The following is a 121,896-nucleotide window of genomic DNA, read 5'->3' on the forward strand; positions in this document are numbered from 1 at the left end:
CCACCACCATCAAGAGAAAGAGGACTTATAGCTGAAGTTGCATGAAGAGGTTAGCAAATAGTTTTTTCCCTAAGCAAATATAAAACTGGGCATAACAAAAAAACCCCAAACAACTCTGCACTGTTTTGGAAATTATTCAAAGGCAAACAACATATTGAGAAGCATTTATTCATGAAAAAAAATGCTAGAACTTTGAGCAAGAACAGTGGAATTTTGCAATATTTCTGCCTAAGGCTGCTTCCATTGCCCCCAGTTTGGTCATTCAGAATAACAGTGTTACAGGGTGTGGAGAGCCATGAAACCACAAGTATAGCCACGAGAGGGGATTATACTTGATGTAGGCAAAAACTTAAGCCAGCACATTGTCAGTAAAAGTAGGACACAAATGGGAAAAATCTTTATTTTATTTTGTCTTTTGTCTTTTGTCTTTTGAGAGCCGCGCCCAAAGTACATGGAGGTTCCCAGGCTAGGCGTCCAATCGGAGCTACAGCTGCCGGCCTATGACACAACAACGAGCTTACAGCAATGCCAGATCCGAGCTACATCTGCAACCTACACCACAGCTCATAGCAATGCCGGATCCTTAATCCACTGAGCAAGGCCGGGGATTGAACCCGCAACCTGATGGTCCACAGTTGGATTCGTTTCCGCTCCACCATGATGGGAACTCCTATTTTATTTTTTTGAGGGCCACACCTGCAGTATATGGAAGTTCCTCAGGTTAGGGATCGAATTGGAGCTGCAGCTGCTGGCCTACACCACAGTCATCGCAATGTAGGATCTAAGCTACAATTCATGGCAACCCCGGATTCTTAACCCACTGGGCAAGGTCAGGGATGGAACCCGCATCCTCATGGATATTAGTCAGGTTCATTATTGCTGAGCCACAATGGGAGCTCCAATGAATGAGAAAAATCTTAAACTTTGCTAGCCCAGTTGAGATGAGCAACACACCAGCAAGAAATTTAATGAGGAGGTCCTGGAAATAAGATAGCTGTAGAAGGGTTAGATAAGCTCTCCAAACATGCCTGGCTGACTGGGAAAGTCTGCACACTCCCGGAAGAGATCTGTAGGAGCCCTGGTAGAAAGTGAAAGCCAAGGAAGTCTTGAAAACTGGATGAACTTTGAATAAACTCCACAACCCACACATAGGTCAACTGGCAGAATGGAAAGTTTACAGATCCAAAGTGTTTGAGCACCCCATCATATGTGTGGAATCAGACAGTATTTGGCTTTTTGTGTGTAATTAATTAATTAATTTCGTTTAGAGTGTGTAAAACTGTTTAAAGCAATAATTATAACATTGTATTCTTGGGTTTATAACATATATATTATATATGAAACTAATAGCACCAAAGAGGGGAGAAGAGATAGAGCTGTATTAGAGGAAATTTGATATATTTTAGCAGAATTAAATCAATATAAAAGCAGATAGTGATAAATTAGGGTTTTAATCATTAAGCAAATATTAAGAAAATAATCTTTAAAATATGGTTAAAAATCAAGAGGAATGAAGACAGTACACTAAAAATATTTGTTCAACACAAATGAAGGCAATAAAGGAGGAACATAGAAACAAAAAGGACATGAGACATAAGAAAATAAAAAGCAAAATGGATTGACATAAATCAAATCATATCTATACTTGCATTAAATGTGGATGATCTAGGGAGTTCCTGTCATGGCTCAGTGGTTATGAATTCAACTAGTATCCATGAGGACGCAGGTTTGATCCCTGGCCTCGCTCAGTGGGTTAAGGATCCAGCATTGCCATGAGCTGTGGTGTACGCTGCAGACACACTTGGATCTGGCGTACCTATGGCTATGGTGTAGGTCAGCAGCTGTAGCTCTGAGTCAACCCCTGGCCTGTGAACTTCCATGTGCCGCCGTGCAGCCTAAAAAGAAAAAAAAAATGTGGATGGTCTAAACACTCCAGTAAAAAGATCTAGATTGTCAGAATGTCTAATAAAGCAAGATCCAACTATCTGCTGTATACAAAAGGCACATTTTTTTTGTCTTTTTTTCTTTTTTTGCCATTTCTTGGGCCGCTCCCGCAGCATATGGGAGGTTCCCAGGCTAGGGGTCTAATCGGAGCTGTAGCTACCGGCCTACGCCACAGCCACAGCAACGCAGGATCCTTAACCCACTGAGCAAGGGCAGGGATCGAACCTGCAACCTTATGGTTCCTAGTCAGATTCGTTAACCACTGAGCCACAATGGGAACTCCCCAAAAGGCACATTTTAAATTCAAAGATAAATACGTTCAAAGTTAAAAGGGATGGGAAAAGATACATCACATAAACAGTAATCATAAAAGAAAGAGTAGGAGTAATTATATTAATATCAGACAAAATTAGACTCTAAGATAGGAAACATTACTATAAACAAAGAGATACTCCATAATGATTAAAGAATCAATGCATCGAGAAGAAAAAACGGAGTTCCCTTGTGACTCAGCAGATTAAAAATCTGACTAGTATCCATGAGGTTAAAGGTTTGATCCCCAGCCTCACTCAGTGGGTTAAAGGATATGGCGTTGCTATGAGCTGTGGTGTAGGTCACAGACACGGCTTGGATCTGGCATTGCTGTGGCTGTGGTGTAAGCTGGCAGATGCAGCTCCAATTGGACCCCTAGCCTGGGAACTTCCATATGCTGTAGGTGCAGCCATTAAAAAAAGCAAAAAAAAAGATAATACAATTATAAATAAATAAACAAAAGTTAATAACGGAGCTCCAACATTTACGAAGCAAAAACTGACAGAACTGAAAGGAGATATAGATAGCTCAACAGCTATTGTAGGAGATTTCAATATACATCTTTTGGTAACTGATAGAACAAATAATCAGAAAGTCAGTAGGATATAGGAGACTTGAACAACACTCTCAACCAATCTGACCTAACTTCGATTGAAAATTCAAGCCAATATCAATAGAATATGTATTAATTTCCAAGCAAACCTGTAACATTCTCTAAGACACACAACGACACTCATAAATTTTGGTCCAGAAATCAAGACTCAAGAAATTTTAAAAGATTGAGATCGTACAAATTATGTTTTCCATATACAACATAATTAAATTAGAAATAAAAACAAGAAAAAAATTTAGAATCTCCAAATATTTGAAAATTGACCCAGCAATCAATTTGATCCATCAATCCCACTCCTGGGCATCTATTCAGAGAAAACCATGACTCGCAAAGCACATGTACTCTGATGTTCATTTCAGCACTATTTGCAATAGCCAAGACATGGAAACAACCGAAATATCCATCGACAGAGGAGTGGATCAAGAAGATGTGGTACATATACACAGTGGAATATTACTTAGCCATTAAAAGGAACAAGACACCAGCATTTTTAGCAACATGGATGGACCAAGGAATTATCATACTAAGTGAAGTCAGCCATACAATGAGACACCAACATCAAATGCTTTCACTGACATGAGGAATTTGAAAAAAAGGACAGACTGAACTTCTTTGCAGAACAGATGCTGACTCACAGACACTGAAAAACTTATGGTCTCCAGAGGAGACAGTTTGGGAGGTGGGGGGATGTGCTTGAGTTGTGGGATGGAAATCCTGTGAAATTGTATTGATATGATCATTATATAACTACAGATGTGATAAATTCATTTGAGTAATAAAAAAACAAAAAAAAGAAATTTAAAAAGATTGAGATCATACAAATTATGTTTTCCATACACAACATAATTAAATTAGAAATAAAAACAAGAAAAAAATTTAGAATCTCCAAATATTTGAAAATTAAACAAGGCATTTCTTAATAACTCATGTGTCAAAGAAGAAAAAAATGGAAATTAGAGAATAAATTAGAGAATAAAAGTTCAAACCCAGCATATCTATATTTATTGGATGTCATTAAATCAATGCTTAGAGAGAAATTTATAGTTTTAAATGTTTATATTAGAATGCGAAAAATCAAATATCAATAATCTAAGCTTTCACTTCACTTTGAAAAAGAAAAGTAAATCAAACCCAAAGTAACAAGAAGGGAGGGAATAATAAAGATAAAGGCATAAATCTATGAATTAGAAAAAAACCCAGAAAATCAGTGAAACCAAAAGGCGATTCTTTAAAAAATGAACAAAATTGATAAAGCTCACTGGCTAAAAGAAAAAAAGAGAATACACAAATTACCAAAAACAGCAATGAAAGGAGATATCACAACACACCACTCACAAAAAACCTGCAGCTAACTTGATATTTAATAGCACAAACAGAATGTTTTCCCCCTAAGATCAAGAATAAGGCAAGGATATTCTCTCTCCTCCACTTCTTTATTTCTTTATTTTAAAAAATTTTATTGGGAGTTCCCGTCATGGCGCAGTGGTTAACGAATCCGACTAGGAACCATGAGGTTGAGGGTTCGGTCCCTGCCCTTGCTCAGTGGGTTAACGATCCGGTGTAGCCGTGAGCTGTGGTGTAGGTTGTAGACGCGGCTCAGATCCCGCGTTGCTGTGGCTCTGGCGTAGGCCGGTGGCTACAGCTCCGATTCGACCCCTAGCCTGGGAATCTCCATGTGCCGCGGGAGCGGCCCAAAGAAATAGCAAAAAGACAAAAAAATAAAATAAAAATAAAAAATTAAAAAATTTTATTGAAATATGATTTATTTACAATGTTGTATTAATTTCTGTTTTATAGCAAAGTGATTCAGTTATACATACACATTTATCCACTCTTTTTCAGATTCTTTTCCCATATAGGTTACTACAGAATATTGAGCAGAGTTCCCTGTGCCATCTCTCTCTCCCCTACTTCTATTCCACATTGTTCTTTAGGTTCTAGCCAGTGCAATAAGGGAAGAAAAAGAAATTAAACGTGTGCAGATTGGAAAGTAATAAGTAAAACTTTTTAATCACAAAGGATATGATTCTGAATGTAGATAATTCTAAGGTGTGTACTTTATAAACTAGTAAAACTAATGAGCAAGTTAACATGGTCACAGTGTGCAAGATCAATATGCATAATAAAAAATTTCCATCAATAAAAGCTGAGGCACAGGTGACTTCACTGGTGAATTCAATGAGACGTCTGAGGAAGAATTAACACCAATTTCTCCACAAACTCTTCCAAAAGTTAAAAGAAGAGGGATCACTTCCCAACTCATTTTATGAGGTCAGTATTAATCTGATACTAAAATTAGACAAAGACATCACAAGGGAAAAAAAACAACTATACATCAATACCTCTTATGAATACAGATACAAAAATCTCGAACAAGTACTATCAAATTGAATCTAGAAACATCTGAAACAGATTATACATCATTACCAAGTAATTTTTCTCCCAAGCGTGCAAGTTTGATTCAACACATGAAAACCAGTCAAGGAGTGGCCAAGATAGTGGAGTAGGAAGACCCTGAGCTCACCTCCTCCCATAAGCACACCAAAATTAAAACTATTTACAGAGCAACTCTTGATGAAAGAAACTGGAAAACTCACAGAAAGATCTTCTACAATTAAAGATATAAAGAAAAACCACAACAAGATGGGTAAGAGGGCAGAGACATGGTATAGTCAAGACCCACAGCCATGAGTGGGAGGATAATTACAATTACAGAGGTTTTCTCCAAGGAGCAAGTAATCTGAGCCCCACATCAGACCCCATAGCCCAGGGTTCTTGTGCTGGGAAGATAAGCCCCTAGAACGTTTGGTTTGTAAGGCCAGCAGGGATTATTTTCAGGAGAGCCAGAGAGCTGGGGGAAACAGACTCTACTCTTAAAGGTGCACTCATAATGTCACATACTCCTGGACCTAGGCCAGAAACAGTATTTGAAAAGATCCTGGATCAGACCTACCTGCTTATCTTGGAGAGCCTCCCAGAGAGACAGGAGGCAACTGCCAAATTACACTGCATCTAGACACAGGAGGTAGCCATGGGGAGCTTGTTCTACCACATGGACATAGGTGCTGGTAAGTGCTATTTTGGAATCCTCCCTGAAGGTTATTAGAGCCAGACATGGCCCCACCCATTAGCCTTTCTGGCACTAGTACTGGGATGCCTCAGGATAAGCAACTAGCTGAGCAGGGATGCAGCCCTACCCACCAGCAGGCCTTCTGCTTTAAGACTTCCTGAATGCAGAGCCACCCGAGGTCCTAACTCTATCCACCAGAGGGCCCAGAACCCACAGTCACACAGTACACAGGCACTAGACCTAGGACCCCCCAGGGCCCTGCATCCAGAGATCCTACGACTCAGTTCTGCCTACCACTGAGCCAGCACTAGCCCTGGGACACTCTGGGCCTTAGCCCTGCCTACTAGCCAGCCAACACCAGCTTCAGGACCCCTAATCCCTGCAGCCAGTAGGCCCAGGCCTCGGCTCTGTCCATCAGTGGACTAGCACCAGCTCCAGGACCCAGCCTCACTCACCAGTAGGTGGTATTAGTTCCAGGATACACTGGGCACCAGCCCTGTCCACCAACAGGCCAACACCAGCTCTGGGACCCCCATGGCCCTGCAGCCAGAGATCCAGGAAACTGGCTCCACCCACTAATGAGATAGCACTAGCCCATGGACCCAGCCCCAGTCCCACCTGCCAGCAGGCTAATATCAGCTCAAAGACACCTTGGACCCCTCAGTCAGGATCTAGCCTCACTTACCAGCAGGCCATCACCAGCTTTGGGTCAACCAGACTCTGTAGCCAGCTGTGTCAGGAACTGGCCCACCCACCATAGTGACAACACTAGATCTGGGACCCTCATCCCCATAACCACCCAATCCAGAACCCAGCTCCACCCACCAGTGGGCCAGCACTGGTCTCAGGACCATTCGGGGCCCCATAACCAGCCCCACTAATCAGTGGCTGGCAGTTTTTGCACAAGGCAGAGCCTGGCAACCAACCAGCCATGCCTACCAGACCACCTGCTGTAGTCAGCCCACCACAAAAGAATGACTCATGCTGTCCAAATAGGTGGCATCCCTAGAGAAATACAGCACTGGTGAACAGAGGGGAGTGTGCTGCTGGGATGCACAGAACACATCATACAAAAGCTACTTCTCCCAGGTTGGGAAACATAATCAGCTTACCAGATACACAGAAGTAAAAACAGCAAATTAGGCAAAATGAGACAACAGAGGAGTGTCTTCCAAACAAAGGAAAGAGATGAAACTCCAGAAGAAGAACTAAGTGAAGTGGGGATAGGCAATCTATACTATAGAGTTCAAGGGGATAAGAGTAAAGATGTTCAAAGAATGCAGGAGGAGGAGTTGCCTTGTGGTTAAGTGGGTTAAGGTTCTGACACTATCACTGCTGCAGCTTGGGTGGCTGCTATGGATTAAGTTTGATCCCTGGCCTGGGAACTTCCACATGCCATGGGTGTAGCCAAAACAAAAACAGCAGGAAGAGATTGAGTGAACAGAAGGAGAAGTTAGAGGGTTTTAACAGAGAGAAAATGTAAAGAAGAACCAGAGATGAAGAACACAATAAACAAAATGAAAAATACACTAGAAGGAATCAATAGTAGACTAAACGAAACAGAGGAATGGATCAGTGAGTTAGAAGACAAAGTCATGGAAATCACTGAAGTTAAACAGGAAAAAGAATCAAAAGAAAGGAAGACAGTTTGAGAGATCTACAGTGTAACATCAAATGTACTAAGAGTCACCTTATAGGAGTGCTAGGAGGAGAAGAAAGAAAGGGGCAGAGAACATATTTAAAGACATAATAGCTGGAAAGGGAAACAGACATTCAGGTCCAGGAAGCACAGAAAATCCCAAATAGGATTAACCCAAAAGGTCTACACCAAGACACACTGTAATTAAAATGGCTAATATTCAAAATACAGAATATTAAAAGCAGTAAGGGAAAAGCAACAAGTTGCATGCAAGAGCTCCCATAAGGCTATCAACTGACTTTTCAGCAGAAACTCTACAGACCAGAAGGAAGTGGATTGATATAATCAAAGTGATTAAAGGTGAAAATAAAACCAAGAATACTCTACACAGAAAGGCTTTCATTCAGATTTGATGAAGAGATCAAAAGTTTTATAGACAAGCAAAAGATAAAAGAAATCATTACCACCAAACCAGCTCTATGGGAAATGTTAAAGGGACTTTTCTAAGTGAAAAAGACTATAACCAGAAACACGAAAATTTTTAAAGGAAAAATCTCATTAGTAAAGGCAAATATATAGTAAAGGTAGTAAATCAACCATAAAGCTAGAAGGAAGGCAAAAGTAGAAATATTGGAGTTCCCTGGTGGCACACCGAGTTAAGGATCTAGCATTGTCACTGCTATGGTTCTCAGGTCACAGGTGAGGTGTGGGTTTGATCCCTGCCCTAGGAATTTCCACATGCTGCAAATGTCTCCCCACCCCAAAAAAAGTAGTAAAATAATCTATATCCACAGTAAGTAAAAGGATCCATGAAACAAAAAGATGTAAAATATGTCTAAAATAGTAAAGGGGGTAGGAACTTCCATATGTCATAGGTACAGCCATTAAAAAAAAAAGAAAAGAAAAAAAAGCAAAAAAAGCTGCTTTTTTTTTTTTTTTTTTTTTTTTTTTTTCTTTTTAGGGCTACAGCTGCAGTATATGGAGGTTCCCAGGCTAGGGGTCAAATCGGAGCTATGGCCTACACCATAGCCACAGCAACACCAGATCCAAGGCGCATCTACAACCTATACCACAGCTCACGGCAACGCTGGATCCTTAACCCACTGAGCAAAGCCAGGGATCGAAACTGCATCCTCATGGATGCTAGTCAGATTCTTCAACCACTGAGCCACAACAGGAACTCCAAAAAAAAAAAGTTTCTTAAAAATTAAACATGTACGTACTATATATAATCAAGATATTCTACTCCTAGTTATCTACCAAGAGAAATGAAAACATATGTTTACAACCCAGACTTGTTCATGAACATTCACAGTACCACTGTTCATAATAGTCTAAAATTGGCAACAATCCAAATGTTTATTAACTGGTGAATGGATAAACAAAATGGGTTATATTCTTATAATGCAATACTATTAATCAATAAAAAAGGAACAAACTATTAGTAAATGCTATAATATCAAAGAATCTCAAAAACATCATGCTAAATGGAGAAAAACAAACACAAAATATTACTTGTATCATCTTATTTGTACAAAATGTAAATCATGTAACTCTATAAAGATGAATGTCCACACCAAGGTCCACACCAAGACACCCTGTAATTCAAAGCAGCAAGGGAAAAGCAACAAGATCACCAGTAGCAGATCACCAGTTGCTTTGGCCTTGAGGTGGGAGCAGAGATCAAAAACAAATGGATACAAAGGAATTTTTGAAGTGAAGAATATTTTCTAAAACTGTATTGTAGGGATGGTTGTACAACTTTAAACTTACAATGAGTGGATTCGATGGCATGTAAATTATACCTCAATACAGCAGTTTTTTTTTAAAGAATCCTCAATCATAAGACAAAAAACCCATAGTTTAAAAATCGGGGAAAAGATTTTAACAGAAACCTTACCAAAGAAGATATATAGGTGACAAGAAGCTTTTTTTATTTTACTTTTTGCTTTTTAGGGCTGAAATGCTGGATCTGAGCCACATCTTCAACCTATACCACAGCTCACGGCAACGCCGGATCCTTAACCCACTGAGCAAGGCCAGGGATCAAACTCATATCCTCATGGATACTAGTCAGATTCATTTCCCCTGCGCCACAACAGGAACTCCCAACAATAAGCATATTTTAAATGCTCAATATCATTAGTCATTAAGAAAATAAAAATTAAAACTACAATGTGATACCACTACAAACCTATGAGACAGCTAAAAGAAAAAACGGAGAGAATGGAGAGCATCAGGAATTTTTTTTTTTAATGGCCACACCTGCAGCATATGGAAGTTCCTAGGACAGGGACTGAATCCAGCTTCAGCTGCAACCTACACGGCAGCTGCAGCAACACTGGATCCTTAAACCCACTGCACCAGCTGGGGATCAAACTCACACATCCACAGCAACCCAAGCCACTGCAGTCAGATTCTTAACCATAGTGCCACAGCGGGAACTCCAGCATCAGGAATTCTTTTTTTTTTTTTTTTTTTTTTTGTCTTTTTGCCATTTCTTGGGCCGCTCCTGTGGCATATGGAGGTTCCCAGGCTAGGGGTCAAATCGGAGCTGTAGCCGCCGGCCTAGGCCACAGCCATAGCAACTTGGGATCCGAGCCTACACCAGAGCCACAGCAAGTTGGGATCCGAGCCGCGTCTGCGACCCACACTACAGCTCATGGCAACGCCGGATCCTTAACCCAATGAACAAACAAGGCCAGGGTTCGAACCCGAAACCTCGTGGTTCCTAGTCGGATTCGTTAACCACTGCACCATGACGGGAACTCCTCAGGAATTCTTATGTGTGACTGGGTGAGACTTAAAACAGTGCAATGATTTTACTGGGTGGAATTATACACCAAGTGGAATTAGCCACTTTGGAAGACAATTCAACAGTTTCTCATAAGGTAAAACATACACTTACCAAATGACTCAGCAACCTCACTCCTAGGTATTTATTCAGAAGCAAAAACATACATATATCCCCCAAATATGTATATTAATATTCATACCAGAGTTGAAGAGACAGAGTTGAGAACCTGGGAAGGAAAAGGTGGCTAGAATTTGCAGGCAAAGTACTGGAGATGAGAAAACTTTACAGAGAAAGAGAGTTCTACTAATCTGAAGTCTTCATCTGAGTACTGATCAGCACATGTATGTGAGGATACTACCAAAGCCAGGGAAAGAGCCACTAAAAAGACAGGCGGAACAATCCCCAGAGCTGACAAAACCAGGAATCGTTCATGTTCCCAAGAGCTGAGCACAGGGACCTCCTGACAAACAAGGCATCAGACAGTGATCTCAGAAAGGTATTGCCAAATGAGTGCTAAAATAAATACCATTCTGGAACCATTTTTAAAAAGCTCACAAGTAAGTTTCAAAAGGGTCACACTGTAATCAAATAATTACATATAAAATCAAATATCAAAATCAAAGAAATACAAAAACTCCAGAACACAACAGCTTAAAAGTGCAATGTCTGACATCCTCTATACATCCTCAGGTATAGAGGAGGACTCTGGGAGGGTATCAGAGTAGGAAGTACCAGGAATCTGTCTCCCCACCTAGAACTGCACTGGCAGGATCTGTCTGATGTAATTATTTTGAAAATCTGGAGCCTATTGAAGGCATGCAACTTCCAAGAAAAGATTTGGATGGTGAATGTGGCTAATTTCAGCCAATTTTAGCTCTTAGCACAGTAGCAACTACCCAGCTCCTACCCCCTCAGCCACATGGCAGGCAGCTGTGCACATATTCCTGCAAGAGCATACATGCAGCATGTAGGAATAGGGGTAGGCCAATAGAACCCTGTCCTTCAAATATCAGGGATCTCTCTCTCTCTCTCTCTCTCTCTCTCTTTTTTTTTTTTTTTTGCTTTTTTTAGGTCAGCACCCACGGCATATGGAAATTCCCAGGCTAGGAGCTGAATCAGAGCTACACCTGCCAGCCTACACCACAGTCACAGCAACGCCGGATCCTTGACCCACTGAGCGAGGCCAGGGATTGAACCTGCATCCTCATGGATACTAGCTGTGTTCATTTCTGCTGTGCCACAACAAGAACTCCAAGGGATCTCTTTTCTGATTGTTGCTGTTGCTTCTGATTACAGAGGTGCAGACAAAGAGGTAGGCGGCCTTTATTGCTGCACCTCTCCCATTGTTGTAAACTTCTCTTCTCTAGCTAAAGTGGCTTCCATAGGACTTAAAGCGAGGGAGCCTTTTTATCTGCACTTCATTTTTATCTCAGTTCTTAATCCCAATATAGTAAACATTGACGGATATAACCCATATAAACAAAAGTTCTTTGGGATCCTCAGTAAATTTTAAGAGTGCAAAGGATTTTTTTAGTGCAAAAATTTGAAAAGCACTGGAATAAGATATCACCAACTAGCTTTCTTTATTTCCTAGAGAGTATCTAGTAGAATGTTTTCCTCCAGGTCAAACTGCCCCAAACAGGGCTTTATTTTTTTAATTGAATATAGTTGATTTACAATGTTTCAGGTGTACAGCAAAGTGATTCAGATATATATCAAAATATAGATATAGGTATATAGATACTTTGTTCAGATTCTTTCCCATTATAGGTTATTATAAAATATGGAATATAGTTCCCTGCACTATACAGTAAATCCTTGTTGTTTATCTGTTTTATGCATAGTAGTGCATATCTACTAATCCCAAAGTCTTAATTTATCCCCTCCCCCTCTTTTCCTTTTGGTAACCATAAGTTTGTTTTCTGTGTCTGTGAGTCTATTTCTGTTTTGTAAACAAGTCAATTGCATCATTAAAAAAATTTTTTTATGGCTACAATCATGGCATATGGAAATTCCTAGGCCAGAGGTTAAATTTGAGCCACAGCTGCAACCTACACCACAGCTGCAGCAGGCAACACTGGATCTTTAACTTACTGCACCAGGCCAGGGATCAAACCCACACCTCTGCAGCAACCTGAGCTGATGCAGTCAGATTTTTAACCCACTGTGCCACATCAGGAACTCCCTCTATTATGTTTTTTAGATTCCACATATAAGTGATATCTTAAGATGTCTGTCTTTCTGTCTGACTTATTTCATTTAGTATGATGATTTCTAGGTCCATCCATGCTGCTGCAAATGGCATTATTTCATTCTTTTTTATGGCTGAGTAACATTTCACTGTATATACATCTTCTTTATTCCTTCATTTGTCAAAGGACATTTATATTGCTTCCATGTCTTGGCTATTGTACATAGTGCTGCAGTGAACACTGGGGTGCAAGTATCTTTTCAACTCAGAGTTTTCATCTTTTCAACTTGCAGTTTTGGGCATTGGAAATATGCCCAACTGCCCTTCATTTTTATCTTTTTCTTCTTTCAAGGAAAAGGCATTAAAGACAAGGACATTCAAAAACAAATGCATACATAGGGAAAATTAGAAAGTGACCATACATGCCCACAGAAAGTCTCAGAAAAGATATGAAAAGACATTAAATTTACACCTCAGGCTGATCTTCAGCACAAAGACAGCCTACAACAATTTTTAAAAAAATGAGTAAAACACAAAACAGTAAACTCTGGGGTAAGGAGAGAATCTAATTTCCATAATTACCATATTATTAGATTCAAATATCCAATGTTCAATAAAAAATGACAAGGCATACAAAGAAACAGGGTGACTCAAAGGAAAAAAAAATAAATCAATAGAAACTATCTTTGAAAATGACAAAATGGCACATATACTACAAAAAGACTTTTTTTTTAAACTTCCTTATATATGCTCAAAGAACTAAAGAAAGATGGGATAAAGTCAAGAAAACAATGGGCAAGCAAAATGGGAATATCAATAAAGATACAGAATATGTCAAAATAACCAAAGAAAATTCTGGAGCTGTAAATTACAATAACTGAAAAGAAAAAATTCACTAGAGGAATTAAAGGGCAGATTGAGTAGGCAGAAGAAAGAATTAGCCAATTTGAAGATAGCAATGAAAATTATTGAGTCTGAGGAAAAGAAAAAAGACTGAAGAAAAGTAAACAGATCCTAAGAGACCTGTAGGATACCATCAAAAGGACCAATATGCATTGTGGTGGTCTCAGGAAAGAGAAGAAAAAGGCAGAGAGACTGTTTGAATAAATAATGACTGAAACCATAAATTTGATGAAATAAATAAATAAAACATCCAAGAAACTCAACAAACTCTAAGTAAGATGAACTCAAAGAGAGTCACACTGAGACTCATAATCAAACTTTCAAAAGCCAAAGAGAAATTTTAAGAGCAGCAAGAAAGGAGAATAATCACACATAAGAGATCCTTAATAATATAATTGGTAGATTTTGCATCAAAAATTTTGGAGGCTAAAATACAATGGCTCATATATTTAAAATACTAAAAGAAAAAAAATGTCAACCAAGAATTCTATATCCACCAAAACTGTCCACCAAAAGTGAAGGAGAAATCAAGGTATTCCCAGAGAGATAAAAGCTGAGGGAGTGACCAATAGACTTACCCTGAAAGAAATGCTAAAGGGAGTCCTGAAACCTGAAAAATAAGACAGTGGGCAGTAATTCAAAGTCATATAGAGAAAAAAGGATATCAACAAAGATAAGCACATGGGCAATTACAAAAGCTAGTATTGTATAGCAATGGTTTGGTTTTTTTGCGATTTTTATTTTTCTATTATAGTTGATTTACAGTGTTCCGTCAGTTTATACTATACAGCAAAATTACCCAGTCATACATATACATATATATATTCTTTTTCTCACATTATCCTCCATCATGTTCCATCACAAGTGACTAGATATAGTTCCCTGTGCTATACAGCAGGATCTCATTGCTTATCCACTCCAAATGCAATAGTTGCATTTATTAACCCCAAATTCCCAGTCCATCCCACTCCCTCTCCCTCCCCCTTGGCAACCATAAGTCTGTTCTCAAGTCCATGAATTTATTTTCTGTGGAAAGTTTCATTCGTGCCATATATTAGATTTCAGATATAAGTGATATCATATGTATTTGTCTTTCACTTTCTGACTTAAGTTTACTTAGTATGAGAGTCTCTAATTCCAACCATGTTGTTGCAAATGGCATTATTTTGTTTTTATGGCTGAGTAGTATTCCATTGTGTATACATACCATATCTTATTTTTTTGTTTGTTTTTTAATGGCCACACCAGCAACATATGGAGGTTCCCAGGCTAGGGGTCCAATTGGAGCTGTAGCCTCTGGCTTGTGCCACAGCCACAGCAACTTGAGATCCAAGCTGCATCTGCAACTTACACCACAGCTCACGGCAATGCTGGATCCATAACCCACTGAATGAGGCCAGGCATTGAACCCATGTCCTCATGGATACTAGTTGGTTTTGTTAACCGCTGAGCCCTAACAGGAACTCCTATACCACATCTTCCTAATCCATTCCTCTGTCAATGGACATTTAGGTTGTTTCCATTTCTTGGCTATTGTGAATAGTGCTGCAATGAACATACAGGTGCATATATCTTTCTTGAGTTTTGTCTGGATACATGCCCAAGAGTGGGATTGCTGGGTCATGTGGTAGTTCTATATTTAGTTTTCTTGGGTACCTCTATACTGTTTTTCCATAGTGGTTGTACCAATTTACACTCCCACCAACAGTGAAGGAGGGTACCCTTTTCTCCACACCCTCTCCAGCATTTGTTATTTGTTGACTTGTTAATGGTGGCCATTCTGATCGATGTGAGGTGGTAGCTCATAGTAGTTTTGACTTGCATTTCTCTAATAATCAGTGATGTTGAGCATTTTTTCATGTGCTTGTTGGCCATCTGTGTATCTTCTTTGGAGAAATGTCCATTCAGGTCTTTTGCCCATTTTTCAATTGGGTTGTTGGTTTTTTTGCTGTTGAGTTGTATAAGTTGTTTGTATATTTTAGAGATTAAACCCTTGTCAGTTGCATCATTTGAAATTATTTTCTCCCATTCTTTAGGATGTCCTTTTTTTATGGTTTCCTTTGCTGTGCAAAAGCTTGTCAGTTTGATTAGGTCCCTTTGGTTTACATTTGCTTTTATTTCTGATGCCTTAGGAGACCAACCTAAGAAAACATTTGAATGGTTGACATCAGAGAATGTTTTAACTATGTTCTCTTCTAGGAGTTTGATGGTGTCTTGTCTTACATTTAAGTCTTTAAGCCATTTTGAGTTTATTTTTGTGCATGGTGTGAGGGTGTGTTCCAGTTTCAGTGATTTACATGCAGCTGTCCAGTTTTCCCAGCACCACTTGCTGAAAAGACTGTCTTTTTCCCATTTCATATTTTTGCTTCCTTTGTCAAAGATTAATTGACCACAGGTGAATGGTTTTATTTCTGGGTTCTCTATTCTATTCCATTGGTCTGTATGCCTGTTTTGGTAACAGTACCACACTGTCTTGATTACGCTAGCTTTGGAATATTGCCTGGGGTCTGGGAGAGCTATGCCTCCTGCTTGGTCTTTGTTCCTTGGGATTGCTTTGGCAATTCTGGGTCTTTTATGGTTCCATATAAATTTTTGGATTTTTTGTTCTAGTTCTCTGAAAAATGTCATGGGTAATTTGATAGGGATTGCACTGAATCTGTAGATTGCTTTGGGCAGTATGGCCATTTTTATAATATTAATTCTGCCAACCCATAAGCATGGACTATCTTTCCATCTCTTTGAATCCTCTTTAATTTCCTTGATTAATGTTTTATAATTCTCAACATATAAGTCTTTCACCTCCTTGGTCAGGTTTATTCCTAGATATTTAATTTTTGGGGGTGTGATTTTAAAAGGTATTGTATTTTTCTATTCCTTTTCTAATGTTAGTATACAGAAATGCAATCCATTTATTAATGTTAATCTTGTATCCTGCTGCTTTGCTGAATTCATTGATCCATTTGAGTAGTTTCTGTGTGGAGTCCATAGGGTTTTCTATATGTACTATAATGTCATCTGCATATAGTGACAATTTTACCTCTTCTCTTCCAATTTGAATATCTTTTATTTCTTTTGCTTGTCTGATTGGTCTGGCTAGGACTTCCAATACGATGTTCAATAAAAGTGGTGAGAGTGAGCATTCTTATCTTGCTTCAGATTTTCTCTATTGAGCATTATATTGGCTGTGGGTTGTCACCAATGGCTTTTATTATGTTAAGTTATTTTCCCTCTATACAAGAATTTTTTTTATCATGAATGGATGTTGGACTTAGTCAAATGATTTTTCTGCATCTATTGAGAGGCTCATGTGGTTTCTACTTTTCTTTTGTTAATGTAGTGTATGATGTTGACTGATCTGTGTATGTTGAACCATCCTTGTGAACCTGGGATGGATCCCACTTGGTCATGGTGTATGATCTTTTTTATATGTTCTTGGATTTGATCAGCTAAAATCTTGTTGAGAATTTTTGCATCTACATTAATCAAAGATATTGGTCTATAATTTTCTGTAGCAATTGTTTTGTAATGATACTTTTTGTTTTCTATGTGATTTGAGACTAAAACATTTAAAGAAAAAAAGCAGGAATTCCCATGTAGCTCAGTGGGTTAAGGATCTGGCATTGTCACTGCAGTGGCTCAGGTTGCTGCTGAGAGGCAGGTTCAATTCCTGCCTCAGGAACTTTTGCATGCTGCAGGTGCAGCCAAAAGAAAAAAGCAATTATTAGTGTAAATGGTAATATTACTGTAACTTTGGTTCGTAACTACAAATGTTTACTGGATAATTCAAGAGACTAATTCATTTAAAGAATTATTAGTTTGTTTTGGGATATACAATGTATAAAACTTCATTTTGTAATATTAACATCACTGAAAGGGGTGAGGACAAAGCTATAAAGGAACAGAGTTTTTGTATGTTATTGAAGTTAAGCTGGTACAAATTCAAATCAGAGTGTTATAACTTTAAAATGTTAAATGTAGTCCCCATGGTAACCACAAAAAATAGCTATAGAATATACACAAAAGGAAATGAGAAAGGAATTAAAACATTGTACTACAAAAAAAGAACTAAACACAAAAAAGATAAGAATGAAGAAAATAAGAGACAAGAAGGCTATAAGGTATATGGAAAAATGAATAGCACAATGGCAGAGGTAATTCCCTCTTATCAGTAATTTCTTTAATATAAATGAATTAAACAATCTAAAGACAGAGTTTGGCATAATGGATAAAAACACATGATCCTGCCTTATGCTCTCTACAAAGGACTCATCTGAGATCCAAAGACACAAACATGTTAAAGGATGGGAAAATTTTTTTCCATGCAAATTGTAACCATAAGAGAGCAAGACAGGAGTTCTCGTGGTGGCTCAGTGGTTAACTAATCCGACCAGGAACCATGAGGTTGCGGATTCAATCCCTGGCCTCGCTCAGTGTGTTAAGTATCCAGCATTGCCGTGAGCTGTGATGTAGGTCGAAGACGCAGCTCGAATCTGGCATTACTGTGGCTCTGGCGTTACTGTGGCTCTGGCATAGGCTGGTGGCTACAGCTCTGATTAGACCTCTAGCCTGGGAACCTCTATATGCTGTGGTAGCAGCCCTAGAAAAGGCAAAAAGACAAAAATAAATACATAAATAAAAATAAAAAGAGAGCAAGATAGGCAAGTATCTAGTAGTAGACAAAATTATTTCCTTTTATTTATTTATTTATTATTTATTTATTTGTCTTTTTAGGACCGCACCTGTGGTATATGGAGGTTCCCAGGCTAGGGGTCAAATCAGAGCTGTAGCTGCTGGCCTACACCACAGCTTGCAGCAACGCTGGATCCTTAACCCACTGAGTGAGGCCAGGGATTGAACCCGCATCCTCATGGATGCTAGTCAGGTTCATTAACCACTGAGCCACGACCTGAACTCCACAAAATGATTTTAAATCAAAAAAGATTATGAGACAATGAAGGATATTATATATTAATAAAAGATTCAATACAGCAAGAATATGCAATCATTATAAACATTTATGCATCTAATGACAGACTATCAAAATATATAAAGCAAAGACAGAATTGAAGGGAGAAATAGGCATCATTACAATAATAGTTGGAAGCTTCTTTCTTTCTTTCTTTCTTTCTTTCTTTATTTATTTATTTATTTAATTTATTTATTTGTTTATTTTGCTTTTTAGGGTCACACCCATGGCATATGGAGATTCCCAGGCTAGGGGTCCAATCAGAGCTGCGGCTGCCGGCCTATGCCACAGTCACAGCAATACTGGATGCTTAACCCACTGAGCGAGGCCAGGGATCAAACATGCAACCTCATGGTTCCTAGTTGGATTTGTTTCAGCCGCACCATGACGGGAACTCTGGAAGTTTCAGTATTTCATTCACAATAATGGATAGAACAACCAGACAGACATAAGTACAGAAATAAAGGACTTAAACAAAACAATAAACCAACTATATCTAACACACATATATAGAACACTTTACCCAACAACAGAATATACATTCTTCTCAAATGCATATGGGACATTTTCCAGGATAGACAATATGTTAGGCCACAAATTAAGTCTCAATAGATTCCAAAAAATAGATATCACACAAAGTATCTTGTCTGATCAAAACGGGATGAAGTTAGAAATCAATAAGAAGGAGGAGTTTCCATCATGGCTCAGTGGAAATGAATCTAGCATCCATGAAGACGCAGGTTCAATCCCTGTCCTCGCTCAGGTTTCAGCGCTGCTGTGGGCTGTGGTGTAGGTTTCGGATGCAGCTCAGATTTCATGTTGCTGTGGCTGTGGTGTAGGCCAGCAGCTACAACTCCAATTCAATCCCTAGCCTAGGAACCTCCATATGCTGCAGATGTGGTTCTAAAAAGGAAAAAAAAAAAATCAATAAGAAGGAAAGCTGGCAAGTTCACAAATTGTGGAAATTAAATAACACACTTTTATTTATTTTATTTTATTTTATTTTAGTCTTTTTGCCTTTCCTAGGGCCGCTCCCATGGCATACGGAGGTTCCCAGGCTAGGAGTCTAATCAGAGCTGTAGCTGCCAGCCTATGCCAGAGCCACAGCAACGCGGGATCCAAGCCACGTCTGCGACCTACACCACAGCTCAAGGCAATGCTGGATCCTTAACCCACTGAGTGAGGCCAGGGATCGAACCTCCAACATCATGGTTCCTGGTTGGATTGGTTAACCATTGAGCCACAACAGGAACTCCAAACAACACACTTTTAAACACCCAGTGGATCAAAGAAGAAATCACAAGGGAAATCCGAAAATACTTACAGATGAGTGAAAATGAAAATGTTTAACATCCAAAATCTATGAGATATAGCAAAAGCAGAGCTAAGGGGAATTTATAGCTATAAATGCTTACATTAAAAAAAAAAACCAGGAAATTTTAAAAAAAAACACAGGAAATATCTTAAATCAACAAGCTAACTTTATAACTTAAGAAACTAGAAAAAGAAGAACTAAACCCAAAGCAGAAGGAAGGAAATAAAGATTAGAGCAGAGTTAAGCAAAATAGAGAACAGAAAAATAACAGAGAAAAATCAATGAAACCAAAACTTGATTCTTAGAAATCAATAAAATTTTGGCTAAATGGTCTAAGAAAGAAAGAGAGGCTTTTGGCTAAATGGTCTAAGAAAGAAAGAGAGAAAATTCAAATTACTAAAATCAGTAATGAAAGTAAAGATATTACTACCAATTCTAAAGAAAAAAAAGGATTATAAGAGAGGACTAATTCAACTGTATACCAACAATTTGGACAACCTAGATGAGAAGGAAATTTTCCTAGAAACACAAAACCTACCAAGTACAAATCATGAAGAAAATAGAAAATATAAATAGATCTAGTAAGTAGGTTGAATCAGAAATCCAAAATCTACTAACTAAGAAAAGCCTTGGACCTGATGGGTTCACCAGTGAATTCTACCAAAGATTTAATCCTTCTCAAATCTTTCCCAAAAAAAGTGAACAAGAGAAGAGGGACACTTCCTAACTCATTCTATGATATCAGCATAACCCTGATAACCAAAGACAGGCAAAGACACTACAAGAAAAGAAAACTAGAGTTCAATATCCTTTATAAACACCGCTGAAAAAAATCCTCAGAAAAACACTAGCAAACAGAATTTAGCAGTATCAAAAAGATTACACACTATGACCAAGTGGGAGTTATTCCTGGAAGGCAAGGATGGTCCAACAGAGGAAAATCAATCAGTGTAATATTCCACAACAACAGAATAAAAGTGGGAAAAAAAACACTTGATCATCTCAACCAATGAATAACTGAATCAAAACTCAAGACGCTTTTATGATGAAAACACTTAACAGTGTTTGAAACCACTTCAATGTAATAAAAGCCATATACAAAAAACCCCACAGTGAACATCATGCTCAATTGCGAAAGACTGAAAACTTTTCTTCTAAGAGCAGGAATAAGACAAAAATGCCTGCTTTCATCACTTCTATTCAACAGCACTGGAAGTTCTAGCTGGAGCAATTGGAAAACAAAAAGAAATAAATGCATTCAAATTGAAATGGAAGAAGTAAAATTATCTCTGGTTGCTGATAATATGATCATATATGGTGAAAACCCTAAAGATTTCACAACATCAACAAAAAACTTGGAGTTCCTGTTGTGGCACAGTGGTTAACAAATCCGACTAGGAACCATGAGGTTGTGGGTTCGATCCCTGGCCTAGCTCAGTGGATTAAGGGTCCGGTGTTGCCTCGAGCTGTGGTGTAGGTCACAGATGTGGCTCAAATCCCGCAATGCTGTAGCTGTGGCGTAGGCCAGTGGCTACAGCTCTGATTAGACTCCTAGTCTGGGAACCTATGCCGAGGGAGCGGCCCTAGAAAAGGCAAAGAGACAAAAATCAAACAAACAAACAAAAACTTAATAGCTCTAACAAACTAATTCAATAAATAGTAGGATACCAAGCCAACACACAAAAATCAGTTGCATATCTATATATAAGCAGTGACTAATCTGAAAAGGAAGTTATAAGAATGACTCCATTTACAATAGATTTGAAAAGAATAAAATATTTGGGAATTTATGTAACCATGAAGGTAAAAGATTTCTGCCAGAGGCCAGCTCCGGCAGCCAGGGAGTGTACACTTTCCTGAAGAAGATGGACGGACGTCGGCTTTTGCATCAGAGACAGCCTCTTTGTCCCTTCTTTCAGGGCGCTGGACTGCTCAAACTTTATTGGCAACAGTGGTTGATTATATAGACAGTTTTTCACTACAGATTACATCATGGTGTTAAAAATACATTGGTTAACTGTTACATGGTATAGCAGCTATACATCATGTTTTAAGATCTCTATCTTAACTAAACTTAGTGAGTTCTTTGAAGAGGCCATAGACACAAGAATTTGGCATTCACAAACCTTGTTTGTAGACTGGTGCTTATCTTCAAAGCGTTATGGCAGGGAGACAGTGTAAGTAAATATAAACCAACTTAACTAAACTAGCTATCACTTAAAAGCTTTTAAAATCAAGGACAAAACTCACGGCTAGGTTTTTTGGATAATATATGTCTAACTTTTATGAACCTCATTAAGATCCTAACTCTAAAGATTACTATATAACTAGTTAATAGATAAACACTATGTCTTAACTAAGTTGGATTTAAATAGGGGAAAGTCCTTCAGGATAAAATTCTTATTATATTATTGTTGTAATTTTGTTAAATCACAAATCACCACAGGAAAATAAGAATGGGAAATAAGAATAATAAGTAAATAATCAGGAAAGACTGAGGAAAACTGAATAACAAATAAAACAACAGGAAAGACTAGGTCACCCGAGAAACAATCCATGTTCTCCAGTGCAAACACGGAAATTGTTTTCCCAGGAAAGCCCCAATTCTTCCCCATCAACATCAAAATGAGAGCTGTGTAACCTGAGGCCTGCCCTTGGCTTGTACCGTACAGGCTGGCTTTTATCCTGTCCAGAAGCCCACCTTCGGCTTGTACCGTTCAGGTGAGCTCCCTTTCTTGGTTAGGAACCTGCCTTCAAGTTTTTCTGCCGTCAGGCAAGGTCCTTTTTTCGAGTCTCTGCATCTCCTCGGCTCCCCACAGATTTCTACAATGAAAACTATAAAGACATTGCTGAAAGAAAATAAAGATATAAGTAAATGCAGGGTGGGGGAAAAAACTGTAACTGCAATGTATACATCTAAGGATGACCTGACCCCCTTGCTGTACAGTGGGAAAATAATAAAGAAAAAAAAAAAGGAAAAAAAAAAAAAGATATAAGTAAATGCAAACACACCTCATACTCATAGGTTGGAAGACTTTATATTGTTAAAATACTAATACCACCTAAAACAATCTACAGATTCAATGCAATCTCTACCAAAATCCCAATGACTTCTTTGTAAAAATAGAAAAAAATCCAAAAAATTCATACACAATCTCAAAGGACTTCGAATAGCCAAAACAATCTTGAAAAAGAAAAGCAAAACTGGAGGACTCACACTTCCTGATTTTAAAACTTACAACAAAGCTACTGTCATCAAAACATGTGGTATTGTTATAAAGACAGACATACAGACCAATGGAACAGTATAGAGCTCCCAGAAATAAGCCTTAATATATATGGTCAAATGATTCTTGACAAAGATGCCAAGACCATTCAATGAAGGAAAGGACAGTCTTTTCAACAGATGGTCCTGAGAAAACTAGACATCGATATGCAAAAGAATTAAGGTAGATGGTTAACACCATATATAAAAATTCACTCAAATGCATCAAGGATCTACATGTGAGACCTAAAAGAATAACTCTTGGAAGAACTGAGAAAAGGATAAAGATGATGTGGTACTTATACGCAATGGAATATTACTCGGCCATAAAAAATGAAATAATGCCAATTGCAGCAAATGGATGGACCTAGAGATCCTCATGCTAAGTGAAGTAAGTCAGACAGAAAAAGGTAAACATCATATGATATCACTTATATGTGGAATCTAAAAAAATGATACAAATGAACTTATTTGAAAAATAGAAACAGATTCACAGATTTCAACAACAAAATTATGGTTACTAAAGGGGAAAATTGGGGGTGAAGGATGAATTGGGAGTTTGGGATTGGCATATGTACCCTATTATATATGGAACGGATGGTCAATGGGGACCTGCTGTATTGTACAGGGAACTCTACTAAATGTTCTTTGATAAGCTGTGTGGGAAAAGAATCTGAGAAAGAATGGACATGTCTGTATATATAACTGAATCATTTTGCTGTACAGCAGAAATTCACACAAGATTGTAAATTGAATATATTTCAATAAAACTTTTTTTTTTTTGGCTTTTTAGGGCCACACATGCAGCATATGGAAGTTCCCAGGCTAGGGATTGAATTGGAGCTGTAGCCTCTGGTCTACGCCACAGCCACAAGCCATGGCTGCAACCTACACCACAGCTCACGGCAATGCCAGATCCTTAACCCACTGAGCGAGGCTGGGGATTGAACCCGCATCCTCATGGATCCTAGTTGGGTTCATTAACCACACGAAGAGAACTTCTAAAACTTTTAAAAATGAAAAAAAAAAAAAAAACTCTTTGAAGAAAGCATAGGACAAAAGAAGCTTTACAATGTTGAATTTGGCAATGATTTTTTGGATATGACACCAAAGGTAAGGTAACAAAGAAGAAAATAGACAAAATGGACTTCAAGAAAATTTTTAATTTTTGTGCATCAAAGACACTCTCCGCAGAGTAAAAAAGCAACCCACAGAACAGGAGAAAATATTTTCAAATCATACATCTGATAAGGGATTATTACCTAGAATATATAGAGATGTCTTAAAACTCAACAACAAAAAAACCATCTGATTCATAAATGAGGAAAGATTTAAGTAGACATTTTTCTAAAGAAGATATACAAAACAACCACATAAAAGATGCTCAAGGCGTTCCCATTGTGGTGCAGAGGAAACGAATCCATCTAGGAACCATGAGGTTGCAGGTTCGATCCCTGGCCTTGTCAGTGGGTTAAGGATCTGGCATTGCTGTGAGCTGTGGTAGGTCACAGTTGTAGCTCTGACTGGACCCCTAGCCTGGGAACCTCCATATACCATGGGTTCGGCCCTTAAAAGCAAAAAATGAAAATAAAAAATAAATAGCATTACCATATGACCTAGCAATTCTGCTTCGGGGTATATACCCAAAATAACTGAAAGTAGGGATCTCAAAAACATACTTGTATAATCATGTTCATTGAGGCTTTATTTACAAAAGCTGAAATGCAGAAGCAAACCAGGCATGTGGATGAATGAATGGATTAACAACACGTAGTATATACACACAATGGGAAATATCCCATTTCAGCCTTAAAAAGGAAGGATATTCTGTAATATGCTACAACACAGATAACCCTTGAGGACATTATACTAAGTGAAACAAGCCAATCACAAAAAGACAAATACTATATGACTTCACTTAGATGAGGTACTCAGTGTAGTCAAATTCATAGAGACCAAAAGTAAAATGGTGGCTGCCAGGGGCTGAAGTTGGGGGAGAATGGGGAGTTATTATTAAGTGGGTCTAGAATTTAAGTTTAACAAGATGAGAAGAGTTATGTGGATGGATGTTGGTGATGGTTACACAACAAAGTAAATGTATTTAATAACAGTAAACTGTACGGTTAAACATGGTTAAGATGATAAATGTTATGGGTATTTTACCACAATAAAAAATGAAGAAACTGGAGTTCCCGTCGTGGCGCAGTGGTTAACGAATCCGACTAGGAACCATGAGATTGCGGGTTCGGTCCCTGCGCTTGCTCAGTGGGTTAACGATCCGGCGTTGCCATGAGCTGTGGTGTAGGTTGCAGACGCGGCTCGGATCCTGTGTTGCTGTGGCTCTGGTGTAGGCTGGTGGCTACAGCTCCGATTGGACCCCTAGCCTGGGAACCTCCATATGCCGCAGGAGCGGCCCAAGAAATAGCAAAAAGACCAAAAAAAAAAAAAAAAAAATGAAGAAACTGGAGAACCTTGGGGGTTACACTGTATGATTACAAGCACACTGGAGTTCATAGAAGGCTCATATATGGGTCTGGAAGGATAACTCATAGCAGCGGTGAAACGCACAAAAAGAGCCTGGCTCCTGGGGAGACGAGGAGGAGGCCAGGCTAACAGGAACAGATGTTAGGCTGGAAAACATCAAAAAATTCCATGGCATAGTCAGAGTAAGGCCCTGCTGCAGAAATCACTAGTTGCCATATTTTTTAAAAGGTCATCAGAAATACAGCATGCAAGGTGGAGTGGATGGGGCAACCTGATAGAAGCTAAGCACAAAGAACCTGGAAAGGAGTAGGTAGAAAAAGAGAAGAAGGAAAGAAGATGGGGAGAAAGGAAGGGAAAGATGGAGTGGGAGAGAGAGAGGGATTGATTTAGTGAGAGAAGAAATGGCAGACCTTGGAGTTCCCGTCGTGGCGCAGTGGTTAACGAATCCGACTAGGAACCATGAGGTTGCGGGTTCGGTCCCTGCCCTTGCTCAGTGGGTTAACGATCCGGCGTTGCCGTGAGCCGTGGTGTAGGTCGCAGACGCGGCTCGGATCCCGCGTTGCTGTGGCTCTGGCGTAGGCCAGTGGCTACAGCTCCGATTCGACCCCTAGCCTGGGAACCTCCATATGCCGCGGGAGCGGCCCAAGAAATAGCAACAACAACAACAAAAAAGACAAAAGACAAAAAAAAAAAAAAAAAAAAAAAAAAGAAATGGCAGACCTGATGAAGAAAAAGAGAGAGGAATCAAAGTTTCTCAGATGGGATCATCACCAACAGAAAAAGGGTCCTTAGGAATAGTGATAAATCATCCCACATGTGCTCATCAAATCCTACCCTCCCAACAAGAGTTCAAAAGAGAAGCTGTTCATATAAAAAGTAAAAGCATTTCTCCCTCTTCCTTTGTCTACTCACTAAACGCCTAGAATAAGCAGATATTTTGCAACCAGGTCTGCCTGCTAGTGTCTGAGCTGGGCCTACAAGCAGGTGGAGGGGATCATGCAATGAAAGGCAAGGAGTCTGGACACAACTTAGAATAGATTTACAAGGAGATCCTGCTGAATAGCATTGAGAACTATGTCCAGATACTCATGTTGCAACAGAAGAAAGGGTGGGGGAAAAAATGTAATTGTAATGTATACATGTAAGGATAACCTGACCCCTTTGCTGTACAGTGGTAAAATAAAAAAAAAATGTTAAAAAAAAAAAAAAGACAAGGAGTCTGGCATCAAGGGACTGCACACTGCCTGAATGTGGTAAGGATGTGCTGGGAGAGATGCTGTATTGGGCTGGAGCCAGATCCAGAGGAGCCTTAAATGCCCTCACCCTGAAGGTAACAGTGGACTAGAGAGGGCTGCAGCAAGAGAGCCACATCGAGGTAAAACTGATACAACTGGGCAGCTGTGGTGAATCAAAGGCCTCTCCAATGCTCTCACACTGATGTATAGCTAGGAATTCCAGCTAAGAAACGAAGTTGCACAGGAAGATCTGCTTGTCCACAAGATTCGGGATAGGCAACCTCTGTACACTGCATCCTCTGAGGTTGAAAAAACACACTGGGGGAGGCCTATCTGTTTATAATTCCCTCCCGTGGCTGTGAGGCTGGCTGCTTATCTTCTGTCACACTGTTTCCTGCCTTCTGCTAATGGGCCAGTGAGACACACCTTGTGGGATGAGCCTTATGGTTACTTTTTTCTTTTTTCTTTTTTTTTTTTTTTTTTTTTTTTGGTCTTTTGACTTTTTAGGGCTGCACCCCCAGCATATGGAGGTTCCCTGGTTAGGGGTCTAATCGGAGCTACAGCTGCAGGCCTACACCACAGCCACAGCAACGCCAGATCCAAGCCATGCCTGCAAACTACACCACAGTTCATGGCAACACCAGATCCTTAATCCACCGAGTGAGGCCAGGAATCAAACCGGCAACCTCATGGTTCCTAGTAGGATTCATTTCCTCTGCACCACGACAGAAACTTCGAGGCTTGTGGTTTCAATTCACACACAAATGTCCTGATCAAGTGTTTCTGCTCCTGGTGACAGGCACTTCAGGCCACCTGCCACAGAACCCCTCTCTGTGACAATTGATAAAATGATAAAGATCTGATGTTGCTACCATCTTGCTCTTTCCTGCTTAGGCAACATTCCATTTAGGCAAATGGTCTGTGTCCATACTCTCTCCCGCCTCCTCCTCATTCTCTCTGAAACAGCATACCTTGTTTGGTCACCTTGCTAGTTCCTTGCCAGTAGCAAACTAGACACTGATGAAAAAAAGATGAGTGAATTTGAAGACATAGCAGTAGAAATTATCAAAATAAAATATATCGAGAAAAAAAGGCTGGGAAAAAAAAAAAAAAAAAAAGGAGCTGACCAAAAGGGAGCTGTAGGACAACACCAAGAAGCCTAATGTACATGTAATTGCAGTTCCAGAAGAGGAGGAGGGAGGGGGGAAAAACTTGAAGAATTCAAATTTGATGAAAATTACCAATAATTTAAAAAAGCTCAATGAACCCCAAGTAGAAGAAACAAGAAGGAAGCCACACCAAGGTACATCATAATCAAACTGCTTAAAATCAGTGATCTTCAAAAGACACTGTTTACAAAATGAAAAGGCAATCCACAGCCTGGGAGAAAATATCAATTCAATGTCCAAAAAATACATCTCATGAATTTATAAACATCAGTAATGAAGTTAAAAAGTGCAGTTAAATTTTTCTAAAAATAAAAAATACAAGGTCTTCAAAAACAAATCTAACAAAAGATATACAAAATATTTATGTGGGAAAACAAAGTACTGGAGTTCCCATTGTGGTGCAGCAGAAATGAATCTGACTAGTATTCATGAGGATGCAGGTTCAATCTCTGGCCTCAGTCAGTGCGTCAGGGGTCCCGAATTGCCAGGAGCTGTGATGTAGGTCATAGACACGGCTTGGATCCTGCATTGTTGTGGCTGAGGTGTAGGCCAGCAGGTGTAGCTCCTATTAGACCCCTAGCCTAGGAACTTCCATGTGCTGTGGGTGAGGCCTTATAAAGCAAAAAAAGAAAGAAAAATATAGCACCTTATTGAAAGGCAATAAGAAAGCCAAATAAAGAGCATCTTTCTATGTTCACGGATAGAAAGATTCAACACTGTAAAGTTGTTATTTCTTCCCAAACTGATTTACAGCTTTCTTCCTATTTCAACACAGTCCTAATAGAATTTTTCACACATAATGCCAAAAAAAGATTAGTACCCAAATCCTGTAAATCAATCAATTAGTAAGATAAATACTCCAATAGAAAAATTTTCAAAAACACACACAGGCATTTCACAAAAGAGAAAACACAAATGGCCCATTACATTTATGAAAATATACTCAACCTCGTTAGTAGAAAGGGAAATGCACATAAAACCACAAGTTACCATTTCATGCCCACTGGTTTGGAGAAAATTTTAAGGTTGATAAAATGTTGGCAAAAGGTAGCTATTAAACTGCTATGGGGCTAGAAAATTAGTACACTTACTTTTTTTGTATTTTTTTTTCATTTTATTTATTTTTAACACGTACTTTGAAGAACAATTTTACATTATTTGGTGAAGGTGAACATTCACATACCCTTTGACTCAGCAATTCCACTCCTGGAGACTGAACAGAATACTCCCAGAGCACACAATAGAATACTGAAGTGAAATAGAAAAATTATAGCTCTGTGCAACATGGATTATATTTTCTAAAGGTGACGATCCTAATATATCCCATCTTACATGCTTTTCTCTCCTGCTTAGATGCCAATGACATGAATATTAGATCTTCTTTAAATAATCCCCTGGATCTCTAAGGTTCTGTTCATTTCTTTTTTTTTTTTTTTTTCTTTTTTCTTTTCAGTCTAGTTTCTCTCCATTGTTCAGACTGGGTAATTTCTACTGTTTTATTTTCCAATTCTAGGTTCTTTCTTCTATCCCCTTCCATTCTGCTGTTGAGCACATCCACCAAGTTTATTGTGGTTAGTGAATTTTTCTGTTCCAAAATGTTCGTTTGGTTCTTCTTTATTACCGTCTATTTATTTGCTGAAGCTTTCTCTTTCTTCATTTGTTTCAAGTGTGTTCACAAATACCTGCTGAAGCACTGCATGATGGCTGCATTAAAATCCTCATCAGACAATTCTAACATCTCTGACATCTTGAGGTTGGCATCTATTTATTTCTTTTTTCCTTCAGTGTGAGATCATTTTGGCTATTGGCATGACAAGTGATTGACTACTGAAGCCTGGGCATTTTTGGCATTATGTTATGAGTCTCAGGCTCTTATTTAAACCTTCTATTTTAGCTGGCTTCCTCTAACACTGGTCCAGCAGAGGAGGGGAAGTCCTACCTCATTATGACAAGGCAGGGTTAGACATTGAGATTCTTCGCATCCTCTGTTATTAGTCAACTCAGGCTTCCATAACAAAACACCAGAGACTGGGTGGCATAAACAACAAAAATTTATTATCTCACATTCTAGAGGCTAAAAGTCCAAAATCAAGGTGTTGCTGTTTGATTTCTGGTGAGACATCTCTCTTTGGCTTGTGGTTGGCCACCTTCTCACTCTGTCCTCACATGGCCTTTTCTCTGTGCACTTGCAGCCTGACTATCTCTTCCTCTTCTCAAAAGGACACCAGTCCTATCGGACTAGGGCCTCACCTTTATGTTCTCATTAACTTTAATTATGCTCTTTAGGGCCCTATCTCCAAATATTGTTATATCAGGGGTTAGAGCTTCAGCACATAAATGTGGGGGAGGGGAAAAAATTCAGTTCATAACAGCTTTTTTTTTTCTTTTTGTCTTTTTAAGGCCACACCTGTGGCATATGGAGATTCTCAAGCTAGAGGTTGAATAGGAGCTGCAGCTGCCATCCTACACAACAGCCACAGCAACGTGGGATCTGAGCCCTGTCTGTGACCTACACCACCACTCATGGCAATGACAGGTCCTTAACCCACTGAGAGAGGCCAGGGATCGAACCCGCATCCTCATGGATACTAGTCGGATTCGTTAGTGCTGAGCCACGATGGGAACTCCTCCAATGACTCTTGAGTGGGGTTAATATTTGTTATTGCTGGGAGGGCATGGGAGTTCCAGCTCCCACTAGACCCCTGGTGCTACCTCCCTGGCTGTGAGGAGTAAGTGTGTTTCTTATTGCTCCCCACATGGCCTCTTACTTAACATCGTACTATTCTGGGTACCTTTGGAATAGTAAGAGGACATATGATTTGGGAGGAGACAAAGGAGCCTTCAAGAAATTGGAAATGTTTTATTTTCTAGTTGGGAAATACATATATTGGTGTTAATACACACACACACTATATAAGGCATTTTTTTGTATATATGATACATTCCAGAATTCAAAAAACAAAAAAATAGAAAAATATAACCACAACAAAATAGAAATATGGTCTCTGTACTTAGAATATTTATGACATAGCTGAGCTCCTCAGAAATAACCATCTACCATCTGTAATATAAGCATTATCTATGTTTCAGGCATTGTGCTAAGCACTTCATATATATCATCTAACTATTCTTCACAGCACTCCTAGAAGGTGGATATTAACTCATTTTACAGATGAGGAAGCTCAGGTTCAAACAGGTTCAGAATCACAGAAATGGAGTTCAAGCCCAGGCTTATCATAGAGGCTACAATCTTCAGCCCCATAACATCCTGAATGAGGTTAAAACTAATTAACATCATTTATCATAATCGTTGCATGCCATGTACTAGCCACAGATAATAAAGTCTGGGAGAGAATGTTAGACTCCAAACAGGACAGATAATGTCTCTTGGGAGAACACTATGGGCAAAGTGACAATAAGTGGTGGCTCTACCCAAACTAGCCCAGGTCATGACCTGGAATGGGTCTGGATCTGCCCAGGTGAGCAGGGGTAGGGACTGGCCAGGCCAACAAAGTCTGTGGCTGAGGCCTATCAAACTATATGGGCAGGGCCTTGAATGGTTGCAGAATGGGAAGCAAAGGGAGCCAGAGACTAAGAACCATGAAAGATGTCTTGTCTCCTCTTTAAATGAAGGGATCCCAGGAGTGGGGCAGGAGCAGTTGGAGCTGGAGGGATGGAATGGTATCTGAAGGAGGAAAGTACCAGAGATTAGAGCTAGTAATTGAGACAGAGGCCAGGCTTAGGACCACAGATAGACCCAGACATTGTGTGACCTACACTATCCCACGGCTTTCTCTGTGGCATAGAAGAGAAAGGTCACAGAAATTGAGAGATGATTGTTTAGGTATATGAATTGTGGCCTTGTTGGGGAGCTGCAGGTCCTTCCCTATGCAGCCTGCCCAATAAGTAAGTGGCAAAGACCTGCCTGCCCACTGGAATGAGGGAAGAGGCTCAGGAACCTACATAGTCACTGTCCATGGGAACAGCAGCTAAGGCCAACAAGATAGGCTTTTCTAGGGATTGTCAACCCCAATTATAAGGTCACAGGCCCTGGGATGGGCATCCTGGAAGGACTGCAGCTCAAAGTCAAGTTTGGAGTGTTGTGCACCCCAGATTCAGGCTGAGATCCTAGAAGTTGAGTGCCTGCCTAGGATGACAGAGGGGTGGGCAGTCACACCTAGGTACCTTTCTGGACATTAAACATGGGGAGGTCAGGAGCAAACCAGAAGTAGTGGCAAAGGGCCCATACCTTCCTCCTTAGAGCTGCTGAAAGCCCCATTTATCCTGGGGATAGAAAAGGGCAGCCTAACCTACTGCAAGGGTTCTGGGCACCACCCCACCTCTCCCCACGGAGAGCAGCTACTGCCAAGGGGCCAGCAACTAGGCACCACCTGCAGGTGCTACCCAATTTACAGTCAGTAGTGACTTATAACCTGGTCTTGCTGTATGAGTTGGGCCACAAAGATAGAGCTTAGGAATTTTATTATTATGAAATATTCTTTTTCTCTCATACTTCCCCCCCGCCCCGGGCCACACTTGTGGCATATGTATGTTCCCAGGCTAGGGGTCCAGTCGGAGCTGCAGCTGCCAGCCTACACCACAGCCACAGCAACACCAAATCCCAGCCACATCTGAAACCTACACCACAGCTCATGGCAATTCTGGATCCTTAATCCACTGAGCAGGGCCAGGGATCAAACCTACATCCTCATCGATACTAGTCAGGTTCGTTTCTGCTGAACCACAACAGGAACTCCTCATAATACTTCTTTTTTTTGTTTTGTTTTTGTTTTTTCGTTTTTTTGTTTGTTTGTTTTAGGACCACACCTGCAGCATATGGAGTTTCCCAGGCTAGGGGTCTAATCATAGCTAAGCTGCCAGCCTACACCACAGCCACAGCCACACCAGATCTGAGCCGTGTCTGTGACCTATACCACAGCTCATGGAAACACCGGATCTTTAACCCACTGAGTGAGGACAGGGATCAAACCTGCAACCTCATGCTTCCTAGTCGGATTCGTTTCTGCTGTCCCACGACAGGAACTCCCTCATAATACATCTTTTTTTTTTTTTTTTTTTTTTTGCCTTTTGTCCTTTTAGGGGCACACCCATGGCATATGGAGGTTCCCAGGCCAGGGGTCCAATCAGGACTATAGCCAAGATGCGTCTGTGACCCACACCACATCTCACGGCAACACTGGATCCTTAACCCACTGATCGAGGTCAGGAATTGAACCCACAACCTCATGGTTCTTAGTCAGATTTGTTTCTGCTGCGCCACGACAGGAACTTATAATACATCTTAACTTAAAATTTCCAGTGTTCATGTGTCCATATCAGCTTTTTAGGGGTTAATATTTATATGACATTGCTTTCTAACCTTTGACTTTCACCCTTCTGTATCCTTCTATTTAAAGTAAGCTTCCTAAAAAAAAATAATCATTAAAAAAAATAAAGTGAGATTTCTGTGAGGAGGGATCAAGATGGCAGAGTGTAGAAAAGACAGCCTGTTCAATAAGTGGTGCTCGGAAAACTGGACAGCCACATGGAAAAGAATGAAATTAGAACACTCCCTAACACCATACACAAAAATACACTCAAAATGGATTAAACACCTAGATATAAGACCAGACACTATAAAACTCTTAGAGGAAAACATAGGCCAAACACTCTCTGACTTAAACGACAGCAACATCTTCTCAGATCCACCTCTTAGAGTCATGACAATAAAAACAAAAATAAACAAATGGGACCTAATCAAACCTAAAAGTTTCTGCACAGCAAAAGAAACCCTAAACAAAACAAAAAGACAACCCACAGAATGGAAGAAAATCTTTGCAAATCAATCAACTGACAAGGGATTAATCTCCAAAATTTATAAACACCTTCTGCAGCTCCATACCAAAAAAACAAACAACCCCATCAAAAAATGGGCAGAAGATCTAAACAGACAGTTCTCCAAAGAAGACATACAGATGGCCAGAAAACACATGAAAAGATGTTTAACATCACTCATTATTAGAGAAATGCAAATCAAAACCACAATGAGGTACCACCTTACACCAGCCAGAATGGCCATCATCCAAAAGTCTACAAACAGTAAGTGCTGGAGAGGGTGTGGAGAAAAAGGAACCCTATCACACTGTTGGTGGGATTGTAAATTGGTGCAACCACTGTGGAAAACTGTATGGAGATGCCTCAGAAAACTAAAAATAGAACTACCATTTGATCCAGCAATCCCACTCCTGGGCATCTACCCAGAGAAAACCATGACTCACAAAGACACATGTACTCCAATGTTCATTGCAGCATTATGTTCAATAGCCAAGACATGGAAACAACCGAAATGTCCATCGACAGAGGAGTGGATCAAGAAGATATGGTACATATACACAATGGAATATTACTCAGCCATTAAAAGGAATGAAATACCAGCATTTTTAGCAACATGGATGGACCTAGAAATTATCATGCTAAGTGAAGTCAGCCATACAATGAGACACCAACATCAAATGCTTTCACTGACATGCGGAATTTGAAAAAAAGGACAGACTGAACTTCTTTGCAGAACAGATGCTGACTCACATACACTGAAAAATTTAGTCTCCAGAGGAGACATTTTGGGGGGTGGGGGGATGTTCTTGGGTTGTGGGATGGAAATCCTGTGAAATTGGATTGTTATGATCATTATACAACTACAGATGTGATCAAAAAATAAATAAATAAATAAAATTTTTAAAAAGATGGCAGAGGTGTAGGACGTTGGCATTTACCTTCTCCTACAAACAAATAATAAAAAAAAAAAAACACCTAAATGTAGAATGACTTGCACAGAACATCTACTGAATGCTGGGAGAAGACCTCTGACTTCCAAAAAGGACAAGAAAAGCTCCACATAACTGGGTAGAACAAAAGGAGAAAAAAAAGAGAGAGAGAGAGAGAAGAGAAAACAAGGAATCAGGTTGGAACCAGCACTCCTGAGAGGGAGCTGTGAAAGAGGAAAGGAGTCTGTCCCCTGGGAGGCCACCTAACTGACAGGGAGGTCAGCTGGGATGAGAAGGAGCCTCAAGGCCTCAGAGAAAAGCACAGCAATTGGTCTGAGGAGGGCAAAGCAGAGAGAGCACCAGTAACGCCGCCTGGGAAACCACAGCCGAGACACTCAGACGGGGGCTGAGTGCTGAGACTTGGGCTATGGAGGTCACTTCTGTGGGGAGCACTGGGGTTGGCTGTGTGGAAACAGCCTGAAAGGACTAGGGAATGGTGCACCACAGCTGAGGCAGTGCAGGAGGAGGCCTGGGCCTGCCAGAGCAGCAAGGCCTCATTGCTGGTGAGCACGAGGGGAGAGGGGAACAGGACCACCATAGGAACTTCTTTCTCTGCACACATGAGAGCTCTCATGTGGCAGGTGCCTCCTGCACATGTTACTAGGGTGGGTGCAAACTGCTGTGGCAATCTCAGACTCCAGAGGTGGGTGAGGCCTGCCACCACTGAGGGTCCCATGACCAGGCACGGGCCTGCAGCCCCAGTCACCTCAGGTGTTGCTGCCGTGGAGGGCCCCAGAGTGCCACCTGCTGCCCTCACCTCCCTGGGATTACATATGCCCCCTGTGGCCACTGCAAGGGTTCTGGGCACCACCCCGCCTCCCCATAGAGTGTGGCTACTGGCAAGGTCCCAGCAACTAGGCACCACCTGCAGGTGCCACCCATTGCCCCCACCTCCCTGGAAGCACAAGCAGTCCATATACCTTTACACCCCATCAAGGGATAACGGCCTGCACTCACTGAGGAAAGAGACAGCAAGCATCCAAACTAAAAGCAGCCAAAAGTATAGTTCGCCCTCACAAGCTATCAGGGACGTTTCTGCATATAAATAGCCCTCCAAGACTACAGTAGATAATTTTTGTTTAAACTCACAGACTAAGAAAAATATAAGCAGGAGTTCCCATTGTGGCTCAGTGGGTTAAGAATCTGACTAGTATCCATGAGGATGCGGTTTCAATCTCTGGCCTTGCTCAGTGGGTTAAGGATATGGCATTGCCGTGAACTGTGGTGTAGGTCTCAGACACAGCTTGGATCTGGCATTGCTGTGGCTGTAGGCAAGCAGCTACAGCTCTGATTTAACCCCTAGCCTGGGAACTTCCATGTGCCACAGGTGCTGCCTTAAAAAAAAAAAAAAAAAGAACAGAAATGTATGTGTGTGTGTGTGTGTGTGTGTGTGTGTGTGTGTGTGTATGACTGGGTCACTTTGCTGTACAGCAGAAATTGGCACAATATTGTAAAGCAACTATAATTTGAAAAATGTGAAAAACAAAAACAATAAAGTGAGTCTTCTATAAACATCAGGTTTGGATTTTGTTTTTCATCTAGTCTGATAACCCTTGTCTTTTAATTGACATATTTATATTATTTACATTAATTATAATTACTAGTATAGTTGGATTTACCTTGTTATTTGTTTTCTATTTAGCCTTTGTAATTTTATTCCTCCTTTTACACTTTCCTTTCAGCTAATTTAAAATTTTTTTTAATTTTTACTATTTCATTTTGCTCTATTATTAGCTTTTTCATTGCACCTTCTTTTATTATGATTTTAGTGGTCATCCTAGAGACTACAATATGCATCCTTGATTTTTTTTAATTTTTTATTCTTATTTATTTATTTTTGTCTTTTTGCCTTTTCTAGGGCCGCTCTCTCAGCATATGGAGGTTCCCAGGCTAGGGGTCGAATTGGAGCTGTAGCTGCTGGCCTACGCCAGAGCCACAGCAAGGTGGGATCTGAGCCGAGTCTGCAACCTACACCACAGCTCATGGCAATGCCGGATCCTTAATCCACTGAGCAAGGCCAGGGATTGAACCCACAACCTCATGGTTCCTAGTCGGATTCGTTAACTACTGAGCCACGACGGGAACTCCTGTATCCTTGATTTATTTAAGGTACTTAATTTACCTTAAACTAGTACTTTTACAGTTAGTAGTTATGCAAATTATCTTAGAACAGTTAACTCCCACTTTGGTGCTATTGTTGGAATATATTTACCTCTATGTTAAAAATCTTGTGAAATATTATTGTTGTTTAAACAGTCAATATTCACATATAATTATATACATTTTTACTTTTGCTCTGTCCTTCATTCCCTTCTGTAGTTCTATCAGGGAATCTTTTCCTTCAGCCTAAAGAACTGTCCTAGTAATTTCCTGTAGCACCAGTGTATACTAGCAACAAACCAAATTCTTTCAACTTCTGTCCATTTGAACACATTCATTTTGCCTTCATTTTTGAAGGATATTTTGCTGGGCATAGAATTGTAGATCAGCAGGGTTTGTTCTTTCAGCACTTTTTTTTTTTTTTTTTTTTTTTTTGTCTTTTTGCCATTTCTTGGTCTGCTTCCGTGTCATATGGAAGTTTCCAGGCGAGGGGTCTAATCGGAGCTGTAGCCACAGGCCTATGCCAGAGCCATAGCAATGTGGGATCCGAGCCACGTCTGCAACCTACACCACAGCTCACGGCAATGCTGGATCCTTAACCCACTGAGCAAGGCCAGGGACCGAACCTGCAACCTCATGGTTCCTAGTCGGATTCATTAACCACTGCGCCACGACAGGAACTCCCTTGCAGCACTTTAAAGATGTCATTTCATTGTCTTCTGGTTTCCATAGTCAGCCATCAATTGTACTGTTGATAACTAATTTCCTCTCCCCCCTTTAAAAATATGGTTGTTTTTAAGATTTTCTGTTTTGTCTTTGGTTTTCAGGGCCTAGTTGTAGTTTTCTTTATAGGTAACCTGCTTCAAGCTCATTGACATTCTTGAATCTGTGGCTTGATGCCTTTCATCATATTTGAAAAATTGTCAATATTTCTTCAAATATTACTTCTTTCCTAGTCTCTCTCTCTCTTCACTGCCCTATGTCCAGTGCCACATTTCAGCCCCAGTGTCCATGTAGCAGGAAGAGCAGCATGGCCAGGCAGAGGCAGGGGCCTGGAATGCTAAGCCTTAGGGCTCCGGTGGGCCACAGGGGCCTTCGTGGATGACTGGAAGAGGGAACAAGAAAGCAGGAACAGGAGTTCCCTTCGTGGCGCAGTGGTTAACGAATCCGACTAGGAACCATGAGGTTGCGGGTTCGGTCCCTGCCCTTGCTCAGTGGGTTAACGATCCGGCGTTGCCGTGAGCTGTGGTGTAGGTTGCAGACGCGGCTTGGATCCCGTGTTGCTGTGGCTCTGGCGTAGGCCGGTGGCTACAGCTCCAATTCGACCCCTAGCCTGGGAACTTCCATATGCCGCAGGAGTGGCCCAAGAAATGGCAAAAAGACAAAAAGACAAAAAAAAAAAAAAAAAAAAAAGAAAGAAAGAAAGCAGGAACAGTCTTTGGGCCTGAGTCTCCCAGACACAGGAACCATACGGGAGACCCTGGGAGGAGGACAGAGTGGCTCTTGTGGAACTACCCTCCACCCAAAGGAAGCCAGGATTCCATATCTACCAGGACCACCAGGACCCTCAGTACTGTCCTCATTTACTTGCACCTTTTTGCATGTCATTTGCCATTTATGTGGGGTCTCATTTTATGTCAAATTCAGTCTATGATTATTCTTCCTTATTTGGGTGCAGGGAGAAGTGGACCTTCAGCTAAATACCCCTTGGGGAATTTTATTTTAACTCTCAGTATACTACTAAGTTCCTTTAAACCCAATTCTAATTTTTAAACTTCTTTTTTGAGCAGTTTTAACTATTTGTAAGGATTGATATTTTATGACTTTTATTCTTTCACAGGTGTCTTTCAAAAGCCAAAGAAACATTTCATTTTTTTTTTCTTTTTAGGGCCACATCCACAGCATATGGAAGTTCCCAGGCTAGGAGGTGAATCAGAGCTGCAGCTTCTGGCTTACACCACAGCCACAGCAATGTGAGATCCAAGCCATATATGCAACCTACACCATAGCTTTCAGCAACACCAGATCCTTAACTCACTGAGTGGGGCCAGGGATCAAAAATGCGACCTCATGGATACTAGTCAGTTTCGTTACCACTGAGCCATGATGGGAACCCCAATTATTTTTCAATCGAATGAAGCTTATTCTATCTTAAAATTATCATATCAATCCATTGGATCCTTTACAAATCCAAAAATATATCATGACCTTTAATAATCTTCTTTTTCTTAGATCTTAGAATATTTGCTGTTTAATCCTCCTAGGAACTATTTTCCATAATTACATGTTAATTACTCTTAATCATGCTTTAGAAAGAGTCTAAAATAAGGAATCCTCCTACACTGTTGGTGGGAATGTAAATTGGTACAACCACTATGGAAAACAGTATGGAGGTACCTCAGAAAGCTAAATATAGAACTACCACATAATCCAGCAATCCCACTCCTGGGCATATATTCAGACAAAGCTTTAATTGAAAAAGATACATGCACCCTATGTTCACTGCAACACTATTCACAATAGCCAAGACATGGAAGTAACCTAAATGTCCAATGACAGACGAATGGATTAAGAAGATGTGGTACATATACACAATGGAATACTACTCAGCCATAAAGGAGAAAAAAATAATGCCATTTGCAGCAACATGGATGGAACTAGAGACTCTCACACTAAGTGAAGTAAGTAAGAAGGAGAAAAACAAAAACCACATGATATCACATATCTAGACTTTAATCCACCTACAGAAAAGAAGCAAACTCATGGACATGGAGAACAGACTTGTGGTTGCCAAGAGGGAAGGGGAGGGACTGGGAGTTTGGGGTTCCTAGATGCAAACTATTGCATTTGGAATGGATAAGCAATGAGATTCTGCTGTACAGCACAAGGAACTGTATCTGATCATTTGGTGATGGAACATGATGGAGGATAATGTGAAAAAAAGAATGTATATGGATGTATGACTGGGTCAGTTTGCTGTGCAACAGAAATTGACAGAACAGTGTAAATCAACTATAATAAAAAATAAAGATAAATGTTTAAAAGTGTTTAAAATAATAAGAAAACAGGAGTTTCCCATGCTTAGCAGAAACGAATCTGACGAGCATCCATGAGGATGCGAGTTCGATCTCTGGCCTCGTTGAGAGGGTTGAGGATCCAGCATTACAGTGAGCTGTGGTGTAGGTCACAGACGTGGCTCAGATCTGCCACTGCTGTGGCTGTGGTGTAGGCCGGTGGCTACAGCTCCAGTTTGACACCGAGTCTGGCAACCTCCACATGCTGTGAGTGTGACCCCAAAAAGCAATAAATAAATAAATAAATAAATTTTCAAAAAGTAATAAGAAAACAGAAGAATGATGAAATTGCCTGGAGAATGATTCAATAGTGACACAAATCATTACTATTCCACCATCCTTTAGTTTTTTAATTGTTTTTTCCAAAGCATTAGACATCTTTCAAGAAGGTGTAAAGAAGTATGGAGACATCATCTTTCCTTATTTTAGCTTTCATTGCATAAGATGAGAATTGAGAATATTTCATCTTCTTACAAAGAAGGAAAACACTGCCTGAGGAGGATTACTATGCAATTATTGAGGAATCAGTAGATGAATGCAATGTGACAGATAGCAGCCACTCTAGACTATAATGAAGATAGTAAAATTATCATATTAGCAAAGTTGCAGATTATGTGTCTTCAGATACTTTAGATGAATTTTCTCCAATTCAAGAATTGTCCCCATTTTCCCAGGGAGTGGGGAACTAGACACCAGAGAGGCTTGGTTCTTTTCCAGGATCAACCAGCTCTTGCTCTGTTCTGCTGCACAGAGATGTGTGACCAAGCCAGCCTTTCTAATGGCATATGGTAGGTGCTGCCCTGCAAGCTGGAACAGGACTAGCCCTTGAGGTAAGGAGGCTGTCCAAATCCCCGCTCCTGAGGCCTGGCTCTCATCCAGCTCATCTGCCACCCTTCCTTGCGCCTTGGGGCTTTTGAAGCTGTGGTTTTCCTCTGGGTGGTGACTCAGTGCCCACGGCCCATCCGGCATGTGAACATCCCCTCCCCTGGCCTCACTGACAGCCCTGAATAAGAGGCAGCTGTGGTTTCCCCTAAAGTATCAACCACAAACTGCCACGTCCACCCCACCTACCCTCCACTCCCCCCAATACCTTCAGTGCTCCCAATACCTTTCAGTGCAGGGTCAACTGAAAGAGAACTGAAGGGAGGCTTCATACATCCATGGGGTGTGGTGTTTACATATATATATATATATATTTTTGTCTTTTTGCCTTTTCTAGGGCCACTCCTGTGGCATATGGAGGTTCTCAGGCTAGGGGTCTAATCAGAGCTGCAGCTGCCAGCCTACACCAGAGCCACGGCAACGAGGGATCCAAGCTGAATCTGCAACCTACACCACAGCTCACGGCAACGCCAGATCCTTAACCCATTGAGCAAGGCCAGGGATCAAACCTGCAACCTCATGGTTCCTAGTCAGATTCGTTAACCATTGCGCCACGACAGGAACTCCGGGGTGTGGTGTTTATAAAGAGCTTTGCCTTTTATAACCTAAATGTAGAAGATATGCCCATTTAAGAGATAGGGAGAATGAGGCCAAAATATTTTAGGGGCTTCTTTCAAAGCAATCTATTAATTCCTTGAACTAGCATTCCTCAAAAGGGAACTGAAACCAGCAAGGTAGACAGAGAGGGGATGCCCACTCTGGAGTTCTGTGGGCAGGAGAACACCAGCAGGAGTTCTGTGGGCTGTCAGCCCCTCCAGGTGCTTCAGTGGCAGATACTTGCTTTACTTGAGGTCATGTCCTGCTCTGGGAGATCTATATGCAAAGATCAATCCATTTGGGGTATAAAGGCCCAGCTATTTCAACCCAGTGTGGGAATGTGATGGGCCATTCCACTCCAGACCTTCCATTGAGGCATCCAAGGCTAGGTTGGGGCCTGCATTATAGCTCAACTTCTCCCTTTGCCCAGTTCTGCCTCTTCCCCCTCCCTTCTACAGGCATCCATCTCAAGAGCTCTCCCTAAAGAACATCCAACATGATAAACCTCGAGTCACAGTCTGTTTCCCAAAGAACCCACCCTGCAATATCTGGCTTTCAAAGAGTTGCCAGCCTAGCGGCAGAGAGACATGTAAATGAACTAGGTGGGGAAATGATGGCCCCCAGGGTGACACAGCCCAGAGGCTGCCAAAGCAGTCTTTGATGTAGGCACCAGGTAGCAGCACTGAGGCAAGAGCCCAAGTGCCCCCTGCCACCCTAAACCTGCAGCCCAGACCCTTGGCTTGGAGGAGGGACAGGCTTCCCACCCCTGCCGTGATTTTCTCTGAGCCAGTCTGCTCCCATAAGCAACCCCCACCAGGGTGGCCCTCTCCCAAGTTTCCTCCTCAAATACATACTCTTACTATGGGTCCAGATGTCTCTTACATCTCCCATGGCCTGTGACCAGCCAGAGGCAGCTGCAGAATTGCTCAAGTGAGCTGTTTTGGGCCTTGAGGGTTCAGCAAGGAGAGCAGACTCTTAGGTCAAGCAAAGGAACCCCAGGATTGTGGGGAACACAACTGGTTCTAACCCCCACAAAGCAAAACATGGCCAAGAGAGCAAGCAAGCTCCCCCCCACTGTATGGCTGGGCACATCCCCATATTCTGACCCAGGCTGTGCTTGCTATGTATCTGATGATGAGGAACTGGAACCTTACTTCCCTCCAACCAGAGGTCCCAGGGCTGGAAAACTCCCAGGTCCTCCTTCCCTGGAGCCCCTCCTTCTATCTTCCTGGGCCTTCTCTAGGAGTCCTCTTCTGGCTTTAGGGCCATGGAACCTGCCCCCTCTGCCCAAGGCTGATCTTCAGCACAAAGAATCCACACTTTGACCCCCAATCTGATCAAGTTACTGTAGGATCTTGGGAATGTTCCTCTGCCTCTGCCAGGGACCTCGTTTCTCCATCTGTCTGACACAGTGGCAGGAGGGGAAGTCTTTCAGCATCCCGGCTGCTCTGACATTTTATGACTCAATGATATACCAAGATCATGACCCCTACCATCCCTTATCTTCTTCCCTCCAACTTCTCCAGACGTAGCATCTGCCAGTGCCCATTCCCTGACCTTCCACCTCTCCTGGCATGGATAAGAGACACGAGTGGTTAGAAGTCAGCCTTGCCTTCCAACTGATCCTACAGGAGGTGCCAGTACTAAAAGCAGGGCAAAAGCTGCAACAAGCCCGTTTTCTGGCAACTCCGAGAAATCATGTTGAAGAAAAGCTGACGTGGTGAGGGAGGGGAATGAAGAGCCCAAGGTGTGAAACAGCCAGGTCAAGGTTGTACTTGAACATTTGGGTTGGAGAGGTTATTCCCTTGCAGCAGAGAAGCCAGAAGTACTGTCCATGCCAGACTCCTTTGTTTTGAGCAAGGATGACTCATCAGACAATCTCTGCTCAACATGTACCATGGGCCCCACAATCCCCCACCCACACAAGGAAGAGCAGTGGGAGGGGACAGAAATGGACTGGGCACAGGCTGTGGCTTTGAGTCTAGTCCAGGATGGAGGGAAACCATGCCAGAGCATTTAGCCAGGCTGCAGCTACACCAACCCTGCTCCTGGAGAGGCACAGAACTCAGCCATCCATGTCTTCTAGGCCTGGCCCATCTTAGGTTTGGCTCTAAACACTATTAAGGGAGTTAGTGGCAAGGGGTGGGGGCTCAGTCTGCAACCAGAATCAGGAATCAGTCCAGGATTAGGGCTCACAGTGTGACCAGGATGAGAGCTCAGTCTTGATGACATCATATTAATCACCCCCAAGATGGGGCTCAGAGCCAGGGAAGGCATGGAAAGTGTCTGAAGGCACAGTGGGGTCAGCGGGGGGAGAAGGGAATATGAGGGCTAAGAGGTGCCTGGGCTGATGCCAGCTGAGTGAAAGCTGGACATGGAGTCAGAATTCCAGCTCTGCCAGCTGTGCAGTTTGAGGGACTACTCCCCTTTTGGGGGTGTCCATTTTCTTGTAACATGGGGATATTTACTTCTGTCTTGCCTCATAACAACCATCTAAACCACATATAACTTTGTAGTTTACAAAGCACCACCTCTTTTGACCCTCACGAAAACTCTTATCACTACCTGCCTCACAGGGTAAGAATGCCCTTTGAGAGATGGCTGAAAAGATGGATGGGGTTGTATGCTCAATTCTAAAGGGGGCATTTGGGAAGACAGAGCATCTCAAAAGGGAAGACCCCCTATTGTTGTCATGGTTTCTCCTCATCCGTCTTCCAATTAATTTTTATCTTCCCAAACTCTTATGTGAAAAGTGTTTACAGAGTCAAACTGTGCTAAAGGGTTACAACAAAGACAGCAGTCTCTTACCTTCAAAAGTGACCACATCATCTCATGCAATTATTTCTTCTGGTTTTTATCCCCTAAATGAAGCATTATTGATATTATTGCTATTTCCAGAGAGGTCCAATTTAGATACTGTCTCTTGGCCTTTCTCTCATAACAGATGAAATAAACTAACACCCCTTTTCCTCTCTTTTCAATATCATAACACCACACTTCTTGGTTACAGTCATGATCAGTAAATAGTGGTCACTGCTGAGCCGAGAAATATGCTATAACTATCTTTCCTTTCTTTGTAAATTTCTTTCCTTCTTCACAGTTAATTGTTGACTAATTTTTTCATTTTTTGTATGACCCTTCTGACATCCTGCAAAAGACATGTAAAATGATTCTCAATACATATTTTCACTGTAAGTCCCAATTCCTTCTTTTTTCCCCCTCTGAGACACCCTTCCCAGAGCCCCTGGTTCTCCTGCCTCCATCTGAACTAACAGCTCTATATCAGCTACACAGCTGTCATCCTGAGACTTCTCTTGGCCAACATCCTGAAATTTCTTTCCTTCTCTTTCCTTAATGATCCCTGGTTTTCCTGGATTCCATTTCTTCTTTCTTGGTTTATGTCCTTGCAGGGGGTGAAGCACAGCCTCCAGTAGTTTCCTGAGGAAGTTTTTGTGGGAGATAAATTTCCTGAAACCTTGAATGTCTGAAAATATCGACTTTCTGCTCTCACACTGTATTGATACTTCAGCTAGATATAGAATTCTCTGTTGAAAATAATTTTCCCTCAGCATGTTTAAGGCACTGCTTCATGGACTTCTAGCTTCAAATGTTGCTATTAAGAGGTCTGATGGGAGTTCCCACTGTGGTGCAGTGGAAACAAACCCGACTAGTATCCATGAGGATGCAGGTTCAATCCCTGACCTCGCTCAGTGGGTCAAGGATCTGATGTTGCTGTGAGCTGTGGTGTAGGTCAAAGACGAGGCTTGGATCTGGCATTGCTGTGGCTGTGGTGCAGGCCAGCATCTGTAGCTCTGATCCAACCACTAGCCTGGGAACTTCTATATGCCGCAGGTGCAGCCCTAAGAAGAAGAAAAAAAAAGTCTGATACTGATCTGATTCCTGATCTTTTGTATAAGTTCAGATCTGATGTCACTTTCTGGAGTCTTCTTGGCTCTCCTCTCCAGTCTTAAAAACAGCTTTATTGAGGAACAACTCACATAACATACAATTCACTTATTTAAACTGTACAATTCAGTGGGTTTTTTTTTTAATGTATTCACGGCATTGAACAAATATCACTACAATTGATTTTAGAATATTTTCATTACCCATTAAAGAAACTTTGTATCTATTACTAGTTACTCTCCACCTCCTCTCAAATCACTCAGCTCTAGGCAACTACTAATCTATTTCTCTCTATATAGATTTGCCTATTTTGGACATTCAAATAAGCAAAATCATATAATATGTGGTCTTTTATGACTGGCTACTTTCATTCAGCACATTGTTTTCAAGGTTCATTCATATTGCATCACGTATCAGAACTTCACTCCACTTTATGGCTGGATAACATTACATTGTATGGATATACCACATTTTGTTAATCATCCATCAGTTGACTGACATTTGAGTTTTTCAACTTTTTGGCTATTATAAATAATGCTGCTATGAGCATTTCTGTATAAGTCTTTGTATGAATGAATGTTTTTATTTATCTCAGGTATATATCTAGAAGAGAAATTGCTGGCTTACACGGTTAACGCTATGTTCAACACTGAAGGAACAGCCAGACTGATTTCCAAAGGAAGTGTACCATTTTACATTCCCACCAGCACAATATGAGGGTTCCACTTTCCTTACATCCTTGTCAACACTTGTTATTATCTTTTTTTATTATGGATAAAGTAGATGTAAAGTGGTATCTCATTATGTTTTTGATTTGCATTTTCCTAATGGTTACATGATGTTGAACATGTGTTCCAATTGGCCATATGTATATCTTCACTAGAGAAATATTTATTCATCTCCTGTGCCCATTCTTAAATTGGGCTACACTGTCTTTACTATTAGGTTTTAAGAGTTCTTTATATATTCTAGATACATGTCCTTTATGAGATACATAACATGTAAATACTTTCTTTCATTCTATGGGCTGTCTTTTCACTTCATTGATAGTGTCTTTTATGAGTTGACTTGTGTTCCCCAAAAAGATATGTTGAAATCCCAACCCTCCTGTTTCTCAGAATGTGACCTTATTTGCAAATAAAATCATTGCGGATGTAATTAATTAAGCTAGGGTCAAACTGGAATAGAGCAGGAGCTTAATGCAATGTGACTGGTATCCTTACAAGAGGATGTTGTGAAAATACACAGGGAAACCCTGTATCCATTACAAGTTACTGTGATGCCAGAGAACACCATGTCATGACAGAGGCAGAGACTGGAATTATGCAGCTGCAAGCCAAGGAGTGCCAAGGATTGATGACTATTACCAGAAGCTCAGAGGTGGCAAGCAAGGATTCTCTCCTACAGATTTCAGAAGGAATGCCTCATCAACACCCTATTTTGGACTTCCAGGCTCCAGAACTGTGACACAATAAATTTCTGTTGTTTTAACCCACTCAGTTTGTGGTACTTTGTTATGACAACCCTAGAAATTAATACAGTATCCTGGTAGTATAAACGCCTGATATTAAGCTTTTTTTTTTTTTTTTTTTTTTTAGGGCTAAACCCACAGTATATGGAAGTTTCCAGGCTAGGGGTCAAGTCCAAGTTATAGCTGCGGGCCTATGCCACAGCCATAGCAACACGGGATCTGAGTCTCATCTTATCTTACACCACAGCTCACGGCAACGCCGGATCGTTAACCCACTGAGCAAGGGCAGGGACTGAACCCGCAACCTTATGGTTCCTAGTCGGATTTGTTAACCACTGCGCCACGAAGGGAACTCTGAGCTTTTTTTTTATGTGAGTGCCTGACATTAAGCTTTTGATTTCTGAGGCTTCCTTTTCAAGACATCCATCTCCAGTAAACATATTGCCAGCTAGAATGACAAAGCTACTAGTCAAAAACCAGTAAGTAGCCAAGCCATGCTCCCCCAACTCCAATGAAAGTTCTCCTTTCAGAAACCCTCTCTTGGAGTTCCCGTCGTGGCGCAGTGGTTAACAAATCCGACTAGGAACCATGAGGTTGCGGGTTCGGTCCCTGCCCTTGCTCAGTGGGTTAACGATCCGGCGTTGCCGTGAGCTGTGGTGTAGGTTGCAGACGCGGCTCGGATCCCGCGTTGCTGTGGCTCTGGCGTAGGCCGGTGGCTACAGCTCCAATTCGACCCCTAGCCTGGGAACCTCCATATGCCGAGAGAGCGGCCTGAGAAATGGCAAAAAGACCAAAAAAAAAAAAAAAAAAAAAAAAAAAAGAAATCCTCTCTTATTAGAAGAATATAAATAACTGACCATTTGATTGACTCTGCTTTTCCCTTCCCATGTCCTAATTTCCACTCTTAAGCTTTAAATTTGCCAAGAAAGAGTGTAACCATGAAGTCCGAGGTACCCTGCCCTCAACCCCAAAGCCATAGCCCCAGGTCTGCTCTTTGTCTGTTTACCTACAACCTTGTGTGATCCTCAGGGATGCCAGGTACTTTCCAGGACCTGTGAGTAATAAGCTTTGATTTTTCTTTTCTTTTTTTTTTTTCTTTTTTTTTTTTTTGGCTTTTTAGTGCACCCATGGCATATGGAGGTTCCCAGGCTAGGGGTTAAATTGGAGCCGTAGCCGCTGGCCTACGCTACAGCCATGACAGTGCCAAATCCAAGCCGTGCCTACGACCTACACTACAGCTCATGGCAATGCTGGATCCTTAACCCACTGAGCAGGGCCAGGGATCAAAACCGCAACCTCATGCTTACCAGTCGGATTTATTTCAGCTGCGCCACAATGGGAACTCCATAAATTTTGATTTTTCAAAGTTCTCTGATAGTTGTTGCTGAGGTACATCTTGCAATCATAATAACTACAAGGGCCAGTCCAACCTCAACGTTGGCTCCAGCCTGGGAAAAGTCCATGGAGACTTGCCACAAGTAGTATGAGCTCAGGCGAGTGTCTCAGGCACTTTTGCCAATAGCATCATTATTGATGGGCTGAAACCTACATGAAACATTTCTTTAAAGCAAAAAGGGTTTTAATTTTGATTACCTATTTTTCCTTTTGTTGCTCATACTTTTAGTGTCATATTTAAGAATACTCTGCCAAATTCATGGCCTAGGAATTTATCTATTGCATCTAAGTTATCTAATTTGTTGGCATTCCATCTATCTAATTTTTTGGCATTTATCTCTAAAATCAATAGTGATTTTAGAATCATTAATTTCTGATTTTAGTATTTTGAGTCTCTTTCTTTTTTCTCTTGGCCAGTCTAGATAAAAGTTTGTTTAATTTTGTTTGTCTTTTCACAATTGACTTTTTGTTTCATTAATATTTGTTTTTCTACTCTTTATTTCATTAATTTCCACTCTAACCTTTATATTTGGTTTGCACTCCTTTTTCAGTGTCTTAAGGTAGAAAGTGGAGTTATAGATCTGTAATCATTTTTTTTTCTCTTTTTAACGACTGCACCTGAGGCATATGGAAGTTCCTGGGCTAGGGGTCAATTTGGAGCTGCAGTTATATGCCTACACCACAGCTACAGCTACAGATCCGGCCACATCTGTTGACCCACCACAGCTTGCAGCCACACCAGATCCTTAACCACTCATCAAGGCCAGGAATTGAACCCACATCTTCATGGACACTATGTCAGGTTCTTAACCCACTGAGCTACAATGGGAATCCCTCTTATTTTATAATATAGACATTTAAAGCTGCAAATTCCCCTCAAAGCACTGCCTTAGCTGTATCCCATTAATTTTTATATGTCATGTCTTCATTTTAACTTACTTCAAAGTATTTTCTAATTTCCCTTGTGACTTCTTCTTTGGCCCATTGGTTTTTTAGGAGTATGTTCCTATTTTCCACATACGTGGAATTCTCAAATTTCTTTTTTTTTTTCTTTCTTTCTTCCTTCCTTCCTTCCATCCTTCCTTCCTTCTTTTTTTTTTTTTTTTTAATCTTTTGAGGGCTGCACCTGTGGCATATGGAAGTTCCCAGGCTAGGGGTTGAATCAGAACTGCAGCAGCCAGCCTATGCCATAGCCACAGCAATGGCAGATCTGAGTCGTTTCTGCAAACTACACCACAGCTCATGGCAACACCAGATCCTTAACTCACTGATCCAGGCCATGGATGGAACCGGCAACCTCATGGTTCCTAGTTGGACTCGTTTCCACTGTGCCACGACGGGAACTCCAACCATATATTCTTAACTTATCAGAATCTAATTCAGATTTATTTTAACTCCATGAGATGTAAAACTATTAATCCTATACATTTGTTTATATATTCCCTTTTCCTTGTGCTATTATTATATATTGCTTGTAAATAGTATACAGTATGTTTATATATGTCCTCATAGGTTATAAATCCAACAATAAATTGTTATAATTATTTCTTTATATATTTATATGTCTTTTAAAGAAGCTAAGAGAAGAAAGGAGAGCAAATGTATTTTTACAGTTTTTTATTTATCAATTCTGGTTCTCTTCATTTGTCCCTGTGGATCCAAGTTACAATCTGTTGTCACTTCATTACTCCAATACAGCTTTGTTTTCATCCATCTCATGTTGTTATTGTCAAATATACTACATTTTATATGTTATAGACCCAACAATACAATTACAGACATACTGTTTTCTATAACTGCTTTTTATAACTGCTTTTTAAATAAGTTAAGAAAGAAGAAGAAATTTACACTTATAATGTCTTTTATAATTACATAATTGTTTTTAACAGAACTCTTTGTTTTTCATATGGTTTTGAATTACTGTCTGAGGTCACATGCTTTCAGTCTGAAGAACTTCCTTTAATATATCTGGTAAGACAGGTCTGCTAGCAATGAATTCTCTCAATTTTTGTTTTATTGGAAAGGTTTTTCTTTTTTTTTTTCTTTGATTTTTGGGTCCTCACCTGCAGCATATGGAAGTTCCCAGGCTAGGGGTCAAATCAGGGATGCAGTTGCCAGCCCACACCACAGCCACAGCAACGCTAGATCTGAGTTGCATCTGCAAACTACGCCACAGCTTGTGGCAACTCTAAGCAAGGCCAAGGATTGAACCCACATCCTCATGGATACTAGTTGGGTTCTTAATCCACCAAGCCTCAATGGGAACTCCTCATTTTCATTTTTGAAAGCTAGTTTTGCTAAATATATGATTCTTGGTTGACAGTTTTTTTCTTTCAGCACTTCAAATATGTCATCCCTCTGCTTTCTGGCTTTCACTGTTTCTGATGATAAGCTTTCCTTGGACAAGTCATTATTCTCTTGTTGTTCTCAAGATTTTATCTGTCTATGACTTTCAAAAGTTTAATGCAATGTTTTATGGTGTGGATCTCTTCATATTTATCCTACTTGGAGTTCATTGAGCTTTAGATATGCAGATGAATGTTTTTCATCAAATTTGGGAAGTTTTCAGCCATTATTTCTTCAATTTTTTTTTTTCTTTTTTAGGGCTGCATCTGCAGCATATGGAAGTTCCCAACTGGAGCTGCAGCTGCTGGCCTGCACCACAACCACAGCAATATGGGATCCGAGCTTTGTCTTCAAACTACACCACAGCTCACAGAAATGCCAGATCCTTAACCCACTGAGCAAGGCCAGGGATTGAACCCGTATCCTCGTGGATCTTAATTGGGATCGTTAACCACTGAGCCATGAAGGGAACTCCCAAGTTAGTATTTTAGATAATATATTGCAGCAACTCTGGATACTAGCCACAAACTCCTCCCCCCACCCATACCCACACATAGTGATCTGGCTGGACTATTTTGAAATTTTATTTCCCCTGCAGTGTGTAGTCTCTTGATTTCACTACTAAAAGGCTGAACCTTGGATAGGTGCACTGTCACCCTGAGATGACAATGGTTTTAAAAGGGCCCTCTTTGTCTATTTCCTCAATCTTTCTGTTAAGCTATCTCTATTGGTATCACACCCAGTTACTAGCTTCCACTAATTGCTGACTAACTGCTTTATTATTTTCAACAATGCCCAGGGGCATAAATTGCTGCACAATCTGATCCAGTGAAATTAAGCCCCTTTTCAGGAGCAGTCTTTGAGGACAGTCTTTGAAGTTTATTCTGACCTTAGGAGGTCTCTTCTCAGCTACCTCTTTGCCTGCTTCTCTCTGGCAAACTTGGAGCTGGTCTAATTTTTAGCTTCTTTTTCTCAAAGCACTACCGGAATTCCCTTAATTGCATATACCAACAATATCTCCATAATTTTTGAGAGCCTCCATATGCTTGAATTTCTGCACACTCTGTTGCAAATAAATTCAGTTCCCTTGGAGAGAACATCAGAGTTCTTATGTTCTTATGGACTTCCTCTCATGAACTTCCTCTCTCTCTCTGTACAAAACCTTTGTGCCACTGCTCTGAAGCTGATGGCTTGGAATGACATGCCTGCTTTACAAGGTTGGGGCAGTAGACTTTGGTCTTCTAAGCTGGCCTCTCACAGAATGGAACTTCCACTTTAGAAGCCAAGGGAGGGAGATCAGGACCTCAGTATCCTCAGGCTTTCATGCCTAGAATAGAAGTTCCACCCTATGAGTTGGGAATGGGTTGAGGAAGAGAGCCTCAGTCCTCTCAGCTACTCTTACCTGGAATAGAGCTGCTGCAACACACAGAGGTGAGGAAGATGAGAAATGCTGGTGGTCTGCCACTCCCAGAGAGATACTGTAGCTCTCAACTGGATACTGAAGGTAGAGAGAATCCTTTGTTCTTGGCTGTACCTGCCTAGAGTGGAGCTACTTTCACAGTGGCCTGGAAGTGGAAAGAAAGTAGGTCATAGCTGAAATGCCATGACCTCGCACTCTTCTTATCAAGATTTAGTAGATTTGCTTTTTTTTTTTTTTCTTTTTCTTTTAGGGCCACACCCACAGCATATGGAGGTTTCCAGGCTAGTGGTTATATTGGAGCTACAGCTGCCAGTCTACATCATAGCCACAGCAACTCAGGATCCAAGCCAGGTCTGCCACCTACACCACAGCTCACGGCAATGCCAGATCCCTAACCCACTGAGCAAGGCCAGGGATCGAACTCGCAATCTATGGTTCCTAGTCAGATTTGTTTCCACTGAGCCACAATAGGAACACCAAGATTTAGTAGCTTTTCTTGAATAAATGTTCTTTACTCACCTATATGCATTAGGGCAATTTCAGAGAATTTTTTGAATTTTTAAATTAAATTTTATCAGTTACGGTTGTTTTACCAGAAAGAGGATTGGCAGAGCTTCTCATCTCACTATGACAGAAATCATCTCCCTAAGATCGCTTTGATCTAAGATTTTAGAATGATGAACTTTGATAAGAGGTTTTGCTTTGTTTTGTATTCATCCATTGTTCTGGGTACTCGGTGGGCTCTTAATTAAACACATTTCTCTTTTCTGAAAATGTTTTTTGTATGTTTTTCTTTTTCAATATCCTTTCCCCAACTGTTGTCTCTGTTCTGTCTTTCAAGAAATTTAATCAGTCAGATGTTGAATCTGTTTTAATCTATTATCCCATCTCTGTTTCTTTCTGTTTAACTTTCTGAAAGGTTTCTTTGTTATTTATATTTCTACCACTTTGTTATCGCATTTTAAATTTTTTACTTGTTCTTTGATCCTTTTTTTGTGGCATCTTGTTCTTGTTTCAGGATGCAATATCTCTTCCAGTCTCTCTAAGATTATCAGTAATAGTTTCCTTGACATTTTCTTCTTCTCTTTGCAGCATCTTTGTTTTTGAGTTCCCTGTTTCTGTTTTTTGGCCTCTCTTACATATTGAAGACTTACCTCAAGGGTCTAGAGACTGGATCTTTGTTTTAGGGCTGACATCCCATCCTAAAGGCATACAAATAGCACCTAGAGATCACTTCCCATGGAAGAGAAAGAAGGTCAACCTTGGAGTTGCACATACCTGGCTCAAACTCCATCTCCACATTTTTTGACTCTGATTGGGTAAATCCTCTAAGCATCAGCTTCCCTCTTAGTAAAAGAAGGATAATATGCCCTTGCAGATCATATTTAAGCGAGTGCTTTGCATACCATAGACACTCAGGAAATATTTAACACCCCAGCCTTCCCTATTCAGAAGCTGCTCTAAGGTAACTCAGTCAGTCCTGTCATCTGTGTTGACCACTGATGTGCGTGCACTTCTCTTCCTTCTCTCTCTCCTTTCCTATTAACACCATATGCTCATGATCATGCCTCTACCAATCATGGAGGCATACAACCCATCCTTAATGATAAGATCTACTACAATCAAACAGATGAGAGGAGACAGGAGCAATGTGGTCTGAGGGAAGGCCATCTAAGGGGAAGACCCTGACTGAGGGTGTCTTAGAGCAAAGAAGGTGTCTTTAAATCATCCAATAGCCTGGAGACATGGTTCTTTAGGACAGCTGTTGGACTTCATGTACCACATACTCACACCGTACTGCCTCCCCTCATCCCTCCAGCTCCTTGCTGTCCCCACTTTGCTGCTCAAGCACAGATCAAGGCTCTGATTCCTTGAGGGTACCAACTCCTAAGCAAGGCCATGAAGGAAGAGGAAGGGAGTGATTGGCCTCCCTGAGCAAGAGAAGCCAAGAGGGAAGGTCTTGGCTTCCAAGTGAGAATCTGTGCACCCCGGCCTCCCTCAGAGCATTCTATACCAGACATCTAACTTCAAAGGCTCCCCTGAGCTGGGGCTGGCCCTATTCCTTGAGTTCTCTGATCCTACCATGGTGGATATCCAAACCTAGGGCTCCTGGGCCCAGGATGAGAACTTGGCCAGCTCTATGCTGTACCCAGAGCCCTCTAAAGGACATTCCATACAAGGAGTTCCATATGCCTGAGCCCTCAGCTGGGAATGTGTGCCTCTAAACCTGTACATATCACCCCAGGTGGTGGGCGGGAGGTGGCCAGTCACCTGAGTGGAACCTACATACTCGGTGCTCAGGGCTTCTCCTGCACTCTGATGACCCCATCCTTCATCTGTCACCTCTCCCACATTTCTGAGGGGCAACTGGGCACATATGCTACGACATACTTGGGAAACTCTACACTCTTCCACCTAATGGACCTCAAGGTGCACCTCCTGTGGACCTTGCACTGTGTTAGGTCAGGTGAGTGAGGCAAAAATGCACACAGATGCTTCCTCTCCTGTAGCTAGTTGGAATGAAAGGCAACACCTGCCAAATGTTCAACATAAAGCAGTAGGGCTAGAAGATGGAGCCATTTTATTTATTTATTTATTTATTATTATTATTACTATTACTATCATTATTATTTTGTTTTTTAGAGCCACTCTCGTTGCATATGGAGGTTCCCAGGCTAGGGGTCTAATCACAGCTACAGCTGCCAGCCTATGCCACAGCCACAGCAACACAGGATCTGAGTCCCGTCTGTGACCTACACCACAGCTCACAGCAACTCCGGATCCTAAACCCATAGAGCTAGGCCAGGGATCGAACCCACAACCTCATGGTTCCTAGTCAGATTCGTTTCTCCTGCACCACAATGGAATTCCCAAGGATGGAGCCATTTTAAAAAGATGGACCTGAAAGTGTTCTCTAGCTTGACCTGGGTGGTATAGCATATGTTATACTTCAATTTTTTAAAAAAATTTTTGACTGGCTTTGGCCCCCAGAACTCAGCAGAGAAACCAAATGGGAAGTAGAAAAAAGGTGACAGGATCATTGAGGAGGCTAGGTCTGGAGGCCAGTAGCTGGCAGTGGGAAGTTTCAGAGGGCATAGATTGGAGCCCTTGTCAAGAAAGAAGGCAATGTCTGGGGACTAAAAGAATGTCAGAGACAGAGGGGATCAAGAATGTCAATTCTGGGATATGAGAACCAGGACAGCTTTCTTTAAACAAACAAGGGAGTTCTGGGAAGTCTCAGTGTATACATAGTTGATGAGGAAGTAAGGAGGGGTTTGTTGGCTTCTCCTAGGTTCTGATTGAGTGGGGACTCCATGATGGAGAGCTGGAAGGTCTGGAGTATCAGAAAACACTCAAGATTCTGAAAGGAGTGCCCTGGAAAATGACTTCAGATGGTGAGCAGCTGCTGCCTGCTCACAGGTCTGAGACTATTACTATTCCTAAAACCTGGCTTCCCCAAAGTAGTCTAAGGAAAACAAATGTAGAGCCCACCCCAGGCTAGCCAGGGTCACCATTTGCATGGCCAATGACATGTGTTTTGGGGACAAATATGATGAGCCTTCATTTCAGAGGTGGAAAGGAAAAGGCAGACACTATGTACTCAATCAATGCCAAGAACTGAGTCTAGACCACCCATTAAGCTAAGCAGGGGCCTTCTCCACCTCTCTGGTCCTCCAGTATCTGCTCCCCAGCATAAGAGGCTCATTACCTCCCATTTTTCTAAAGCCCTAAGTGCCATGATGTTCTTCCCTCTATGGGGTTGGACTTTGCTTCCAGGAGATTCCTCAGAGGTCTAGGACACACTCCTGTCTCCTGAGGCTGCTCTTCCCTGTTCATCCAGTCTGGTTTTTGTGCATCTGTTCAGCATGCTGGGTCTTCCCCTGCAGAAGCTGGGCAGTGGGGGCCCTGAAAGGATCACAACTCAAGAGGTGCAGTCTGAGCCAGAAGGAGGAACAATGTCCTCCTTTGACCTACATGCTATGCCATCATTAATGTAGCTCAAAATTTTGGGGAAGCTACACACACTGTTGTATGTTCACTTTAGCTCATGGGAAAGATAGGAAGTTCCCATTTCACAGGCACCAGCCTTGGTTTCCCACAGCCACTTGCTGTGGCTCCCGGGTCCTGTCCCATTGTGCCACTGCCCACCTTATCCCCTTCACCCGCTACCTTCTGCCCTATTCATGATTCTTATTTCAGTTCCCCCTACTAGCCCTCTCCTTCCCACCTTTTCACATACAGTAGACTTGACCTGGAATATTCTGTTTCACCTTTCTCTGACTAACGCCTGTTTACTCATCTTTTTGGGGGAGGGGTCTTTTTAGGGCCACACCTGCAGCATATGGAAGTTCCCAGGCTAGGGGTCCAATCTGAGATGCAGCTGCCTGCCTACCCACAGCCACAGCAACGCTGGATTCTTAACCCACTGAGTGAGGCCAGGGATCAAACCCACATCCTCATGGATGCTAGTCTGATTCGTTACTGCTAAGCCACGATGGGAACTTCCCAGTCATATTTCTTCTGCTCACTTCCTCCAGGAAGTCTTTGCTGAAGTTCCGCACCCCCCCCCAACCACCACTAATCTAGGCCCCATGGCTACTCTTCTCATAGCACCCCTGACTTTTCTTCCATGGTACTTATTAGAGTGTTCCCTCTTCCTTGTCTGATAAAGGTCTCCCACTAGACAGTTAGCCCTGAGGGTTGCGAGCACATCTGCTTCTGCTTCTCACTGTATCCCCAACACTTAGCACAGTTTCTGGCACCAGGTACATATAGAAAGAAGATGGATCAAGTGAATGAATGAATGACTAAGGCACGATGTTACTTTATCTGACTAGGCAAAGCCCTTCCATTTCCACATGACTTCATCCTGCCCAAATGGAGCAAGAGGATGCATGGCAGAGTGTGAGCTTTGTAAACAAGCAGACCTGGGCCTGAGTTCCAGCACTGCCACTCACCTGATTGTGTGAGTCACTTCCCTTCTCCCAGTCTCAGTTTACTCAACAGTAAAATGGGGGTTATAACAGTACCCACCTCACAAGATGATGGATGAAGTACAGTCATATATGCAACAGGAAGAGCCTGGCACACAATGCTCAGAACATACGAGTCTCCTTCGCCAGAAGCTGATAAGAGGAGTGTGCTCTTGTCCCCTGGGTGGGACTCCTCTGCTGCATGCCTGGAGCAGTGGGGAAGGAGAAGAGGTTTGTCTCCCAGGGCAGGACTGCTCTGGGATTCCCTAATCTAGCCTGTGACCATCTGTGCTCCCCAATGGCCTCAGGGAGCCTTCATCCTCATCCCTCTTTCACAGCCCCAGGGAAAGGGCATACTTTACTTTCTCCATTTTCTACAAGCAAACGGAGGGTACCCTGGGCCTGTCTGCTTCCCCTCCCAGGGGGCTCAGGCTCTGCCTCAGGCATGCGGGGAAGACGGGTCCAAGTCCTTGCCTTCCCTGTGCCTTAATCAGCTTGCTCTATTAGAAAAGAATTGGGGGAGTTCCGTCGTGGCGCAGTGGTTAATGAATCCGACTAGGAACCAAGAGGTTGCGGGTTCGGTCCCTGCCCCTGCTCAGTGGGTTAACGATCCGGCGTTGGCATGAGCTGTGGTGTAGGTCGCAGATGCACCTCGGATCCCGAGTTGCTGTGGCTCTGGCGTAGGCCAGTGGCTACAGCTCCGATTGGACCCCTAGCCTGGGAACCTCCATATGCCGCTGGAGCGGCCCAAAGAAATAGCAAAAAAAAGACAAAAAAAAAAAAAAGAAAAAAAGAAAAGAATTGGGGTTCCCTCTGTGGCGCAAGAGGATCAACAGCATCTCTGCAGCACCAGGACACAGGTTTGATTCCTGGCCTGGGAACAACTCCATATGCTGAGGGGTGGCCAAAAAAGAAAACAAACAAACAAAAAAAGCATTCTTTTTGCTTGTGCCTCTCTTCTCTGAAACTACCACCAGGAATGAATAAATGGAGAAAACCTGACATGATCAGAGAAGCCCTTCTGGACACAGACTTATGCTGGGTGAGCCTTACTTGCTTTTTTATGAGATGTGAGACTGTTGGTTAAGACTATATCATGGCAGAAGGGAAGCAGGTGTTAGCCCCTAGGACATCAGAAAAATTATCCTGTCCTCAAGGGGCTAGCATTTGAGGCATCAGTGAAAAGGCTTGAAGAATCTTCAGGACACATTTGAAGCCACAAAATGTACAATTCAGTTTCCAAGCTTTCCAACTCTTTCAAGGGCCAGTAGTGGCCCCACCTACACAAGTAAGCCCACCTTCTATGGACCATCTGGCCCCTCCTCCTAAAACTAAACTCCTTGGCTTTTGGTTTTGCAGAATGGGGCTCCTCCCACCTCCACCTACCACATCCAACCTCAGAACCAAACCCAGAACCTGGGTCAAAGGGGCTATCTGGGCACAGGCCTTTGCACACGCTGTACCCCACTCCCGTTAATGCCCACACCTCCTTTAGAATTCAGCCCAAGTACAACCTCCTCTGAGATCCTCCCTTGTTCCTCAGACCACCCCTGCAGGCTGGGTGAGCTGTCCTACTGGGCTCCCTTGCCACCCCAGGCCTACTTACCTCCATCCCTTCCTCCCTGGGCTCGTCTATCTGCTCTTTTGGCTACTCACTGAACCAGAAGTGCCTTGAGAACAGGGCTGGCCTTTGTCCAGGACAGTGTCTGGAACACAGAATTTGGAAAAAAAGAATGAGTAGCGGGAGGGTGTACATGTGTGGAGAGAGTGGTATATGGGAACTCTCTGTACTTTCCACTCAATTTCACTGTGAACCTGGAACTGTTCAAAAAAATAAAAGTCTATTGGAGTTCCCATTGTAGTTCAGTGGTAACAAACCTGACTAGCATCCATGAGGATGCAGATTTGATCCCTGGCCTTGCTCAGTGGATTAAGGATCCGGCATTGCCATGAGCTGTGATGTAGGCTGGCAGCTGCAGCTCTAATTCGACCCCTAGCCTGGGAACTTCCATATGCTGAGGGTGCAGCCCTAAAAAGACAAAAATTAAAATTAAAAAATTAAGTGTAATTTTTTTTTTGTTTGTTTGTTTTTTTGCCTTTTCTAGGGCCACTCCTGCGGCATAAGGAGGTTCCCAGGTTAGGGGTCTAATCAGAGCTGTAGCCACTGGCCTACACCAGAGCCACAGCAACGTGGGATCCAAGCCGCATCTGCAACCTACACCACAGCTCATGGAAACGCCAGATCCTTAACCCACTGAGCAAGGCCAGGGATCGAACCCGCAACCTCATGGTTCCTAGTTGGATTCCTTAACCACTGAGCCACAAAGGTAACTCCAAGTGTATTAATTTTTAAAAATTTTTTTAAATAAATGAAGAAATATGATCATCCCTTGATTATGCAACACTGGCTTGCAGAGGCCTCAGGCTGCTGTACTTGAGTGAGGTACGCAAGGCAGACTGGTCATCCCTGAGGGCAGGGACTTCTCTTCCCTTATCAGTTCTGCCAGCTCTGTCAGCCCAGGTCTGAGTGCCCAGAGGTGGTGTGGTCTGAATGGCTGGATGATGGTGGACAACTCCCTGCCCATCCACCTGTGATGCAGCAAGTTAAGGAGGCTGCAGAAGCCATCGGAGATTTGGACCGGGCCTTCCATCATTTGTGCTATGGCTGTGGACCCCCTCCTAGAAGGTCAGGCTGGCTAGTGAAGGTAGCAGGAACTAACTCTAAGGCTCACAAACACTCCACTGGTGCGTGATCTTGCAGACTTTTTGCCCCTGACCTAGTGTATTTCTGCATCCCAGGTCTCCACAGTCTTTCCAGGAGTCTCAGAGGGACTGAGCTGGAGCCAGAGCAGGATCTATAGATCAGAGGGGACAGTCCTGGTTCCAAGATGGTTCCTGCCATTTGATTTCTCACTGTTCTTGTTCAACAGTCATAGACACGGGGCAATACAGTGAAGAGTTTTTTCCTCTAGAAATTCCTGACCTTGGCCACAGCCCCCCTGAAAGTCCAAGAAGATCAGGGAAGGCTGCGGAAGCCTTTGAAGCCTCCACCCTGCCCCCAGCCTCTCATCATATACTCAGCCACCTTTCCCAGCCACTGCTGGCATGCCAGTCCTGGGAGAGGCCACATAGAGACTGTCACCTGTTCTGTCACACTCCAAGACCCAAGGCTTCTAGCTCTGTTTCTCCATTTGGCCTCTTCCTCTGGTCTTCCTCCAAAGGCCCTGGGCTTCCTGGGAAGCAGGATGACACACAGAAAGAACAAAGGGCTTGGAGCCAGCCGGAGCCCTTCTTAAGAGCTGTGAGAACTTGAGAAGTTAAGTAACATCTTTGAGCCTCAGTTTGCTAATCTGTCAAAGGGGATAATGATCTCCACCTTAGGGAGTGATCTCCACCTATATTACGTTTTATATATATAGTCTTTTTAGGGCCACACCCATGGCATATGGAGGTTCCCAGGCTAGGGGTCGAATTGGAGCTACAGCCTACACCACAGCCACATCCAAGGCGCATTACAACCTACACCACAGCTCATGGCAACGCTGGATCTTTAACCCACTGAGCAAGGCCAGGGAAGGAAACTGCATCCTTATGGCTGCTAGTCAGATTCGTTTCCACTGAACCACGAAAGGAACTCTGAGGATTACGTTATGAACGGTAGCTGTTACTCCACAGGATAAGGCTTCTGAGCTGTATTTCCATCTGGTGCTCTGTGGTAGGGTAACCATATATCCTGGTTTTCCCAGGACAGTCCCAGTTAATGCCTATTGTCCTGGTATATTTATTGCCCCTTTTCACACTCAGAAGAGCCTGCTTTGGACAACAAAATCCATGGTCAGCCTAATTGCACATCTCTCTACTCCCAACTCAGGTCCAGCTTGTGTGAGCAGCACCATCACCCATTTCTACACTCCCCTCTAAGAGGCCATGTCTTGGTTTATAGTTAGGAGGGTTTTTAATTGTTTTTCTGTTTTTTTGGTTGGTTTTTTTGTTTCTTTGCTTTTTAGGGCTGCACCCACAGCATATGGAAGTTACCAGGATAGGGGTTGAATCAGAGCTGCAGCTGCCACCCTACACCATAGCCCACAGCAATGCCGGATCGCCAACCCACTGAGCGAGGACAGGGATCAAACCCGTATCCTCATGGATACCAGTTGGAGTCATTTCCATCGAGCAATGACGGGAACTCCCAGGAAGGTTTTTAAAGCCTTCTCTCTGAGCATTGGGTTTTTATTTTTTACAATGGGTATAGCAAAACCCATCTTAAAGGTTGCTTAGAGGATTAAATGAGATAAGGTGTGCAATGCACATGTCTGGCACAGGCCAGATGCCAGATAAACATGAGTACCCTTCCATAGCCTTCTCTGCCTGGTTTCCATCATGCCAACTTCCTCTCAAGAGTGGGACTCCAGAGCTCAACTTCTCTCCTACCAGGAGAGTGATTTCAGAAGTTCTAAATGACATATGAGCTCCCAAGCTGTCATCTCTCTAGAGAGCAGGAAATGATCTTCACCTCCGCTTACAAGCTCCACAGCAGGCCCTGAGGAGCATTCCAGCCTCTCCTTCCTGCATGTATCCACGTGTCTCTACTGGCAGCTTCCAAGCCCATCGCTATAGTTAGAAACATTTCAGCCCTCACCTACCTTGTCCACGTAAACAGAAGGCACATTTGAACTCTCCCTGCTCTTCCAGGAATCCAGAGGCCCAAAAAGGAATCTGCTGGGCCTCCAATCCCCAGGGAGCTGCTATCTGGGCCAGTAGGCAAAGGGTAACCCTGTAGTCTCAGCAGATAAAGCCACCATGAGACCAGGCAGCAAGGGGATGACATGCTCCCACGTCACAGGTGGATTAGCGGCATGTCCTCCAAAGGCCCTGAAGCTCGATTCTCCCATCTGCCTTTTACCTTCACACCCAGCTACTCCTGGCATTCCTTTGCTATTAGACAACCACCAGTTCTCTGGCCTGCTCCTTCCCCTTGCCTTGTTCCAGGTGGCACCAAACCTGCCTCAAATATTACAGACATTTTGTTCCACTAGGCAGCTCTTGGTGTAAACACCCTGTCAGTCACTGGGATCTGACTCTAGGGCTCTTTGTTCAGAGGCAATTGTGTGACACTTTTTTCATGCTGCTTTAGAAACTGTAATATGTGTATGAAAGAAGCTACAGGAAGAAAAACATAATGAAGCAGCTGCTAAATTGGGACTTTAAAAAAAAAGGTATTTATCTCCTCAGAAAAGAAAATCATGGACTTGAAGAAAAGACTTGTGGCTGCCTGATGGGAGGGGGAGGGAGTGGGAGGGACTGGGAGCTTGGGCTTATCAGACACAACTTAGAACAGATTTACAAGGAGATCCTACTGAGTAGCATTGAGAACTATGTCTAGATACTCATGTTGCAACAGAACAAAGGGTGGGGAAAAAAATGTAGTTGTAATGTATACATGTAAGGATAACTTGATCCCCTTGCTGTACAGTGGGAGAATTAAATAAATAAATAAATAAATAAAATAAAGTCAGGGCTGAAAGATAAAAAAAAATTTTTTTAAATATAAAAATATAAAAAAAGGTATTTTGTGGTGGTGGTGATGGTGGTTGTGTGTGGTGGAGAAGGTGTTTCAATAGATCCCAGGGAGGTAAATGCTAACGAGGGTGGGAGCTCTGGTTCAGCAGTGGCAACAGCATGTTTGGAGGTAACTTTAGGACAGAAAGAGAAATTGGCTGAGTGACCTTCTCTTTCCCATCTATAAAATGGAATAAAACATACTAGTTGGTTTTGTCGTGAGGCTGTAGTATTAGGAGGGTGAAATGAAATCAAGGAAACTCTCAGCATTACAGGAACACCTGTAGTATTAGGAGGGTGAAATGAAATCAAGGAAACTCTCAGCATTACACATACACATAACCCATGTAGAAGCTGGGGCTCCGTATGACCCAGTCCTGTATGGAGTCACATGCAGAGAAGCACATGCTGGCAAAGGAATTGAAAAGATCCAATATTCTAGTGATTGCACTGGGGAGAGGGGATGACGCAGGGGAAATATAGGGAAAGGGGATGAAAAGGTACAAACTACTATGTATAAAATAAATAAGCTACAAGGATATATTATATAGCACAGGGCATAGAGTCAATATTTTATAATACCTTTAAATGGAGTATAATCTACAAAATATTGACTACGTTGAAACTAGTGTAATACTGTAAATCAACTATAACTTTAAATTAATTAATTTTTTTTTTTGGTCTTTTTAGGGCCACACCACTGTCATATGGAGGTTCCCAAGCTAGGGGTCCAATCGGAGCTGTAGCTGCCAGCTTACACCACAGCCATAGCAACTCCAGTTCTGAGCTGTGTCTGCGACCTACACTGCAGCTCATGGCAACAGCGGATCATTAACCCACTGAGTGAGGCCAGGGATTGAACCTGCATCTTCATGGATACTTGTCAGATTCATTTCCACTGAGCCATGATGGGAACTCCTAAATAAATGTTTTTAAAGACCCAAACTTTACATTTTTTTTAATGTGTGTTTATTGAAAAGTGTTTCCTGAACATTTTATTTGTTTTTGTCTTTTTATGGCTGCACCTGTGGCATATGGAGGTGGCCCAGGCTAGGGGTCAAATGGGAGCTGTAGCTGCTGGTCTACGCCACAGCCACAGCAACACCAGATCTGAGCCGAGTCTGCAACGTACACCACAGCTCACCGCAATGTCGGATCCTTAACCCACTAAACAAGGTCAGGGATCCAACCTGTGTCTCCATGGATGCTAGTCAGATCTGTTTCTGCAGAGCCATGTGGAACTCCTTACTTGGGTTTCTTGAAGAACACTAAATGTGTCAAACTCACAATCCTCAGCCACATTGCTCAAAAATCCCTTTATTCCCCACTCTTATCTTCTTGTACCTCTTAGCGGCTTGGAGGTTCTATTAAGCCAACTCCCAAACGTCTAGCCAGCCTGCACGGCTCTGCTGCCATTCGTCCCCTCAGGCCCCTTTCCGCTCCTTAGGATGGAATTAACCAAGTCTCTGCTCCGTGCTCTATTTTTCTCTCCCTTTACCCATTAGCAGAACTTGACACAATAAAGAAGACTCTGTACCAACCCAAAAAGTAAGATTCCTTCCCCTTTCCTCCCATCTCTTCAGTTATATATCTCAATCTGTTTTTTCTTAATCCTATACCACAAAATGCCCAGGAACCATGAGGTGCCGGCTGAATAATCTTGAGAGAAATACCTGGCAGACAAAGCAAAATTCTTTTCAGTGGGTGGAACTGGAGATTATTAATAAGTCTTGCGCGACCGGGCACACTATTGTCATTAAGTTCCCCTTCCCCCCACTTGTCACAATGACTGTGGTTTCCGCACTTTCTAATCATACCGATTTTCCTTCACAACATCACTTGCTTTGTCATCCCCTCCCTTTCCAGAACCACGGGTGTGCCCCAGGCCTTCAGCACAGTCTGGCCTCCCTGACTTAGCATCTGACTCCAGCTTCTTGCCTCCAATCTGTCCCTCATGTACCATGCAGCTGATCTTTAAGGCACTCCGCACCCACAGGGTGGCTCCCCGGATGTACAGCTCCCGACTTTCCAGTGCACAAAGTCTCATTCCTGCCCAGGTATCCCACATCAAGCATGTGGCAGCGGCTCTCCACTCTTCGCCACCACTCTAACTACGCTGTCCTCCAGTGAGCATCAGCCAAGGAGTTCCACTCCCTCCAAAAGGCCCACCCTGGCTGTTTCTCAATTTTGCATCATGGCATTTAGAGTGTATGCCACACAGTCTCACTTCTGATTTTCTCTGTCACTTGATTGTTTTGTTTTAAAGCCTTGAGTCTTCTTCTCATAAGACCATAAGCTCCTTGAGATCAGGGACCTCGAAAGGCTTATAAGGAGCACCTGGGGCACTCAGAAGTCATCTTCCTCTGTTAGCTCATGACAAGAAAAACAGACTGTTTCTACTCCAAGGGCCTTAATGGAAATCTCCAGATGCTCCTGCCAAGTCTTCTGCATTAACTCTCTGCCAAGTCATTTAAAAAACAAACAAACAAACAAAAAAACCTTCTGGATAAAGGGCAGAAGGAACCTTTTTCAAAATGTATGTATTTAGGGGCTTGTGGTGGATACTATATTCATCTGGCTCAAAACTTAAAATGAAGTCAGCCTCCCACCTGTATCTCAATCCCCCAGCTCCCCTGCTGAGAGGCAAACGATAGACTGGATCCTCATTTGTCAATAGGTATTTGAGCAAATACAAGTCAATATGAATAGATCCTCCTTCTCTCCCCTCATTTTTTTATACACAAGCTAGCATGCAATACACATTGTTCTCCATCTTGCATTTTGTTGACCATTTTATCTCAGACGTCATCCCCTACCAGCCCTAGAGAGCTTTCTCACTCTTTGTCTTGGGGCTGTGTGGTGTTCCAGTGCAGGAATGACTGATTTACTTAACCAACTTTCAGTTGTGAGATGGTGAGAGTGTTTCCAGTCTTTTACTACCATAGGCAATGCTACAAAGAATAGCCTTATTCAGACACGATGTCATATAGGGGAGTGTATCTGTGGAAGTAGAACTGCTAGGTCAAAAGGTAAGATGCATGTGTAATTTTAATAGTTATTTCCAGATCATTCTCCAAAGAGGCTGTATCATTTTACATTCCTACCAGCAATGTATGAAGGTGCCATTTCCTCACACCCTCACCAATCTAGTAAGTAAAAAATTTTCATCTCAGTGTAGTTTAATTTGCACCATTCTCCTTGTGATTGTAATTAAACATATTTTATGTTTCAGGTGTGTGTGTGCTTATATGAACTCTGTCTTTATACTCTGCTCACTTTTGTGTTCTTGGTCTTTTTCTAATCAACGTAGAGGAGCTCTTTGTATTAGGGGATTTAGTCCTTTGTTATAGGAACTGCAGATAATTTCTCCAGTTTGTTGTTTGTCTTTTGACTTTGCCTTTGGGCTATTGCTAGGTGGAAATGTTTATTTTTCCGTAGTCAAATTTATCAGTCTTTGCTTTTACAGTTCCTAGGTTGGATGCCTTGCTCAGAAAGAAGGAAGATACTCCCCATCTCTCCCCCACTACAAACAGCTTTAAAAAAATTGTGTCAGTATAAGAAGCTTGGAATGACTTGCCAGATTTTGTGAAGAATAGGCAAACTCCTATCCTTCAGATCCCAATTTTAGGAAGACACAAATGGACTACTGCAATTCCAGGGCATAATATATAAGATGTGGCACAATGAGAACCTGGGCTAGGACCACCTAATCCAGTCTAAGTTGGCCAGGGAAGGCTTTCCAAAGGACGTGGCACCCATGTACAACTGGAGGCATGCATAGGAGGCAGCCAGGGGAAGGATGGCCTTCCAGTTAAAAGTTGCAGAATATGCAAAGGCCAAGAACAAGGTTGTCCAGTCTGACAAGAAGACAGGGAGCCCTAAAGGGTTGGTGTGTGGTAAGGGGTGGATATAGGAGGGTAGACAGGGGCCAGATAACAGAGGACGAACAATAAGGCAGAAGTCAGAGCCTTACCCTGAGGCAATGGGGAGGCTGCAGGGGGACACATCAGTTGTGTGGAGGAAGAGCTGGAGACAGTTCAGGGTGGAGGCTGGGCCTTGCTCAAAGGCTTCCTCCTCTTGCTCAGCAGCAGCCATAGCAGTTTAGAGAGGTTCTGGGCTGCCAAACAAGAGTGAAAATTTCAGACCCTAATGTTCTGGTCCACCAAACATTCAGAATTCTATAAAAATCATCAGGGAAGGAGTTCCCGTCATGGCACAGCAGAAATGAATCTGACTAGGAACCATGAGGTTTCGGGTTCATTCCCTGGCCTCACTCAGTGGGTTAAGGATCTGGCATTGCTGTGAGCTGTGGTGCAGATCACAGATATGGCTTGGATCCTGTGTTGCTGTGGCTGTGGTGTAGGCCAGCAGCTGTAGCTCCAATTGGACACCTAGCCTGGGAACCTCCACATGCTGCAGATGTGGCCCTTATTAAAAAAAAAAAAAAAAAAATCAGCGAAGCTAGCACCTTCTCTGAGAAACATTTCTACCCAAGATGATGGCAACCTCAAGAGCTTTGATTTTTACTAGGCAGGGTGGTAGTTATCACTCTCACCTTAGCACCCCTCTGGCAGACAAGGACAGGTAAAGGTAGCTCAGCCACTAACTGCCCTCTCCTCAGCTCCAACCTGGCTCAGGAAACAGCTGGGCTTTTCAGCCCTCAACCACTCATCCAGACCCCCATTCAGAATGGACAACAAGGAGTTCCCATTTGTGGGTCAGTGGTTACGAACCCAACTAGGAACCATGAGGTTGCAGGTTCGATCCCTGGCCTTGCTCAGTTGTGTAGAGGAAGTTGCTGTGAGCTGTGGTGTAGGTTGCAGATGCGGCTTGGATCCAGAGCTGCTGTGGCCGTGGCGTAGGCCAGTGGCTACAGTTCCGATTGAATCCCTAGCCTGGGAACCTCCATATGCCACAGGTGTGGCCCTAAAAAAAAAAAAAAAAAAAAAAAAAAAAAAAAAAAAAAAATGGGCAACAAGATGCAGGACTGCTGTGATGCAGCGGTAGACCTTTAGCTGGCTCACGTCCACATGGATCTCTTTCCTTCTGGCCAGCAAGGTTCAGTCCCGCTCTGAGCAGCCACAGACATAGGCCTATGAACTTCTACTCCCATAGCTTTTTTTTTTTCTTTCTTTCTTTTTCTTTTTGGCTGCCTCTGGGGCATATGGAGTTCCCTGACCAGAGATTGGATCTGAGCCGCAATCTCAACCTAAGCCACAGCTGCAGAAACACTGAATCCTCAACCCACTGTGCCAGGCCAGGGATCAAACCTGTGTCCAAGTGCTCCCAAGATGCTGCTGAGCCCATTGCACCAGAGCAGGAACTCCCTCATAGCCTTTTAAAACGGGCATTTTGTAGCAGGTCTCCTGAGCAACTGTCTTCCCTAAAGTGCCTAGCCCAGAGCCTTGCACACAATAAGCACAGAGTAAATGGTAGCAGTTTCTATTAAAACTGGAAGCTTTTCCATTCACTAACAGGTTGCAGAGGGAAAGGAAAGGTGTTGTGGACAGGAGGAAAGTTAGAAACCACTCCAATGGAACTTTGGGAAGTTGCCATTATGACTTAGAGGACCCAAGTTCAATCACTGGCTTCACTCAATGGGTCAAGGATCCGGCTTTGCCATGAGCTGCGGTAGGTCACAGACAAGGCTCGGATCTGGGATCTGGCGTTGCTGTGGCTATGGTGTAGGCCAGCGGCTACAGCTACAATTCAACCCCTAGCCTGGGAATGTCCATATGCCGAGGGTGTGGCTCTTAAAAGCAAAAAAAAAGCTAGAATTTTTAATGGAACTTTGGAATTGCCTCTGGCTTTTGGTTATCCAGGTCCTCCCAAGGCCCGACCCCCAAACCAGCCCATGAAGTCGGTTCCTGGTGCTACCATTTTAGTTATTTTTTCTTTGATGCCCTAAAGCAATTTTATCCCAAAGGGTCACTTGATTAAGTCAAGTGCCATGGAGATAAAAGCTCTCAGAGGCTGCTGGAGGCCTTGATTCCAGCAGGCAGGCTTCCTGGGGCTCCTGCAAGGCACCTCTACTGCAGAGGTCTGAGGGCATGCACAGGGAACCCACTCACGCCAGCCTGGAAAGGCAAGAGGGCAGGAAACCTGCTCCGACTTCAGCTCCAAATAGGCAAACAAGCCCCTGCCCCACGCAGCCACCAAAGGGCAGTTAGGTCAAAGGCAGAGTAGCAGAGGTTTATAGGGCACAGCATGAGTCTCTCTGGAGTCTACTTCTCCCACCCATGTGTTCTACTGTGGGGGCTCAGACACCCAGGCCCCATCTCAGGCACAGCGAGCTAATGAGGATGACACCAGGAAGCAAGGGGCCTGCATTCTAGGACAGGTTCCAACTCTGCAGGCTGCGAACCTGTCACTTGCATAAAGTGCATGTCAGCGTAGGGCCGGGGATTTTATTTTTCCCAAAATGAGACAGTCTATTTCAGTAAACATAAGAAAGCTCACTGACAAGAACACACAACTAGCTTTAACTTACATTTATTTGATGCTACGTAAAGGCAGCAGGGTGGCCATTGTGCACATATTATCTCATTTAATCCTTTCAGCAACTCCATGAAGGTAGGATAATACAGATGAGGAGAGTGAGGGTCAGAGAGGTTGAGCCCTGAGCCACGTCCCACAGCTAGTACGTGGCAGAGCTGGGATCTGACGAGGGGCTGTCTGGCTGCAAAGGCCCTTGCCCTTAATCATCATACGACATGGGGACTAGGAAGTGCTGGTCAGCTGCCAGCCCAGACCCTTCCCCAGCCACAACTAGCGATGCCCCTAATCACCAAAACCCCGGACAGGCTGTAAAGGAAGGATGGAGTCATAAAGGAAGAACGGAGTCTCCCCAAAAGTCACTTTTCTTTATTCTCAGTACTCCTCTCACAGCATGGTCCCGCCAATTCATAGGCTTCCCTGTACCCACCAAAGAGCTGAAGCTCCAAAGGCCTGGGGATCACCAGCCGTGGCTCTTTCTAAAAGCAGTTCCTGGGCGCCATGGAGGATCAAGATTTCTCAGTCACTCCTAAGTCCCCTTCCCGAAGCACAGGCACAATACCGCAGCTTGCTCCTCGGACTTGCTGCGCCCATCCCAGGAAAAGCTGGAGAAGAACTCCAGAAAGCAGGTGGCTCCTGGTTGAAAGAAGTTGGGACCTGGGCCTTTGGTTTAGTTTAACCTGGGTCAGGTCAGATCCCTGTTCAGCAAATGCAGGGAGTCTTCACCCCATTTTGTCAAAGGCCACCTTCTTCACCAACTTGGCCTGAAAACATGCTGAGTGCGGAGGGACATGTGTGACGGAATCCCGGGTTCAACTCTGCTGGAAGCCACCGTGCTGGAAGAGGACTTCTTTCACTTTGTCCACAATGGTGCCCACCTCAGCCATGGCCCCCAGACCTGGGGAGCAGAGCTCTACTGTGACCCTGCAGACTGAGGCAGGGGACCATTCCCCACCCACCCCACCCAGTGCTCCCCAGTGCCCCACCCAGAGCCCGAGGCCTGGGAAGGGCAGGACCAGGGCTGAGCCAGACCCATCCAGTCCCTCCCACGAAACCCTCCGGACAGTCCCAGGAATGGTTACAGTAGCCATCTGAACTATGTGGGCTGCATGTCAGGGAAGATGCGAGGCATTTTACTGTCTCATTTAATCCTAACAACTCTGACAAGGAAGAATTTCCATTTCCATTTCCCAGATGAGAAAGCCGAGCTCAAAGGAGAAGGGTTTTACCTGAGGTCACAGCAGACTAGGATCTGAAGCTGAGCCCTGCCCCAGCCCCAGGCCGTAGGAATGAGCTGTGAGCCTGGCCAGACACCCACCTTGGTCTCCACAGACCAGCTTCTTGGCCACACAGGGGATCTCGACATAGCCGAAGGCCTTGAGCTGGCACACCTGCTGCTCAGTGAGGGGGTGCTCCCACATGGCAGTGTTCATTGCTGGGCAGAAGAGCAGGGGCTTGCTGCGGTCCCAGGCCCGGATGACACAGGTCTGTGAAGAGGGGGGTGGGGGGACTGTGGGCTCAGTTTGCTGTCTGTGGAGCTGTCTCAGCCTCGGGGTGGGGCCATGTCCCCTGGTCCTCTCACCTCCCCACAGGCTACACACAGGAGATGCTCTACCAACTCTGGCAATGACCCAGCCACTTCTAAGCAGACCTCTCCTCCTGTGCAAACAAGGCTCCCTGTGCCCAAGCAATGTCTTCCCCAGAGCCGGCCCTTGCAGACAGAAGCAGCTCACAGAGTCCTCAGTGCCGTGAGCTTTGCAATCACGTGGACCTGGGTTCAAATCTTGCTGCGCTATCTGCTGTCACTAGCCATGAGAACTTGAACACTTGTTCCTTCACGCCAGGAGTCTCAGCTTCCTCTCTGCAAAAGCCCCCTCACCGAGCAGTCATGAGGACAGAGGGTGTGTGCTCACTTATAAAGCTCTTCGCACAAGGCCTGGCACAAAGTATGGCCTCCAGAAATAGTAGCTCCTGTTATTATAACAAGGATAGGGGTGTCTCGGGGAGAAATAAGCTCTGAGTCCCCTAGGAATGTGCTCCCCTGGGCTCTGACTGCTCCAGGTGCCTCTGCCTGGGCTGTGGACCCTTTAGGGAGATAGCGGCTGACACACCCTTTCCCTGAAGTGGATCCTGTCTGGGAAAAGAGGGGGAGTCCAGACAACAATGCCACAAACAGGCCAGAGAAAATGCCTGTCCTTCTCAGTGCCCTTGCCCTCTCCTAGGACAGGAAGGAAGTGGGACAGCACACAGCCTCAGGATCTGGCTGCTTGCGTCGTCCCAGACACCAGTGTTTGTTTCCCACCCAGTCCTCGTAATGAGGCAACCAGGCTATGAGTGGACAGTTTCAGTCCACACTTCCTCTTGGCCACGTGCCACCTGCTGCTTCTGTGGAAGTCATGAGCATCCCTAGAAGAGCCCCTTGACTGTGTGGGAGGCAGAGGCAGGGCTGGGGTTTCTAAAGGCGCTCAAAGCAAAACACACCAGCCAGAGCACAAACCCAACATCTCCATGCCCCCCCACCTCTCTAGCTTTTCCCACCCCATCTCAAAGCTCAGCGTTTCCTGGACAAACCACAGCTCCTCCAAACCTTCCAGCAGTAGGAGGGCTGAAAGGAGGCATCAGTTCCCACAGTCACTTGTTTGGCCAATGTTGTGTGCAGCACCTCAGGCTCTGCCCCTGGGAATCCACTTGGGTGAAGAGAAGCCCTGGATCCGTGTCAGAAGACCAGCTCCCAGCTGGACTGGTGACCCAGGAAAGTCACCTTCTCTTTCTGGATCTGCTGCATTACTGAGAACAAAGAAGGGCCAGAGGACAGATGCACCTCACCCAGGCCCAGGGCCCAGAGATTGGGAGCACAGGTTCATGCCTAGCACGCTGCCCTGATAGCACCCCAAGTTCTGGATACTGGAAAGGAAGAAGACCTGAAGGAGGGAGGAAGCAGGGCAAGTGTCTTTGGGGGTTATATAAGGAAAAAATATCTTCTGAGAGAAGACAGAGCCACAGATCATGATGGCAATAGTTTAAACTTTATAAGACTTGAAGTTCTTTGGAGTTCCCGTCGTGTCTCAGCAGAAACGAATCTGACTAGCATCCATGAGGGCGCAGGTTCGATTTCTGGCCTCGCTCAGTGGGTTAAGGATCCAGCGTTGCTGTGAGCTGTGGTGTAGGTAGCAGATGTGGCTTGGACCCCACATTGCTGTGGCTGCGGTTATGGCATAGGCCAGCAGCTACAGCTCCTATTCGACCCTTAGCCTAGGAACTTCCATATGCTGCGGGTGCAGCACTAAAAAGCCAAAAAAAAAAAAAAAAAAAAAAAAAAAGCTCTTCAGTTCTTTGAAGTATTTGTGCCTTCAAATGCAACCTTTGAGGCCAAGGGCCTCGGGGCTCATCTTGAGAACATGATCCATTGCGCAGCCAACTCAGTAGGAGGGAAACCCTAAAGATTTCAGGGAGTGGTGAGCTTTGAAGAAAAGAGGAAAACAGCTTTCAGAAGGAAGGAAGGAGACCTCACAAAGTTGGCCAGACCGGGGCTTAGCTCCTGGAGGTCAGTGTGCTTTGTCACATCAGCTGGCTGCTCGCCAGCCGGTGGGAAGCCTGGAGATCTGGTGAGACGGTGCTGGCTACACACAACACTCAGCCAAGAAGATGAAAGTGGCCGGGAGCCTGACCTGCTCCAGCCGCCCTGCCAGCCTGGCACCAGCCCCACTGGGAAGGCTTCTTGACAACATTGCCCCTAGGCTCGCTCTCCTCTGTGCTCCTTTGCCCCTGCCCTACAACACGATCTGTGTGTTGCTCTTTTTCTGATCACCTGTGCTCAATGATGCTTAAATCACCAGCAGCTCTTCAAGAAGTGCCTTAAACACCCATCAGCAAGCATATGAGGAGACAAACCTCCTATCTGACTCCTCAAAACCAGCTCCGTTAGTCACTTTTTCATCATATTCAACTCTGAAAACCTCCTGGCTGTTAGCCAAAGTCAAATTACTAATTACGTCATACATACCATAAGTATTTATTGAATGCCGACTACACACCCAGCACTGTGTAAGGTGTGACTCCAGTGTCCACACACTGTGCAGGTGTGTCACTGTACCACATACCAGAGCAGACCCCAAAACCCTTTCCTTCCAGACTGTGAGCTCCCTGTGTCCCTCCACATGGGGCCTGGTACATGGTCGGTAAGAGCTCTCGGAATGAAGGAAGGGGTGATGGGGGACAGGGAGGAAGGAGAGGGAGGGGATGGCACCCAGCCTCCCCTGGATGTTCATGTGGACAAAGGCTCTTTAAGGACAGCAACTCCCGGGAGGTCCCTCACGCCTAAGCCAATCCACACTCTGGACAGCTGGACTCCTGTTCCTCTCCTTCAGCCCAAGCCTCTCACCCTTTCTCTCTCTTCCTCTTTAAGCTTTCCGTACATACAGGAAACCACAGCTCAGCCTAGCGGCTAAAGCTATAGGAGAGATAAGTGTGTGAGATCCATGAGGAAGTGAGCACGCTTATCAGATTGCCCATGTGGATACCCAGATCCTGGTGAGAAGGCAGAGCCGAGAGGGGCAGGCGACAGGGCTGGGCAGGGAGGCCAGCGGAGAAGCATGTCAAGGGCAGCCCAGGAACTAGAGACAAAGAGAAAGGACCTGAGTGTCGAGGGGCAGGGGAGAGGTGGACACCCTCAGAGGGCAACCTGCCAAGACCTGGCCTTCTGCCACTTGCAGGAGAGCAGGTGAGACCAGATGGGGGGGCGGGGTGGCCCAGAAAACTGTGTCCTGAGCCAACTGGTCCACTGTAAATGATTCCAAGCTGAGAACCCTGCACAGCGGCAGTCTGCGCTCAGCAAACTGGGAGTGAGGTCCAGGGAGGGAGGCATGCCCAGGGAGTCACTCACAAGCAAGTTGTCACAGATGCCACTGGCCACCTTCCCCAGAGTGTTGGCATCAAGAGGAGCCACCAGCATGAGGTCTGCCCATCTCCGCAGGTCAATGTGGAGAACTGGATCGGATCGGCACTTCCACATCTGGCAGGGGAAGGAAGTGGGGTCACCAGGCTGGCCACCCCCTCAGTGTGGAGGGAGAAATGGGGGTGGGGGGAGGGCCAACCCAGAGCAGGTACACTAAGTCAGGAAGGAGAAGGAGACCACCTGAGCAACCCCTCTCACAGCTAAGCTGGTGAGCACCGGCTGTGGAGCCAAGAGCCTGAGAGAAACCAGGCCTGAGGAAACAAACGCCCCTTGTCTCTCTGAGCTATTCCCTTTATGGTTTGGTTTTCAAGAGAACTGACATCTGGCAGGGAGCTCCTGGCCTGTCTGCTTGAGGCGGATGCTTGGGTTGTCCAAGCCAGGGGAAGGGCTCTGGGGCGGTGAGAAATGGAGGGGGAGGGGTGGGGAGGACGGGCCAGCCAGAAATGTTCTAGGCTGAGAATGTTTAAAAATGCCTGGCAGGGCACCCCGGTGAGGCCCACACTCGACGTCTGGTGAATTGGCCAGTGCCCGCCCCTCCGTGGGAGAGCAGAAGCCGAGCCCAGCAGCCGTGGGAAGTGAGGCGCTCTCGACACTGGGAGCCACGTGGACAAGGGTGGTGGGAACAGAGCTCCTCTGTGGTTTCATCAGCCCAGATAAGTACAAGGACACTCACACTCAGGCACGGGGCCAAAGCTGAGCTCTGCCTGAGCTGGGAGGAGACTCTGGGCCTCCCGCAGGCCAGAAGCTAGACAGATGTTTTCCTCATCGCCTCTGCCCAGAGAGCCCTGACCGCTGACTTGAGCCTGGCTTATGTGCTCCGGCCACCGACCATAGGCTGCAGGCAGGGCAGTCCTGTCCTGTTGGTACAAACAGGATGGAACTCAGCCCCAGGGGCCCCCAGTACTGACCTCCCATTCATCAGCGTCGCTGTAGAGGGTGACAGGAACATCCTGGGGGTTGTAGAAATGTTTAGCCCTCTCAGTTGTGACCACTGCTACTTCTAGCTGTCACCAAGAAAAAGTGGAGGTGAAGGGGGGAGGAAAGGAAAGAGAAACTGTTATCAGAGCCACTGGCCTGCAGGCCACATGGGGCCAGGCCAGGCAAGAGCTTTCTTCACAGCCTGGCTGCCCTCCAAGGCAGCGAGCCTCACATTTGCATAGCTACTTCCGCTGTCACCCAAAGGTCAGGCCTCACCAGGTGTGGCCGTTTCACTTCCCTATCCAAGGGGCTGCTGAGGAATGAGTCACCGACTGCCCCGTGTATATAACGCCGCAGGCTCCTGCTGTTTGGGCAGAGGCAGGCGGGAAGAGAACTGAGGGCAAAAGGGCCACAAAGGCTATGGCAGGCAGGAGGGGCCACCCCAAGGAGGCTCACGGGTCTGAGCTCTGGGCTGCACTGCAGCTCTGCCCTCTGCAGGCCAAGGCACTGGGGAGCTGGGGCCCGGCACCTGGCATCTGCAGTCAGAGCCCAGTGAGCAAGCAGGTAGAGGCCCTTCTTGTACTTCTAGGAACAAGGCTTCGTGGGCTCCGGCTGCAGACAGGCTCCAGAAAAACCAAACCTGTGTGCCCTACACTCAAGGAGCAAGAGTGATGTTCCTGTCTACACTACTCCTTTACTGAATAAATTAATAATGCACACAAAGGGGGTGGTGAAGGTGCTTAACAGAAAGAGTACATGGTGGTGTGGGCAGCACTAGACCAATTCCCGCCATTTGTAAAACGAAATGTTAGGCTAACAAGCAGGCAGAGTAAAAGGGCTCAGAGAGGTGGCGGGGATGTGTAGGAAATCACATCTTTGGGAGACATTTACCCAGCAGGGAAAAAAGTCAAGGACAGAATCATTGATTCACCAGAACAAGGGTGATGGTGGGAGTGTCTGAGCCAGATGTGCTATTTGGCCTGCATGGGGTTATAAACATTTTTAAGCCTATATGTGCAAATTGGGAGATTTCACAAAGAAAATCCAATATCCTGACCTCTTTAAAAAACTGACTGCTCTGGCACTGCTGGGCCCGCATTCCTGCTTGATAATGACTTGCTGGTATTGAGTAATGGCTCCTCTTTGGATGGGGTGTGCCTGTGTCAGTTCAACCCGGTCCCCACCCTGTCATCTCACCAAGGCCCCTATTTGTCTCTTGCAGTCTGTGGGTTGTGGGACACTGTGCTGCACAGCACCTAAGAGAAATGCTGGAACCAAGGAAGAGACGTCTCAGAGAGGCAGACTGTGAAAGCACCTCAGAAAGTCTGCTGTTTCTAGGTTTAATACAGGGCTCCCAGACTCATCCATTCTCCTGCTGACATCCCCCTGGAATCCACCCTCCCCAAAACTTGCACAAAACCTCAGGGACCTTCTTAAAGGTCGTTTAAACCAAACTCCCACTGAGCACAGGAGTCCCTTCTAGGACAGCTCTGAACAAGACTTGTCCAGTTCTGAACAAGACGGCAAATGAACGGAGCTGATGTCCCTTCAGGGAACCCAGCCTGAAGATGTCACAGGACCAGGACAGGTGGAGAAGCAGAGGAAGGCAGGACAGTGCTGAGAATCAAGAAGCAAGATAGTAATAAAGTAAGGTATATGGGCATAGTAAGTTAGAAGTAACCATAGGAAGAAAAATATATAACTTTCAAACCAGCAGAAGTAAATTCAATCTATACAATAAAGGATAGGGAAAGAAGGGGAAAGGCAGCAGTGAGAACACACAAAAAGTAGAAAGCATTAAATAAGATACCAAAGTAAGTTCTAAGGGAATAGCAGTTATAGTAATTATATAATGGGCTAAACTCCCTAATCAAAATCCAGACTCTCATATTGAATGTTTTAAAAATCCATCAATCACATCAAAATGTGTTTAAAAAGACACATTTAAGACAGAAAGCTATATAAAGCTTAAATAAAAGAATAAACTTTCAGTTAAGCAAAGTGGATTAAATTCTGCTCCCTCCCAAAAGCCCACCAAAACAAAAGGGTTTTTTTTTTCTTTTTTTAAAGAGGGATTATTTATTTAAAAAATTTTTTGGCTGTACCTGCAGCATGCAAAAGTTCCCAGGCCAAGGGATTGAGCCTGCACCAGAGCAGTAACCTGAACCTCTGCAGTGACTGACATCATGCCGCAAGGGAAATCCTTAAAGGGATTTTTAAAACCATCAGAACAAAGGGGAGTTCCTGTTGTAGCTCAGCAGTAATGAAACTGACCAGAATGCATGAGGATATGGGTTCGATCCCTGGCCTTGATAGGTGGGTTAAGGATCCAGTGTTGCCAGGAGCTGTAGTGTAGTCACAGACACAGCTCAGATCCCACATTGCTGTGGCTGTGGCGTAGGCCAGCAGCTGTAGCTCTGATTAGACCCTTAGCCTGGGAACTTCCATAATGCCTTGGGGTGCGGCCCTAAAAAGACCAAAAAAAGAACAAAAACAAAAACAAAACCCCAAAACTAGCGGTTAAGATACATCAACATATAAGATAAGGAAGTGGAAGGAGGCATTAGCAGATCAGATCAGACAAGATCAGATTTTTTTTTTTTTTTGGTCTTTTTTTCTTTTGTCTTTTCTAGGGCTGCACCCTTGGCATACGGAGGTTCCCAGGCTAGGGATCAAATCGGAAATGTAGCTGCCGGCCTACGCCACAGCCACAGCAATGCCAGATCCAGACCACACCTGTGACCTACACCACAGATCACGGCAACAAAGGATCCTTAACCCACTGAGCATGGCCAGGGATCAAACCCGCAACCTCATGGTCCCTGGTCGGATTCGTTAACCACTGAGCCATGACAGGAACTCCCAGATTTTTGTTGTTATTGTTGTTAATGAACATACAGGGAACAAAGAAGAACTCTTGGAAATTAAAATTACAAATAGTGAAAAAAAATTCAATGTAAATTTAGAAGAGATTTTCTAGAAAGTAGAACAGAAAGATAAATAGATGGCTAAAAGTATTTTTAAAAGATGTGAAAATCAGACGATCAACTCAAGAGGTCCAAAATCTGACTAATAATGAGTTCCTGAAAGGGAGAACAGAAAAATAGTGAGGTGAAAATTACAAAAGAAATAAGATTTAATTTTCCCAAATTGAGAAACTCAGAGGTGGGAGCTCCCGTCATGGCTCAGTGATTAACGAATCCAACTAGTATCCACGAGGACACAGGTTCCATCCCTGGCCTCGCTCAGTGGGTTAAGGGTCTGGTGTTGCTGTGAGCTGTGTTGTAAGTCATAGACAAGGCTTGGACCCCACGTTGCTGTGGCTGTGGTGTAGGCCAGCAGCTGCAGCTCCGATTAGACCCCTAGCCTGGGAACCTCCATATGCCTCAGGTGCGGCCCTAAAAAAAAAAAAAAGACCTCAGAGGTGGAAGCCATCTCTTCTGCAAGAAGGGGTCTGAGAAGGTGGTACCCTGCTAGGCTCAGGGAACCTGGAGCATCATGTTCCTGGCACCCACTGAGTGTCTGCTGATGGAGCCTGAGCCCACATCAGCTCTACTGGAAGCCACATCCTCCTGCTGATGTATATGGGGTTTGCAATCAGCCAAACCTCATGAGCTCTTCTCACCCATGTTGCTACTAAACCACAAGCTCCAAACTACCTGCACTGTTACTTTCCCCAGTGCAGACCTTCACATTTCCCTGGTGAATTTCACCTTTCCAGAGTTGGCCCACTGTTTGCTCAATCTATGAAGAGCTCCTAAAATCTCAATCCTGTTCCCCCTGGCCTGTTCTCAGCCAGCACACCATCAACAGACCTGAAACACAAACCCAAATCATGAACAGAACCAGGTCAAGAGCAGAGCCCTTCCCCAAGGTCCACAGGCTAGGTGGTTGGGGTGGAAAAGAATCAAGAATGTACCCTTGGAGTTCCCGTCGTGGTGCAGTGGTTAACGAATCTGACTAGGAACCATGAGGTTGCGGGTTTGGTCCCTGCCCTTGCTCAGTGGGTTAACAATCAGGTGTTGCCATGAGCTGTGGTGTAGGTCGCAGACGCAGCTCAGATCCTGCGTTGCTGTGGCTCTGGTGTAGGCCGGTGGCTACAGCTCGGATTGGACCCCTAGCCTGGGAACCTCCATATGCCGCGAGAGCAGCCCAAGAAATGGCAAAAAGACAAAAAAAAAAAAAAAGAATGTACCCTTTGCCTGAGTAGAGACATGCTGACAACATTACCAGGTGGTCCAGGGGGAAATGTCCCAAGATTCCATCAAAGGCCTCACCAAATCCAGAGATACTCGAATATCCCCCCAAAAATTAACTAAAAATATGGCTTGTTCCCATAAGCCCAGTCAAGCCCCAGTGACAACCATTTTCTAAGTTCTTTTCTAAGGGCTCACAAGCCTTGTCTAGAATAATTTGCCTTTTTGATAAATGAACATTAGTCATTTCCAGCCACCAGCCTCTGGCTGTTTCCCACACATCCCACACTTCCAACTATAACCTCGGTGCCTGAGGACTGAATTTGCCCAGGTCAGGAGACAAATCACCCAACTTGAGTTCAAGTCACTTCTACAACTTGTCCTACTTTTTCAAGCTCAAAAGAAAAGATGAAAACAAAGTGGGACTCAAAGTTCCCATGGTGGCTCAGTGGTAACGAATCCGACTAGTATCCATGAGAATTCGGGTTCAACCCCTGGCCCCACTTAGTGGGTTAAGGATCTGGCATTGCTGTGAGCTTTGGTGTAGTTCAAAGACGCAGCTCGGATCCTGTGCTGCCGTGGCTGTGGTATAGGCCGGCAGCTGTAGCTCCGATGGGACCCCTAGCCTGGGAACCTCCATATGCTGCAGGTGCAGCCCTAAAAAACAAAAATGAAAACACAAAGTGGGACTTAAGAGTCCCTCCCATTTCCTTCTGTGCCCCCCTAGTGTTATACCATTGGCCCCCAGGACCAGGCGTTGTCCCACTGCCCTCTTGGTCATCCTGAGTTTCACAGTAAGCTTCAGCTCACTCTGGTGGCCTCTGGACCGTAGTCTACCTTCATCTTTGGTTACATGTTCTCCTCTCCATTTTTTTTCTTTAAGTGTTAATTGGGAACCTAACTTAGAGTATCTTATCTTTTTTTTATTAAGTTATACTTAAGTACAGTTGATTTACAAGGTTGTGATCATTTCTTCTGTATAACAAAGTGATTCAGTCCTACATATATATACAATCAATCTCCTTCAGATTCTTTCAAAGAATATTGAGTAGCATTCTCTGCTATAGAGCAGGTACCACATACCTCAGTGTGCAGATGCCAATCCCAAGCCCCCAGTCCATCCCTCCCACCTGTCCTCTTTGGTAATCATAAGTTTTTCAAAGTCTGTGAGTCTGTTTCTGTTCTGCAAGTAAGTTCATTGGTATCCTTTTATTAGGATTCCACCTGTAAGTGACATCATATCATGCCTGTCTTTTATTGTCTGATTAATCTCACTTAGGAGCATACTTTCTGGGTCTATCCATGTTGATGCTTCCTCCTCTCCACTTAACTATTTTTCCAGTTTCCTTCCCAGGCGGCCAGATCAGTTTCTGATCCCTGCCTTCTATTCCTTGGGGGAATTACTTTCTTTCATTTCTAAGAGCTTCCCAACTATCCTGAGCAATTTGCCGCTTAGGATCACCCTAGTTTATCCTCTCTATTCTGAAGTTTGGAAAGCTGCTTCCTGAAGATCTGTTCCCCTGCTCTCCCAGTTCCCAAAAGGCCTGTCAGTTCTCAAAGTGAGGACTGTGCCTAGGGTCAGTCTTCACAAACAGTTTCAGTTTGGTGATGGCCCTGTTTAGGGGTTCCCTCCTCCCTCTCAGCTCTACCCTTTCTTTCCCACAGCCCCCTCAGAGTCTCAGAGCCTTCCTACTGCCTTCGCCTGGCTCCTGGGGGTTCCAACCAGGGGGCCAAATAGGCCCCCCACCCTGGTCCATCATTGCTGCTTGAGATTTGCCCTCTAAGCTCCTCCCCCAGGCACTCAATCTACCCCTTCCCGGCTACCTGCCCAGGTTACACAGTCACTGTTAGGGAGCTTCTTGGGGCAAAGTCTTCACCTAAAGAGTAACGTGAAGCACATGTTCCCAATGCCATTCCCTGACCCCTACGAAGCAGCCATGTCTCCTTGGCAGTGACCCAGACTCCAGCAGGCCCAGACTAGTTCCTCCGGTTTTAGAGGGATGTCACTTGATCTGATTCATCAGCCCTATGGGCTTTGTTCTTTCATTTTCATTCTGTTTGCCAAAAGGTCCTAGGAACCAAGAGCTAGGCTCTGGGTTTACACACACTAAAAGTAAATTTTAAAAAACCCAGCATCTTATGTTACCCTCTGAGATACCAAATAACTTGGACTATTCACACCCTGACCTTTCCCCCAGCAAACGCTAAGGAGTCTTGGCAGAGTAGAAAACTCCTGAGGACAGGCACTCTCCTCGGCTTTCTCTTACACTCTCCTGGGGCCTGGTAGAAGCAGAGCTGGATATTAAAACAATCCCTCACACACTTCAGAGTTCCTAAAAGGCAGCTCTGTGCCTAGCCTCCTGGCAACTGTTTTCATGTCTTAATTTTTTTTTTATTTTTTTTTTTTTTTTTGCTTTTTAGGGCCACACCCACGGCATACAGAGTCCCAGGCTAGGGGTCAAATCAGAGCTAAAGTTGCCAGCCTACACCACAGCCACGGCCACGCCAGACCCAAACTGAGTCTGCGACCCATACCAGAGCTCACGGTAAGGCCAGATCTTTAACCCACCGAGAGAGGCCAGGGATTGAACCCGCAACCTCATAGTTCCTCATAGATTCATTTCTACTGCTCCACAACGGTAACTTCCCATGGCTTAATGTTTTTAACCTGAACCTCTGTGTGATGTGACCAGGGCTTGGCCAGACCTTATTTTACAAACTGCCTGCATCTTGCCTGATGTTTAGAGAGATTCCTTCCTGAAACCAGTTGGCAAGTCTGGTTTCCTTTTCTCTGCTAAAGATACATCAGCAATCCCACCTGGAGCTCCTGGAGAGTCTGGCAAAGGAAATGGAAAACAGAATTTGGGGGTGATACCTCCTCTTTCACTTTTCAGCCCCTAGTCTGGCCCAGGCTGATTCTGGGGCAGATATCAAAGGGGCCTGTGGAGGACTGCCATAGTCAAACAATAAGATAAATCCCATGCTTGAACATCTACCTCCACAATCATCTCTGGCCTCTACCTACTATAACCATGAGCCAGTAGCACCCCCTTCCTCAAGTATGAAAACCAAAAATGACATTGTCCAGTGCCCCTTGGGAGGCAGCTAAGAAGTGCTACTCTACAGAATCCTCCAAAAGAACTCTCCGCAGTGTTGGAAATGTTTCACACCTGTGCTGTCCAGTATGGCAGCCCCTAGCCTCATGTGGCTACTAAGCACTTGGTGTAACAAAGGAACTGAATTTTTGTTTTATTTAGTTTTAATAATTTAAATTTAAATTTGAATGTGGCTAGTGGCCGCTGTATTAGATAGCACAGCTCTATATACAAGTAGAGCCCCAGCTGAACCCCTAGCTGAGTGGCCAGAAAAGAGCAGGTGTTTCTAAGTAGAGCATGAGATGAGAGCTCCACAGGGGACTGCTGAGAACCCTAAAGAGGATGCCCCAGGCGTGACATAACCTGCCACAAGGCAAGGAACCCAGAACTTTGCTGGCTCAGGCCTCTGGGCTGACACACACACTGCAGAAGACCCTGACATTGGGCCACCCAGTGTTGACACTGGCAGTGCCTGACCCCACTGAGCATGGGGGTGGCCGGTATAGTCTAGGAAAAAGGACTCTGGGTGCAGTGAGCAGCTGGGGGAGCTGTGGAGGAGGTGGCCTCATGAACAAATACCCAAGGGCGTTCTGGTTGGCTGAGTGGGTTTCCCAATGTCTCTCAGCGATATCTCTTCACTTGACAAACATTTACTGAGCCTACTACACACACGGGAGCCCGAGCTAGTAAGGGTTCAGTGTATCTAACAGGTGGGTGGGATATGTATGACCCCTGACCATAAAGCAAGACAGACCAGGCAGGAATACACACTTGCCTGAGCATTCTCATCCTCTTGGCCGTGGTTAGGTGAAGCAGAGAAGGCCCATGATCTGAGCTCCAGATCTGAGGTCCTCAAGTTCACTTGCTGACAGCAATCAGGAAAACTGGCCTTGAGCCTCAGTTCTGCCAGCTCACTGGCTGGAGACCTCAGGCAAATTCTTCCTCTCTGGTCTGGTTTCCCCTTCTGAGCCATGAGCCATCTGGACCGCAGGGCCTCCAGGGATCCCTCCAGCTCACTATGCCATCCCAGCCCTTTTGTGACCCTTGCCCTTTCCCACCAGGCTCTGCTGTTCTCTCCTCTGGTGCCAAACAGGCCTCCTGGGGAAGCTGGTATTCTGGCCACACAGCCCTCTCTGGCCATTCGAGCAGGACAAAGCTACCGATCCCTCCAAGCCCTTCCCCAGCAAGAAAAAATTCTCAAGAATGAAACTAGAGAAACAGACTATGGAAGCTCTTGCTAGGGACACCATTCTGAAGCTTCAGGGAAGGACCCTGGATGCAGGACTCCTTGGCCCTGGGCTGGCTGCCTCTGACCAGCGGCCTGTGGAGCTCACTCTCTGCGGGAGCAGGGCACAGAAGGATGGTGGCAGCCAAGCCAGCAGAGGCCCAAACAAATGCCTCAGAGGACTACAGCTAAATAGACCAGTGTCCAAAACAGGACCACAGAGCAGGCAGGTGGCCCCACGTGGAAAGGAAAAAAAAAAACCTCAAACCAGGCCATGTTTCTCCTGCTCTCCTTTCCTTGGTGGGCGGGAGGCACATAAAGTTACCAAAAAAATGTTCCATAGTACCCCCATAGAAAGCCTCACTGACTTTAAAAAATAAACACACATACAGAGGTTAGAACATCAAAACTGAACAGCATCACCCAAAATACAAGTCTCCCTTCCTGCCTGCATCTCTCCACACGGGTAACCACCTCTGGGGGAAAAATCACAGGCGGTAACTCGGATATGTGAAGACACAAAAGGAATCACACTAAATGCCAGCAGTTGGCAAACTTAGTCTATAAAGGGCCAGATACTACTTCGGGCTTTGTCACCATTACTCTACTCTGTAGCAGCAAGACTGTAGTAGCCACAGGCAACACTTGAATGGATGTGGCTGTGTTCCAATAAACCATTATGGACACTGAAATCCGAATTTTATATAATTTTATGTGTCACAAAATCTTTTGATTTTTTTTTAACCATTTAAAACCATAAAAAACTAAAAATAAAGTAAAATTGTAAATGGCTGGCGTCTGTATGGTTTGCAGGTCATATAAAAACAGGCAACAAAATGTGGCCTGTGGGCCGTGGCCTGCCAACTCCAGCACCTTGCTCCTTTCACTCTGTCTCGGGACCGTCTCACATTAGCATGTTAGGGCCACCCATTCCCTGAACTGCTGCCTCGGAATCCATCAAGAGGCTGAACCGTAACTGCATCACAACTTTTTATTGTTGGATGTTTTGTTTCTTTTCAGTTTTGCTTTGAAATTATAAACAGGGCTATAATGAACATCCTTGTACATCCGGTGAACTTTTGTGCCTCACAGCATTCAATCCTATGGGTAAATCTGTGACTATTTTTGGTTTCTCCAGATAATTGCCAAAATAGTCCTCCAGAAGAGCAGAATTTATTTCATTCGGCATATGAATAAGGCCCTCTCCCCTCACTCTTAATTAATGGCCTTGAATATTCTGACAGGCATTCTGTAAACTTAGCCTTCTCTAAGCTCCAGGCCTGCCAACTCCCAGGATGGGAGGTTTTCTTCACCTTTAGAAATCCTCTTCTGACTCTCAGCCCTGCCGACACTTGCCCAGCAAAAGTTAGAGAGGTGTCTGTCTTCTCCACAGTGAGGACGGTGCCAACCAGAAGGCAGGAACTGAGCCACAAGCTCAGCCGTTAAGGGTCACCCAATTACATGACAATGGCAGGACGGCAAAACAGCCACAGCTCTTGCACCCCAGGACCTTCTCTCAGGCTGCCTTCGAGTCCTGGTCCTTTTTGTCTTCACATCTAAGATCTTCCACCACTCAAGATGGAAGAGACCTTGGAGATATATCATTTGAGTACCCAGTCCCTGCTTTATTGCAGGCCATAAAAAAGACCTGACTTGCCCAGAGTCCCAGGGTGAGAAATCCTGCTATGCCCAGCAGCCTCGTTTGAGGGCAGGCTGGTCCAGCTCGTCAAGCTCAAATAAAGGCTCCAAAGCTTCTTTGCTGGTGGCCGCCCTCCCCACCTGCTGGTGTGTGAGGTAGAAGACCAAATCCGCCCCTCCCCATCACCTCCTCACAGTCTCCCTGGTCTGGCTCCAGGTCAGTGGTCCTCCTGGGAAGCCTGAACACACTGGTGAACAGGAGTGGTTCTCAGCCAGGTCTGCAGAATCACCCAGCTCCCTGCCACCCACACCCCAGCTGCTCATTTGCTAGTCAAAATCTAGGGATCCCTAAGGGAGCTCAGGAAAGCCTCACGCATGCCTTAGTCAAAGAGCTGAGAAGGACCATTCCAAGGGACAAAGGCAACTCCTGGGTGGGGCGGGGAAGACCCAGGAGGGCTCTAGGGAGATGGTACCATCAGGGAGTGTGAGGAAGTGGGGGGCGGCGGGGGGAAGGCCACCGCCTTGGGGCCAACACAAGGCACGCAGGGATCCTCCCCTCTGGTTACCAACACCTCACAAGGACCCTACTAAGCAAATCTAGGCTCTCTGGAGAGCTGCCCATCCACAGGATGAGAGGGAAGTGGGCCCCTCCACATAAGCAGATGGACAGTGGCTCCCACAGCTCTTTCCACATGGGCCATCTCACCAACCCCAACACCACACACTACATGTGGCCGCCCCAAAGGACACGACAACAGTGGAAAGGAGAGGGTGAAGGACAGGAAACAAACACTGTTAAGTGCTTCCGCGTGCTAGGAGCTACGCCTAGTCCTTGGCACCAGATGACAAACTGTTTCATCTGTGTTCCCCTCCCCCAGCCCTGACAACAGCCTGAAGGGATGGGTGGCAGTCATCATCTTTATTTTCAAATGAGAAAGACAGGCTCCCGGAGGCTAAGTCAGAAAGTCCTCCCTCCCAGGTCACTGTCCTTCTGTCCGCCTGACTTTCAGCTTCAACTCCAGCCAGAGAGGGAGCCAAGTCCTGTTCCAGACAGGGCCTGTCTCCCAGCAGTGGCGGCAGCGGCAGCAGCAGCGGCAGTGGCTGGGCTAAAAGGCCTAGGGTGGGCTGGAGAGCCTCCCTGCTTCAGGCAACCCTCTCCTCACACCCCTATAAACGCCAGCTGTGTGGGATGGCAGGAAGCGGTGGAGTTGCCATTTCCCTCAGCTCTGAGGCTGCCCATCTGTTTCCTGGGATAGGACTCCCTGCCCCCACCCACCCCCAGTCCGGAAATTCACTTGTTCTGGGGCTATGGGAAAAGGGAACTGTGCGGCTCCCTCCCTCCCCAGGGGGTGGTGGCAGAGGCTGTGGCTGCAGCCACCCCTTTCAGGCCTCCTGCCCTGAAGGCTCTAGCTAGCCAGCTCCTACCATTGGTTCTGAGAACACGAGGAGGGGGCAGGCCAAAGAGGTTATTGCCCCAGAAGCGCCAGTGCCCAGCCTCAGAGCAGCCACAACACTCTCCTCCCTTCCTGCTTCTGGCCTGACTGGCATCCCTGGCTGCCTGCTTCACTGATCATCCCAGCATGGAGGGTGGGGTGAGGGGGTGACTTTCTGGATAGAAGTTAGTGGAAAGTTTAAAAGAAAAAAAAAAAGAAAAAAGAAAAAACCCTGACATGGTCATTTGCAAGTGAGCACTGCCCCCTGCTGGACACTCTAGTACACCCATCTGAGCTACACGCGGCGCAGATACAAGCAAGGAAAAAGCACATCAGCTTAACACCCTTGGCTATATGTCTCAACCTTTTCTTGTATTCAAAATTAAACCCAGTTCTATTTTTTTCAATTTTACTTTTTTTCTTATTTTTTAAAAAAATCTTTTTGTTTGATTGTTTATTCTTTTTTTAAACCCAGTTCTAAACTGAGGCCTCTTTTGCCTTATTGCAGTAGTTTTTCTGAATAAAATCTGTTTTTACCACTTCTAGTTTTTCTTTAATACATCAAATGAGTTTTAAAAGGAAGGGAGCAGCAGGGGAGCTGGATCAAGATGGTGGGGTAGTAAGACGTGGCACTCACCTTCTCCCACAAACACATCAAAAGGAAGGGAACAGGAGTTCCTGCCGTGGCACAGTGCATTAAGAAGCCCACTGCAGGGAGTTCCCGTCGTGGCGCAGTGGTTAACGAATCCGACTAGGAACCATGAGGTTGCAGGTTCGGTCCCTGCCCTTTCTCAGTGGGTTAAGGATCCAGCGTTGCCGTGAGCTGTGGTGTAGGTTGCAGACACGGCTCAGATCCCACGTTGCTGTGGCTCTGGCGTAGGCCGGTGGCTACAGCTCCAATTCAACCCCTGGCCTGGGAACCTCCATATGCCGGGGGAGTGGCCCAAGAAATAGCAACAACAACAACAAAAATTAAAAAAAAAAAAAAAAAGAAGCCCACTGCAGTGTCTCAGGTTGCTGCAGAGGTTCGGGTTCAATCCCCAGCCCCACACAGTGGGTCAAAGGATCCAGTGTTACCACAGCTGCCACACAGGTCACAGCTGTGGCTTGAATTCAGTTCCTGGCCCAGGAACTTCCATATGCCACAGGTATGGCCATAAAATTTAAAAAATTTAAAAAAAAAAAAAAAAAAGGAGAAGGGAGCAAAACCACATGGGCTGTGGCAGGCAGGAATCCTGGCTTTTGTGTGAAGTGTTTGCGGAGAATTTGAAAAGGCAGAAAGGAATAGGGAGGGCGGCACAGCCTGGCAAGGGCTGGGCCAGAGCAAAGGCCCTCGGGATGGAACGTGGGGCAGTGGGAGAGTGATAGTCGAAGGGCCTAGGATACCAGATGAGAGAGAAGGATTCACACCTGCTGGCTTTCACACTGTTTAAAGCCTTGAACTTCTCCCACAAAAAGAATCTGCCCCAGAACCCCAATATATAAAACCAGTCAAAGCTGAGGTGATCTGACCAAGGGCAGAGGGCTAAACCCTCCACCCCAACATACTGTTGTGACCCCTGGGCATCTCTAAACAGAGTCTAAAACCAGAGCTGCAGGCAACAGGGAGCCCCTAAGGCTCCAGTGCCTTCTGACTAACAGGACAGCCGTGTCATAAAAGGAGGGAGGATAGAGCTGCAGTGTCCAGGATGGAGTGAAAGCAGAGGCAGGGAGCCCAGGGTAGCAAAGGGACACTGAGAACTCACTGTACTGCTCCAGCCAGCCTTTCTCCCACACCATGACCTCAGGAAACTAAGTTCAGAGTTTGGGAACCGAAACCCTCCCCTCACCCTTTGTCTACACCACCTATCCTAGCTCCTGGTGAGACTGTCACATCTGTCTCTGCCTCCTGCATCCACCTCATACCACTGCACAAGGAAGACTTTCACAAACATCATGATTAAGAAAAAGAGGAGTTCCCATCATGACTCAGTGGTTAATGAACCCAATTAGGATCCATGAGGATGCAGGTTCAATCCCTGGCCTCGCTCAGTGGGTTAAGGATCCGGCGTTGCTGTGAGCTGTGGTGTAGGTCACAGAGTTGGCTCAGATCTGGCGTTCCCGTGGCTGTGGTGTAGGCCGGCAGCTAAAGCTCTGATTGGACCCCTAGCCTGGGAACCTCCATGTGCTGCGGGTGCGGCCCTAAAAAGAAAAAGACAGAAAAAGAAAATGCTGAGCATACTGCACAAAAGCAAGCTGGCCTCAGAGCATGAGCTCTCCAATGCCAGAGGCTGCCATGCATGTCTAGGAGGGATACTCACGCCAGGAATATCCAAAAGTCTTGACACTAGAAGAGGCAACTTCAAGGCTGCAACACTCCCAGTAACACCTATGAGAACTCGGAACTGTCTCTCCAAGGGAGCAGCAGCTGAACATGTGGCCCTTGATTCCATGTGGGGTCTGGTGACTTCAGGTCCTGGAAGCTTGCTAGAACTGGGCTCCATACAGCTCTGTCAGAATTTAAGATCTAAAAGTAGAATAAGAGGTGCCTGCTTCATTCATACATTCAACTAAAATGTGTTCAGCACTCTGTGTTAGACCCCGAGCCAGATACTGGGGTTTCTGAGGGTCAACAGACCCAGCTTCTGGGAGCACAGAGTTTGATAGGGAGATCAGAGAGGAGCTCCCTGGTGGCTCAGTAGGTTAAGGACCTGGCATTGTCACTGCCATGGTGTGGATTTGATCCTGGCCTGGGAACTTTTGCATGCCGTGGGTGCAGCAAAAAAATAAAAAATAAAAAGACTCAGGCACATACCCACATGAACTGAGAATCATGTTTGGGTCCATTATCCCACTCCTACTTGGAAAGATCTCCCAAGGGCCCAGACCCCTCTCAGCAGGGTTTGTTAAGCACAGGCCAGTTCCCTGGAACAAGATTACCCCCAAAGTTCCATTTGCCAGGGATTTCAGTTCTGCTGTCTGTCGGGACCTCAGCCAGGGCCTTACCCAGAGGAGAACTGAGTCTACTCTAGGGTCTGCAGAACCCTGTTAGCAACTTACAAGGTCTAGAGGGACTATCAGCCAGCTTCTTTCCCCAAACTAATCAGTATGCTAATTAGCATCCACAGTAGGTGACGGAGGCTTTTTCGTTTTGGCAGTACTCACAACAGGTGGATGTTCCCGGGCCAGTGATCAAATCCACCCCACAGTTGTGAACTGTGCCACAGCTATGGCAACACCAGATCCTTGACCTGCTGTGCCACTAAGGAATTTCCATACTTTTTTTCTTTTTAGGGCCACACCCGTGGCACACGGAGGTTCTCAGGCTAGGGGGTCCAATCAGAGCTGTAGCTGCCGGCCTTCGCCACAGCCACAGCAATGTGGGATCTGAGCCACATCTGTGACCTACACCACAGCTCATGGCAATGCTGGATCCTTAACCCACTGAGCAAGGCCAGCGATTGAACCCGCAACCTCATGGTTTCTAGTCAGATTCATTTCCACTACGCCATACCAGGATTTCCAGGAACTTCCAATTCTTGACTCTACAGGAAAACCCACCTGCAAGATTCTAAACCTTGACCCTGTCCCACCTCAGCCAACTGGTGCTAGGACAGGGAGACTCCTGCAAACCTAGAAGCTGAACTTAAAACCTCCTCCACATCAAACTGATATCATTCCTAAGGAATAGGTTACTGAAAGCAATCATTTAAACTTGGGGCAGGAATCCATACTGATGACGTCAACTGCCTCCCCACAGCAGGTGTTACAGCCCAAGATTTACTAATTAGTCTGCTGAGCAATCTTCATTAAGGACCAAAGCCTACCTACCTTTCTAGAAAAGGGAGGTTGAGAGGGCATAGGTACTTGAAGAATAGAATGTAGATAATTTGGGAGTTCCCGTCATGCCTCAGTGGTTAATGAATCCAACTAGGAACCATGAGGTTGTGGTGTTCGATCCCTCACTTAGCGGGTTACGGATCTAGTGTTGCCATAAGCTGTGGTGTAGGTTGCAGAGCCAGCTCGGATCCCGCGTTGCTGTGGCTCTGGCGTAGGCTGGTGACTACAGCTCCGATTAGACCCCTAGCCTGGGAACCTCCATATGCCACGGGAAGTGGCCCTAGAAAAGGCAAAAAGACAACAACAAAAAATTAAAATCTAAATGTAAATTTTCCCCTGGCCACTTTTTATGCCACCCTAGATACTGTAACTTCTTCAAGCTCATATGGGAAATATCTGAGGTAACTAGAAATATGAGAACATCTAGCCCATTGTAAAAGTATGAGTATAAACCAAAGTTTACCCTTTTCATGATTTTTCTTTCATTATGCTAATCATATGTGTTAAGAAGCAGAAAACATTCTTCAGTTGTTAACAAATCCTGCTAGGAACCATGAGGTTGCGGGTTCGATCCCTGCCCTTGCTCAGTGTGTTAAGGATCCGGCGTTGCCGTGAGCTGCAGTGTGGGTTGCAGACGTGGCTCGGATCCCGAGTTGCTGTGGCTCTGGCGTAGGCTGGCGGCTACAGCTCCAATCAGACCCCTAGCCTGGGAACCTCCATATGCCACAGGTGCGGCCCCAGAAAAGACAAAAAAAAAAAAAAAGGAAAGAAAGTGGATAATTTAACCAAATTTGAAAGCAAGTTCAGACCAGGTCAATCTAACAGGATCATGGAGGGCAACAGTTGGCAGGAGTTCTTTTTTTTTTTAATTTTTAGTTCTTTGTTTATTCTCAAATAAAGAACAAATCCCAAACCAGTAAGCCTGCTGCTCTACCCAGTCCCTGCTAGAAACATCTATTTGCACAGCCAAGGTAGCTGTAGACAGCACTTCATTTTCCTGAGCCCTGCTGTACTCACAGGAACTCTTGAGCAGCAGAAAGAGTTGGCAGGCAGAGAGGTTACAGGCCTGAAGGCTATGCTTATTGAACCTCAAGCTCCTAGGACACCAAGCCATGCAGGTAGCCACATGCATGCAGCCACAGCCAGAAAAATGGCAGCCTCTCTGTCCTTTAGGAAGACAGGGCCAGACAGAGTAAAGAGCTTCAGCATGGCAGGGCTGTGATGTGTGAGTCTCTTCTCTAATTAGTTTAATTAGGGCAAAGTTAAGCAAAGGTTTTAGGAATATCTGCCAGTCACAATATGGGCACGTGAGGAGCCAGAGCAGAACCAGGGCTAAAAAAAGAGGCCAGATGGAGTATGAGCCCAGCACAACACAGGAACATGAGGAGCGAGGGCCTAGGAAAAAGCAGAACCAAATTCGGGGGTGGGGGTATGGGTGGGTGGGTGGGTGAGCAGGGATCCAGGATCCATTAAGAGCTTGAATCCTTTAGCCTAACATCAAAGTTCCTCACTACTGGCCCCAGACTTGTGCTCCGGCCTCATCTCCCACCAGTCAATACAACTCTGCTCCAGTAATAACTAAACAGTTATAGCTCATAGTGGCACTCTGCCCCCAAACCCAAAGTCGTTAAAAGGAGTCATGTGGCCACAGGGGCATTTTAAACTCCTTCTTCCAAGGAAAGGCAAGGAACTCTTCAGAGAGAGCTCAAGGTCTTGACATTCTGCTAAGATTGCTCTTGTCTCAAACCCAGGCAAGCATGCTTGAGTCTGCTGCTCCTAGAGTCTCATTAGGTACCCCACCTCAAGGCCACATGCTAAGGATACATAGGTAAATATAACATGCACACACAGCGCTACTAGCAAGGGACTGACAGTACTGCCACCTCTCAACCATTGGGAGAGATGTGGAAAACTCCTGCCGCAAGATCCCCACCACTTCCCCAACCTGGGAATCTCTCCTGCCTATTATCTGGCAACGGCCTCCAATACCTCAAAGTACAGCATGAGGTTTTTCGCTGACAAAATTTTTCCTCTTTTTTTTCTCTTTTTCTTTCTTTTTTCTTCCCTTTTTTTTTTTTAAGGGCCACAGGTGCGGCACATGGACTTCCCACGCTAGGGGTCTAATCGGAGCTACAGCTGCTGGCCTACACCACAGCCACAGCAACGGGGAATCCGAGCCCCTCTGCGAACTACGCCACAGCTCACGGGCAATGCTGGATCCTTAACCCACTGAGCGAAGCCTGGGATGGAACCCGCCTCCTCATGGATACTAATCGGGTACATTACCTCGTGAATCACACAACTGGAATTCCTTCACTCTCATTTTGAATAGTCATTCAGCACTTTTAAGTAGAGTTAGGGGAAAACTGCAATATCCTAAGGTTTTCCTTTTTCTAGTTTACCAACTTGTAAGATAGTCTGTACTTTGCGCGGTCCCCATTCATTTTTGAAAGCAGGATAGCGGGTTTTGTTTTTTGTTTTTTTAAGGCAAGCGGCAAATGTGGGGAACTGACAGGGCCACCTTTTAAGCTAGATTAAATGGCACTAGGCAATCGCAGAGTTGCAAAAAGCGTGGGGGCGAAGATATAAACCCCCCACCTCAGGACAGAGATGCAAAGGGATTCCTAACGCTCCGGCGCCACAAGCTCCACAGCCCCTACACACACACACACACACAGCCGCAGACCCGCAGCGCACGCGCACGGAAAGTGAGCAGACACACACAGGCACGGAACCAAGGTCACCAACGAAGCTACTCCAGCCTCTCTCCCGCCCCAGTGCGAGAAACCAAACCCCACGACCCACTTGACTCCTCACCCGCGGCAGGCGTGTCTCGGGGGCAGCCCCCAAATACCGCGATACCTCGGCCGCTCCTCCCGCTGATTCTGGCTGCACGCAACGTTTCCAGAGCCGCTGGCAGCCTACGCGAACGCGCAGCCTTCTGGGAGCTGTAGTCCACTTGGGAGAGTGCTGCGGGGGACCCCTTACTGCCAGGTTCGTTATTTCCTGTGCTCTCTCCTGGGTCTAGCCTGATTACCTGACCTCCTCACTCCCCACCCCCAATCTCATGCTCTCACCACTGAGGCACTTAATATTTACTGAGCCTCTTATATGTTTTAAGTGCACAGGATAGAGATAAATCAGACTCTTCCCTGCTCTTGAGACAAACAGGGAATTTTGTACAGAATGAGGTCTATGAGGAAGCAGAGGGACCTAAGTAACAGCTAGAGGCAGCGAAGTCCTCTCAGAGGAGCCACCCAAGGTGGATCTTGAAAGATACCAGGAGCTTGGATGGAGTGCCAGAACAGCCCTCCACGTGGGGGACACAGCATTGGCAAAAGGAAAGCAGCAGAAAGTGTATGTTGGCTACACTTCCCTGTCTTCATTCTCCAGCATCCACAGGCCTCCGGATCCCCTTATGTTCCTTGAGGCTGCTCAATCAGTTGCTGATCTCCTTCGATGAGAGTGGAGGTGGGGACCTCTGTGCTCTACCCCTGCCCTTGCCTACAGTGACAGTCTGGCCCAAACCACCCCTCACCCACTGATCCAGCCTTCTACATCTGACTCAGGGAACTCCTCCTTCTAAAAGGCAGAAGGCCTCTATGGCAACTTCAAGACTGCCTCAGCGAAAGAACCTCACAGAGGTGTGTGAACTTTGGCCACAGACCCCCTTGACACACTCTACCTATATGCCCCACAGCCTATGTTGAGGCTCCACATGGGGCCACATGAAGACACATGACACAGCAGGACACAGAGGGCCAAATGTTCCCCTTTATTATGGTTCACTCAGTTATCACAGACAGATACATTGGCTCAGCAGATCAACTGCCAGATGGAGAATGGTCTGTGTCTCCCAGAAACAAAGAAGGGCAATGGGCACCAGCAGAACGCAAAAGCAGGTCACTGGCTGGCCACAGATCTGAGGATTCTCGGGGCCTTCCTCCACCCTCATGCCAGGCCATCCAGCAGAGATGAATCTGTGCCCAGCCCCACTTCTCATATTGGTTCCCTTCCCAGGAAAATGCATAGTTGCCAGGAGATGCAGCATCCCAGAACCTGGACAAGCTGGGCTGCCCACAGGTAGCAGGTTTTCCCAAGGGCAGAACCAGATCATGGCCATATAGGTCTGAGCCAGGAAAGAGGAAAGGCAGGTAGGACAGGAAATTGATTGGAGAGAGCATCCAACATTTCAAGGATGCTGGGCTGGCAGCTGGACCACAGGACTCTTGGAGCTACCAAAGAGACTGAGATAAAGGTAGCCAGAGGTCTGGGCTAGGGAAGAAGAAAGGGGAGGAAGAACCTAGACCTAGGGTCTCTTTTTAGGTACCTGGGGCTGTGCTTTCCAGAGAGAGAGTGGTAGTGAGTAAAGAGTCAATCACACTCTGACCATTAGGAAGAGAACTTCCCAGAGGCCCTGGCTCCCTGTATAAGAAAACAAAGTATCTGGAGCTCAAAGTTCAGGATGGCACCTGGAAATCCAGGTGTTGTGTTCTAAGCTGGAGCCACCCAAAGTGGCCAGGTAGTGTTTGGTTTTTCAAGCCAAGTAGCCCAGGTAGGAGGTGGGGGCAGTGAGTGAGAAATGAGCAGTTGCTCCTTGCATGAGATCCCACTCCCCTCCAGGTCTCTGAAAGAGCCAGTGCCTCTACCAGCAATATTCTCACAATGCCTGGAATAGAACAGCCCCATAGGCCTGCAATCACTGTCCTGGGAGGGAAAGGAAGTTCTGACAGGGGGAGGAAGGGCCAAGAACCAAGTCTGGTAGGCAGAGGGGAGCAAGGGATCTTGATCTGATTTAAAAAAAGAGAAAAAAAAAAAAAGAAAAACAAGAGCCAGAGTGCCTCCCCTCCCACCCCACCTAACCTGAAATCCCATTGCCATCATTGTCCTTGCATGTAGGATTGGGCCTGGCTTCTTCCTGGGCCTTGAGCTCAAGTGCCCAGAACTGCCCTATGACGAAGAGAAAGCTGGGGTCAAGGGACACATGATCCCCTCCCACAGGGCCCTGCCTGCCTTCTCCTCTGATCTTCCCTCCCAGCCCAGCCCTCTGAGCCTGTCCTTTCTATCAAACCCAAACAGAACAGCGATTGCTTCCAGAAAACCACTGGTCATTTAGAGACACCTAGCACCTGCCTAGTGGCCTTGGGCCAACCAGACATCACCCAGGAACCAGTAATTATTTATATACCCTCTGCTCCAGCAGTATTTTTACATCTGAAAATTGCCTAGACACTATTTAGCTCTTCAGGGAAGGCAGTGGAATCTGCCCTCATGAATGGCAGATGCCACCTAGTACACAGTAGGCAGAGGGTAGGAGAATCAGGCCAAAGCAGCCAAGAGTATGGGGAGGGACACAGGCAGAGGAGCTCAAGGGGGCTCTGGGAAGGGGAGGGGAAGGCAAGGCCGGGAAGAGAGGATCCTGCCTTGCATTTCCATTCCCTGGGAGTCAGGTACTGCACCTCCAGCTCTGTGCCCTTCCACATCAGGGCTAAGACTCAGTTCCCATCTGCTTCCTTGATCTAGGAATGGTCTCAGTCTCAGGAGCAGATACAACTGGGACACTCAGCCTTGGAGAGACAAAGAAAAGCTACATGGGGAAGAGAGAGACCTGGGTGGGAGAAGAGACCTTAGGAATCTGACAGCAGGAAAGGAGAACAGGGGAAGGAGGTTAGGGTGGGGAAAGCCAGACAGGAAGGAGCAAGGGAAGATCCCCTGCAGGTCCCCACCCTTCCACCTACCAGCCCCATGAGTACTAAATATTGTTGCTTCCCAGTAAGACCAAAAGTGGAAACAGTTTCAGCTCATAACCCTTGGGAGTGGCCAGGCTTTCTGCTATGGGCGAAGGTCAGAGGGGGCAGCCTGGTGGAGGATGGGGGGCTGGTTTAGTTCTAAACACACATCTAGCACCACAACAACAGAGACCTCCACTACACACTATTCACAAGGGAACAAAGACACAACTACCACTGCACGGGACAGGTCCACGTGCAGCCCACAGCTCTCAGAGTGCTGAGAGCAGAATCCAAAGGGTGTGGCGGCGGGGTGGGGGAGGGGGAGAATATACATATACATATATATATATATATATAACTCTGATTCTTTGTACAAAGTCAGGAAGGAGAAAAAGGGAAGGGGGAACCCTGCTTGGTCACCACAACAGACCGTGTGGCTTGAGCCCCTGTCCCACAGGCCCCTAGCCAGCTCCCAGTAGGCTCAGTTGGTTCACATCTCATTGGAGTACGTGTAGTTGGGGGTGGTGGAATACTGAGTCTGCGGCTGGTTCATGGCACCCTGCGCCGCCCCCATGGCTGCATTCTGAGCTGCCTGCTGCACGTGTGGGTTCTTCCACGCCCCCGTGGTCCACTCCTCCTGAGCTTTGCTGAAACTCCCCCCACTGCCTCGGTAGAATTTATGAACCTGCAGCAAGAGGAGCACAAAGAAGCGTTAATCAAAGGGAAGAAGCAGCCCACCCAGGAAAGACATGGGAGCCAGAAACAAGTCACTGCAAAAGCCAATCCTCCCTCCCACCCATTCCCTATGCACGGGGAGCAGAGTCCACCAAAGCCGTTCCAAAGTGAATCCCTTAGAAGACCTCTGGGTCTTCCTATAACTTGGAAGACGGGTTGTTACCAACCACAGTCCCTTCCCAATGCCACCCTCTGACCCTTGAGGTGACCACATACCATGCTGAGGGCAATGAAGGAAAAGACAGCCATAACTGTGAACATGATGGTGGGAATAAGCATCACCACTGCTGAGCCAACATTCGTTCCGAAGAAGGAGATGGTGGCAATCCAGCCGCTGCAGAAAGAGGACAGCTGTGGGGCTGCCTGGCAGGGTGAGGGGTATCCAGGAGCCACCCCACTACAGGTGAGGGACCATCTCATTGTCACAGGGAGAGACCATATCATTGGATGCAAAGGCCCTGTGTCAGGGGCTCATGAAGAACCCTTGGCTCAGGAAACAAGCTCCTGAGACATAAAGCTTCCTTCCCTCAGGTTATCTCACGATGCTGGTTCTCCTTCCCCTCTGATGCTATGGCCATATCTACTAAACTATCTTGGATTCTTTTACACTTCCAATAACTCATGGTGTCCCCAGAGGATAGGCAGCTTAGCACACCAGAAGTAGCAATGGACACATCCCAGGGCCACCCATGACAGCCCTGGATCAGTCCGCAACACCCTAGTCTCTTACCAGACACCCCAGCCTGGGATGCCCACAGCCTGGATGATGCTGATGACCAGCTGGGCCATGAAGGTGAAGAAGAATGCCATGAAGCTGAAGGAGCTGTCAGTCCTGAAACAGAGGAGATGACTCCTGTCACCTGGGCAGACGGCCAGGGCTTCCCTGCCTTCAAGATGTCCAAGCCTCTCCAAGTTTAAGTGAGTACACAACGGACAGAAGACATTTAAAAGTCTTAATTGAAAGGCCAAAATGGGACAGCATTTACCCATGGATCACTGCAAGTTTCCACATGTGAGGCCTATGGGTACAACATTTCATAGGGAGAGATCTCATGAATGGACCACTCACTGGTACATGAATGGTTGGCCCCAATGGCACAGAAATAGCTGGGTCCATTGTGGCAGGAATAGATGACCATGGTCAAAGGGTTGGACAACCCTTCTGGCACCAAGACATCTAGTTCCACTGGTACATGGGTGGATGGTCCAATAAGACAGAAAGTGCCATTGGCATAAGAATGGACACCCTACTGGCACCAAGATTATACTCTAACTGGCACATAGATGGACAGATCTGACCAGCAAAGATATCTGAGGCCCCACTGGATGGATACTCCACTGGCACCACCAAGACAGACAGCCTTGTTGTCCCATTGGCACAAAGACTTGAAAATCCCATTTGACACAAAGTAGACCTCCACTGGCACCAAGAAAGCTAGTCCCACTGTTAGATGGGTGGGTAGTCCCTTTGGCACAGAGTTGGATGACCTCATTAAGCATATAAATAGTGTCAGTGGCACATGGATAGATACAGTTGATTTGGCACCAAAGCAGCTAGCCCCATGTTACAAGGATGGGCAGCTCCATCAAGATAGATGCCCTGGAGTTCCCGTCATGGCTCAGCAGTTAACGAATCTGACTAGCATCCATGAGGATGCAGGTTCAATACCTGGCCTTGCTCAGTGCATTAATGATCCAGTGTTGCCACGGGCTGTGGTGTAGTTGGCAGACTCAGCTAGGATCCTGCATTGCTGTGGCTGTGGTATAGGCCAGCAGTTCTACCTGTAATTCAACCCCTAGCCGGGGAACCTCCATATGCTGCAGGTGTGGCCCTAAAAAGCAAAAAAAAAAGAGTGAGGAAAATATATAAAGAATAAACAGGGGAGATGGGCAAAGAGACAGGGTTAGGAGCTGGGGTTTAACATCAATCACTTACTTGAAGGCCTTGTAAATGGGCCGAAACCAGCAGACGTAGGAGCAGGGTGTGAAGAGGATGAGCCAGAGAAAGGCGAGGCCAAAGTTGGTGGCTCCCCCGCCTCCGATCAGCCACGCGAGACAGCCCACCAGGTTCACGGCCAGCGTGACGCTATTCACTGCAGACCCAGGAGTACATGCACACACAGAGACAGACACCAGACACACATACAGACACCAAGGCCCATGCAGAAATACACGAGCACCCAGACATGGACACACAAAGACATACCTCATCACAGACCCACAATCAAACACAGGCAATCAGCACAAGCACAGAAAGATGCAGATACACACAAACACACACACAAACCACACTTATACGGATTCAAACACACAGGCCACATCAGTGAATACACACACAGATACACAAGACATACATACACATACACACACAGAGGGAGTACAGAATGTAAGAAAGAAAACTAGGAGCTTAGACCAACCCCCTCCCTACACCCATTCCTGGGGATCTGAGAAATCTAGAGAACAAAGAGTCTCCAGAACAGGAACCTAGAGCCTCGGCCCAGCAAGCCCTTCTGCAGGGCCCCAAAGCCTCAGCGTGGCAGAAATGCTCTTCTCCTTATAAGAATGGCCTCAGCCCTTGACCCCCCCAGATCCACAGCAATTGTCAAATCCAAGGCACAGGAAACCCATCATCCATCTTCTCTTACAAGGTAGGGCAGGAAAAGGGGAAAGTAAAAGGCCTTGTGGAAACGTCTCTGTAAGCCATTTTACATCTGCCCTGCATTTCAATAGGGCAGCACCACTGGCTGGGATCTCAGTCTTTCTTTAATCCATTTCTTAGACAACTATCATGCCACCTCCTCCATTCTCCTTCTTTCACTTCTGCAGCCTTACTCAACTCCTATCCCTCCAACCTCCTGCAGACTTGGGCTGCTCTCATATGTCCCCAAGTACAAATCCCATCAACCAAACTAGAAGCTCCCCAAGAGCAAGACCCAGGCTCCCTCTCCTCTGTGTCCACATAATCTAGCTCAACCTCCAAATATCTGTATCACTGAGTCATAACCAGCAGGGACTTCGAGTCTCCTCATCTGATGCCAGCACCAACACATACCCAGGTCATCTGACATTAAGGATGCTCCCTTCCTCGAACATTAGACTGAGTCCCTTTAAGGTTCCACTAAGACTTGCTGAATAAACAAAGGAAGGAAGGCTTAATCTTGGCCTCAAACAGCCAGGCATCTATGGCCTTGGCTTCTGAATAGAATCCTTAAGCATCTCAAGGGTTATATATATTTCCTTGGGAGCAAAGCATCCGGCAGGCACCTGGTGAGGACTTAGGAAGATATTTATAGCTCTTAAATCCAGCTCCTGGATGAGATCTTCTCAGAGGCAGTGTTCCCAGAGCCCAGAGCTAGTGCTCCCCAAGTCTGGCCTGACAATGCTGTCACCTGTGCAGGTACACCCATCTCAGGCCCCCTCACAACAAGAATAATCATTTCTGTCAGTTGCAGCTGTGTTTCCTCCATCTCCCTTTATTCCCTCCAAATTTCCTAGAACCTTGGTGTTCTGATTTTTTTTTTTTTTGCTCTTTACATAGAACAGACATTAACTTCTTTTTATATTGGTTTACATCTCTCTTCCCAGCCCTACCTCTCTCCAGCTCATTTGACCTAATTCCTCTGCCATAATTATTCTACTACCTCTTTGGCACAAACATCCATTGACCTGGCTACTCTCTCTCTAGCCATCAGCTTTTTTCCATCTCTACTTCCCTCTTTATCCAGCTTTGATTTATAATCTATTCCATTCATTTTATTTTCTTTTTGCAGCCATGCCTACAGCATATGGAAGTTCCCAGGTTAGGAGCTGAACCAAAGCTGCAGCTGCAGGTCTAAGCCACAGTCCCAGAAATGCCAGAGCCAAGCTGCATTTGCAACCTATGCCATAGCTTGTGCCAAAGCCAGATCCTTAACCCACTGAGTGAGGCGAGAGATCGAAATCACATCCTCATGGAGACTACATTGGGTTCTTAACCCCATGAGCTACAATAGGAACTCCTTTTTTTTTTTTTTGGCCACACCCACCACATGTGGATGTTCCTGGGCCGGAGATTGAGCCCAAAACAGAGTAGTGACCAAGGCCACTGCAGTGACAACACTGGATCCTTAACCCACTGTGCCACAAAAGAACTCCCATTACACTCATTTTCTTATTCCCTTCCCTGCCTTTTCTTCTGGTCACACTCATGCTGGATGAACACATCTCCTATCTGTATGTGAACTGAATGTTGCTAGGAAAAAAACTAGCCCCATAGAGACTATAAATTCATGGCAGCCAACCTCAAGTGGACCCTGTGCATGACCCAGAAATCTTAGTGGTCATGTTTCTTTTGATAGGGTCCTCACCCTCTATCCACAAAGTGCTCTCATTCTAATCCCACTCTCCTCAAAGTTCTTATCCCCACTTCTACAGCATATATGACAGGAAAAAATGGGAGCCACCAGAAGCAACCTTCTCATTTTTTTTCCCAACATCTACAGACCTACACACTCCTGCCCCATCCCTTCCTTTTTTTGTGTTATATGGGGAAAACTCCCTTCTCCACCCAAAAGCCAAATTGGGACTCGGCACTGAGTCCATCTATTCTTTCTAGCATTTTATGAAGGACCCACTGCAAAGATGGCATTCCCCACCCCTTCCTGGTCCATCAATCATCTCCCCAGGTGAGCGCAACCCTGGCTCCAGGTGACATCACACGTGGCAGACCCTGGCTGGGGTCACACTGCAAGCATCTGGGGCTCCTTGGGACCAGTACTGCACAGGACAGCCAGCCTGCCTCCTTGCACATGCCTAAGAGGCACCTGTGACCAGCCTGAGTACAGCCAAGCCCCAGCTCCCTAAGATGACACTTTCCCCACCAACCTGCCACAGACCATCAGAAACTGGAGACTTTAAATTCTCAACCTCAAAATCTTAGAACATTAGAACTCTAGACTCTTAACAGAGCTACATGGGACCACAGCAATCACTGAGCCAATACCTTCTCCTACAAATGAGGAACCAGATACTTGAGAAGTGACCAGCAAGGCTTGCTCCAGTATTTCCTAATTCCCAGTTGAATAATCTTTCTGAGAAATCTTCCAGAGAAAGCAAGGAAAAATGAGGCTGTGAGAGAGGGGATTTCTCGCCAAACCCAGAATCCTGAGGCAGTCTCAAGAGGTTCCCTGGAAAACCACTCCAATGGGAAGGCGAAGGGAGAGGAAGAGTGAGCAATTACACCATGACAGACCCTACCCATGTGCTCTGTGTGAGGGCGACCGGAAGAGGCCTAGATGGGGGGTTGAGGGAAACTGAGGCCCAGCTGGGGAGCTGGCCCTGGAGAGGAGCCTGCAGGAGTCTGGCAGGAAAAGGCTCACTGGCCCATGCAGATACTACAAGCAGGGCTAAAGGACACTGGGCCTGGGGACACCCCATCCCAATGCCAGCACCCATCAGCCTTCCCCCTATCCCTCCCGCCAGCTCTGGCCCACCCCACGCCTACCCCACAGCACTCACACATCCAGAGGTAGTAGAGGCGCTTGGTCATGCTGAGATGCTGGGGAGGGATATCTGCCTCAAAGTCTTGGTAGAAACATGGCTTGAGCGGGATGAATTTGGGCAACGGTGGGAAGTTGTTCACTTTCTCTGTGGACAAGGCACATCACATAGTATCACCTTGAATGTTCCCCTCCCGACAATCCAATATGATCATTCTTTCCCCAGCCTGGGCTGCACTCTTGCCCCTGTGGCCATAGGCCACTTTGCTCTCCTCACCCAGGTGCCCCTGCTTCCTCGGGTCTCCCAAAATATCCCTGAGGCAGTGTCACTGTCTCTCAGAAGAATAAAAATAGTAAACACTGTCCATCAGGGGTGTGGCACCCTCTTCAGCAGGGAGGCCAGTTCTAGGCTGAGGAAGTGGGATGATGAGTCTGGAGACATGGGTTCCATCCTCTACTCCAACATTCATGCTCTTGGTGAGTCCCCTCCAGACCTCAGTTTATCCAGTGGGGTAGGTGTCAAACTAGAGAGTCCCTAAAGGTCCCTCCAGCTCTGAGCCTTTGGAAGCCATACAACTCAAAAACCAGAAGGAAAAGACCTCGGAACATTAGAGAGTATGGTGACAAGGTCTGAGCTGCTCAGTCAAATGGACAGTAGGACCAGGCATCAGGATGCTCTATCCTCAGGCCCCAAGGTCAGGGGCCTGACACAGGGCTAGAAAGTGAGGGTCTCAGACAGACAGGCCTCGGTGGGGAGCCAGGGGAAATCTGAGGGCAGGACAGAAAGAACCTGACTTCTAAAAACTAGGGAGCATAAAGGGACCCACCCTATGTTCACTGTCATTCCTACCCACATGGCCCACCCTCTCCTTACCTGCCATGATGGTACCAGCTGGCCCAGCAGCCTATCCACGGCTCTTTGCCCTAAACTGGAAAGAAAGAATGAGAGAAGGTTGAGGATCATGGCCTACCCAACCCAGTCCCTCTCTCAGCCCCAGCCAGGCTGGAAACTCCCTGAGGCAGGAGCCGTCTGACATTCCCGGAGGCAGCGCCCACCTCACAGAGCCACCATTCCACCAGCTACATCCTTCCGGGGACGCCCACCCTCTGCCTTCAGGCATAAAATCTACCTTCAGAAAAATCCCTTGACAGACCATTGTAAATCAACCACAATTAAAAAAAAGTTTTTAAAGAAAAAAGAAAAGAAAATCCCATCTGAGGGCAGGAAAGGAACCTGGGAGGGTAAGTCAAGTGACTGAGGTGTGAGGGGAACCTCTGAAAGGAGAAATTCTATTCTTGACCTTGAGCACAGCAGAGCCCTGGCCTCAGTCACAAGCTGGGCTCTCCTCCTGCCTTTGCCTTTGGTCATGTGTTCACTTCTTGAACATTTATAATCTGCCAGGCACTGGGGAGACAGCATGAATAAGACTGATGTGGTTCCTGCCCTTGGCATGAAACAGTCAATAAACTTTGCAGTGAACAAGACAGAAGGGAAGGATGGCTATAAAAACATCCACAGCATATATTAGGTGATCTCGTCTGGGGAGCCATGGAAATTAAATGTAAGTTGTAAGGGGAGAATACAGAGGAGTTGCCGGAGGCAGGGCAGCCTCCTGGGCAGAGGGGAAAGCAGGCACAGATACAGGAAAGAGCCTCACACTTTTACAAGAAAGAAAACCACTGTGGCCAAAGCAGAGAGTGCACGGGGATGTAGCAGGAGAGGAGGCTGGAGGGCTGAGGTGGGCAGCATATGATTCTTAAGGCACTTAGGCAAGGTGGAAGGAGCCCCGAAGTGGACTGGAAGCATGGCGGGGGGGGGGGGCATCATGAAGACTCCCTGAGTAGATGGTGGGGCTGTTTACTGAAAGCCCCATCATGGGAAGCAGCCCTGAGAAGATGCACAGGGTCCCAGGGGAAAAAAGCAGCTGTATTATGAGCATTCTGAGTCTGAGGTGCTGTGAGACCCCACCCCCCAGATACCCCACCCCCCTAGGGAGGGCTGCCTTGTAGGCTCTGGAAATATTTGAGTCAGGAGTTCAGCAGAAGGTCTACGTGGAGGCATGCACAAGATAATGGTAGGTGAGTTAAGGCTAAGGAAGTGAATGAGATCATTTTACTAGAACAGTAACTTTGGTAGATAGCTAAAGATATAATGAAAAAACAGAAAATGGTCTATGGCCAAACATTAAGGCAATGCAACACCTAAAAGTTTGGCAGAGATGTCTATGTTTATTTATTTTTGGCCACAGCATGCAGTGGCTTGATGTGGGATCTCAGTTCCCAGAGCAGGAATTGAACCTGGGCAACAGCAGTGAAAGAGCTGAGTCTTAACCACTAGACCACCTGGGAACTCCTGAGATTTCTATGTTTCAATCAAGTAAAACAAATCTATGGTGTTAGAAGGCAGGATAATATTACCCTTAAGGGAACACAAGCATCTGGGGTGCTGGTCTGTTCCTGGATCTGGGTGCGGGAGACACAGAGGTATTGATTTTGTGAAAATTCCTCAAGCATGTAATTACAATTTGTGTACTTTCCTAAGTGTTATATTTCAATTAAAAGTTTGCTTTAAAAGAAAAACAAACCCTCCTAGAGTTTCACTAAAATTCCTCTGGATCCAATTAAGTTTGACAATTATCACATTTGTGGTCCCTTTGTGATATAACATCAAATACAGATAGAAAAACCTAACAACATCCACCACAAATGGAAAAGACAGGCACAAGACACGCATGAAATGATCCTCTGACACAGCTACATTAATTGTGGCATTGTTTATAATACCAAAAAATTGGAAACAATTGGTTTGTCTATCAACAGGGGACTGCTTAAATAAATAGTATAATTAAATTTTAAAATACTGATATGGAAAGATCTCCACAATTACAAGTAGTTGAAAAACTGCAAGACATATCTTAGTTTACATAGTATGCTATCTTTCATAGTGAAGAAAAAAAGGAGAGGAAAGGAGACTAAAAATTTTTTTTGTCTCCAGAATCCTAGTTCATGTTATCTACCCACAAATAAGAAACAACAGATACAAGTTATTCAGCATGACGCTATTTTGCAATAATAAATGTTGGAAGCAACCTAAATGCAACCATTTGAGTAAACTACGGCACACCATTCAATGGAGTACTATATAGATGATCTCCAAAAGAATAAAGATGATCTCTACGAACTGCTACAGGATGACTTCCAGGACATACTGGGGTTTCGTTTGTTTTTGCTTTTTTACGGCTGCACCTGTAGCATATGGAAGTTCCCAGGCTAGGGGTCCAATCAGAGCTGCAGCTGCCAGCCTAAGCCACAGCCACAGCCACGCCAGATCCAAGCCACATCTGCAACCTACATCACTGCTCACAGCAATGCCCAATCCTCTAACCCACTGAGCAGGACCAGGGACCGAACCCAAATCCTGATGGACACTAGTCGGGTTCTTAACCTGCTGAGCCACAACAGGAACTCCTAGGACATACTGTTAAGTGAAAAAATAAAATAAAAAATTAAAACAAGTATGAATAGTACACTACTTTTAAGTAAAAAAAGGAGAAATAAGAATATGTGTGTAAGTTTGGTTGTTTTGGCAAGAAAAATAAAGGAAGAGTAAACAAGAAACTAATGAAATGGTCACCTAAATGATGGAAGGGCTAGTTGAGTAGTGAAACTTCTCGGGTTAAAGGCTTTTATATTCTTTCTACACACAATGTCTTACGTACTCAAAAAGCTTATACCAGAAAGAAATGAAAGCCTAGGAGTTCCTGCTGTGGCACAACAGGATTGGCAGCGTCTCTTCAGTGCCAGGATGCAGGTTCGGTCCCAGGCCCAGCACCATGTATTAAGGATCTAGTGTTGCTGCGGCTGCAGCATTGGTCACAACCAGGGCTCAGATCTTTTTTTTTTTTTTTTTTTTTTTTTTTGTCTTTTTTTGCTATTTCTTGGGCCACTCCCGCGGCATATGGAGGTTCCCAGGCTAGGGGTCTAATCGGAGCTGTGGCCACCAGCCTACGCCAGAGCCACAGCAACGCAGGATCCGAGCCACGTCTGCAACCTACACCACAGCTCACGGCAACACCGGATCGTTAACCCACTGAGCAAGGGCAGGGACCGAACCCGCAACCTCATGGTTCCTAGTCGGATTCGTTAACCACTGCGCCACGACGGGAACTCCAGGGCTCAGATCTAATCCCTGGCCTGGGAACTCCATGTGTCTCGAGGCAGCCAAAAAAGAAAAAGGAAAAAAAAAAAAAAAAAAAAAAAAAAAAAAGGCAGGAAATGAAAGTGTAAAATTGAAATAAACAAAAAGAAATGAAGCTGTTTGCACAGCAAATTGATAACACAATCACACAGGGAAAAAAAACTAGCCAAGTGACTTGATCTCAGCACTTTGTGTTCTTTTAGAGGGATATATCTCAAGAGCAAAAAACATGGTTCAAATCCGGATGCACTCTCCAAAAAAAAAAGCAAAATCAACTGGAAAGAAATGGGAAATTTTAGCAGGTTTACTGTTACTGTTGGTCCTAGTGTGGTGATTATGAACCTGTGTCACCTGTACTGCAGCAGAGAACATGGGAGTGAATGTGTTTATGTTGTTGCCACCTGGGTTCTCAATATTAGATATGGAGACAGAATATGGAACATAGAAAGGTAAGAAAGAGGAGTTCCCGTATGGCTCCATGGTAATGAACCCAGCTAGTATCCACGAGGACAGGGGTTCGATCCCTGGCCCCACTTGGTGGGTTAAGGATCCAGTGTTGCCACAAGCTGTGGTGTAGGTCGCAGACAAGGCTTGGAACTGGCATTGCTGTGGCTGTGGTGTAGGCCAGCAGCTGCAGCTCCGATTCAACCCCTAGCCTGGGAACTTCCATAGGACACAGGTACAGCCTAAAAAAAAAAGAAAGGTAAGAAAGAGTCCTGTGATGTTGAATTTCAATTGGAGACATCAATATGAACTCATGACTTTGAAAATATGTGGCCCATCCCAAGCCAAGACAAGGAAATGCAACATTAGCCTAGAACATCTTGTGATGCCAGAAACAAGCAGGAATTCAATTAATTAGAGTATGTCAAAAGGACACCAGTTTGAAGGGGCTACCACCAGCCAAATTTAGGATAATTAAGAGCATCAAAAATAATGGCAGTAACACCTATAAATGTAATAAAATTCATTAAGTAATTTTAAAAAATAATGGCAGTAATATAACATACTGAGTTTAGAAAATAATCCATGGGTCCAAAGTGACATCTTATTTTTAAAGGGAAGGGAGAAGGAAGAAAGAAAGCTCTTTTTGCAGGAGAATGCTACCTATGAATGTAGGAGTGACAGAATTAGAAAATCTCCTAATTTTGCAATCATGAATGTAATAGCTGATACAGATAATGATCATCAATAACTGCTAAATCTTTAAGAGAGTCAGAACCTCAAAAATGACTTACTAATTACAAAAGAGGGGAGTTCCCGTCGCGGCTCATCAGAAACGAATCCGTGAAAAAAGTTCTTTTTTTCACTGTGAAGAAAGCTGACAGGCCACCTTAACGAGATGATCAAATTCTGGCCCCTCAGTGTGAGGCACCCAGAGGAGTACAGCATCACCTAGGTAGTATTTCTGCCCAAAATGTTTAACGTGTTTCTAATCATAAGAAACAATCAGGAGTTCCTGTTGTGGCTCAGCAAGTAAAGAACCAGAATAGTATCCATGAGGATGTGAGTTTGATCCCTGGCCTCGATCAATGGGTTAGGTATCTGGTGCTGCCGAGAGCTGTGGCATAGGTCATGGATGTGGCTTGGATCTGGCATTGCTGTGGCTGTGGCGAAGGCTGGTGGCTACAGCTCTGATTTGCCCTTAGCCTGGGAACTTCTGTATGCTGTGGGTGCACCTCCCCCCCAAAAAAAGAAAAAATCAGACAAATCCAAGTTATGGAGCATTCTATAAACTGGCCTGGAATGTAAAAAATGCCAACATGCTAAAAAATAAATAAATAAATAAAATTAAAAGATTCTTTAAAATAAAAGGGACTAAAGATACATGGCAACAAAAACTGATGTGTAAACATGACTGGATCCTAGTTCAAGAGGAAATCAATGGGATATCAGAGGAAACTTGAATACAGACCCTAGATAATATTTTGTGCCTATGTTACATTTCTTGGTAATGATAATGTTATTGAGGTCATGTAGGAAAATGCCCCTTTTCTTAGAAAATATGTGCTCAGGTACTTAGGGGTTAAGTGTCATGATGTCTGAAACAATCTTCGAATAGTTCAGAAAATAAATGATGGATGGACAGATACAGACAGAGTCAAAGCAAATGGCAAATGTTAACAATTGGTGAATCTGGGTGAAGTTATATGAGTGTCCCTTGTACTACTCTTTCAACTTTAAAGTTTTCAAAAGAAAAAGCTGGAGAAAAAAAAAAAGCTTAATGTCAGTATTATATTATAACACAGCAAATGAAAAGAATAAGCAAGTCCATGATGATACACAAAAGAAAAGGAGGAGGGAAAGAAAGTTCCTTTTTTTTTTTTTCTTTTTTTTTTTTTCCTCTTTTGATGGTCCTTCAGCATATGAAATTCCCGGGTGAGGGAGAAAAGTTCTAATATAGAAGGAATGACATAATTTTTTTAATTATCATTTTGCAACCCCTATGTCAGAACTGATACAGGCAAGAATTATCAACGGCTGCTAAAACCATTGGATGAAAGGTGACTGGGAAGAGCAGAGTCACAACACAAACTGAATGTCACCCTCAAATTATTTATTAATCACAAGAGAGAAAAGGTACTTCTATAATGAGAAGATCTGGCCAACCAAGTGACCAAACTTAGCATTTCTGATATCGAGATGAAAGGACATGATGTGCCTCATGATGATACACATAGAAGGACACAAGATCATCTATGCAGTATTGTTGCCAAAACGTTTAATCTGAAAATAACTATTAAAAATTCAATCGGGGAGTTCCCATCATGGCTCAGCAGAAACGAATATGACTAGTATCCATAAGGATGCAGGTTCAATCCCTGGCCTTGCTCAGTGGGTTAAGGATCCAGCATTGCCGTGAGCTGTGGTGTAGGTTGCAGACATGGCTTGGATCCCGAGTTGCTATGGCTCAGGTGTAGGCTGGCGGCTACAGCTCCGATTAGACCCCTAGCCTGGGAATCTCCATATGCCAAGGGAGTGGCCCTGGAAATGGCAAAAAGACACACACACACAAAAATTTCAATCGGGGAGTTCCCATCATGGCTCAGCAGAAACGAATATGACTAGTATCCATGAGAATGCAGGTTCAGTCCCTGGCCTCGCTCAGTGGGTTAAGGATCCGGCATTGCTGTGAGTTGTGCTGTAGGTCACAGATGCGGCTCGGATCTGTCATTGCTGTGGCTGTGGTGTAGACCGGCAGCTATAGCTCTGATTTGACCCCTAGCCTAGGAACCTCCATATGCCACAGTGTGACCCTTAAAAGACAAAAAATAAAAATAAAAATAAAAATATCAACAAAAAACAATCTGACAAATCTGGATTGTGGGAAATTCTCCAAGACAAAAGTTAATGTCATGAAAGATAAAAACTGGTAGAGGGACTCAACTAAATTAAAGGAGACTGAAGAGACATGCAACAAAATGCAATGAGTGATCCTTTAGCGGATCCCAGATTCTCTTTTTTTTTTTTTTTTTCTTTTTTGGCAGCACCACATGGAGTTTTGGGGCCAGGGATCAGATCCAAGCAACCAACTGCAACCTATGCCACAACCATGGCAATGCAGGATCCTTGAACCCACTGTGCCAGGCCAGGGAATTGAACCTGCATCCTAGTTGCTGCAGAGACACCACTGGTGCCACTGTGCCACAGCAGGAGCTCTGTGGAATTTTAAATCACAGCTATAAAAGACACTTTTAAGACAAGTAAGAAATGTGAATACAGACTAAATAGTAGATATCATTGCTCAATGTTAAATTTCTTACTTGTTATGGTTACATAGGAGATTATCTTTGTTCTTAGGAGCTACACACCCAAGTATTTAGAAATACAAAGTCTTGTCTGCTACTAACTTTTGAATGATTCTGAAAAAAAAAATTACAGACAGATAAAATACTGACAGATAAAGCAGATGTCACAAAATCTTAACAGCTGATGAATCTAGGTAAAGTATCGTAGTTCCTTGCACTGTTCTTCAAACTTTTTGTAACTTTGAAATTTTTCAAAATAAAAAGGGAAATAGACATACAGATGGCTAACAGGTACATGAAAAGATGCTCAACATCACTGATCATCAGGGCAATGCAGAGCAAAACCACAATGAGGTATCACTTCACACCTGTTAGAATGGCTATTATCAAAAAGATGAGATATGGAATTCCTGTCATGGCTCAGTAGAAACGAATCTGACTAGCAACCATGAGGACACAGGTTCTATCCCTGGCCTTGTTCGGGGGATTAAAGGATCTGGCATTGCTGCAGCTATGGTTCAGATTCAATCCCTGGCCCAGGAACCTCCATACGCCATGGGTGTGGTCATAAAAAAAAGAAAGAAAGATAACAAACATTGGAGGATGTGGAAAAAAATGGAACGTTTGTGCACTGTTGATGGGAATATAAATTGGTGCACTATGTAAAGCAGTATTGAGATTCCTTTCAAAAATTAAAAATAGAACTACCATAAGATCCAGCAATCCCATTTCTTGGTATTTATCCAAAAATAAAAACACTAACTTGAAAAGATATATGTACCCCCCACCAAGGTTCACTGTAGCATTGTAATAGCCAAGACATAGAAAGAATGAAAGTTTGCCATTTGTGATAAGATGGATCTGGAGGGCATTATGCTAAGTGAAATAGGTCAGACAGACAAAGACAAATACTGTATGATCTCACTTACAGGTGGAATCTAAAACAAAACAAAATTTAAATAAACAAAAGACCAAGTTCATTGATAGAGAACAAATTGGTGGTTCCCAGGGAATTCCCATCATGGCTCAGTGGTAACAAACTTGAGTAGCATCCATGAGGACACAGGTTCGATCCCTGGCCTCACTCAGTGGGTTGGGGATACAATGTTGCAGTGAGCTATGGTGTATGTGGCAGATGCAGCTCGGATCTCATGTTGCTGCAGCTGTGGTGTAGGCTGGAAACTACAGTTCAAATTGACCCCTAGCCTGGGAACTTCCGTACGTCTTCAGTGCAGCCCTAAAAAGACAAAAAAAAAAAAAAAAAAAAAAAAAAAAAAAAAAATTGGTGGTTCCCAGAGGCAGGGGCTGGGAATGTGAGGTAAAGCATGGTGACTATATTTAATAACACTGCACTGCATATTTGAAAGTTGTAAAGAGAGTAAATATTAAAAGTTCTCATCACAAGAAAAAAAAAAATGCCACAACTTATGCGGCAATGGATGTCAACTAGATTTATTGTGGTGATCATTTCACAATATATACAAGAATCATTATGTTGTACAAATATCTTTATGTTATATACCTGAAAGTAATATATATCAATTACACTTAATAAAAACGAATACTTTTAAGTTGGGAAAAAATATATATAGTTGCATCTGGTAATATATACACAAAGAATCTCTAGTAGGGGAGTTTCCGTTGTGGCACATCAGAATCCCACTAGTATTCTCGAGGATTCAGGTTCGATCCCTGGCCTCGCTGAGTGGGGTGAAGGATCCAGCATCACTGTAAGCTGCTGTATAGGTTGCAGACGCAGCTCAGATCCCGTGTTGCTGTGGCTGTGGTGTAGGCCAGCAGCAGTAGCTCAGATTCCAGCCCTAGCCTGGGAACTTCCATATGCTGCAGGTGCAGCCCTAAAAAGACAAAAAAAATCTCTAGTGGGACATCAAGAAAAAAATAATTGTGGTTCCTGGAGGACAGAAGAACTGAATCAATGTGGAATGGGAGGGAGGAAGAATTTTTACTATGTATCTTTATATCATCAAAGCCAAAACATTACCAGTTTGTTTGTTTTTTGTCTTTTTACCTTTTCTAGCGCCACTCCCATGGCATATGGAGGTTCCCAAGCTAGGGGTCTAATCAGGACTATAGCCGCCAACCTATGCCACAGCCATAGCAACACCAGATCCAAGCCACGTCTGCAACCTACACCACAGCTCGTGGCAACACCAGATCCTTACCCACTGAGTGAAGCCAGGGATTGAACCCGCAACCTCATGGTCCCTAGTAGGATTTGTTAACCACTGCGCCACGATGGGAACTCCCAAAACACTACCAGTTTTAAGGTAGATCATTATCTCATTTACCAAAAGAAAGAAAAAATACCACCAACTTACAATGATACGATGTCAAAATTTTAAAGACATAGACATTAAAATGTTTTCAGAAATACCAAAATGTTCATCTTAGAATTTATGAAATTTAGGACATCTTTTTGAATTATGAATCATGTAAATGCATTGCTCGTTTAAAAAAATAAATGAAAAGTCAGAAGAGGATGAGCGCTGTCTATAAAGAATAAGCAGGAGCATCTGATGAGGCAGGAGGAAAACCAGGAGAGCATGACGTCTCCAAAGCCAGGAGAAGAGAACAGACAAGTGTGGCAGATGCCACTGAGAGGTCCAGCATGAAAAAGGCTGGACTGCAAAATGGTGTCTTTTTTTTTGGTCTTTTTCCAGAGCCGCACCTGAGGCATATGGAGGGTCCCAGGCTAGAGGTCTAATCCGAGCTGTAGGCACCAGCCTACGACAGAGCCACAGCAATGCAGGATCCAAGACGCGTCTGCAACCTACACCACAGCTCACAGCAATGCCAGATCCTTAAACCACTGAGCAAGGCCAGGGATCAAACTCACAACTTCATGGGTCCCAGTCGGATTTGTTAACCACTGAGCCACGATAGTAACTCCTGAAAAATGTTCAATACACTCAGCAACAGCAAGTCACCTGTGACCCCCAGCAAGAACTACACTGATGGTGGTGGTAACTGGGAGGCAGGGGGAGTGCAGTGAGTAGCAGCTAAATTTATAGCTGAACTCATAAGCTGAGAGCAAATGCTGAAGAAGCCTGCCTTAGAAGAGAACAGAGATAGGGTACTACACGGGTGGGGTATGAAGTCCAGGGGGAACTATGGCTGAGGGATGTTTAAGTTGACAATAAGCTAGGGAAGTGAAAGATCCAGGGAAGAGTTGCAATCACAATAGGGGCAGAGGTTAATTGACAGAGCAAGTTCGCAAAAGGGGAAGAAGCAGGGGGTCCAGTGCAAGGAGGTATGAGAAGCCTCAATCCTAACAGGCAGAAAAAGAACATGATGCAAGCAGAGGGGAAAGGTTTGGGGCCTTGGAAAGGACAGTGAGAGTCCTACATGTCTGCTTTAATTTTCTCTATAATAAGAGGCAGGTTTGATTTGAAAGGGAGGAGGTAAGAGTAGAAAATGCAGCTAAGGCAATGGGCAATTACAACAGAGCCTGAGAAGGGCTCAGTACACGTATACAAAGCTGAAAGCAAGTCTACAAAGTGTGGGAACACAGAGGACCACCTCCCTAGTCCATCCTGGAGGAGCCAGGAAGGGCTTCATAGTAGAAGCGATGTCAGAGCTAAATACTGAAGGATGAATAAGAGCTGGCCAGAAGAAGAGAGAACCAGGAAAGCAATATGACGATCAGGAGAGCAATGGCATGGCATATTCAGGGAACAGAAAGAAGGAGAGCACAGATAAAGCCCAGTGTGGAAGGAGGGAATAAAGGACAAAAATAGGGCTGAAAGGTGGGAGGGTTCAGTCATCCCGGCCTTGAAGGCCATGGACAGGATTTGAGCTTTATCCTTGGCATCTTGACAGCCACTGAGAGACTCCTTTCTTCTTCTTTTAAAAAATATAACCTCTGGAGTTCAGGGTTAGAAAGTGCTGATCTGAACCTGGTCCATATCTTTCTGACCAAAACTTCACCCATGGTGGAAGGGACCACGTACCCAAATGGAGACACCACCAGTCAGTCCAGTGGGAGAGAAGGACACCTCTCAAACGCAACGATGGGGAAAAGAACTCCTGGAAGATCCTTGACTCAACTACTCAGATTAGGCAGCAGCCCCAAGACCTTTCTATTGAACTCCCTGAGCTGAGAGTAAGCCCAGATCCAGCCAGCCAAATTCTAGAAAATCCTCAAGAAACTGAAAGGCTGGCTGCTGGACTTGAAAGAAATTCTGATGTCTCATGGATTAGCCAGTGAGATGCCAGAGCCCCTTCAAGCTTCTGAACTCTGATACTGTCCCAATGGGAGCTTTGTCAAGAACATCCTAATTCATGGCCATAACTTGGACAAACCCAAGCTGGGCTCCCACTGCTGGGTACAGCCTTTAGGATTTCCTTTGGGGTCAGGGCCGCCAGAGGGCTGGACAGAGCTAACTATGGGGTTAGGCCCAGGGAGGGAGGAAACTTGGGGAGAGCTCATAGAGACATGCTTGGAGTCCATTGTGTCAAGGTGAAGAGGCAGAACTTCAGTTCCCTGGGAGCTCTGGACTTCCTATCAGACTCACACTGGCCTCCTTGTCTCAGAGCCGGGACCGCTGGGAGCTAGAGGCCCTCCTGGAAGCTAAAGGCCCTGGCCAGGAAAGAACATGCAAGGGGCACAGGATTATTTAGAGCTGGGAACCCTGAAGGGGCTGCCCGATGCTATGGATGAGCTCTTCAACTGCTGCTGACTTTACCACCACCTGGCTTTCCAGAACAAACTGTCCTTCATGCCAACCTGGGTGCCTGACATTTGTTGCTAGGACAGCCCCATTTGGCAGCCCAGAACTGTGACCAGGTGCTAGAGCGGTACCCTGGCCATTTAAAGGCCTTGTACCAAAGCGGGGTTGCCCAGGCTGCTCTTGGGAACCTGGACAAAGCAACTGCTGACCTCAAGAAGGTGCTGGCAGTAGACCCAAAAAAACAGGGCAGCCCAGGAGGAGCTGGGAAAGGTGATCATTCAGGGGAAGAAACAAGATGCAGGGCTGGCTCAGGGACTGTGCAAGATGTTTGGCCAATTTTAAGTTAAACCTTAAAGGAGAAAAAATATATAAGCAACATGAATAGACCTAGATATTATCATACTAAGTATGCCGGAGAAAAACAAATATCATATGATATCACTTATATGTGGAATCCAAAAAAATAATAATTTTTTAAAAGATACAAAGGAATTTATTTACAAAACAGAAACAGACCCACAGACATAGAAAATAAAATTTTGGTTGCCAAAAAGGAAAGGGATGGGGAGGGATAAATTAGGAGGTTGTGATTAACATATATATATGTCTATGCGTAAAATAGATAACCAACAAGGACCTACTGCAGTCCAGGGAACTATACTCAACACTTTGTAACAACCTATAAGGGAAAAGAATCTGAAAAAGACTAAATTACTGTGTTGTACACCTGAACTAACACATTATAATTCAACTATACCTCAAGTTAAAAAAAATTAAAAATAGGAGCTCCCCGGTGGCTCAGGTGGTTAAGGATCTGGTGTTGTCACCACTGTGGCTCGGGTCACTGCGGTAGCAAAAGTTCCATCCCTGGCCCCAGAACTTCTATATGCCGCAGGTGCAGCCAATAAAAAATAAATTAAGGAGTTCCTGTCATGGCTCAGTGGTTAATGAATATGACTAGGAACCATGAGGTTGCAGGTTCGATCCCTGGCCTCGCTCAATGGGTTAAGGATCCGCATTGCTGTGAGCAGTGGTGTAGGTCCCAGACGCGGCTCAGATCTGGCATTGCTGTGGCTATGGTGTAGGCCGGTGGCTACAGATCCAATTAGACTTCTAGCCTGGGAACTTCCATATGCCGTAGGTGTAGCCCTAGAAAAGACAAAAAAAAAAAAAAAAAAAAAAATTTTAAACACATTTAAATATATAGAAAAAATACATAAGCTCATTTTTTAAATAAAACGAAAATATGGGGGATTTTGTTGTTTCGTTTTGTTTTTTCTTCTTTTTAGGGCCACACCTGCAGCATATGAAGTTCCTGGGCTAGGGTTCAAATCAGCCTACACCACAACTCATGGCAACACCAGATCCTTATTAACCCATTAAGCAAGGCCAGGGATTGAACCTGCTTCCTCATGGATACTAGTCAGGTTCTTAACCCACTGAACCACAGTGGGAACTCTGAAAATATGTTGCTTTTTAGCTATGTATAAAAACACTTGCACTTTAAAAAAAAAAAAGTGCATAAAGTAGAAAATACAAGTTCTGGGAGTTCCCGTCGTGGCTCAGTGGTTAATGAATCCAACTAGGAACGATGAGGTAGCAGGTTGGATCCCTGGCCTTGCTCAGCAGGGGTTAAGGATCTGGCGTTGCCATGAGCTGTGGTGTAGGTCGCAGACTCGGCTCGGATCCAGCGTTGCTGTGGCTCTGGCGTAGGCTGGCAGCTACAGCTCCGATTAGACTCCTAGCCTGGGAACCTCCACATGCCGCGGGTGTGGCCCTAGAAAAGACAAAAAAAAAAGATTGTTTTATACATGCTGTTTTATATTATTGCTTTTTTCTACTCAATAATATCTCATGAAAATGTTTCATGTCAATGAATACAGGTTATCTCAATCTCTTTAATGATTGGCCAACCAGGTCAACAATGTCCATGGCCATGGAGTGGTCAGGCGTGACATGGGATGCTCGGCAATTAGGAGGTCACAGCTTGAGAGACTGGTGGGTAGAGGCCATCTGCCAAGAAATAAGGAAACATGAGGAGAAGAAGAGGGACAAGTCTAGCAGACTAAAAACCCAGTTGAGACTTTAATACAACACAGAGAATGTTAGTGTCAACAATAAAACACCACACACTAAGGGCTTAATAGTGATTTCTCCTGAGTGAAATTATAAGTTATTTGTTGTCTGTCTGTCTTTCTTTCTTGTCTTTTTAGGGCCACACCCAAGGCATATGGAGGTTCCCAGTCTGGGGATCAAATCAGAGCTACAGCTGCCAGCCTATGCCACAGCCACAGCAACACAGGATCTTAGCCATGTCGGCAACCTACACCACAGCTCACAGCAATGCCAGACCCCTGACCGACTGAGCGAGGCCAGGGATCGAACCTGCATCCTCAGGGATACTAGTCGAGTTAGTTAACCACTGAGCCACAACAAGAACTACTGTTGTCTTTCTTTAATCTTTATTTTTCAATATTTCTACAATGGTCATATATCAGTTTCTAGTGAGACAAAGCCATAGGTTTAAAACAGCAGCAGCTAGAGGAAGACACAGAGTTAGAAAAGTTTTTCCTAGGGGAGTTCCTGTCATGGCTCATTGGAAATGAATCTGACTAGTATCTGTGAAGACACAGGTTCAATCCCTGGCCTTGCTCAGTGGTTTAAGGAGCCAGCGTTGCCGGGAGATGTGGTGTAGGTCGCAGACTCGGCTGGGATCCAGCGTTGCTGTGGCTCTGGCATAGGCCAGTGGCTACAGTTCCAATTCGACCCCTAGCCTGGGAAACTCTATATGCCATAGGTGCGGCCCTAAAAAGACAAAAAAAGAAAAAGAAAAAGAAAGATTTTCCCAATAGGAGACTTGAGCATTTTTATAAGCTGGGACAAAGGTATTAAGGAAAACAGTAGAGTGACTGAAGATACAATAGAGGGGGTAACAGCTGATGGACAATGGTAGCTCAGGAATAGGAAGTGCCAGCATCCATAGCACAGAGTGGGTGCATTAGATTAGGAGCCCTCCCTCTACCGGGATTCAAGAAGTGGAGAAACATGGGTTGGTTCTAACTCCTACATAGATATTCCCCTCCCTCCCACAACCAACCCTCTCCATGAGTAAAAGTTTTCAGGATAATAGTCCAAGTTTGGAATACTCTCCCCACGAAACAGAATGGAGAGATGATGGGAAGAAGGAACGGGTTTCTAGAAGTAATGGAGGGTCAGCTGAGGCCCTCCATGGAAGCAGAACTAGACTGCCCTAATAATATGTGAAGGCCACCAGAAGTTTTCCACATTGTTTAAAAAATAAATAAATAAATAAAAGGGTTTTCACATTCTGAGCATAGAATACAGAATTGGGAGGGCCTGCTGCTGGGGTGGGATACACAGGCAAAGTGGCATGGTCACTGACGGCATGGGCCAGAGAATGATTAAAATCCCATACCATGGAGTCCAGGAAGGACACAGAAGGTGTCACTCGAGTGGAATAGAGAAAATGGAGGTGTTGGAGAACTTGAGGTCTCCTTGAGGTCCCAAAGTAGGTAAAGCAGAAATTGGACAGTGGTCAGAGAAGGAAACTGGAGTTTAAGATTTTGGAGGTGGCCACATGCCAATGATGACCAGACTCAGGTGTAGCTGGTAAAAAGGGTGGCATCACCTCTCATGAGATAATGGGATGTGGAACATGAGACTGAGTAGAGCACTAATGTCCTACAGGAAAACAAAGAGAAGATGTAGGGGGAGGGTGGCCAATAACTAGACTATAGGAGCTTCAAGGGAGACTCTAACCCTGGTTCCAACCTGACTCCTGTCTGGTCCCCAGGTTGTCACCCAAAGGTGTGCCCATGCTTATAGAGAAGTCAATGTAGCAAAGTACAGATGATGGGAAAGCCAGTGCTCAGAGCCAAAGCACAGGGCAAAGGTGCCTTGTTTGTACATGGTTAGCCCAGAGAGAATTGAGGCTCAGAGGGCTACGGGAATGGAAGGCTCTAGGCTCCTCTGCTCTTATTTCAGGGCTTAGCCTTTATACTTGTTTTGGGGGGGTGGGGGATGGGGGATGCAGCAATGATTAGCCTCTGCAAACCAAAGTTCTTAAACTGCAAAACGGGAGAAGTAGCAATTTACTCCTCAACTGAGAGTCTTTCATAATGTTGGGAGGCACTGGGGATGCTACATGTCCCCTCAAAGATGGAGGTCTAAGGAAGTACCTCCTTAGTTATCAATAAGACATCAAATACTAACTGAAATTTTGGTAAGGACTATAATTTATTCCATTTCTTACTATTAAGTTGAGAGGACAGAAGGTCCCACAGTAAAGAGAGCAAGGTCCATGGCAGAGCTAAGGGTGTCAGGTCTGCCTCAGATCAGACTAGTCTGACCTCACAGATTAGTTCCAGGGCTCCCTACTCACCAGGCCTCCATCCTTGCATAGAAATGGTCATTTTCTTCCTATGTGCCCAGAGCCTATCTGCTAAGCTGGAAGCTTTCCCCTTTTGCTCTATGTCTGGTCCTCTTATCCCATGCCCAGTCCCATATCCCCAGCTCTGATGTTCTAAAACTACGAATCACCCTCAGAAAACAGCACTCACCTGGCAGTGCAATATCACTGTCCTAATGATGACTCTTCAGTAGCCCCTACTAATCCTGTGCCTAGCAATCAAGGTCTTGTGTCAATCAGCTACAAACCTCCCACTCACTACCCTCTACCGCATGGCTGACCTGCTTCATGCAGATCATATCAAGCCATCTCCTCTGCTTCCAGTGACCATAAACCAGAGCCCTGTCAGTTCCTCTAAGTATTACTGTTTTCTCACATCCCACCTCTTCTGGGAAGCCTTTCCAGACATCCCTGCTGTGCCTCCCACTGCATTAATTCTGAACCAGTTATTGTGCACCAAGTGTCACTCACTCTCATCCAATCTCATCCTCATTCCCTCGTGGATAGGCTTCTAGGAGAGACCCAGCACAGGGCAGGGGACAGAGTACAGTTAATTGTGTTCTTACTTAAGACTTGGACACCCTCCCAAGGGGTGGGAGTGGAGCAACTGATGCCCTCCCCCAATTAGGCTAAGCTCACAGCTTCTGTCAACCCTGCTGTACCCCACTTCCTTAAGGAAACCTATAGAGGCTCCAGGCTGTCAGCAAGGAAGGAAGTGCAGCCAGTAGAGGAACTGCTATGGGGAGGGGGCAGGGACACAGAGAAGAAGGCTGAGGGAGCGGGGAGGAAAGGAAAAGGAAGAGGGAGAAGAACTGGGAGGGACGCTCTAAACTAGAACAAGCAGCTTCCTCAAGGGAGGTCAGTACTTAGTCCTATTATTTCATCCCTAGAGAAAGGTGCTGGCAAAGAGATACTCAGAGAGGGGAATCAATTTGTTCAGAGGTGGCCAGCCAGGGAAAGAGTTAAAGAAACAGGAACAAAGACCAAGATCCCCATCCAGAGCTCCCTTCCCAGGACCCTGCTGACTCTCCATGGGTTTGCTAGACCTAAGAAGATTCTTTTCCTGTGGCCCAATGACCAGAAACAGTCCTCTCTTAGCAACTCAAGCTCATCAAACCCAGATCAAATCTCAACTAACAAGATCTGTGCAGCCCCTAACAAAACCTCTCTGCCAGTCATGCCCCTGCAAGAACAATTTCCCTCTTTCAGAAGCTTGCCTCTTGGAAGCAGAACAGGTAGGGCACAGACTGCAAAATTCTCCATACTCTCCCACACCATGGGCACCATCACGTGGCTGGGCTCACAGGCCAGGCTCCCCAAAGCTATGCTTAGTTCCCACCTCTATGCCTTTGCCCAGACTGTTCCCCAGAAATCCCCTCTCTTATCCTTCCTCTCATCCAAATCTCACCTCCTCCAAGAAGCCTGGCTCTTGCCTCCCATTTTCCTTGTGTTCATGGCGTCCACGGGAAAAGTCGGCCTTGCCCTCCCTAAACACCTCATCCCGCAGTTGGGGCATTACCGGTTTGAACCGCCTGAGATAGCGAATTCTCACTCTATTTGGTTTTCTCAACCACTGGATCTGAAACTCCCAGAGGCAGAGACAGGGATGGGTTCCCAAACAGCTCACCCCCAGCCGCGTGACCGACTCCTGTCACTGTTAGAATAAGCTTCATCCAGCGTCCCCAACACACTATCCCAAACCCCTGCTGGACCCCTGGCTCAAGCCAATGCACCCACCCTATGAAATTCCGCGGCGGCTCAGACTAGCGGTCCAAAGGTCCGCTGTCTCGGGTTGGCAAAGGTTGAGGGGTAGGAAGTACAACCTGGGTCGACCTACAGGCGCCTCTTGTGAGGAAGGACCCAAAGAAGGTCACAGTCACCCTCCCTCCGGGCGCCCCCATCCCAGGCTGAGTGCGCCATCCCCAGGAGGTGGGAGCCTGTTTCCAGGGAACGCCAGGTGGGGCTGGGGTGGGGGTGGGATGGAGGGCCCAAGGCCCGGGCTCCAGATTCTAGGGGTCTTACGTCATCCAAGACTCGGGTTCCCTCTGCGGGAACCAGGAGTGGGATGATGGAGGTTAAGGGGCAGCCAGGGCGCTATTCCTCCGCCCCAAGCAGGGAAGGTCACTTCCACTCTCCACCTCTTCAGCTCCGCCTGCCCCCTGCAGCCAAAGGTGAGGTGTAGAGGTACAAAGCTGGATATGGGGTGACTCCCCTCTCGCCCTGAGCCCAACTTCCCTGCAAAGCCTTTCTCTGGGCCTTTAGGCCCGGTACTCACCCGCCGCTGCCGCTTGGCTGCCGAAAGGCCGCCGCGCTGTGTGCGCTAAACCCAGCGATGCGGCGCGGAGCCGGCCGCGAGCCGCTCCAGGGCTGGGGCGGGGTGCGTGCGCGCGCGAGCCTCAGGCAAGCTCCTCGCGCGCGCGCCCGCGCCGCCCCTGCCTGCAGCAGCCGCTCTCGCGAGATTCTCGTGCTTCCTCTAGGGCTGCTTCCCCTGTTCTCGCGAGAAAGGAGGCTTGGCTGCCCCTGCACCTCCCAGGAGCTGTCCGAGGCACTAAGTTCCTGGACAGGGCTGGATCAGGTGTTCGGCAGGCACAAAGGGGAAAAGAACAAGGCGAGGACGTCAAGGAAGAGACCCAGAAGTGGAAGTCTGGTACCAACAACCAGA

General features: G+C 45.0%; 2 protein-coding genes, 1 non-coding gene and 1 pseudogene across 16 annotated transcripts; 1 reads left to right on the plus strand and 3 right to left on the minus strand.

The window, feature by feature from the left end:
* Positions 49,755 to 93,267, minus strand: PPCDC (phosphopantothenoylcysteine decarboxylase). Of its 9 annotated transcripts, XR_002345561.1 has the most exons (9): positions 93,041 to 93,155; positions 88,705 to 88,910; positions 74,808 to 74,903; positions 73,828 to 73,956; positions 70,264 to 70,432; positions 66,424 to 66,567; positions 58,498 to 58,597; positions 56,953 to 57,097; positions 49,755 to 52,063 (listed from the first exon to the last, which is right to left on the minus strand). XR_002345561.1 is itself a non-coding variant. In XM_005666125.3 (6 exons), exons 2-6 carry the CDS (start codon positions 88,885 to 88,887, stop codon positions 69,758 to 69,760), a joined length of 609 nt encoding a protein of 202 aa, XP_005666182.1. In that variant the 5' UTR covers positions 88,888 to 88,910; positions 93,041 to 93,155; the 3' UTR covers positions 68,927 to 69,757. The 9 variants fall into 9 exon arrangements, 8 of the variants coding, with proteins under 8 accessions (XP_005666182.1, XP_005666183.1, XP_013833507.1 ...); XM_005666125.3 differs by lacking the exons at positions 49,755 to 52,063; positions 56,953 to 57,097; positions 58,498 to 58,597; positions 66,424 to 66,567 and adding an exon at positions 68,927 to 69,843 and having other exon boundaries at positions 74,808 to 74,849; XM_005666126.3 differs by lacking the exons at positions 49,755 to 52,063; positions 56,953 to 57,097; positions 58,498 to 58,597; positions 66,424 to 66,567 and adding an exon at positions 68,927 to 69,843 and having other exon boundaries at positions 74,808 to 74,899.
* Positions 93,976 to 121,680, minus strand: SCAMP5 (secretory carrier membrane protein 5). 6 transcript variants are annotated; one of them, XM_001924572.4, is made up of 7 exons: positions 121,510 to 121,680; positions 103,042 to 103,096; positions 102,187 to 102,315; positions 98,627 to 98,783; positions 97,421 to 97,522; positions 96,907 to 97,024; positions 93,976 to 96,640 (listed from the first exon to the last, which is right to left on the minus strand). In XM_001924572.4, the coding sequence occupies exons 2-7, from the start codon at positions 103,046 to 103,048 to the stop codon at positions 96,446 to 96,448; spliced, it is 708 nt and encodes a 235-aa protein (XP_001924607.1). In that variant the 5' UTR covers positions 103,049 to 103,096; positions 121,510 to 121,680; the 3' UTR covers positions 93,976 to 96,445. The 6 variants fall into 6 exon arrangements, with proteins under 6 accessions (XP_001924607.1, XP_020954700.1, XP_020954697.1 ...); XM_021099041.1 differs by having other exon boundaries at positions 98,627 to 98,981; positions 121,510 to 121,623; XM_021099038.1 differs by lacking the exon at positions 121,510 to 121,680 and adding an exon at positions 120,643 to 120,665.
* On the minus strand, positions 104,445 to 104,516 carry TRNAE-UUC. Its single transcript has one exon. It is a non-coding gene; the product is annotated as a tRNA-Glu (tRNA).
* LOC100736883 lies at positions 112,934 to 115,280 on the plus strand (annotated as a pseudogene).

Source organism: Sus scrofa, chromosome 7 (genome assembly GCF_000003025.6).
Source record: "Sus scrofa isolate TJ Tabasco breed Duroc chromosome 7, Sscrofa11.1, whole genome shotgun sequence".
NCBI lineage: Eukaryota > Metazoa > Chordata > Mammalia > Artiodactyla > Suidae > Sus > Sus scrofa.

What these genes read in the sequence shown, in the direction of transcription:
- PPCDC (NM_001243368.1), bottom strand. Translation starts at nt 88,887, where the DNA reads ATGGAGCCCAGTTCTAGCAAGCTTCCAGGACCTGAAGTCACCAGACCC. An exon ending in GACTTTTGGATATTCCTGGC is followed by an intron (nt 74,904 to 88,704) that starts GTGAGTATCCCT and finishes TCTTGGTGACAG; the next exon opens with CTAGAAGTAGCAGTGGTCAC. An exon ending in GCTGGTCTGTGGAGACCAAG is followed by an intron (nt 69,844 to 70,263) that starts GTGGGTGTCTGG and finishes TCTGCTCCCCAG; the next exon opens with GTCTGGGGGCCATGGCTGAG.
- SCAMP5 (XM_001924572.4), bottom strand. An exon ending in CCTCTACTACCTCTGGATGT is followed by an intron (nt 98,784 to 102,186) that starts GTGAGTGCTGTG and finishes CTGGGTCTGCAG; the next exon opens with TGAATAGCGTCACGCTGGCC. An exon ending in CCCATTTACAAGGCCTTCAA is followed by an intron (nt 97,523 to 98,626) that starts GTAAGTGATTGA and finishes CCTCTGTTTCAG; the next exon opens with GACTGACAGCTCCTTCAGCT.